The 108,938-nt window shown below is 54.2% G+C and overlaps 3 protein-coding genes and 1 long non-coding RNA gene across 7 annotated transcripts; all 4 read right to left on the bottom strand.

The window, feature by feature from the left end:
• Positions 1–841: 841 nt before the first annotated feature.
• RAB11FIP3 (RAB11 family interacting protein 3) lies at positions 842–78,932 on the bottom strand. Its single transcript, XM_055339817.1, has 14 exons — positions 78,124–78,932; positions 41,074–41,167; positions 32,213–32,304; positions 24,475–24,644; positions 19,303–19,452; positions 13,694–13,729; positions 10,441–10,534; positions 9,645–9,748; positions 5,873–6,013; positions 3,791–3,872; positions 2,961–3,098; positions 2,632–2,787; positions 2,353–2,493; positions 842–2,272 (listed from the first exon to the last, which is right to left on the bottom strand). Exons 1-14 carry the CDS (start codon positions 78,664–78,666, stop codon positions 2,159–2,161), a joined length of 2,055 nt encoding a protein of 684 aa, XP_055195792.1. The 5' UTR covers positions 78,667–78,932; the 3' UTR covers positions 842–2,158.
• Positions 78,933–87,376: 8,444 nt separating this feature from the next.
• On the bottom strand, positions 87,377–89,182 carry LOC129519419 (uncharacterized). 2 transcript variants are annotated; one of them, XR_008666400.1, is made up of 3 exons: positions 88,085–89,182; positions 87,863–87,963; positions 87,377–87,674 (listed from the first exon to the last, which is right to left on the bottom strand). It is a non-coding gene; the product is annotated as an uncharacterized LOC129519419 (long non-coding RNA). The 2 variants fall into 2 exon arrangements; XR_008666399.1 differs by having other exon boundaries at positions 87,863–89,182.
• A 15-nt stretch (positions 89,183–89,197) lies between these two features.
• DECR2 (2,4-dienoyl-CoA reductase 2) lies at positions 89,198–97,275 on the bottom strand. 2 transcript variants are annotated; one of them, XM_055339874.1, is made up of 8 exons: positions 97,033–97,275; positions 93,950–94,018; positions 92,782–92,833; positions 92,039–92,189; positions 90,532–90,656; positions 90,367–90,460; positions 90,132–90,236; positions 89,198–89,947 (listed from the first exon to the last, which is right to left on the bottom strand). In XM_055339874.1, exons 1-8 carry the CDS (start codon positions 97,110–97,112, stop codon positions 89,733–89,735), a joined length of 891 nt encoding a protein of 296 aa, XP_055195849.1. In that variant the 5' UTR covers positions 97,113–97,275; the 3' UTR covers positions 89,198–89,732. The 2 variants fall into 2 exon arrangements, with proteins under 2 accessions (XP_055195849.1, XP_055195850.1); XM_055339875.1 differs by having other exon boundaries at positions 92,054–92,189.
• A 1,109-nt stretch (positions 97,276–98,384) lies between these two features.
• On the bottom strand, positions 98,385–101,468 carry NME4 (NME/NM23 nucleoside diphosphate kinase 4). Of its 2 annotated transcripts, none has more exons than XM_055339894.1 (5): positions 101,307–101,468; positions 99,996–100,129; positions 99,662–99,763; positions 99,404–99,550; positions 98,385–98,915 (listed from the first exon to the last, which is right to left on the bottom strand). In XM_055339894.1, exons 1-5 carry the CDS (start codon positions 101,395–101,397, stop codon positions 98,895–98,897), a joined length of 495 nt encoding a protein of 164 aa, XP_055195869.1. In that variant the 5' UTR covers positions 101,398–101,468; the 3' UTR covers positions 98,385–98,894. The 2 variants fall into 2 exon arrangements, with proteins under 2 accessions (XP_055195869.1, XP_055195868.1); XM_055339893.1 differs by having other exon boundaries at positions 99,438–99,550.
• Positions 101,469–108,938: the final 7,470 nt, after the last annotated feature.

The following is a 108,938-nucleotide window of genomic DNA, read 5'->3' as shown; positions in this document are numbered from 1 at the left end:
TGCTCACCGCCAGCCAGGCTGTGTCTATTCACCACTGCTCTCAGGTCGTTGACCCGTGGCCAGCACACCTGGGCTCAAGCCCCTTCAGGGCCCTGCTGGGTTGGGGGTGGGGTCCTCGGTCTCCCCCAGGCCTCCGTTGGTCCATCTGTGTGCAACACACAGGTAGCTCAGCGTGAGCAAGGTAGTAAATGCACACTGGCCGCTCCTGTGGATGCCTGGGCCGCGGGCTAACAACTCCCACTTCTAATCAGCCTTGCCCACTCACCCCCAGAACCTTCTCATCGTCCTCCCTGTGATGACGGTGGTACCTGGGCTCTCCTCCCCAGCCTGGCCGCCCAGCCTACCTTCCTGATCCTGGAGCCAAATCCTGTTGGGGTGCGTGGTTCTGGTGGGGGTGATCTGCATGACCCACAGGCCTTGATCCCTGGTTACACGTCCTGGCCTGTGATGCGCCCCCATGGCCCCCACGCCCCAGGAGGGCCCGTCACCTGAGCTCTACCGGTGTGCAGCATGGAGGTGGCACCCTGGGGCCTCCAGGAGGGCTCTCCTGCAGCCGGAGCGCCTTGCACCCCTCCCTGGGGGGGCCATCGGACCTCTGTGCACAGGCAGCTCTAATCCTCAGGAGACTATTGTGGCCTTGCCCCCGAGCACACAGACCACCACTGCTCTGCCTCAAGAGTCCTTCTCCCGGGGAAGGAGACAGGGTCACTGTGCAAGCGGAGGCCAGGGCGTCCGTGCGGAACACCTCCCAGCAACTCTGCTTTACGGTTACGGGGCCGCTGAGTGACGGACAGAAACAAACCCGCGTCGGCGTCCACGGGACAGGGCTGGGCACGGAAAGCAGAGTTCCAGTATTTATTATCATACATATATATATTTTATGTGTATACACAGATAGTTTTCTCTCTCGGAAGTATTAAAAAATTGATCAACCTTCAATCTATAAAAAATACCTACTCTACATGATAGAAAAATCTCTCCTGCAAGTTTACACTGATTTACACCCAAGGCTTTCCCCAAAATGTACAATACGAGGCAACGTCTTAAATCTTAGTGTAGAATGTGGGCCACAGGGAGGATGGAGGATGCAGGGGGCACACACGCCCACACACACGCACGCACACGCCTCACACACGCCCTCACACACAGCATGGCCAGCCTGTGTGCAGGGTCTTGACCCACCCGGGAGCACTCAGGGGCTCCTGGCCCGCGCTCAGGCTCAGGGTGGGGGCAGGCCCAGCAGCCCCCACGGTGGGCAGAGCCTGGCAGGGGTGAACCAGGGCCAGGCAATGGATGGCTTCCTCGAAGGAAGCCCCACGTTGCCGGGGGGCTGTTCTCTGCTCCTGACAACCTGCACCGCCCGGCCTCCCACAGAACATGGCTCGGGGAAGGACGGCCACATCAGTGGCTTCCAACTCCCAGAGGAAGCTGCTTCCAGACACTGGGCCTCTGGCCTGGGGATCGGGACCTCACCCGGGGTGGCCACGGCCACGGCCATGGGGGCGCCGTTTCTCACCAGGACACTCTCCACCCGCATTGCACCCCATCCCGAGAGCACACTCCACATGGAGCGACTCGCAAGTCCTGACTCAGAGCGGAGTCTCCTGCCCCGGCCCCCAGGGGGGTTAGTGCAGCAAGGGTCTGGGCCGTGGGAACAGCTGCGTGGCCTGGAGGTCCCTGGATCTGAAGCTGGACCGCAGTGCCCCTGGCAGCTCGTGGCCTGAGCAGCTGACGGGTCCTGCGGCTCCTAGCAGACCCTGGTGTGCACCGCCTCGCCCGCCTGTACTCCCCACAGCACCGCCTGTGGCGAGAGGGTCCTGGGGCCCCTGTGACGTCCAGGTGAGGCACGGGGCAGCACACTGCGGGGACGCAGCCTTCCTCTCCTCCCTGATGGGCAGGGCGGCAGGGGGTCTCCACATGGGCGGGAGCTTGCAGAAGGGCTCGCCTGAGCCTGAGATGTGGTCTCTGCATCTCTGCGGACTGTAGACCCAGTCCCACCCTCTCCTGCGTGGGCCCCGATCCCAGGGCTCCCACTGTTCTCCCTCTGCAGACCCGTCAATGCACCCCAGCCCAGCCGCTGGTCTCAGCTGTGTGCGCACCGTGGCCATCTCTTGGGTGTGGATGGGGTGCTGGGCCCACCGGCTGGGCTTTCCTGCCTCTATTTAACCTCCAGGATGGATGGGTTGGTCTCCATGATGGCCACGATGATGCGGTCAATGTAGTCCTGCAGGCGGAAGTTTATCTCCTCCTGCTTCTGAATTGCGTCCATGAGCTACGGGAAGAGCAGTGGTCAGTGCCGGGCCGGTGCACAGACTGTGGCGTGTCAGGGCGCCGAGCCTGCACGGGCCTTACCTCATCTCGGGAGACAGAGCTGATCTCCGCAGCCAGTGACTCCGAGAAGGACGTGGAGAAGAGGTTCTTGGCGCCCTGGATGCTCAGGTTGATGATCTGCCCGTTGAGCTCATCATTCTGCTCCTTCAGGTTCCGGTTGTCCTGGGTCAGGGATGGGACAGCAGCGTCATTCCTGGCTGAGCCAGCACAGCACTGGTCCCGGCCGCAGCTTGTGGCTCCGGACCCGCCCCCGCATGCCCCCGCCCCTCCTGCAGGGGTGCAGGGGGAGTCTGCCCGCACCTGCTTCAGCCTGCGGACCTCCTGCTCCAGCTCACTCTCGCGGGTGCGGCTGTTGTACTCCTGCAGGCCCACGCTGCTGCCCCGGCCCCTCCTCTGCTCGGCCTCCAGCTTGAAAAGCTGCAGGTGCTCCAGCTGCCTGCGCAGGTCCTCAATCAGCTGCGGGCAACCACGGGGGTGAGCAGGGCTCCCGGCACCCCGCCCTCGGCTTCCAGGCCAGTCCCAAGCAGATGATAAGCCCACCTTCCCCAAACACCTCATGCCCAGCACCCCTGCCCAGCACAACGCGGTTACCAGCCTCAGGTCTCAGGACATGGGCACACCATGCTCACCTCTTGGGTGGCCTCCTTGTCCCTCTGGAACTGGTGCCTCTCGTGACTCAACCTGTCCCCCAGCTTCCTCCTGTTCTCCTGCTCATCACTGAGCCGCAGGGACAACTCTTCAATCTCATCCAGCAACTTCTGCTTCTCCTGTGAAAATACGGTACTGGCTACCAACATGTCTGCCTGCTGCCATGTCCACGGAGCTTTCCTGAGCGGGCTCAGGCCATGCAGGGTGTGTACGAGCCACCCCATCATGGCTGAGGTGCACACAGCAAGCACACAGGTGGGCCTGGGGAGCTCTTGGTGTGGGGTGGCTGCACAGGCCACAGGGGCAGCTTCTCAGGGGAGGCAGGGCAGGGACAACCCACGCAAGACCAGGATCTGACCCACAGTCACTCTCCGGAAACTGCGCACGGGAGCCAGAGCCCATGTGGTCTTGGATGTCCTGGCAGGGAGGGGAGGCTGGGGGAGCAAGGCCTCTCGAGTGAACACCTGCAGGACAGGGCACGAGGGTCCAGCTGAAGTCAGCCCCCCAAGGCCATCAGCCTGGAATCGGACTGCAGGTTCCTCTCAGCTGAACCTCTGCACCCACAGGTCCCGTGTCCGTGGGAAAGATGGGACGCCAAGCAGGGACCAACACCTTCCAGCAAAGTGATGGCCAGGCCCAGGCTGTGCCTGTCCCCGCCAGCGTCATCAGCTTGCTCTACGGAGCAGCACGTCCTCCGGGCCTGTGGTCATAGCCCTGGCTGGGGGGCTGCCCTGCAGCTGGCCCGGCTGACCTCAGGCCGCGTGTTGGGGGCTGGGCCCCGTGTGCGCAGTGCTCCCAGCTGACCGCTCACCTCCTCCAGGCGCTCGATGTTAGCCTTCAGGCAGGGCGTGCAGGACCTCAGCTCCCCGTTCTCCTCGTCCAGCTGCTGCAGCCTGAGACATAACAGCGAGGCTGTGACCTCACACCCAAGAAACGTGTCTCCTTGAGGGTGGGAGCCCACGCTCTCAGCAGCCCTGCCGGGAGCCACTGGGGATGCAGACAGGCTCCCCAACACGCCCCAGCCCTTATGCACCACTCGGGCACCCGAGGGCCCAGCTCTTCCGTAAGCCAGAACAGTGATTAAACATACTCTGGGCGTGGGGATATTTCTGGGTTTATAAAACCGTAAACACAACCCCAGCCCCTTACAGCTTCCCGCATGGCACGTGCTCATCGCCGCAGTGCCCTCACCACAGCCCTCGGCCACCCCAGGACATACTAGTCACCACACCACAGTCTCCCTTTATTTCCCATCCCAGGGCCCCCGGGCCACACTGCCCTCAGCCGCCTGGTCTCCTGCGTCCCCCTGGTCGCTGGCGGTCTGCAGGACTCCCCTGGCTTTTCAGGACCCTGACAGTTTGATCAGTTCTGGTCCCGTATTTGGTACGACGCCCCTCACCCCGGGCGTGTCTGGTGTGTCTCGTGATGGGACGGTCACAGAGGGGAGGTACCCTCGTCACCAGATCGGGCGCCTGGGTCCACACAACTCCACGGGTGATGCCGAGCCGGGTCACCCGGTGAGATGCGTCTGCAGGTGTCTCCTCCCGTCGGGTCACTGGGCCCAGCGTGCGCCCGGGTCATCATCTGGGATTCCTCTGTAGGGAGAGCTTGTGCGGTCCCTCTGCTTCTTCCTCGGTCCTCACCTTTCCTTACGCGTCGGGTTATGGTCCAACAGTATTATCATCAGTGTGATACTCCAAGTGTCCCGGCTTTGACCACCAGGAGCCCTGGGAGCAGCCCATCACCGTGTGGATGTGTCTGAGCACTTCCCCTACGTTCTGACGCTAGGACATGCTGCAGGCTCCGCTGGCTTCTCTCCCGTGCCAGCCACAGACTCGGCCTCTCTCCAAGGACGCTGGTTCCTTTCCAGTCCTCACCATCGTGCTGCCTCCTGAAGCCCCCTGTACTGACCACCATGGACCGAGGCCACGCTGGAGCTGCCTCTGGGCTGGGCTGATCTCAGGGCCCTGATCTGCCCCCCTCCAGCCCGTAGGAAGTGCAGGAGGCTGACCGGACCCAGGCGCAGAGTGGGCGGCAGGAACTGCTCTGAAGCAGTGACACGGAGTCCTGCCTGGTTCCCCCAGGGCGTCAGGACACCCAGTCTACGTCACACCTGGCAGGTGCTGTCCTGTGCAGAGCCCCAGGGAAGGAACACTGAACCACACCGCCGAGGCCCAGGAACAAGGTCAGCCAGCTGCCCGGGCCTCGCCAGCCCCGAGCAGCACCCCACTCCGTCTGCACGCAAGGAGGGCCCAAGTCCAGATGGCTGGCACGGCTCCACGTGCAGCCTCTTCTGCGGCCGCACTCTGCAAAATGCACCGAGCTCTTCTCTGGTAACGACAACGTGCCCCAGCCCCAGGAGCTGGAGAGGGCTGGAGCCACAAGACCTGGAGTCCTCTCACAAGTTCTGAAAGCGGCTCTGGCTCAGCGCACAAGCCCTATGAAATGCCCCCCCTCCCCAAGGAGCTCTGGGGGGGCTCTCAGGTGGGCTCTCAGGAGCCTCTTCACCTGTCTGCCGACACATGCAGGTTCTCTCTCAGCAACACTCTCAGAGCTCTGCTCGCTGGCCCCGCTGTACGCAGGTGCCGTCCCTCCAGCTTGGACCCCGCGCGGGGGCTGCCGTTGCTCTGGAGCTTTTACTGATGTCGTGTGCAGGCCGTGCATCCCCCCTTCCTGACTTTTCAAAGGCTTAACTCCAGAGGAGAAGGAAGGCACTTCCGTCAAGTCCCAGAAAGGGCTGGTGCTCTGGCCAGGAGGACGGCAGCGCGCGGTGTCTGAGCACTCGCATCTGGAGCGGTGTGACAGCTTTCCTCAGGGGGCTTTCCCCTTTCCCCTAACCCTGCTCCATTCCCAGCAGCCCTCAGCCAGGCCAGCCCCCCACGGAGTGCCCCACCTGGCCTGTAGGCTCTCCACCTCGATGCTCCGCTCCCGCTCCATCTTGCACACCAGTTCTCGATGCCTCCGCGCCTCCTCCAGCGCCATCTCACAGGCTCGCAGCTCCTGTTCCTTCAGCTGCTCCTCAAGGGCATTGGCTCTGTGAAGGTGAAGGGGGGGTGAGAGGCCTTCTGCTCTGCCTGCCTGTGCCCACCTGGAGGCGGGGCGGCAGAGCCGGGGAGACTCCCACCCACAGCTGTGGTCAGGGATGTTCTGAAACAGAGCGTGTGCCCCCCAGATGGCCCCTGCTTCCCATACCCGCACCCAGGGCCTCAGAACCCTGGCAACGTCCCGACAGTGGGGACGGTCTCCATCACTCTCAGGCAGTTCACCCCCGTCTCAGTGCATGGACAGGAGCCCCAGTAGCACCTTGCACCGACACTGCAGGCTGGGCAGCCAGGTCACCACGGCAGAGGCGAGGGCAGGAGTTTGCAAGAACATGAGGACAGAGGAAATGTTCACACCGGGGCCCTGCCCCTGCCCACCACACCCAGCTGTGGGACACAAGGGCTGACCATCCCGAAGAGAAGGGCCCCAGGCCCTGCCCACGGAGCCCACGCCCCGGCCCCAAGCTGTGCGCGCACATAAGGCTTCTCAACCTTTTTTTGGTGCGTCACACCTGAGAGTGAACGGAGCTCCATGGGAAGCGTGTTGACGCAATGCAGCCAAAGCAAACACAGAGGAGGACCTCACGCAGGAGAAAGGCCTTGCAATTCACAGCTCAGTGGATACCACTCCAGGCAACAGGAGCAGCACGTCAGGAGGACATTTAGAAACTAATTCTTAGAAATTGACAATTTGAGAAGAAAAAAATTTTAAGTTCAGTAGGAGAGCTAAGGAGAAAACCGAGGATATTATATTTTTAAAAAGAGAAACATGGCGTGCCTGGGCAGCTCCGGGATTCAGTGTCCGACTCTTGAGCTAAGCTCGGATTCTGAGATCAAGCTCCATGCCCACCTTAAAGAACAGGGAAGTAATGAAAAGGAGAAGAAAATCCCAGAAGGCCTAACACATTTGATGAACAAAAGTTCAGACAAATAAGGAAATAAAGCAAAATAAAGTATAGAGAAATCATTCTGAAAACCTTCCCATGGGGGCCCGGGTGGCCCAGTGTTTGAGCATCTGCCTTGGACTCAGGGCATGACCCGGGGTCCCGGGATCGAGTCCCGCATCCGGCCCCTGCACAGAGCCTGCTTCTCCCTCTGCCTGTGTCTCTGCCTCTCTCTGTGTGTCTCTCATGAATAAATAAATAAAATTTAAGGGATCCCTGGGTGGTGCAGCGGTTTGGCGCCTGCCTTTGGCCCAGGGCGCGATCCTGGAGACCCGGGATCGAATCCCACATCGGGCTCCCGGTGCATGGAGCCTGCTTTTCCCTCTGCCTGCGTCTCTGCCTCTCTCTCTCTCTCTCTGTGACTATCATAACTAAATAAAAAAAAAATTTTTTTAAATAAATAAATAAAATTTAAAATGGATTAAAAAAAATAAAAACCTTCCTGAAGCTGAGGGATATCTTTGAGATGAAAATATTGGAACCCACGTGCCAGCACAGGAAACGAGATCCTCCGGCGTCCAGGGGGAGAACTCAGACCCCACAGAGGGCAGCAGAGCCCGCCTGCCAGGTTCCTGGGAGCCCTGCTTCCGGCTATAGTTCCAGACCCGGCCACACAATCAGTGCACAACACGCCCCAGGCACACGAGGCCTCAAGAGCCTGCTCCTGTGCACTCCCCACCCCCCCGCAACCATCCAGGATGTCCTCTGCAGACAACCAATGAGCACGAGAAGAAGAAAACATGGGATCCAAAAAGCAAGAAACCAAGCATGAGGGAAACCTGGGTGGCTCAGCTGGTTGTGTTCAACCCTTAGTTTTGGCTCAGGTCATGATCCCAGCCAGGGTCATGAGATCAGGGCCCATAGTGGGCTCCCTGCTCTGCGAGGAGTCTGCTTGAGATTCTCTCTCTGCACCCCCCCCACTCACACATGCGTACGCATGTTCTCTCTCTGAAATAAATTTTTAAAAAGATTTTATTTCTTTATTTGAAAGAAAGAGAGTGTGCACGCACGTGCAGAGGGGAGGGTCAAAGGGAAGGGGAGAAGCAGAGTCCCTGCCGAGCCAGGAGCCTGACGTGTGGCTCGATCCCAGGACCCAGAGATCATGACCTGAGCTGAAGGCAGACACTTAACCTACTGAGCCATTGGGTGCCCCATAAGTAAATCTCAAAAAAAAAAAAAAAAAAAAAAAAAAAGCCAAGCACGAGAGCCTGTGTGGGATCTGGGGTGCGGGGAGAGGGGCAGCAGTCATGCAGCAGGCTAGCAACAATGTGAAAACCAGGAACCATCAAGAAGCAGCAGAACCTGCTGTCCTTAGGAGAGCTCAGGACACAGCCTGAGCCGCGCACGCCCTGGGCCGGAGAGTGTGGACTTCCCAGTCCATATGTGGGTAACTGGTGTGTGCCATCAGACAGACGGCGCCTCCCCAGGCAGTGGGAGAAACGACGGGGCAGCCCATCCAGGTTTCCCTGGATGTGGACACGGAGGGAGAGCGAACGTCTCTGGAGATGTGGCATAGGCTGGGCGCAGCGCCACAGCCCAGCCTCGGGCCGCGCAGCCAGCCGTGCTGTGAGAGCCCGGACAGGGGGCAGCCGGCCAGCCCAGGCTCCGGACAGCACAGAGGACCTGCTCCTACCATGCAAGTGACACCCGGGTGACACCTCGTGACGACTCGTTCTACTCCGCATCCAGAGAGCAGCCTGCCTGCCCCACACTGGAGTCCGGGTCGGGAAGGTCAGTGGCACCCGGGATGCAAGCATCCCCTGCAGGAGCCATGCGAGGGTGTCACGGCCTGTGTCCACCTGCCGAGTCAGGGCTGAGCGAGCACACGGAGGCTGTGGGGGGGCGGGCCTTTCCCTGAAGTCACAGTGTCTGGCAGGGGCCTCCTTTCACACCCCTGCAGGCGTCGCCACCATCCTGGCCCCAGAAGACTGTCCCCCTGGCACCTAGGCCCCGCCGGGCCTGCCCAGAGAACACGCTCCTGAGCCAGGCTCATAGGCTGCACAGCACAACTGGTTACACAACACAAAGTCCCGGCGGGGGAGGTCACACCACTGCCTCCCGTGATGCGCCGTCCGCCTCGGTGCGTGCTGCCTCACCGGCCCACACGGTGCGTCCTCTCCGTCAGCGCTTCCCGGTCTCCTCACCTCCGCTAAGTGCCTGCGAGGACCCGCCTGCTCCCAGGGGGGTCCAGCCCCCAGTTCACCCGGGCCTCGGTGCCCTCACCTGCAAGCTGGGGGCAGCAGGGGCATCTGCCTCCCAGGACACATGGGAGGGGATGGGGATGATGCAGGTGACTCGAGCACAGCAGTCGTCCAGAGTAACAAGACTGCCTCCAGGACAGGGTCAGGAAGGCTTCTCAGAATCGGGGACACAAGCAGGCCTCCCCACGTGGCCTCTGCCTCCATCAAAGGCCAGCCTCTACCTGGCGCTTGGTGTGGGTGGCGGGGGTGCTGGCCCCACTGCTCCTGAGAGGGGAGGTAGTGCCTCCCTTCACGCCTTCCTCCGGGGCCTGACAGGTGCCAGGAGAGAGTGCGACGTGCGGGAACCCCGCTCAGGAGGCCCCGGGCACTGGCCCCTGACCTGGCTCCCAGCAGCTGATGAGGAGACCACTCCAGAGCAGTGGCCGAGGCTGCGAGGTGGGGCCTCACCGACAGGCAACCAGGACCAGAGCCCCCCTCACCTGTGCACCAGCTGCAGGTTCTCCTGCCTCAGGCGGCTATGCTGCTCCCCGTTGGCAGCTGTGTCCTTCTCCAGCTCCGACACCCGCTTCTCCAGGAACACAACCTTGGGAGTGACACAGGGGTGTCAGAACCGGGAGACAAGACAGCCTGCATCCCCAGCCAACTGTTCAGGAGGCCGTGTCCACTGCGCTGGAGCAGGGCCATCTCAATCACGGAGGAGCAGCATGCGGGGGGACAGAGGGAAGGAGGAGGAGTGCTGGGAGGACAGGGGGGACGGGAGGGATGGCAGGAGGAGCTTGTGGGGGAACGAGAGGCAGGAGGAGCACGTGGTGGGGATGAGACGGACGGTAGGAGAAGCATGTGTGGGGAACAGGAGTCAAGAGGAGCATGTTGGGGGGGTTGGGGGGATGAGAGGCAGGAGGAGCACGAGGGGGGGACGGGAGGATGGGAGGAGGAGCACATGGGGGGATGGGAGGAGGTGGCCGTGTGCTGTCACACCCCTTCCACAGCAAGGCTGCCGGGGGAACCCAGCCCCACTGGCTCTGTGGTCAGCACCCTGAACCCAGAGCACCCTCACATCCTGCCTCCAGGGCCAGGGCACTGATGGGCCCACAGACAAACACGGGGTACAAGCGACCTCTCCCCTTGCACCCCCAGCCCCGGGGCCCTGAGGACACCTGCTGGACGACGTGAGGGCTGGTGAAGAATGTAATCAGCTCCCGGTGGCAGCACCACCCCCGTAAGCCCTGCAGCCAGCCCTGTCCCCCGTCCCCCAGGCCACAGCCCAGACCCTACCTTGTCAGCAATGTCCTCCTCCATCCCCTCCATGGGGTCTGGGGCAGGGTCCTGCAGGGCCTCCATGGTCAGGGCCCCCGACTGGTGCAAGTGCCTGTGAAGAAGACACAACAGGACAGTCCAGACGAGGCCCTTGAGCAGTACACAAAGGGGAAGGGTCAGGGGTTCTGTCAACATGAGCGTTTCTAGTTTGCAGGCTGATGTGAGAACCAGACCTGGGCAGCCCCAGCCCCAGCCTCCACCAAATGGTCCCGGCAGGACGCTGTGACCCAAGTGCCACAGAGAACCCCGCTGCTCTTTGGAACCTGACCTCCTGGACTCACTCCCTCCCTGGCAGTTAATGGGTGAGGGTACTTTGTCCTCAGGTCATAAAACAACGTCACTCCTCGCTCCGATGTGAAATTATCTCACCTTCCACCATGGGCCCCGGAAACAGGACTTCAGGACCATGACCTGCACACCCAGCGTCCCCACATGTGCTCTTGCTACTTCATTTGTGGCAGCCACAGGGAGGGAACGAGGGTGTCCCCCGGGGTCGAGCTCGGGGAGGGGCAGAGACAGCACGCTCCCCTGTGGCAGCAGGCTCCAAGGGCAGTGCTGGGGGCCGGGCCAGGGGCTGTGCGGCCCAGGCACCCTATAGGCCTGTGCGGACCCCCGCACCCTCAGAACTCCTGCCCTGGCTCCTCAGCCACCGGCACCCTGGGAGGTGCTCAGCAAACATGTTTGCAGGCACTCTAGGGACAGTCCTGTTGGCTGCTGAGACAGTGTATCAGCTCTAATGTCCCTGCATGTAAACGCCTCAGGGCGTTTGCAGAGTGCCTGCGGCGTGTCCCCTGTGCCGACCGGGCCCCGAACTCGGCAGCCTGATGTTCAGAGCTGTGTGGCCTTGAGAAAGCCACCGACCCTCCCTGAGCCTCACTCGCCTATGAAGTGGGGATCACAAGCCACGATGAGCTGTAAGCGAGGACGTGTGTGAACAGCTCCCGTCAAGGACGAAACGCAGGCTAAGAATTCAATGAGATGCTATTAGACGTTATACCGAACGTCTCCACATTATCACCACACAAGTTCTCTCTCCTTTTCGGTGTTCAATGACGCTGTGCGTTTAAGTTTTTCGGAGAATTGTTTGAAGGGCATCTTTGCCCCTGGGATCCCAAGTCCCCTGACATGTCCTGGGTGCGACGGAGCACCCTCCTGTGGATGTCCTCGGACTCCCTGAGGGACACAGAGCCCAAAGGTCATCCTGTTCTGTCCAGTGCTACTTTTCAACGCCTGTGACTTTGGCCCCAACAAGAGCTCCTGATGTCACTGCTGGGGCAGGAAACGGCCCAGCCCAGCCCCAGAGACCAGCCTGCAGAGAAGCCACAGCCTGGGGTCACCCGTCCTGAGCTCCCAGAAGGCAGATGGCAGCACGTTAGGCACATGCTGGGGAGGTGTTTGTGCAAATCTACCCTGATACACCCCAAGGGGGACCTCCTGTGCTGTGCCCGCGCAGCTGCCCCGTGGAGGTCCTGCTGGCACGTCCCTGTCCTGAGGCCGGCTCTGTGCTGGCACCTCCAGGTCCTCATACGCACACTGACCCCAGAGCCACTTGCACCTGGGTCACACCCCCAGCCCGGTCGCAGAGGCCAGAGCTGGTGGGTCCAAACCCCACGATGTGGCGACAGGGCTGAAGGCAAAGGTCTGAGACACTGAGACGTGGAAGCACCAGCTGTTTTGAGTTTCCCTAGAACTCTAGTGCTGGTTTTAAGGACAAAGAGGCAGCAGACAACTGCGTGCAGAGTGTAGAACAGGCCGTTTGTGGACAGGGACTACAAACACCTGCGAACGGGGCTTTCCTACCAGGTGTCTGCGAAGGGAAGATCACGCTCTCAGAGGGGGTTTCAAAGGAGCAGGCAGGCGGAGCCCGAGCTGAGGCAGCGCAGGCCGGGGGGCGGCGGGAGAGCACTCCCTTCCTTGGTTTGAGCCCCTGTAGCCATCTGGGGTGGAACACGGCAGGCAGAGGGAGGACTGGTGATCTGCGTGTGGTTGAAACAAACGCCCTGTTCCTAGGAGTCTGGGAGCCCCGCTATCCGGGGGAGGGTGAGGACAAGTGCACAGGGGGGCTGGTGGCCTTCACCTCTGCTTCTGCTGGCTCCTAAGCCCTAGGACTCTATACAGAAAGAGCAACACAGGAGGTCCACATGCCCGCAACAGAGAGGAGGAGTCGGGGAGGGGTGGCAGGGCTGTGGCTGACCCCTGCCTGGGACCACAGAGTGGGTGTGCAAAAGGCAGAGGTCTGGGGGTGGACGGCTGGAAAGGGACACCTGGGGGGGACGGCGGGGGAGGGACAGCTGGGGGAGGATGGCTGGTGGACAGAACAGCAGGGGAGGGACGGCTGGTGGGGGATGGTGGGGGGAGGATGGGCAGTGGATGGGGGGATGGCAGGGGAGGGAAAGCCTGGTGGGGGACAGTAGGGAGGGATGGCTGGGGAAGGATGGCCGGTGGATGGGGGACGGCAAGGAGGGATGGCTGGGGGGGATAACTAGTGGACAGGGGGATGGCAGGGGAGGGCCAGCCGGGGGGGGGATGGCCGGCAGGCGGGGGCACAGCTGGGAGCGGGAGGATGGCTGGGGAAAGACGGCCAAGGAGGGACGGCTGGCGGGGGGATAGTTGGCGAGGGCAAGCAGCAGTACTGCAGCCATCCGACTCTAGAAGCGGAGGCCTGAGAAACGAGAGCGCACTGTGCGGCGTCCCATGGGGGGCACTGGCACCGCGGCCCGTGTGACCTGTGCTGAGCCAGCCGGGCAGGGGCAGGGAACCCGGCCATGCCGCCACCTCCCACCGCACGGACGGCCACCAAAGTGTGTCCTTCACGTCTCTGCCATCTTCTCCTTGATGTGTTGCCGGCGGGGCGGGCAAGCCAGAACCCACGTCCCGGCCTCGCCGAGACCCTCGCTCACGCTGCCATGGGCTCATCAACAGCCGTGCATGGGGACGCCGCCGTGCCCTCCTGGACCTCGCAGCACAGGCCTGGTGAGCTGGGAGATTCCAGCACAAACCTCCCCGCATGAGGCACGGTCTGCCCACGGCAGCGGTCACTCTTGTCACAACCCACCCCCAAGAATTATTTTCAGTCCCAGAGCACGAGAAGTGACTTGCACAGGTTTACAACAATACCTTGGAGAAGAGTATTTTCCAAACATGTTTCTAAAAAGCTATGATCAGTGACCCGTTTCAGGAGAACGTCTCAAAGCAGCCAGGGGTCTCCTACCTTGCCACCTTCCTGCTGGAGAGCCGCTTCGCTGGACTGTGTAAAATCAAAATAAACAGGAAAATCGTGTCAGAACAGACAGGGAGGAAAGGGAGGAAACAGGAAGCAGGCTGGAGAGATACGGGCTGGGGGCTCTCCCAGCCGGCCCAAGGTCGGCCGCATGCATGGAGCGCCAGCCCCGGGGATCCCAGGGCCTTGGCCAGGCCTCTCCCACAGAAGCCCCAGATGGAGCTGCGACCGGATCGCAGCCCGGGCCCAGCAGCTGCCGGGGCCCAACACCTCCCCACCATGGCTCGCCATCAGATGCCCCACGGACCAGAGGCACAGGCCTGCTGGTGACGGGAGGTCTCATCATCAGCCATAACCAGGCACTGGACCAAAACAGTCCAGGACCCCGCCCCGGCCGTGACTCGGAGGCCCGTTCTGCGGCCACTTTGGGGCAATAAATACGGTCAATCACATGTCGTCCAGCTGACGGAAGCGTCAGCAATGGCAAGAGAGGCCAAACTTACCTTGATTTATTTCTGAACTCGACTACTAAGCTACGGGCCTCAGCCCGAGAAGACACGAGCCCGTCCAGCACTGGAAACAGGCCCCTCGTGTCCCTTACTGCGACGGGCCTCCACTCCCCCGGCCCGAGCCCAGAGGGCTACCCCGGAGGAACGCGCTGCCTCAGTTACCCATTCAGGTCGCCCCACCTCCAGGCACATCCCCTCCTACTTGTTCCATGGAATCGGATGTAGGCCCCCTCCCGATCTCTCTTGCGTGCTCTCCGGGTACAAGGGGGCCACAGGGACCCCGTGTCCACGGGCCCTCGGCTACATGTGGGCCCTCTCACCCCAGACCCTCTCCCTCCCCCGCCCCTGCCCAGCGGCAGCAGCGGCGCCCTCAAGGCTCTGTGGACACCCCTCCCGGGGGGCCTCCTGCAGCCAGAGAGCAGACTGCCTCAGGGTCTGGAGGGGAGGCACCCACCAAGTCCCGCTGGCGGGGTGCCGAGGGGCGTCCGTGGCAGGCCTGCCCTGAGTGCCGGTGGCAGGCTGCTCCCTGAAGCTGCTGTTGTCGAGAGCTCCCTCCACTGAGCAGACTGCGCCTCATCGCTTGGTCCCCCGTTCAAACTGCTGTGTGCTCCCCTCTCCTGGCAGGACCCTGAGCGACACCACACCGTGCATCCTAGCATCCCATGACTCCCGGCCCTACCAGGACAGGACAGACTCGGGGTGCACGTCGGCCCCGTGCAGACGGCCCGGCCAGGCCACCTCGGGGGTTTATAATTTGAAAACAGACCTATTACTCTTCATTTCTTAATAATCTTGTTAATTTCTACAAAACAACTTGTATTCCTGGAGGCTCCCGGGTCCCTGGAAAGCAGGATCCCTACAGGCACGCTCTGAGGTTCACTGGGAGAAGACAGATTTAACATCAAAGCTTCCAGATACAGGTGGGAACTGAATCACCTTTTGCCGTCCACAAACTATGACCCAATACATCTATTTTGTGGCAACTCCAGGGGAACCAACTAGCAAGACCTAGATCTCCATAACGTCAGCGTCTGGGATGAATTTCCTGACAGCTGTGTCGTGATTACAGCAACAGTGTTAACGGCATGAGCCCATGTCGACAGGGTCCTCCTTGGAGCACGGCTGGGGCTGGACTTCCAGCCACACTGAGCTGTGCCCCAGGCTCCCCTCAAAAGGCCCAGCAGAGGCGACTGAGGCTGTCCTGCAGCAGGCTGTCAACACAGCAAAAGATTACTTCTAAAGTGTCCAGGAATGAGGGACCCCTGGGGAGCTCAGCGGTGGAGCATCTGCCTTCAGTTCAGGGTGTGACCCCGGGGTCCTGGGATGGAGTCCTGCGTGGGGCTCCCTGCATGGAGCCTGCTTCTTCCTCTGCCTGTGTCTCTGCCTCTCTCTGTGTCTCAGGAATACATAAATAATGAGAGATGAGATACGTGGCTCCGTGCTTACTGTCAAATACAGAGATGGCACTCCTGGCCTGGAACCCACGGAGGCAGGACAGCAGCCTCTGCACGGGGAGCACAGATGACCCCCAGGCAGGTGGAGGGGCCTTCCTGGAGCTCTGGGCACCAGCTACACACACAGGATGAAAGGCTGGTTTTCCCTGCGACAGAGGCCAGCAGCTGTTGGGAGTCAGTAAAGGCCACATTTTCCCCAATCTCCCTGGAAGGCTAGGTTCTCGGCAGAACTGCGGGGACCTCCCCCCAGACCCCGCTCTGAAGCGGCTGACTGGCCACAAAGATCCCTCTGCACTCGACTGGGCATTTGCTGGATTCCAGTCTGTGCGGTGGGTGCTGCACAGAACATAAGAAAACGGGTTGGGGGCGCCTGGGGGGCCCCGTCGGTGAAGCGCCTTCAGCTGGGGTCACAGTCTCAGAGTCACAATCGAGCCCCACTGGGCTCCTACTCCCTCGACCTCTGCCCCCTCCCCTGCTCGTGCTCTTTTGCTTGCTCTCTTACTCTCAAATAAAACCTTAAAAAAAAAAAAAAAGTAAAAAGTAAAAAGAAAAAGGTTGGAGATACTGAATGTGGTGCATTGGATCCAGAGGCAGGTGAGCAGTCCAACAGGGCTGCCAGCCATGGGGACCCACCGGGAGGGCCTGGCTTGGCCAGGCAGCAGTTTCTAGAGGACTATTCCTGCAAGCTTGCCGACCAGGATGGCTTCCTTCCCACCACGACTCACATTACCTCCCAGCAGCAGCAGCCCGAGGCCCCTTCTTTCAAGAGCTCACCGCAGACAGCCGCCCTGGGGCCCACAGCACCCCTTCCCGCCCGGGTGGGCGGGTGCTGCTGTGGGAAACCACCAACGGCCCCCAGGGGCTTACCTGCACTATAAGCTTCATCAACCACGTGCTTGGTGGACATGCCCATAGGCACAAGCTACTCAAGCACGTTTTCTTCAACTGTCAAGTCGTGGGGAGCCAGCAAAAGGGCTGTCTCCTCCCCGAGCTCTGGCCTGAGCAGGCTGGTGCAGGGGACGGAGAGGGAGGCAAACACGGACACACAAGGGAACCGAGGGACAGGACGGGGACCAAGGCCAGGGGTGGCGGGCACATGCTGGGCCCCAGGGTAGTAAAGGTGGGTATCGTGGTAACAGGGTCTGAGGCGGCCTCACAGAACTGGGTGCGGGGACACCTGGCCGGCTCAGTCGGTGGAGCACAGGACTCTTGATCTCGGGGTTGTGGATCTGAGCCCCATGTTGGGGGCAGAGAATACTTAGAAATAAAAAAAATCTTAAAAAAAAAAAAAAAAGGTCCAAGGGAAGGCCCACCTGATTTAAACAGACTCCTGGAAGCTCTTTACAAATGTGTGGGTTTTTTTTGTTTTTGTTTTTGTTTTTTAGAGCAAGAGATCATGAGGGGGTGTGGGGGGATCCTAAGCAGAGTCCACGCCAAGTGTGGAGCCTAACGTGGGGCTTGATCCCACAACCCTGAGGTCACGACCTGAACCAAAATCAGCAGTCAGAGGCCCAAGGGACAGAGCCACCCAGACGCCCCTCCAGATCTGTTTTTAAAGATGAAGCTTACTTTACATTTCACAAAGCCCTCTCATGTGACTCCTTTAGTAAAATGAGGAAGGCTGCTCTTTCTAGGCGCAGACTTTGCCTCACACGGACTTCCCCATGCAGGACCCACAGCGTGTGAAGGCTGTTTCCACCCGGGGTCAGCGGCAGTGGCTCAGACGGAGGGATGTACACAGCAGGGGCAGAGGGCACCCGACACAGGCTTGGCGCATGCGGGGCAGGGGGCGAGCGTCCCTCCCGCTGGACGAACAGCAAGGCCAGGCACTAGCCAGTTACCTATTCTTTTCAAGGTCATTCAGACGAGCGGAAAGATCCTCGAGGCGGTTGATTTGTTTGTGGCACTGGCTACAGTAAAACTCAAAAGCCTCATCAGTGAGGATGCTGTGCAGCTTTGCAGCAAGCGGGTCGGTGCTAGAGAGACGAGAAGCGTCAGTTCAGGAGACAGTGAGGACCCACCAGGTTATCTGTGACCCCGTGGATGGGCCCTGGCTACGGGAGATGCTGGCTCTTCCTCTGGACCGCTGGGAGCCACCTCCCTCAGCGCCACCTCAGGACTGGCTGGAACAGTGGGGGACGTGGCCACACACCTGTTCCTTCATGCTCAGGTGCTCGGAGGAAACAGGTGCAGCCCATCGGCTCCATTCTAAAACAAAACCCCTTCCTTAGCAGGACGGGAGCGACTGGACACGCTGCTTTCCCCTTTGTCGAAAACATGTCAGTGTGGGACAGCAAAGCACTGGCGGGGTTCTACTTGCTGTACTGTAGCTCTGAAAGCCCACCCCTGCTGAACTAAGTGTGCACGAAGAGTCACCAAGAATTAGGCCATCTTGAAGGCCTTCGTTAAAAACTCAGGATTCGGGACACCCAGGTGGCTCAGCGGTTGAGCATCTGCCTTTAGCTCAACGCCTGATCCTGAGGTCCTGGGATTGAGTCCCACGTCCGGTTCCCCGCATGGCGCCTGCTTCTCCCTCTGCCTCTCCCTGTGTGTCTCTCATGAATAAATAAATAAAATCTTAACAAAACAAAACAAAACACAGGATTCCCTTTGCCTCCCTGTGATCTAATCTCAGTGGACTTTCAGGGCACTGGCAGGGCACCTGCTGAGGGAAGATGAAGCAGAGAGGGAGCTGTGTCCCTGGGGCATTGGGGCCTGCTGGCTTCTGGAAGACTGCTTGGAAGTTCCACATAAAGGTAGGTGGAAGGGAAACATCGGGGCGGGGGGGGGGGGCATACACCTGAGAGAGGCACAGACTAAGCAGACAAGAAAGGTTCCCAAGCTGGACAGACACGTATTTAGCAGCGCCCAGTCCTCGACCTCGGCGTCAACACCACCACGAGTGTGCATGTGGAGAGGAAAGCTGCTAAAAGCACCCGCACACCTCATTCACACCAACTCCCAGGCACTTGCCACAGAGGCCCTTCCCCAGGCCGGTAGGTCCTCTGGGCCAGGGCAACAGCCTGGGCAACACAAGGGCCTTGCTGTTGCGGGGTCAGAGATATGTGGCTTCAGGTGTCAGCAAAGAGAGAGGGTCTCAAGAACTGGCCGTAGAGGGGAGAGGCGACGGACGCAGACCAGTTGTGGGGCCAGGCAGGTCCTCAGAGGGCCAGTCACCAGCCAAAGGCTGCCAGGTCCTCATCTAGACACAAGTGAGGCCCTAAGAGGAAGGCAAGCCGGGGAGGACCCAGCTCCTGGAGTGAAGGTCCACCGTTTAGACCTAGCACTTCAGCTGACTGAGCAACATCTTCCCACACAGTTGGGGGATGTCTGATAATTATAAGGAAATGAATCCAGAGAGTCATCCCCGATGTTAAAGCCTCCCGCAGAGATGGATCAAAGGGTTCAAACTTGTGACTACAAGAGGAATAAGGTCTGAGGACTGAATATAAAACATGGTAACGACACTATTACATAACTGAAATTGCTGAGAGCAGACCTTACGTCCTCTCTCCCCCTCCCTGCCCTCTCTCTCTCTCTCTCTCTCTCTCTCTCTCTCACACACACACACACACACACACACACACACACACACGTGCACACACACACATGTCCCAGCAGAGCAGGGCCGTATTACCTGGGGGTAGGGAAAGTGGGGTCTCCGCAGCCATGCTCCCCACTGCAGAGGGTCTCCAGGGACAGCTCTGCCTCGCTGCCCTCGCCATAGTCCTCAAAATGCTCCTCGCCACCTATCACGGTGACGACGGACTGGCTGTGCAGGTGGGATCTGCAAAAGCAAAACCAAAGGGACTCGCTGTGACTCGTGGCCCTAGAACCAAAAGGGTGACGGCACCTTCCAGCACAACATGCCCGAGCCACATGTCTGAGTTCCAATGTCCTAGCAGCCGTGTTAGAAAGGAGTAAATGAATCAGTGAAAGTGACTTTAACAATATATTTTAACTTATTCCAACGCATCCAAAATATCTTTTCAGAAGCAGTATTTTATATTCTTTATTTTGTAAAACGTCTTTGAGATCTGGGGTTTGCTGTGAATGTCCAGCATACCCCACTTCTCTCAGCAGCTCCACATCAGGCATTCAGCTGCGGACACAGGCCCACGTCTCCTGCAGACAGACCCCAGGCCTCTTCCAGGTGCTGCTGTCTTCATACGACCGCTGGCCAGCATGGGGGCAGACTTCTGCTGCGACGTAAAATTCAGAAATAACAGACTCCAACGAGGGAAAATAAAGGGCTTGCTAGCAGCTGTCCTCCTCCTAAGGAGAGCACTCCTCCACACCCACCCACCAGAGTACAAGGTCATGGGGCCGGGTAGGTGCTCGGGCACACCTGGAGGCTGGCAGAGGCTGGGCCAATGCTCGGAAACCCAGGGCTTCACCACGGGAAGAGAACAGCTCTGGCGTCCTCAGAGCCTCCACCAGGGCTGGATTAAGCTCATCGCCACTAATCCACGCAAAAACCTGAGAGCTCCCCCTTTCAGTAGAGGAAAGGGAGCCTCAAAGAGCCGTGACTGCCCTGCAGACAGAGTGAGGGACGGAACTGGGTCCCTGTGCACGTGCCCCAGACCCACGCGGCTGCTCAACATTCAGAACTGGTTCCAACTTCCCACCCACAAATGCACACACCCCTGGAGCAGTCCTGAAGCCACGACAGACAAATCCCATCGTCTTACACCTGCTTTCAGTTACAATGAAATCCAAGTGAACTGAAATGGGGGTGATCATAGCACTTCATACCATCCTCTGAAGCATATCTGTAAATATGATTACATACATATAAATGAGGACACCTGGGCGATGGAGTTGGCTAAGTGTCTGACTCCTGGTCTCAGCTCAGGTCATGATCTCAGGGTCATGGGATCGAGTCCCGTGTCGAGCTCTGCACTCAGTGTGGAGCCTGCTTGAGATTCTCTCTCCCCCTCTCCCCTCCTCCCCACTCCCTCCTAAATAAATAAATAAATAAACAAACAAACAAATACATGAAGCAAAAATCTTTGTTCAAACACTAGAAGACCTGATATTATGAAGATGTTGATTCTCCCCAAATTAATCTGTATCAATACAACCCTAACCATAATCCCTGCAGATGCCTTTCTCCAGAAGCCAACAAGCTGACTCTAAAGCCCACAGTGGGGCAGCCCAGGTGGCTCAGTGGGGACACCCCAGGTGGCTCAGTGGTTTAGCGCCACCTTTAGCCCCGAACGTGATTCTGGAGACCTGGGATCGAGTCCCACATTGGGTTCCCTGCATGGGGCCTGCTTCTTCCTCTGCCGCCTGTGTCTCTGCCTCTTTCTCTCTCTGTGTCTCTCATGAATAAATAAATAAAATCTTAAAAAAAAAAAAAAGCCCACAGTGTGGGACGCCTGGGTGGGTCAGTGGTGGAGCATCTGCCTTTGGCTCAGGCCATCACCCTGAGGTCCCAGGATGGAGTCCCACATCGAGCTCCCTGCATGGAGCCTGCTTCTCCCTCTGCCTGTGTCTCTGCCTCTCTCTGTGTCTCTCATGAATAAAAAAAAAATCTTAAAAAATCATAAATATAATAAAAATAATTTTAAAATTAAAAAGCGGGGATCCCTGGGTGGCGCAGCGGTTTAGCGCCTGCCTTTGGCCCAGGGCACAATCCTGGAGACCCGGGATCGAGTCCCGCGTCAGGCTCCCTGCATGGAGCCTGCTTCTCCCTCTGCCTCTGTCTCTGCCTCTCTCTCTCTCTGTGTGTGTGACTATCATGAATAAATAAATAAAATCTTTAAAAAAAAATTAAAAAAAATAAAAAATTAAAAATTAAAATTAAAAAGCCCACAGGGAAAGGCAAAAGGCCAATGGCACCAACACAGCGTGTCAGGAACCAGGCTAGAGGACTGACAGACAGTTCAATCCACAACACGCTCTAGTACAAAGACTGTGCTGATCCGAGAATGGACAGAAAGCACAGCGTGCGTGCTTCCAACCCAGCGACACACACTCAGCCACAGGACCAAGGTGATACCAGACAGCGAAGAAAGGAGGAATCTTTTCAAAACTGAGGCTGAGTCGACTGGATAATCATTTGGGAAATGACCCCTACCTCACACCCCAACAAAAAAATCAGTCACAGAGAAATTGCAGATCTGAATATAGAAATGAAAAAATAAAGCTTTTAAAGGAAAACAAACGTGAACATCATAGTGACATAAAGTAAGCAAAGATTTCTACAACTATACAGAGGTGATAACCAGAAAAGAAGAATGGCTAAACCAGGCCATAGGAGAATTAAAAGCATCTGTTCCTCAAAGACACCTGCAAGAAAGTGAAAAGGTGACCTATGGAGCAGGAAACACATCCCTGTAATTCACAAACCAGAGAGAAGACCCACATCCAAAATATATAAAGAGCTCCTACAAATCAGTAAGAAAAAGATAACCCAATAGATCAGGAAAAGTCCAATCCCACCGTGGCCTGTTTTTGTAAGGTCAGAGTGGGACACAGCCATGAGCCGTACCACTTGCACTTCACCAGGAAAGCCTGCGTAGTAGCCACTGAGACCATACAGCCTGCAAGCCAGAGAAATACTTATTATCTGACCTTTTGTAGAAGTCTGGAGACCCCGGCAATAAACAAATGGGTAAAAGACTTGAACACACGCTTCACAAAAAAGAATCTCGAAATGGGCAATAAATGCAAAAAAAAGGCACTCAATCAGGAAATGCAAGTAAGAACCATCCCACAGCAACACCACACTCCACACCCTCCAGAAAAGGAGCTCGAGGGATCCCTGGGTGGCGCAGCGGTTTGGCGCCTGCCTTTGGCCCAGGGCGCGATCCTGGAGACCCGGGATCGAGTCCCACGTCGGGCTCCCGGTGCATGGAGCCTGCTTCTTTTTTTTTTTTTAAATTTTTTTATTTATTTATTATAGTCACAAACAGAGAGAGAGAGAAAGATGCAGAGACATAGGCAGAGGGAGAAGCAGGCTCCATGCACCGGGAGCCCGACGTGGGATTCGATCCCGGGTCTCCAGGATCATGCCCTGGGCCAAAGGCAGGCGCTAAACCACTGCGCCACCCAGGGATCCCCCTGGAGCCTGCTTCTCCCTCTGCCTGTGTCTCTGCCCCTCTCTCTCTCTCTCTGTGACTATCATAAATAAAAAAAAAAAAGAAAGAAAGAAAGAAAGAAAGAAAAGGAACTCAAAAAAGCAGCACAGAGCAGGCGGTTGAGGAAAGGGAGTGACCAGAACCCCACCGGCAGCTGGCAGGTAAGCACCTGCGAGAAGCTGGCCTGTACCTTTCCCACAACCCAACAAGCATGCTGCAGACGCAGCACCACCCCCTTCCCAGGGACAGACAGGCTACCAAGACACGAGGTGCTTGCAGCAGCTTTGTGCAGAAAGCCAGAGTGAACCACCCAGATGGCCACCAGCAATGAATTAAAAAGCTACAGCCCACCTCATACAACAGAATGATAATAGTAAAACAAATGACGGACAGCCATGCACAAATACTGGGACAGACCTCAACAGCCACGACATTAAGGGAAAGCAGCTGGTTGTAAAAAGGGTACAGTGCGGGGGATCCCTGGGCAGCTCAGCGGTTTAGCACCTGCCTTCAGCGCAGAGCGCAATCCTGGAGTCCGGGATCGAGTCCCACGTCGGGCTCCTAGCATGGAGCCTGCTTCTCCCTCTGCCTGTGTCTCTGCCTCTCTCTCTCTCTGTCTCTCATGAATAAATAAATAAGATCTTAAAAAAAAAAAAAACTGGTACGCTTGAAATTCCCTAACTTATCAGTGAGGATTGCCTCTTACGTCATTTATTTATTTATTTATTTTTTAAAGATTTTATTTATTTATCCATAGACACACAGAGAGAGAGAGGCAGAGACACAGGCAGAGGGAGAAGCAGGTTCCACGCAGGGAGCCCGATGTGGGACTCGATCCTGGGTCTCCAGGATCACACCCCAAGCTGCAGGTGGCGCCAAACCACTGCGCCACCGGGGCCGCCCTCTAAAGTGATTTAATAGGCAAATGCTCAGTGCTGTATGGTCACTCCACCGGAGGCGCAACCCGGGCCGGGCAGTGTGGTCCTGAGGGGCCAGGGCACCTGCGAGGCTGCAGGCCTGTCCCACACCGGCTACACTCACGTGTCACCATGTGATACTGCCGTTAATGAGGAAAAAAACACAAGAACTCTGTGAGGGCCAAACAAGAAAGGAAATCAAATAAAATAAGCAAAACGAAATAAAATCAAACCACTTGCAGGGCTGCGAGGCATGATGGCTTCCCACACAGCACAAGGGAAACTGCCGGCTCTCATCCCAGGGCCATGCAGGCCACCCGGCACCTGTCGGACCCCACCCTCTCCCTTCGCAGGTGTTTAAACACCCGGGGACCCGGGGAGCAGGGGCAGGAAGAAGACCTGGGGAGGGATGTGGTCCGGATAAGCAGATTCCAAGATCCTGCTGGGAGACGTGCCCTGAATATGGTGTCCTGCCCTGGTTTCTAAGAACTTCAGTGAGAAACCCAGAACCCAGCTTCTCCCTACAGCCAAGGAAGCTGTGCCGTGTGTACAAGCAGGGTATCTGTCACCAGGAGGAGCACCTCCCAACACAGAGGTCCACTGTGGTTGAGAGCGGGCTCAGGGCAGTGGGCGTGCGCTCATACCAGCACGACAGGCCATGCCGCAGGGCCTCCATCCTCCTCAGGTCCCCCAGGGACTCTGCACCGCTGACTCCAAGCTCTCCACAAACCCAATGTGCCCACGGGACACATCCCCTCAGTGTCTTACGAACAATACTTGTGCCATGCCCACACCCAGCCTACAGACCTGCCCGGGAGCAGCAGCAGAGCACCGTGGCCGGGATCCTCCATGGTGTCCAAGCACTCAGGCTGCAGCTCAGGGTGTACCAGGGTGCTCGTGTCCTCATCGGTGAAGGTCTCACACTCGCTGTAGGTGCTCTCAGACCCCATGTATGCACTGTCTGTCACCTCATTGGCCTAGGAGAAGAATGCTGAGAGTCAGCACCACGCTCTAAAGTAGCCAGGCGTCAGTAAGCCCCCATGCCCCACACCGTGCCCTACTGCAGGCACCTTAGAGACCACGTGGCGGGGCAGCCTCGGCAGGCTCCCAACCACACCTGGGAGCAGAAACGTTAGCCTATAAAAGAATCCAATGTTTAAATACTGAAACACAGGCACATGTTCCAAAGCAGAAAAGCTACGAGAGCAATTCTGAAAGTTGGTTACATAGGTCTACCTAAAACAGAGAGAAGACCTGCAACAGCACATGATAAATTCCAGTGAGCCCGCCCATGTTGTCACCACCAGCACCGCAGTTAGTTCTCTCCAAAGACCAGGAGAAGAACACGCTCGTTAAAAAGTCACCATCAATATGTGTTATGTACGCTCAGGCTACTGCTTGGAAACTCAATCACGGGGTCTCACCACAACTCACTAGCTCATCGATTATTTAGCCAATGCATTTCGTTCACTGGTTAAAGGTCCACCTTCCACAAAACCGATCTTTGTTTTCACTCTCTGGATCCTGTGCCCAGCACAGGGCCAGGCATGCAGCACAGTGCAAATGGCTCAAACCCAAAGAATCAAGCCATTTTCAATTTATTGTCTCAGCTTTAATTACAATGCAGTTGCGCTCGTTATGGAAAGAGGCCAACAGTTCAGGCTCAAAAGTCTGAAGTTGGGATCCCTGGGTGGCTCAGTGGTTTAGCGCCGCCTTCAGCCCAGGGCGCAATCCTGGAGTCTCGGGATGGAGTCCCATGTTGGGCTCCCAGCATGGAGCCTGCTTCTCCCTCTGCCTGTGTCTCTGCCCCTCTCTCTCTCTCTCTCTCTCTCTCTCTCTCTCTCTCTCTCTCTCATGATTAAAAAAATAAAATCTTAAAAAAAATAAAGTCTGAGATTAACAACATGAAAACAGGTAAGAGGGACACCTGGGTGGCTCAGCGGTGGAATGTCTGCCTTCAGCCCAGGTCGTGACCCCAGGGTCCTAGATCGAGTCCTGCACCGGGCTCCCTGCATGGAGCCTGCTTCTCCCTCTGCCTGGGTCTCTGCCTCCCTCTGTCTCATGAATAAGTAAATAAAACCAAACACACACACACAAAAACCCAGGTAAGATTCCAGAAAAGTGGCTGGAGAAGAGTGCATTGTGTCCTGTCATCCTGAGGTAACCGCTCCTCCCCTAACTCTGCGGGGCTCTCCTGGCTGCAGCCCCATGGCTCCTCGCCTCACCAGGGGGCGTGAAGGCCCAGGCCGGGCTGGTGGGATCCTAGCGTGACAATGACAGCCCAGGGTCCATCCTCCATCCACTGCCAGCCCTGTGACCCCACACTGGGTCCCCACCGCTCCAAGCCCTTTTGCCTCATCTATAAAATGGGAGTGCGATCGAGAGACAGGGAGGTACGGAGAGAAACGTGGAAGACCGTGGGCTCACGGCCCCAGCTGTGTGCAGCCAGGATGAAATGAATGACAAGAGGCGGTGCAGATGTTCAGTGGTGTTACCTGTCTCCACGGGAAGACCCCGTCTTCCTTGGACTCTAAGGCAACTGAGGAACCCCTCAAAACTACTCACTTCAAAATCTGAAGCCAGGAAATTCTTACAGAGCCTCAACATCACCGAGCGGGTGTCACCTGCTGCCATGCAGTGTGAGGCAGGCACTGGGATGTCAGGGGCAGGGCCCGCAGAAGCAGCACAACAGGACAGGAACTAAATCCCCCACCAGTCCTTGATGTCTGCTGGGGGACGGCTGCTGGTTCGCTGGGCACATCGGGTGCCGCCTCGAATCGCCCAAGGATGGAGAGGACGCCCACCCCACAGCCCGCTGCCTGCAGGACAGCCCAGGGCAGCCCTCGCTCCTCAACCGCTCAGCCCCACACCCCCCAATCCTCACCCAGCAGGCCCATCAGGGACCCTGAGATGATTTCCTGGTGAAGAGAACTTAAGTCTCGAGGTCAGCCTCTGAAAGGCTAATCGACCAGTGCCTCTGAAGAGCACAATGCTCCCCACCCCGGCGGTGTGGACCCTGGGCCCGTGACCCGCAGCCCAGGGTGTGCGGCAGGTTAGGCCAACGCAGCCCGGAACCGAGGCCTGGCCCCGGGGCCTGCCGACCTCACGGCAAGGGGCGCACCTGCATCACACAGCTGGGGCCGGGCTGCAGTGCACGCCGGACAGCTCAGGTGCGAGTTACTCTCTGCCGACGGACCAGTGACACAGCCGTGGCACGCATTCCCTTCTGGGCAACTCACGGGCCTTGAACAGCTGAGCGGGGTGGTGCTCCCCTGCCTCTGGCTCCTCACCCCTGAAGCAAAGCTGCTGCTGCACACAGAGGAATAGATGAGCGCTGCTCCCGCCTCACCAAGGCGTCAGGTTTGCACTAACCCTTAGTTGGCCCCAAATTACAGAGCGGTCCCGCCCGCGCCACTGCTCCCACACCCGTCCCCCGGGGAGCTGAGCAGTGGGAGCCGGAGGGCGCAGGGTCCGGCTCAGGAGCCGCTGGCGCCACGAGTGCTGCCCCCTTGCCCGGTGCTGCTCCGCCGACACCGGCTGCCCTGCACAAACGCCAGCGGCCAGGCAGTTTCACAGAGCAGCTGGCTTTTCAAGAGCGGCCGAGGTGGCCTCGACGCCCAGCCCAATGCACCAGCCCGCACCCGCCACCACACAGGACCCGGCTCTGCCCTGAAGTCAGTCTGTGCTGTCAACTTTAAAATTATTTACAAATTAAAGACATTAGGACGAACTCCCTGGAAAACCAAAGCACACGTGAAACACTGCTGCCCCGAGCAAACGTGATCTTCCGGGCTTACCAAGGGCGTGTTGGCAGGCGAGGTGGCAGCCCGGGCCATGGCAGGAGCCCACCCGGCCGGGCCCTTGGGAAGCTCCGCTCCCTGCCCTCGGCGCCACGCCCCACGCTCCGGCAACTGCTGGGCACGCCGTCCGGCCCGGCCACCAGCCACCAGCTTCCGCGGCCAGCCACGCGGCCTATCTGCCAGTTTGCTGGTGTTTAGGCAAAACCGGCACGTTCACCTGAAGGCCCATCACAGCCTTGGAGAAAGTTTAACCTGCTCCCAGACACACTCCATTAAACCTCCTGCTGCACGGACGGGGGGGGGGGGGGGGGGGGGGGCGGGGGGGGGGGCGCGCAGCCGCGCGCAAAGTTCAGGAAATGTCCTTGTCAGCTCCAAAACAGACCTCAGAGCAGGGGCTTCCGCTGACTGCCAAAGCTCTGCTGTGACAGTCTGCACACAAGACACAGGCCCCATCCCCAGGCCCCGTCCCTGTACCGAGGCGGCCCTTTGCTCTGGAGGCCTCGGGGGAGGAGGAGGAGGAGGAGGAGGAGGAGGAGGAGGAGGAGGAGGAGGAGGGGCCGAGAAGGCACAGCGGGACGGTGCTGATCATCTCTGCCAGTACTGTTCTCCGTGACCCTCCCGATGCCCGTCAGCAACTCTGAGACGTGGGCTGGGCCCTGCACCCATCAGTACCTCCCAGCAGGTGTCCCCCCAAGGAGCCATCAGGAAGCAGGAGGACCCAGGAGCCCCCAGCCGCGGAGGGCAAGGGTCCACTGACCCACACTATTGTGTGTTCTCCCAGGGAGTCAATATGGGCTCACGTAGGTCTGAAGATCCCCGCCGCAGGGTCCCCAGATGGGAGACGTGGGCGTAACGCACGTGCTCCCCACCCATATTTTTACTGAACTTTCAAGATAACATGATGTGCAAGCTTCTCTAAAGGACTCTCTCTCTACGAGTTTCACAGTACCTGGTTCCGATCCCCTCAAAGTCACAGCTGAAGATCCTAAAAAGCATAAAAAGACAAGGAAGAAGACAGCCCGGGTGGCTCAGCGGTTTAGCGCCGCCATCAGCCCAGGGCCTGAACCTGGAGACCCGGGATCAAGTCCTGCATTGGGCTCCCTGCATGGAGCCTGCTTCTCCCTCTGCCTGTGTCCCTGCCTCTCTCTCTCTCTACCTCATGAATAAATAAATAAAATTAAAAAAAAAAAAAGACAAGGAAGAGCCTTCAGTGCACATGATGAAGCAACAGAAGCCAATCAGCAAAGGCCACTCACAGGCTTCCGACTCTGCGACATTCTGGAAGAGGCAAAACTACAGCCAAAGACCAGCTGCTGCAGGTGCTGGCAGTGAGGGAGGGATGAGCACAGGAGCAGAGGTGTCGAATGGAGGCTTCCCTGCGCAACACTACATGATGAACACGTGAGCTTGTACACTCGCTAAAGCCCACAGAATGCATGGGGCACCCGGGTGGCTCGGCCGGTGCAGTGTCCACCCCCAGCTCCGGTCATGACCTTGGGGTCCTGGGATCGAGCCCTGCATCAAGCCCCACGTGGGGGCCCTGCTCAGCGGGGAGTCTGCTTCGCCCTCTCCATCTGGCCCCTCCCACCTGTCTGTGTGTGTGCACGCTCTTGCTAAAATACATAAAAAATAAAATCTTTTTAAAAATTATAATAAAAACCCCCACAGAATGCACAACACCAAGAGGGAGCCCTAATGTAAACTACAGGCTTGGGGGTCCCTGGATGGCTAGCACCGCCTTCAGCCCAGGTCGTGATCCCGGGGTCCTGGGATCGAGTCCCATGTCAGGCTCCCTGCATGGAGCCTGCTTCTCCCTCTGCCTGTCTCTGCCACTCTCCGTGTCTCTCATGAATAAATAAATTAATTAAAAACTAAACTACAGGCTTTCGTTAACAACAATGTATCGATCCTGGATCAGCAGTTATAACTAATGCACCACACTAATTAATGCAAGACGCTCATGATGGAGAGAACCGTGATATGTGTGTCAGGGGGGCAGCGAGGAGAGTGAGAACTCTCCATACTGTATGCTCCATTTTCTGAGAGGGTAAAACTGCTCAAATATAAAGTATTAATTATTTTTCAAAAGTAACAACAAAAACTTAGAAAATATTTTCTCCTTTCTGAAAAAGAATCAGAAGTATCCCTTTTGCATTCTCTGAAACACTGACTTCCTAGTGTGCTTTCTGGAAGTGGCAGGTGACAAGATCAAGGTGGGAGCTGGCCCCTGGAGGGCACCAGAGGCGGGGGGGCCACAGCCTTGTGGCCTCAGGGCTCAGTCTGCACAGAGGACAGGAGGGGCTAGAGTCTGAATCTCCCTAAATCCGCTGCCCCAAGGTGACCCCAAAAGTGGGGACAATGCGTGCACCCACGTCCACCCGGTTTCGAAGCCTCAGGGCCCCCGTCCCCGGAGACAGTGTCTGGGTCAGGAACTCTGACTGGAGGTCCTGGCATCACACACGCACACACGAGGGCCCTGGAGACAACCCTGTGCCTGCCTCCTCTATGCACCTGCTCTCACACCTGCAGTTTGTTTCATCATCATCATTAGTGAGTATTTACCGTATGTTTCCCGTGTGCAATGCTAGAGTTTACACGTGGGGGGAAATGGGGCTCACGGCCAGCCTGGGCTGCCGCCAGGATGCCACAACAGGGCATGGGCGCCCCTCCTTGCACTAGCACAGAGGCTGACCTGGGCGTCTGCTCCGGGTGTGCCCAGAGGACCCCCTTTGCCCAAGGCTGGCCACCAGAGTTCCGGGTGGGCGCAGGCACAGTTCCACCGAGGTGCACGCAGCTGCCCCTGCGTGCAGGCGGCTGTCAGTGTCGCCGTGGAAGGGACCGGCCCCGTGTCAGTGTCCAGCGCTGCTGCAACGGGGGACGGCAGCTGGGGTTTACAACCACAGAGGTTTATCCTCTCAGAGCTGCTGAGGCCACGAGGCCGAGGCCACGGTGTCGGCAGGCCCTTCCAGGGGCCCTCTCCTGCCTGGTGCGGCTGCTGGTGGCCCCGGGCAGCCCTCCGCTGCTCCGTCGCAGGGCTCCCGCGTGTCTCCTCCTCTCTCCTGTCATTGCATTCAGGGCCCAGACTCCTACCAGCATGATTTCGTCCTGACGTCCTTGATGACATTTGCAAGGACCCTTTCTTCAAGTAAGGTCATGTTCACAGGTTCCGAGGGATCCTATCTTTTGGGAGACTACCATTCAGCGACACCCACCTCCACATAACGTGTGAAAAACTGATACGATGCCCTAGCAGAAACCTGAGCAAGGGAGGGAGCGGAAGATGGTGCTGCAGATGCTCAGGCCAGGTTCTGCGGGGAGGGGAAACAAAGGTCCAATGCTCACTAAACAAGTGTCTGCATGGAGTGTCTCGACCCCCCAGGTACTCCGATCAAGGAAAGGAGGATTCCCCTGACCTAACTTGCATTCCTGGAAAATGCGAGGTGTGTCACGCTGCACATACTTCCCCACCTTGCCCTCCTCTGCTCAGGGCGGCAGCCTCCCTCCATCACAGGGTCTGGCAGTTCATCTCACAGGTGACACACCAGAGTCCTGCACACACCAGCCGCCATCCAGCCACACGTGCCCTGGTCAGCACCACACCTCCAACGCCAGGACAGGGCCTGGCACCCTCAGGTCACACACACAGAATGAATACACCATCCTCGCTCAACAGGATGCCTTGGGGAGCTGAGGCCTGGCCTGTGCTTTGGGACAAAGCTGTGAGTGCTGAAGGGTCCTCAGCGGCCCCAACATCTGTGCCACCAGAAAGGACAGTCAGAAGGTGAATCCACGTTATCTGAGCTGACCACTACGTGGAGCAGCCCCCTCAGTGGGGACACTAGACCCCAGAGGGAGGCAGTGAACAGCTGTGGACTTTGAGAAGCTGCTCTAGGCAACCCAACCCTTGTCCCTCCAAAGTGCTAAGGCTCACAGCCACTGTGCCAAGTCCAGCTCTGTTCCCTGGGCAACAGCTTCTGAGGTGCTCCGGAGTTTCTCATGTGTATTTTTTTTTTAAGATTTTTATTTATTTATCTATGAGAGACAAACAGAAAGAGAGAGAGGCAGAGACACAGGAGGAGGGAAAAGCAGGCTCCATGCCGGAAGCCCGACGTGGGACTCCATCCCGGGACTCCAGGATCACGCCCTAGGCCAAAGGCAGGCACTAAACCGCTGAGCCACCCAGGGATCCCCTAATGTGTATTTTTAATAAGTAAAAATTCCAGGTCCACCCACACGGGCTATCTTGGCACCTGCCCACCCCTCCAACTGGTGGGACACAACGGTGTGGTCTGTCCTCATGGCTGTGCTCACAGACCTCCTCCTTGCCGTGCAGACAACAAAAAGCCCACAATTCTAGGTCACACCATGTAGTCATAGCAACTGTGGGGGCAGGTGGCAAAGAAGCATGAGGTGTTAGAAGTCCCTAAACTCAGAAGATGATTTGAAATTTGGTAAAACAAAAACTTCACAGCACGTCCCCAGCTCTGGCTTTGCTTGGCAGAGAAGGTGACAGCAACACCACTGCAGAGCCCTTAGACCCCCGCCCATCCCTGTGCTGACAACAGGTCTCAGGTGGGCAGCAGTGGAGCCCCCAGAGCTCCCAGTGGTATGCACGAGCTGCACGGGGAGCCCTGCCCTGCCCTCCCTGCCACTTCCTGCAGAAACGGCCGGGGCATGACTAAGTGGCCATACGGAAAGACAGTCACGTCAAACTCCCTTTCGGCCCCTCGGTAAGTACCACTTGCCTCAAAGGTAACGAAGTCGTCGAACTCATCGGGGCAGGCGGGCGGCTCCTCGTCCTGGGCAGGTGCGACCCCGCACAGCTGGCCATCGGACTCTGCAGGAGAGAAGACCCGTACTGAGCAGGGAACCCAGAGCACCCCCAGAGGCCAAGGGGGGAGGCGCCGGGGTGGTAAACGCTAGCGGGGGCTCTGGCCGGCCCCCGAGAAGCCTGGAGGAGGCAGTGGCACGGTTAGGACAGGAGGGCAGGCCCCGCCTCCAGAGCAGGTGTGCAGGCTCAATGGTAAAGTGTTTGTTTCTCTAAAAGCCCTGACAGCACTGGGGCACCCGGGAGGCTCAGTCAGGTAAGCATCCGACGTGATTTCAGCTCAGGTCATGATCCCAGGGCCCTGGAATCGAGCCCCGTGTCGGGCCCCACTCTCAGCGAGAAGTCTGCTTGGGAGGCTCTCTCCCTCTGCCCCTCCCCCCACCAATCTCTGTAAAATAAATAAATATTTTAAGTAATTAATTAAGTAAACAGCATTGTAAAGAGAGGGAGCAGGATCTCAAATCTGTAACATGTTCATGGACTTTAAAAAGTATTAAGGTACCCAGACTTAAATTTTTTAAAACTTTGTGTTTGGGGAGATGTGGGTATGAAACAAACCAACATAGCGTCTCGTCCTGGTGCTGGACTCGCTGGCGGCTTTTACATCCTTTGTTTTTGTTTAACTTTATTTTCTGCGATCAACATTTCATATAAGGAAAGCCCTTCACAACGGGCAGACTTCAAGTGTGACGTGAGCAACACACACATCAGTTCTTGGGCACGATCAGTCCTCACAGCCGCAGGCCTGCAGGAGAAGCCACGTCCACCGTGTGTGGGGCGCTGTCCGGGCACAGCCCGTGCCGGAGAGCAGGGGAGCAACAGACGCCGCCTGCTTCCCGATGTTGTGTCACGGGGCTGCCGCCCCAGGAGAAGTGTTTTTGTGCTCCCCGTCCTGCCTCCTGGGAAGTTCCTGAGGGTCAGGGCTGCCAGGGAGCAGAACAAGCCCCTTGCCCCCTTACCTGGGTTCACAGCAACCACGTGACTCTCAGAGCTTGTGGGCTGGTGGCCAGGGGACCCAACGTGGGATCAGAAGGCTGCACACCCCGCCCACCACCAGGGGCCTGGTCAACCACGGGGCCTGCACAGAAGCCCGATGTGCAGGGGTTTGGGAGCCTCAGGCGGGAACACATGGAGGTGCCGGGAGGGTGGTACAACCTGAACTCCACAGGAGCAGAAGCCCCTGTGTTCCAGACACTTCCAGACCTCACCCAGTGAGACCTCCGCTGGCTATGCATCTGTAACCTTTGAAACAAACTGCTAAAGGTAAGTAAAGTGTTTCCCTGGGTTCCATGAGCCATGACAGCAAATGATCAAGCCTAAGGAGGGGCCCTGGGGGCCCCGGATCCACTGGCAAGTCGGACAGAAGTGTGGGTGGCCTCAGCACCTGAAGTGGGGTCTTCCCTAACCCCCCACAACTGGGGTCACAGATTACATCGTGGGACCCTAACTGGTGTCCCCAGAAAACTGGACAACTGCTTGGTGCTGAAAACCCACACACTGGGTGTCAGTGTTGGCAGCCGAACACAGGCCACGGAGCAACTGCTTTCTCAGAATACACCACTTACTTACCTAATGTACGTCACGTAGCCAGCAGTCCCTCGCTTGACTCCTCCTAAGTATGCCCTGTGCCCGCCCCACATCAAGAGCTGCGCCCTGTCCTGACTGAGCCGGAAGACGTTCTTGTCTGGCAGCTGCAGCACGTGGGAAAACACTGCTGACTGCCCTCAGGAGCCCCACCGGGCTCTCCGGGCACCAAGAGCCGGGAGACTGGGGGAGGGACCTTCGCCACCAAGCAGTGGCAGGACACGTGGCTCCTCCGCCTGTTTCTAAAGGACTCAACTTGAACAGAGTACCAACCCTTTCCTTTGACGACTGTGTAAATCCAAACGCTGACATCCTCGGCAACTGTGAGATGCCTTGGCAGCTCCAAACCACGCTGCGGCAGTGACTACAGCCCTTATGCCAAACCCCGATGTGGCCTTTGCTCTAAGAACCACAGGTACTTGTCGCGGTGGAACCGTTCTCCCCAGGAGCGTGGCTAGGCGCCCGAGTGGGACCCACGCAGCAGGCGAGAAGCAGCCTGCAAGCTGGTGGGCCGCCGTCCCTGCGCCAGAGCTCGGGGCGAGGAGCTGGAGAGCACCGACTGCGCTGGTGCAGTTCGAGACTGCACGCGTGGCTAAGAAGACCAACAGTCTTTGGCCTATTTTTCCCTCTCGAATGTTAACGGTCTTCCTTGCCCTTCAAAAACCCGAGGCAGAGAATCAAAGGTCTCAAAATGCAGCCGACCATGTTTGCTGTGCTGGAAGTGTGCTCAGCCTCGAGGGGGACAAGGGGCCAAGGAGTTTTGTCCCACATTGTGAACAGGGGCACGTGGTCATCGCAGCAGCTTTGCCCTCCCAGTGGGAACTGAACAGGATTCTCCTGTTAGCTTGCTCTATCTGAACGAAAACAATTCTCGGTGAAGCGGACATTTTTAATGTGCAAGTATCTTACTCTTCCAGAGTGTGGGGGTGGCCAGCTCGCTGGCCTATTTGTAGCAATCCTCCCCCACCAACTTATTCTATTCCTGAAATAAGGCCTGTGGTATGACAGCGAAAATCTCCCCGCGCTTCGCTGCCAACTGGGTCAACACGCCACGGCCCTTGCTGTGTCGCTCCTGGGTGTGGAGCAAGCGTGCCCGCCAACACAGGCTGCCCGCACTGGAGGAGGACCCCAAGCGAGCTCCAGCGGAGCTCCACTCTCCCAAATGCTATCAAACACCAATTTCAACATCACATCTGACTTGCTCTTATTTTAGTTTTATTTCCACTCTCCTTTCCTGACCAAAGTAAATGATGAAATCAAACTACAGAAAAAAAGAAAAACAAAGCCTGAAGCCCCGAGCCCACCTGGCAGCATGTCCAAGACCAGCGGGGAGGCCCCAGCAGCACGGCCTGCCCCACCTGGAGGCCCAGCACGTCGTGCCCACTCCAGGCTATGGTCCTGAGCCCAGGGGCCACTCACCCACCCTGTGGAGAAACCCAAGTCTTCCCTCGCTGCCCACAGCCTTCTGTGACCCCAGTACCCTCACCTATACCTTCTGACCCCAGAGACCTAACCTGGACACACTGGCCTCCCTGCAGCCCCCAAACATGCCAGGGTGCATGCCCAGGCACCCCCACCGCTGCTTCACCCTCCTACCAAGCTCCTGTCACCTCCCGTAGGGGGCCCTGCCTCATTTTCTGTGGGCTCTCCTCCACTAGAAAGCCAGCTGCTGAAGGCAGGGGATGCCGTGCTGTGTCCCTGGAACACTCTGGCTCTGCAGTGTCTGTGCCCACAGTCCTCACGGGCCACATCTGGGCCCTCCCTCTGCTGTGGCCCTCATCCACTCTGCTCCAAGCTCTCAGTACTGCAACCCCTGAGCCCAGCCACTGGACAGAGCCCCCCTGTCATGCACCCCAGCAGCAGACTGTCACTCAGGGTCCAGGGCCTGTCACCCCACTTCAGGAGCAGGGGTCTGCCCCACACAGACTAAATTCAAGGGAGGGGACACCACCTGCAATGTGGCATCACGAGGAGACCAAGCCTCACCCTCCAGGGACACGTCTATTCCAAAATGTTCTTGCCACAGAAAAAACACAGCATTTCCATCTTGTCATTTTGTCCAGAGAAGAATAGATGAACAAGAAAACAGGGGCACTTGGGGGGCTCCGTGGCTGAGCTTCTGCCTTTGGCTCAGGGTATGATCCAGGGTCCCAGGATCGAGTTCCGCTTTGGGCTCCCTGCATGGAGCCTGCTTCTCCCTCTGCCTGTGTCTCTGCCTCTCTGTGTCTCTCATGAATAAATACATAAAATATTTTTAAAAAACAAACGAACCTTAAAAAAAACAAACAAGAGAACAAAACACTAAAACAGCAACAACGACCCCAGAGAAATATACACCAAACAAATCAGAAGAGATTATAAACTGGAAAAAAAGGAGAGAGAGAGAATATAACCAGACAGGAGAACAGAACAGAGCAATACACCAGATCCTGGGTGTACTTTTGGTCTATTTGTTACAAGAAACTAGATTCCAAAACTGTAAAGAAAGAAAACTTATATGGACACAAAAATAAAATGAAATAGGGGCACCTGGGGGGGATCAGCAGGTGAGCAACTGCCTTCGGCCCAGGGCATGATCCTTGAGTCCCGGGATCGAGTCCCATATCAGGCTCCCTGCATGGAGCCTGCTTCTCCCTCTGCCTGTGTCTCTGCCTCTCTTTGTGTGTGTCAAGAATAAATAAATAGGGGCAGCCCCAGTGGCGCAGCGGTTTGGCGCCACCTGCAGCCTGGGGTGTGATCCTGGAGACCCGGGATCGAGTCCCACATCAGGCTACTTGCATGGAGCCTGCTTCTCCCTCTGCCTGTGTCTCTGCTTCTCTCTCTCTGTGTCTATGAATAAATAAATTAAAAAAAATCTTAAAAATAAATAAAATCTTTAGCAAAAAATAAATAAAATAAATAAAATAAAATAAAATAAAATAATAAAATAAAGGGGAGAGCAGGCCAGAGCAAGCTCTGGATGGAGACAAAGAGCCCTGGGAGCTCCTCTCAGGCACCGCCCAGGACCTCTCCCAGGGCCTCGCCTTGTGGCCCCCCTCTGCCAACCCCTGGAACGGACAGAAGGGGGAATGACCCACACAAGGCAAGGAGGAGGGAGGAGGAGTGGTGGGTGTAAATGGAGGTTGGGGGGGGGGTGCCTGGGTGTGGCACCCTGGCAGGTTTGGAGGCTGCAGGGAGGCCTGTGAGTCTCAGTGAGTTAGGGTGAGATGAGGACTCAAGGAGACAGTCTGTCCTCTCACCAGACTGATGCTCCTTAAGTCACTCAACTTCAGGACACATGTGACCCACAAGACAGCCACGTAGGGTGACAGCCAGCAGCCCACAGATAAGAACCAGCCTCAGCAGGCATCCAAGGCCAGAGAGTGTCATACAGTAGCGGGCCCCAAGCCGTCCAGGAGCACCTGCAGACTCCCAGGTCATGACCACCTGGGGACCCCACAGTTGAGCTTCAGTGTGCATGAACCACGCTACTGCGGAACAGACTTGCCACCAGCCTGCAAACAGGACTGTGGACTTCGGCGGAGAAGGCCTGAGCCACACGATGGCACCAGCCGTCTAGCTGGCCACCACCCTGGGCTCTTTCCTGCCCATGCCCCCAGGACCAGCTGCCACTGCTGCTCCCAGCCATGACCCTTCAGAGGAATCTGGATTCCTCAACTCCCTCAACCCAGGGAAGCCCACTCTCGCCCTCTGGCTCCGTGGTTTCAGACCCAGAGACACAGATGCTGCTGACCTACCGGTAATGCTGCGCACAAGCCACCTGCCTGACAGGCAAGGCCAGTGTTCTGTGGCCAGCAGGTCACTAGTTCTGTTTCTGTGGTCACCCAGGGAAATGGGTTCCTGTTGGTAATGAGGAGCAGTCACGACAAACCCATGGGGCACCCATCATCCCTCCCATAGCTGGAGAGTGAACCAGTGCTGACAGGCCGAGAGCAGCAAGAGGCAGTCCTCGCACCCTTAGCCAGTCGTCCTCGTCCTTCTAAGGACTGTTTCTAAGTAGTTCCCATTAGTTTCTGGATTCTAGATTTTTCTACTGGCAACCTGGTATAGTACCTGAGATTTCAGCATACCCTTCCCCACTTTCCCTCCCCCAACCTTCCAAAATAGCTAAGTCTAATCTTTGGTTACATAAATATTCAATTTGTTTAATTATAATGCCTACATAAAATAGCACTCATTACCAGCCACGGCGTATTCTAGAAGGACATTTTCCCTCTTTTTCAGCCTCTTGTTTCTCCTGGCAATAGTAATTGCTATAGTAATAGTAATAGTAATTGCTTTCTGGTATCTTAGGCTTGGCCTCTATGCATCTGTCACCTTCCCATCCCTAGCCTGTCAAGCAGAGCTGTGAAGGCTTCTCTGATGCCCCCCCAGTTCAGGGGGAGCTCCAGGTTCGATCACCATTGACCTAGAAGCCTCCACCTGGCCGGTCAGTCATGTGAGCATGAAGGTGAAATAAAGCTGTAGAAAAGTAATGATGCCATTGCCTTTATGGAGACGTGTCTCCCCCATGACTGAGGCCACACAGACAAATGTGGTGAGGCTCGAGGTGTGCACGTAAGAGCCCGTGTACTGGGGATCCCTGGGTGGCTTAGTGGTTTAGCGCCTGCCTTTGGCCCAGGGCGCGATCCTGGAGTCCCGGGATCGAGTCCCGCATCAGGCTCCTGGCATGGAGCCTGCTTCTCCCTCCTCCTGTGTCTGTCTGTCTCTCTCTCTCTCTCTCTCTCTCTCTCTCTCTCTCTATGTCTATCATAAATAATAAATAAATAAATATTTAAAAAAAAAAAAGAGCCCGTGTACCTCCACTAGCGGGTAGGTAAGCACTGTTAGGCACGCTCACTGCACGTGTAAAATCTGGCCGTGCCGCAGACCACAAAACAAACTCAACAAACACCAGAGAATGAACACAGAGATTCCATTCTCTATCACACACAATGAGGCTTGAAATTAATGACAAAGCTTTAAAAAACATTTAGAAATTAAAAGAACTTGTGAACAACAGATGAGTCAGAAATCACAATGGATTTTAAAACTAAGAGAAAACAGTATATGCTGAGTTTCGCACACGTTAACTGACAGAAGTTGCTGGGGAACAAAGCCATCCCAAGGGTCCTGGGCATAGGTGCCATAGCCAAGGGAGGTCCTGAGGATGTGCTCCATTTAGGAAGCCACCAAAGGCACTGGAGATTGAGCAGAGGCCAAAACTTGCATGAAGCCGCCAGGGAAATCTTCTGCAAAAGCATGAAGGCTTAAATAACTTTATAACCTCCGAAAATCACCTAAAGATTACAACGTATCAGCCACAAGGATACAGACACGGGAATGGGACTCTAAGCCTCAAACCTCAGAGGTCATCCAAAGGCTCTCTTCCTCATCCCAATGCCCACATGGCATTACCCACATCACCCATCCCCTGCCAGTACCACCTCCCAGAGGGTCTCCTGCCCCACCCACTCTACAGGTCTCTCCCCAGGCCCCACCTGCCCAGCAGGTGGTGGCGCCCTCACCATAGCCTCTCCATCCCCAGGCTCAGCCATGCTCATCATACTGGCCTCAGGACAGCTCCACCACTTGGACCAGACCTCAGTCCAGCCCCCCTCGCAGGGGGCTCCTCCCTGGAGCTGGTCTACAGGGTTCTATGGCACAGCCCCCACCCGCCACACTGACAGTCCTTCCTTTGATGGGAGCTCTGCACCAGGTCGCCGGGCTATGCTGGTACTCACATATGTGTGGGCCCACTGGGTGAAGAGCAAAGGGTCACATGGGTCAGGAAACACAGAGTGCACCTCAGGCACCTGGGCTCAGTGTTTTAGGAAACCCAGCCCCTCTGGGACACTGCTGGGTGACACAGCAGACAGACAGGGAACAGATGAAATAGGGACTCTACCAACAAGTGCTGATATGACTGCAGATCTAAGGGCATCCCTGACCCGGCCACTGCAGGTCCTGCCCAGGTCCTGCAGCTCTGACAAGGGCAGGAAGAAGGGAAGAGCGTGCAACCAGTGCCTTTCTGCCACCATCAGCCCCAACACCCCGGGCTGGAACTGGGGCATGAGGAAAAGGGGGCTCTCCAGAGCTCCAGAATTTGAAGTGAAGAGGCAGTGGACAGGCACCAGGGAGAGTGTAAGAGTGTAAGATACTAAGCTTACACCCACAAAACCAGCCATCCCAACCTGTGTACAGGCCCCAAAAGCATGAAAACATGTGTCCACACAAAGACAGATGTCACTAGCTTTATTCGTAACAGCTCCAACCTGGAAACACATGAGCCCCCAAACAAGAGGCTACCCCCTGGGCAACAGATAAACAAAATGTGGTACAAACATACAATGGAACAGTGCTCTGCATCAAAAAGCAGACTCTGGTCCATGCAACATGGATGAATCTCAAAAACACCACCCACAGGGAGAAGCTGCGTGTAAGAGCCCATACCAACGACGCCCTTTGTGTGAAAGAAGCCCACGAGAGGCAAAACTGATCTCGGGTGATGAAAATCAGCCAAGATGGTGTAGAGATAAGGGAGGGGCCACGTGAAGGCCGTGAGGGAATGGTCTGTGGTGATGCTGACACTTGGCAGGCATTTCCATTACTAGGCACTAAGAATTTGACAAAATTCACAGAATGACTTACGATTTACTTAAGATTTGTGCATTTAACATACGTAAATTTTTACTCAAAGTAAAACCACAAATACTAAACTCTAGGTAATGACTGGCACACATGCTAAACCGTTTATGGTAAAGTGTATGGGAGTTCATGATTTGAAATGCAAACCATCAAAAAAAAAAAAAAAAAAAGGTTGGCTTTGTTGTCCAGGCGGAGTGTGGACAGGTCTGCGAGAACGTAATGCAACTGCATATGGCCTGCGGAACACCAACAGCAGTGCTCGTGCAGGTGCTCATGTGTAACCCTTTCAGTACCCTGGCATGTCCGCCAAAGGGGCAACAGCTTTCTAACATCGTGGGCAACAGGCTGAGTTAGTTCTGGGAGATAGGGTGTGTGAGGAGCAAACAGGGAGAGTGCACCTGAAACCAGGGTGGGTGCTTTAGGGGCTTGGAGGTGAAGGGAAGACGTTAAGCCCAACCAAAGGAGCCTGAGGAGGAAGGGGCTTCCTAAGGGTGGCTGAGGGCACAGCGAGGCGAGGGCTCAAACAAAGGACGCCAGGAGAAGGAAACACACGATGGGGGGACTGACCTCCGTTCCTGATGGCAGCGATCCCTCGGTAGAAGTCCTCAAAACTGATCACACCAAGCCCGCCGGGGTCCAAGTATTTTGTTAAGTCCTTCACCTGCAATTGTCAAGCAAAATGTTATTCGAGCCTTAAAACATCAGAGGGGGGTGCACTCTGTACTTGACCCTCTTGCCACATCCAGGCGAGCAGCCCACTTGCAAGGTGTAATGCTGAGAATATGAGCCGCCAACAGCTCCAGCCACAGACAGGAGGCCTCCCAGGAGAAAGCTGCCAACAGCACCCAGGACCATGAATGACGGAATAAGATCCTGCTCTCAAAGGTCAACATCATACTTCCCGAGGAAGAAGATCAGAAGTGTGAAGTTTGAGGGATTATTCTAGCTAGTATCTGGACTATTATTAACACAGCATAGACCCGCTCATCCATTCCAACAGGCCTTCCTGGCTGTGCAAAATTCTTAGTAAAAATAACTTAGGCAAGTAGACTCTGGATATCAAAAAAATCATAAAAAGTCAGATGATTCACACAAGGATGTTACACAGAATGAAATTCTTCAGAAAGAAGATACATTTATATTTTCAAGTCTAGACTAGGTTTCATCAAAATTTAACATTTTTGCACTTCAAAAGACACCATTAGTAAAAACCAAAAGACAAGATACAGTCTGGAAGAAGATATTTGCAAATCACATATCTCATAAAAGACTTGTATCCAGAATATATAAAGAATACTTATAATTCAACAAGATAAACACCACTATTTTTCTTTAACAGGCAAAACATTTAAACAGACATTTTGCCAAATAAGATAGAAAGTAAGCACATGAAAAGATGCTTGAGATTATGAGTCGTTAGACAAATGCAAATTAAAACCATGATATCACTCACTAGGAACGGCTGTATTCAAAACAATGACGACAATAACAAGAGTCGACAAGGATGTGGAGAAGCTAGAACCTCTACGTTGCCAGGAGGAATGTAAAATGGTCGGGCCAATGTGGAAAACCATTTGGCAGTTTCTTAAAAAGTTAAACATAAGCTCAGCAGACAACACAGCAACTCGGCTCTTAGGTACCCACCCCAAGAGGGAGGAGAGGGAGGAAAACACATGTCCAACAAAGGTGTGCATGCAAACGTTCACAGCACAACAGCAAGAGTGGAAGGAACCCAACTGTCCATCAAAGGAGGAATAGGTAGGTACACACAGTGTGGTCTTTCCATACAGCAGACTATCCAGCCCTAAAAAGGAATGAAATACTGACACACACAACACAGATGGAACCTCAAACATTCCACTAAATAAAAAAGCCAGACACAAAAGACCACAAATCATATTCTTTCATATGTAGAACATTTTCATAAAAGACAATTTACAGAGATGAAAAGTAGATCAGGGGTTGCCTGGAGCTGTGTGGTGCACAGGGACTGACTGCAGACCGTACAAGGGACCCTTCGGGGGGTGGAGATGTTGCATGACTACAACATGTGCAACACGACTGTGGTGGCTGCACAATTCTACAAACTCTTTTTTTTTTAAGATTTTATTTCTTCATGACACACACACAGAGAGAGAGGCAGAGACACAGGCAGAGGGAGAAGCAGGCTCCACGCCGGGAGCCCAATGTGGGACTCGATCCTGGGACTCCAGGACCACACCCTGGGCCGAAGGCGGTGCCAAATGCTGAGCCACCCGGGCTGCCCAATTCTACAAACTTATTAAAATTCGTTGAACTGTATACTTACGATGAGTGACTTTTATGGCACATAAATTATACATCAACAAAGTTCTTAAAAATAAATGAATACATAGGGGCGCCTGGGTGGCTCCATTGGTGAAGTGTCTGCCTTCAGCTCAGGTCATGACCTCAGGATCCTGGGATCGAGTCCTGCGTCGGGCTCCCTGCTCTGCAGGGAGTCTGCTTCTTCCTCACCTTCTGCCCCTACCCTGCTCACTCTTTCAAAAAAATAAAAAATAAAATAAAATCTTTAACAATAAATAAATAAATAAGACTCAAGGCAGTGAAAATATTGAAGACAAAAATGACCTTATAAATAAATAACAGAAGCCCCAGAGAAGCAAAATCAAAGCAAAGGTACAGAAAAAATATTAAAACTATAGTTAAGAAAACTTCTCTAACATAAGAACAGGGGATCCCTGGGTGGCTCAGCAGTCTGGGGCCTGCATTCGGCTGGGGTGTGGTCCTGGATTCTGGCATTCGGCCGGGTGTGGTCCTGGAGTTCTGGGATTGAGTCCTGGATAGAGTCCTGGATAGAGTCCCGAGTCGGGCTCCCTGCATGGAGCCTGCTTCTCCCTCTGCCTGTGTCGCTGCTTCTCTCTCTGTTTGTGTCTCTCATGAATAAATAAATAAAATCTTTAAAAACAACAACAACAAATTTTCCATGCATGTTGAAAAACTACAATGGATACTGAATACCAACTCTCGACTCCAGAAGACCTATCCAGGACTTGCTCTGGTGAATTTCCTGGACTTTATTTATTTATTTTTAAAAATTTTATTTATTCATGAGAGACACACACACACAGAGAGAGAGAGAGAGAGAGAGAGAGGCAGAGACACAGGCAGAGGGAGAAGCAGACTCCATGCAGGGAGCCTGACGTGGGACTCGATCCTTTCCTGGATTTTTTTTTTTTAATTTATTTATGATAGTCATACAGAGAGAGAGAGAGAGGCAGAGACATAGGCAGAGGGAGAAGCAGGCTCCATGCACCAGGAGCCCGATGTGGGATTCGATCCCGGGTCTCCAGGATCGCGCCCTGGGCCAAAGGCAGGCGCCAAACCGCTGCGCCACCCAGGGATCCCCTTTCCTGGATTTTAAAAGAAAAAGCCCTCTATGCAAACTTCAAGTGACTTTATAAGGGAAAATATGATCATTAAACTGTTGAGCAGTAACACCAAGTAATAAGGAATGTTAGATTCCGTCGTCTGAAGTGTTGTTCGGGACAGGCACCCTCATGCAATTGAAAAAGAAGAGAAAGATATCAGAGCAAAGGCATGAAGCAAACATGACATAATCCTGAATTTAAGTATCATTATGAGGCATCACTCATGATGTATTAAATAAAACAAAGACTGTCTAACGCTGTCCAACTAACTTAGCATCCAGGCTGTGATACTGAAACCCCACTTCCCGTGGAAAGAGACACGTGAGGAAGTGTGCAAGCAGAGCCTGGACTCCCCTATCGCATCTGAAAGCAAAGACGCCAGCAAAGACTCACTGGGCCACTCCCCATACCTCAGGAGCCAACATCGGAGGCCTCACGGCCCCACATGGTCACGTGAGCACTGATCAGACTAACTCAGGGACTGAAACACATCAAACATGTTTTAATCCATGAAGGTGTGATTATGGTAAAAATAATAATAATAATAATAATAATAATAGATAGATAGATAGATAGATAGATAGATCGATCAATCCCTGGGTGGCTCAGCGGTTTAGCACCACCTGCAGCCCAGGGCATGATCCTGGAGTCCCGGGATCGAGTCCCACGTCAGGCTCCCAGCATGAAGCCTGCTTGTCCCTCCTCCTGTGTCTCTGCCTCTCTCTGTGTGTGTGTGTGTGTGTGTCTATCATAAATAAATAAATCTTAAAAAAAAAAAAGAAAGAAAAATAAGTGGTCATCATTGGAGGACCCTAGGGAACCAGTTGATTCTTGTGAAAACTAACAAATGAAGGGAAAGAGTCAAGGCGTTAGCCTGCTTTTCCTCTACAGTCAGTCAGGGAAGTGACAGCAGATGACGGCAAGTCTCTCTTTATAGAGCATCCCAGCTAATGAATGGGGGGGGGGGGGCAAGGGTCCAAGTGCCCCAGCCTGCAATCCTCCATGAAGTAACGGACAGAATCAACGACCCTCCGCACCTCCGGACGCCACAAAGACTACCAGACACCACGTGTGTCCTGAGGGAAGCTCACAGCACCAATCAAAACCTCAATCTAACTACCAATTTAGAAGAAATGCAGTGATCAAAGCAATATTTTTCAACAATATCACATGGATGTAACCAGTGAACCCACGGTGAACCCACTGAATGAGGACCCTGAGAGAGAGAAGCAAACTCCTGTTTTCAATGGAAAAGATGGAGAGGAAGCCCTCGCTCAGAAACACAGAAGACGTACCCATCTGTGACCATGTAAGGGCTTTCTGGATCCTGATTCAAACAAACTTGTTTTAAATCATATTTATAAGATAATCAGAAACTTGAATATGGATCCTACATACTGAATACTATTTGATATTAAGACGTCTAATTTTTGTAGGTGTGACAATGATATTTTAGTGATTCTTCAAAGGGCCTTCCTTCTTTGATATACTTATTGAAATATGTAGAGATACTTTAAAAATCAGGGGACAAGGCACATACATGGTTACATACATGGAACCAATTGGCCATGACTGACAATTGCTGTGGCTGGGGGTAGGGTGCTGGGGAGGCATCACACTACTCTACCTACTTTTATATAGGCTTGGACTTTTTCTTAAGATTTTATTTATTTATTTGAGAGAAAGAGAGAGCATGCACATAAGCAGGGGGAGCAGTAGGCAGAGGCAGAAGGAGCAGCAGACTCCTTGCTGAGCAGGGAGTCTGACACGGGGCTCGATCCCAGGACCACGACCTGAGCCAGAGGCAGACGCTTAACCGACAGAGCCACCCAGGCGTTCCTAGGCTTGGACTTTTCTATAATGAAAACTTTAAAGAGAGAGAAAAAACAAAACTGAGAAAAAAAAACAAAAACAAAATGAGCAAAGAAAGCAAGAGAGGATCAACGTTGGAGAAGGCAGTGAGGAAAAAAGGATGAGGCAGTGGGCCAGGAAGAGACCTCACCTCTGACTACAAAAGGGGGGCAGGGTCAGCCAGGAAGACCAGGGGATAGGAGGGTAGGGACATGTGAATACCTGGCGTTGGGATGTAGACAAGGTATTTCAAAGGTAGACAACCAAGGCTAAGGCTGAGGCCAAACCCATTACTCTACACCACCCACAAAGGTTTCGCGGGGCCTCCCTGCAGTGGGCAGGCCGGCAGGCTGCCGTGTTCACCCTCTCCCCACTAGCGGGTAGCGTAAAGCCAGACTGGACCAGCTCAAGCTGACTGACCCTAGAGGTCTAGGGCTCCCCGCCAGAGACCACGTCTCCCCCTTTTCCCTCCGCTACAGGGAGAAGGTGGTGGCCACCACCCCTCCATCCCTGGGCCCCAAGTGCTTCTGAGATACTGGGCTTGGAAGTCCATTCATCTGCTGACTTCTTTAATTTTTAAATTTATTTATGAGAGAGAGAGAGAGAGAGAGAGAGAGAGAGAGAGAGAGAGAGAGAGAGGGGCAGGCACAGGCACAGGCAGAGGGAGAAGCAGGCTCCATGCAGGGAGCCCGACGTGGGACTGGATCCCAGGACCCCAGGATCAGGCCTTGGGCCAAAGGTGGCACTAAACCGCTGAGCCACCCGGGCTGCCCCCATCTGCTGACTTCTTGAGATAACTGAATCAGAATTACTTGTAAAACACCTCCTTCCTTATCTTACAAAAGCCTTCATTCCTAAAGCACATGATGTCTAGTGAGATACCTGCATGGCTATATAACCTGGAATCCATACTGGCCAATCTGTTCATAAGATGTCTAAGAATTTTGAGGCACCTGTCTGGCTCAATCAGTAGAGCATGTGACTCTTGATGTCAGAGTCATGAGTTCAAGCCCCATGTTAGGCATATAGCTTACTTTAAAAAAAAAAAAAAAAAAAAAAGAGGATTTCTAAGAATTTCAACAACAAAGCTACTAACCGAACACAAAGTACCAAGTTGTTCATTCTGAAACATTAACCCTATGCCTTTTAAACAAATCATTAACTAGGAGTAGGCCCTTTTTACATGTTACCATGTTAGATGAATCAAAGTATACACTTTTTAAAGTCCACTTTAATTACACTTTCTTTGCAGTTTGGAGAATACATCAATTTCCATGTAGCTGATGACTGGGCATGATATTTTAATTCTCTAAGCCCAAAGGACTCCATTTAAAGGTTTTTAGAAAAAACAAGGAGACTGTGAAAAATGAGAGCCCGGCTCTTCTTACACAATCCAACAGAGCCAGAAGGACCAAGTCAAGGGACACACACTGGAATGTCAAAGCCAGCTAGTCCCCTCTCCCGGGTGCAGATCCCTTAAGTTACAGAAACACCAGACTGCTAGCAGCTGCACACGGACAGAGCTGGCTCGTTTTACTAATAACTTATATTGTTTCTGCTACAGATATGGAGACATGATGTGGAAGAGAAGAAACGAGAGAAAGTTTGCTAACCGTATTTAAGGCCAATTGAAGAGGCACTTCTAAAAATCAAGTTGAAAGCGCAGCTCTTCACAAGGAAAAACTAACCCCATTTTGCGACTCCTGTACCTGAACTGTAATATTTTCAGGGGTCATGGTGATACCATCAAGCACCTCAAACTCATATGTAAAGAACACCGCACCCAACCGAAGTAGGGGACACATTCCTCTCAAGTTGTACACGTGCATTTACTAAGAGACCACATTCTGGATCAGAAAACAAGTTTAGATTCAAGTCAGTATCATTATCATTAGGCAAACACCAATTAAAGCTTCAACGAAGGGTGTATCTGTTTGAATGGCTGAAGTTAAAAAGCCTGGCCATACCATGTACCCCAGGGGTCTGGAGGGAGACAGGGAATGCAAACTCTCAGGCACTGTTGTTGCGAATGTAAACTTGCACAACCGCTCAGCAGGTTAACCACATACCCACCATATAATCCAGGCACTTCACTACTACCTATTTACCCCAAAGAAACGGAAGCATTTGTCCGTTTTGTCCAAAGACTTGTGCTGAATGATCACAGAAGCTGTAACGGCCCAAAGAAATGTCAACCACCTAAACACCCATCAACATACTTATGTGTGAACAAAGTGCGGTATTCCAGGGGTGGGAGCAGAAAAGAAGCCATGATGATAATAACCAAAATGTTCGGGGGATCCCTGTAGCTATTTACAAACTTCACGTCAGATGTGCAGGTGGGTGCGAGCAGGCAGGCAAAGAAGCAACTCTCAAAAGCCTGATTACAGATCATTTCTGCTGCTTGCCTACAGTATGGCATCTGCACTTCTTTCTACAAAGCATATATACGTCGAGTTTTTCCCTGCTGCTTTGCAGAAGTCCTCTGTCCTGAGATGCACCAGCTGGTGAACCCCCAATGGCTCCCACTCAATGGCGCCCCCAAGGGAACAGCCAGTGCCCGAGGGAGGCATCCAGAGCTCATTGGCACAGATGCTTCCACTGGCCTCTGCAGCCAGAGGTGGACACCCCACCAGCACCAGCACTCAAGATGCCATTTCCAACTTTGCTTACTTTGATTTCACAGCTGAGCAAAAACTAAGTTGTTTTGATAAAGTTAGAAAACACTAAATGTCATATAATTTTCAAAGTTTATAAACAGGGAGACAGAAAGGATGTCTATGTTTTGCTTCTTTACTGACATCTCTGGAAATAAGCCTGGCATGTTTTATTTTTTTCAAAGACTTTACCTATTTATTCCATGCCAGGGATCCCTCCTGGTGTGTTTAAATAAAGACAGAGCTTGGGATCCCTGAGTGGCTCAGCAGTTGGGCGTCTGCCTTTGGCCCAGGGCGTGATCCTGGAGACCCGGGATCGGGTCCCGCGTCGGGCTCCCTGCATGAAGCCTGCTTCTCCCTCTGTCTGTGTCTCTGCCTCTCTCTCTCATCGTGTCTCTCATGAACATGAGGATTCTCAGTATAAGTTTTTTGTTTTTTTTTTTTTTTAAGATTTATTTATTTACTTACTTGAGCTACAAGAGCACAAGCAGGGGGAGGGCAGAGGCAGAGGGAGAAGCAGGCTCCCTGCTGAGCAGGGACCCTGATGCGGGACTTGACTCCAGGACCTTGAGATCACCACCCGAGCGGAAAGCCAACGCTTCACCAGCTTCACGACCCAGGCGCCTCCTCTCAGTGTAAGTTTAAGGCTGTGGCTTTTCTGGGGAGAGAGAGGTGAGGATGGAAAAGAGGTGCACGAGGCTATTGCCACATCTGTAGTGTGCTACTTCTTATAAAAAAAAACAACATGGTGAGGTGTTAGCATCTATTGCCTTTGGATGGTGTTGACAAAAGAGCTGGTAACATTAAGGAACTATTTTATATTACTTTTCACTTTTTTAGGTAAACTCCACCCCCAACATGGGGCTTGAACTCAAGACTCTGAGATCAAGAGTTGCTTGCTCCACTAACTGAACCAGCCAGGCACCCCAAGGGATTAATTTTTTTTAAGATTTTATTTATTCATTCATTAGAGACAGAGAGAGAGACAGAGGCACAGGCAGAGGGAGAAGCAGGCTCCATTCAGGGAGCCCGACATGGGACTCGATCCCAGGACTCCAGGATCACGCCCTGGGCCGAAGACGGCGCTAAACCGCTGAGCCATCCGGGCTGCCCTCTCTGTCTTTCTAATAAATAAATCTTAATACATACAGCCTTTCGATTATCCTAGAGTTCCAGATCTACGTTACTTTGAGGTCTCCTCTCCCTTCGTGTGTCAGCTTCTCAGCAGAGTTAAAACGTCATCCAAGGAGGGAAACTGCCTCTGATGTGGCATAAAAACCTTTTATTGGGCAGCACCGGTGGCCTAGTGGTTTAGCGCCAGCCTTCGGCCTGGGGTGTGATCCTGGAGACCTGGGATCGAGTCCCACATCAGGCTCCCTGCATGGAGCCTGCTTCTCCGCCTCTCTCTCTCTGTGCCTGTCATGAAAAAATAAAATATCTAGGGATCCCTGGGTGGCGCAGCGGTTTGGCCCTGGAGACCCGGGATCGGATCCCACGTCCGGCTCCCGGTGCATGGAGCCTGCTTCTCCCTCTGCCTATGTCTCTGCCTCTCTCTCTGTGTGTGACTATCATAGATAAATAAAAATTAAAAAAAATAAAATAAAATATCTAAAACAAACAAACAAATAAATAAATTCGGGGGGTGGGGCGGCAGTGATGATAGAACTCTGCTCCAGCCTCCAACTGACCCCCACCATCTTGCCAGACTCACCTCACCACGCACCCCAGGCCCTGAGAGAGGTCAGTCGTCAAACACAGACTCGCAGCACAGCCAGGCCTGGGAAGGGCTCACCCCAGCCCTGCTCCCAGAGGCCTGCTGTCTGCCCTCCAGCTTTGGGTGGTTTGGGACAGACCACTACGTCCTGGCCTAACTCATGTGGTCCCGGTGCTGTTTCTGGCTTTTCCAACCTGCATCCTGCACGTGGGCCTCCTCGCGTGGGCCTCCTCTGGGGAAGTAGGCGAAGTGAGCGCTGCCGCTCCCCGGGGCGCCGAGGCCGTCCACAGCAGCCCCGACAGGCCCGTCACACCTGTCCCGGAGCTCTGTGGGGCGTGCTCTCTGCCCGCTGCCTGTTTGTCGTGGGTACTCCCCTCACTGCTCCGAGCCCAGGAAGGGCCCTCTCCGCCAGAGACCCCGTGCTCAGGCTCTGCAGGTCTTCCTGAAAGAGCCTTCGACACCACCTTGGGTCCCTCCCTGACACATCCATCAGGTGCTATGCCTCGCTAAACCTGTACTTGCCTTATCTTTGGTCTCCTAGTCTCGATCTTTTCCATAACTTTCTGGGGAGGAGCACCTGGCTGCTTCAGTCCAAAGAGCATCCACCTCTTGATCTTAGGGGTCATGAGTAGGAGCCCCAAGCTGGGGGTAGAGATTACTTAAATAAATAAACTTTAAGGGGAAAAAAAAAAAGAACTCTCTAGGATATATTGACTTGATCTGTTAACCTTTCAACTGGACGCTTTTATTTTTTAACTTCTGAGGGTGCATTTCAGTTCTCTAAATCAAGTTTTATTTCCCAAGGTCTCTCCTGCTCTCTGCAATGACTCTGTGCCCTTCAGATGCCCTCTGCTTTCCTTTTTGTTTTTGGTTATGGTCTCTCCCTTTCTTCTTGGAGGCTTCCCTCAAAGATCTGAGGACCCTGACCGCCCTTCCTATTTAAAAGTGGTCAATATAAAGCTGATTAAGAGCTTAATCTGGTCTTCGTGGTGGGCTCCTTGATGGAGGCCTTACCAGGTGCTCCTGGCAGCACCCTGGCTCCGGTGTTGTCAGCTGCTCCAGGACTGGACACTCTGGGGGCAGGACCCTGACAGAGCTGTGTAGACCACTGGGGTGAGCCAATACTTTGTGCATGCATCAGTTGTGGCAGATAGCTGGCCAAGAAGTGGGCGTCGTGGAGTGTGACAGGGCCAGGTACAGGTGGCTGGACCTGAGAGGGTCCGCTAGGACTCAAGGGCTGTTGCCTGCCAACGAGCAGCAAGAAAACAGAGATCTCGGCCCCATGACCACAAGGAACGAATTCTGGCAACCACCCAGATGAGTGCACTGGAGAACCTTAGCTCCAGGTAGAAAAGGGCCGGGAGACAGCCTGGGCACAAGAGGTGTGGGCTGTATCCCAGGCAGAGGGCATGGCTGGGGGGGAAGGTGTGAGGAAGAGGGGTGCTGATGGTTTCCAGAGACCAACCCTCAAGGAGGCTGGCTGACTGGAGCAGAACGGGCATGAGGTCAGCAGTGGTAGGGGGGTCAGAACACCCCGGGAAAGCCCCGAGTGCAGACGCTCCGGGATTAGCCTTGACGCTGTTGCTCAGCTGCCTGCTAAGAAAAGGCTGGAGGGAGCGCTGGTGGCAGTGAGACCCTGAGGAGAGAGCGGCCATTAGCAGGGGCTAATGTTGGTTCACATCACGGAGTTTACAGGGCAGGCCTGAGAAGCAGAGGGATGCTGGGTGTGTTCTGAGGTAGGGCCAAGAACGTCCCAATGGGTCAGATGGCAGGTCAGAGGAAGAGGCCCTGTCATTGCCTCTGGAGGGCGGGGCCTCTGTTCACTGAGATGGGGAGACCGAAGGTGGCGCTCGCAGCCTCAGCCCAGGCGGGGGGGGGGGGGGGGGGGGGGGCACTGAGCCTCTGCGACATCCCAGGGTGAGCCCAGAGTTGAGGAGCAGCCCCGGCTAGACGTGGGGAGTCAGGGGCCATGTGCACACAGGACATCTCTGAAGCAAGCCTGGGAGTGAGGGCAGATGACGGGCGGGTATGAGGACCCGGGCCTGGACCTCCAGTCCCTGGAGAGGATGGAGGACCCAGGACAGAACAGAAGACAAACCCAAGGCCAGTGGGGGACGATTCAGCAGGTGGTGAGCACCACGGTGACACTCCCAAGTTGGATGCACCAGGACAGGCGTGGTGATGGGGTAAAGCCTGCACAGGAGCGAGCCCGAGGCTTTGCACACATCTAAGCTAGAACTCGAGTTCTTTCGTTGACAGCTGCACTTTCTGAAGATTTTTAATGCCGTGAGCTACCTTATCTTCAGAAAGGCCAGGACAGTGTACCTTTAAGGTTTTGAACTGTGTGGGGAACCTGGCCGGCTCAGTCAGGACATGGGACTCTTGATCTGGAGGTTCTGGGGTCAAGCCCCACACTGCGTGTACAGATTGCTTAAAAATGAAATCTGAAAAATGTTTTTAAAGTGTTTTAGTTGTGCTGAAAGGCGCGTGGGGTGGACCCCTGCCCATGTGTGGGTGAGTGGCTCAGGGGCATCAGCGCCATCCCACAGGGTGGGAGAGGGACCGCCGTGGTCCACGGGGCTCCCCCACGGTCCCGACGTGGAGTTCTGCACCCCCCCGGCCTCCCCTGCGGCCCTCCTGTCTCCAGGGACCTGTCGGCTCCCGGTCAGGCTGTGCACGAGTCACTGCAGGATGGACCGCGCTTTGTCCTCCCCTACCAGGGGACACGGGGGCTGCTCCAGCTCCTGGCCGCGGGTGCGGCGCTGCTGGGAGCACAGGGGGCGCTGGGTAAAAGGTATACTTTGACGGAAGAAAGCCACTTACAAGCAGCATGAGTGTAACACAGTAGATCTCATCACCCGGCTTCTCAAAGGTGTTTCCGAGCAGTGACAGCGGCTCCCTCCCATCGCCAACCCTGCGCACAGCCGGGCCCAGCCCTGACCCCACAGCTCACTCTCCCTACCACAGTTGCAGTCCGGCCTGTAACAAACTATTGCCACCTTAGCAGCCGAAATCGCCAGAAACGTGCCCCCCAGAGCGCCAAGGTCAGAATGCGAAATGAGTCTTAGAGGCTAGAGTGGAGGAGTGGGCAGCACTGCTTCCTTCCACGGCTGCAGGGGCGGCCCAAGCCCCAGCTCCCCGTCCCGCCTGCACCCCCTCTGCTTGCGGCAGGCGTATCCCAGTCTCTGTTTCGGTCTCCACATCGCCACCTCCTCTTCTGCACTCAAATCGCCCTCTGCCTCCCTCTCAGAAGGACTACGATCACCAAGAAGGTCCATCAAGAAAACCCGTCTCAAGACCCTTAATTTAACGACACCAGCAAAGTCTCTTTTGTCATATAAGGTAACTCTCACCACTTCCAGGAATTAGAATCTGTATCTCTTTGGGGGCGACCATCAACGCACCACACCCATCTTACACTTTTCTTCAAATAACCATGTTTGGGTTTTTTTTTTTTAAGATTTTATTTATTGGGACACCTGGGTGGCTCGGTTTAGCATCTCCCTTCAGCCCAGGGTGTGACCCCGGGCTCCCAGGATCGAGTCCCACGTCGTGCTCCCCACAGGGAGCCTGCTTCTCCTTCTGCCTGTGTCTCTGTGTCTCTCATGAATAGATAAGTAAAATCTTTTAAAAACATAAATAAGGGACGCCTGGGTGGCTCAGCGGTTGGGTGTCCACCTATGGCTCAGGGTGGAATTCCAGGATCTGGGACCTAGTGCCACGTCGGGCTCCCTTCATGGAGCCTGCTTCTCCCTCTGCCTGTGTCTCTGCCTCTCTCTATTTCTCATGAATAAATAAATAAATTGCAAAAAAAATTAAAACATAAATAAATAAATAAATAAATAAATAAATAGATAGATAGATAGATAGATAGATAGAAATGTATACTTTTTCCTGCAGCTAATCTTCACGTAAAGGTTTTTCTTTTTCTAGAATGTTTCTGAAAATATAATGGAATAAATGGGGGGAAATGTTCCTTTAGGAACGTATCTGTTGTGTCACTAAACACTTTTGCACTCTATGGATACACTGCATCTAAAACAATGAGGAGGGGATCCCCGGGTGGCTCAGCTGTTTAGCACCTGCCTTTGGCCCAGGGCGTGATCCTGGAGTCCCGGGATTGAGTCCCACGTCGGGCTCCCGGCATAGAGCCTGCTTCTCCCTCTGCCTGTGTCTCTGCTTCTCTCTCTCTCTTTTTCATAAATAAATAAATAAATAAATAAATAAATAAATAAATAAATAAATAAATAAATAAATAAATAAGGAAAATCCCAGGGTTCTGGTCTACTTTGTTCACAGCTGCACCCTAGGGCAAGAGCAGCAGTACCTGGCCTGGCCCACAACAGGTGCCCAATAAACATTCACTCAGGAAAAAGAGGAATCCATTACAGCAACGAGAAGCTGGAAGCAACAGGGGGAAGCTCATCATGGGATCGAGTCAGTTTATCGCCCCTGGAACTGACTGTGGCCAGTACAAAACATGCCCCATGGGAACACCCCTTCCGTCCTGGAGTGGGGGGCTGCCCAGAGTCGACCTTATGTCTCCCTTGTATGGCAACAGACCCTCACCTCCCCAAGGGAGAGCCCAATGCCCCCCTGAGTCCCACGCTCTGCATTAAGGAAAGGCCTCTCTCTCCCTTGGAAGAACAGGAATCCCAGAGCCACCCTGCAGGGCAGCCTGCCTAAGAAAGACGCCAATCACAAAAGTCCGGACATGTAACAGTACCTCCCTGGTGCAGAATGCGTGCAATAGGGCCCAACACGTCCCAACTGGTCCACTTACTTCCGAGTAGAAGCTCTTTTTTTTTTCTTTTTAAAGATTTTATGTATTTGTTCATGAGAGAGAGAGAGAGAGAGAGAGAGAGAGAGAGAGAGAGAGAGGCAGAGACACAGGCAGAGGGAGAAGCAGGCTTCATGCAGGGAGCCGGACATGGGACTTGATCCCGGGACTCCAGGACCACACCCTGCGCCAAGGCAGGTGTCAAACCACTGAGCAACCCGGGCGTCCCGAAGTAAGCTCTTAAACGACTACAGGATCTTAAACGATCAGGACATAGTACAAATAATTGCTTTGTTTCTAGGAAGGTACCTACAACCAGAGAAAAGAACTGGGACGACAGGCACACACCTCAGGGACCCCGGGCACACAGCACAGCCTGCGATGGGAGGATGCTTATTTTACTAGACAAGAACAAACACAGCTACAGGTGTCATCTGAAACAGGTAAAATCCCTATTTTAAGGCAGCCAACCACCCACAGCCTCAACACTGGCCCCTGTGTGTGTGGCAGGTGTTTACAACCCAAGGTGTCGACGGAAGTGGGTGAGTGCCTAGAAGACAGTCTTTCCCAGGGCTCCCTGGAGGGGCCCAGCACACGAGCCAACAGCTGCCTGGACTCAGGCCCCCACAGTCCAGCCACATGAGTGGGGACAGCACCCCTCAGCTCCCATTCCCAACACCAGACCAGATCAAAGTGATTCCTGTGTAGTTTACGGGTGGTTTCTGTTTTAGGTTTTTTGAGATTTGGTTTAAATCTCAAAGTGACAGTTCCTAGACTGGAATAGTATCTAGGATCCAATCTTGAAAAGAATAAAAAATCTCAGAGGCTCTAAATGCTGAGCATGAACCCTGGAGTGTCAGACCACCACTGCCAAAGTTAACTGTAGAACAGACCCAACGCCTAGGAAAATGTTTTGTTGTTTATTTTTTTAATTACCAGGAGATACTCAACAGTGGGGAAAACGTTTAAGTGAGTACAAAATGAACGGTCTTTGGGTTCTCAAACTGCTCAACATCATGCTGTTTTCCTCTGCCTTCAGCTTCTGCATGCTGCTCTATAAAAGCAAACTGTTACACCAAAACAAAGTCAGTATTTATTCCTTAATGACACAGATCAACGGCCTATTTCTGAAACTTATAAAAAACAGTAACACAGTAGTAAGGAACTCTACAGAAACTTGTAATATTTTTTAATTTTTCTCCCTAAGATTTTAGAGGGTGCCTGAGCTGACCCCCACATCACAGGTGAAGAAGTGAAGGCTGCAGGCCAGCCAGCACCATATGATGACACAGAAGACACATGTGCACAGAAATACTTATTCACTAACACTTTAGAGGAACATCAGTTCAAATACAGTCACAAGAGAAATGCAAATTAAAACACTGATACACCATTCCCCGTCATCAGGTTGGCAATACTTTCCTAAAGAGCAGTTTGGTCACAAAAGAAAGAAAACAACTTCTTAAAATCTGTTCCCCCAGCAATTCCATTTTTAAGATTTTAACCTAAGGAGATCATAAAAACTGTGCTAGAAGATTCATCTATGTGAAAGCTTATAATGTAGAAAAGTGAAAATTTAACATACCAAATTTAACAGAATTAATCAAATTCCAGCACATTTGATCATATGATGGAAAACTAGTCACTAAAATCATGTTGTAGATACACGGTTATTAAGAGATGCTGACCATATACTGATTTAGAGTAGGTTAAAACTGTAAGTTAATCAGGACTCTGGTTTCATTCATCTCTCATATAAGTAATAATTTAAAGGGCGCCTGCGTGGTGGGGTTGGCACCGCCTTCAGCCCAGCACGTGACCCCGGGGCCCTGGGATTGGAGTCCCACGTCGGGCTCCTGCACAGAGCCTGCTTCTCCCTCTGCCAAAGTCTCTGCCTCTCTCTGTGTCTGTCATGAATAAATAAAATATTTTTAAAAAATGAATAAATAAATAATCTTTAAAAAAAAAAAAAAGGAGGGGGATCCCTGGGTGGCACAGCGGTTTGGCGCCTGCCTTTGGCCCAGGGCGCGATCCTGGAGACCCGGGATTGAGTCCCACGTCGGGCTCCCGGTGCATGGAGCCTGCTTCTCCCTCTGCCTGTGTCTCTGCCTCTATCATAAATAAATAAAAATTAAAAAAAAAAAAAAAAAGGAGGACGGTGAGAACAGGAGGGCACCCCCTTGCACTGCTCACTCTCAGAATCGCAGCCAACAAGACAGACCGTCCACCTCTCCCTTTGTCCAGAGAGCCACCCACCAAGGCAGCCGGGCAGAACCGGCTCTGGTCCACGGCGGGTCACTCACGGAGCTGCCCTTGAAACCCAAGCACAGGTGCAAAACACCTTCTGCCACTCACATGTCTGCTTTCCAGCAGCTCAGCAAAAAGGACTGCTCCAGAAGTAGAAACCACGACAGCATCCAAACACCTCGGGGTGCCAGAGCTGAGCAAAAGGATGGCAGCTCCCGGACACGGGCCAGCCTTGCGGACAATTATCAAAGGCAAAGCACATGCACCCGCACCCACGCTGCCCCCTACTCCCCCAAGTACCCTTCACACTGACTTGGGCCCAGCGAGGCACCCTCCCCAGAGATGGGTCCAGGTTCAAATCCAGCCTGTCTCACCAACTCCCTCTGGCCTCCTCACAGCCATCTGGCAAACAAGCCTCCCGGTCCGAGGCTGCAGTCCTCACCCGCGGAACAGCGTTCACCCAGACCCATGAACCAGCGGCACCCACCGTGCTCCAAGCTCAAGTGCTCCCACCTGCTTGGGAAGGACAGGTTGTCCTTCACAGCAAAGTCGTCAGGCTCACAGAGGGGAGGCTCCGAGCTCTCCTCCTGGCCTCGCCCCCAGGCAGCACGTCTGTGGCACAGCGGGACCTCTCAGTCTGTAGCATTGTGGCCACTCTGTGTGCAACAGACGTTGAGAACCTGGAAGTGGCCCAGCGGCACTGCCCGGGGTCCCACCCCACACAGGGCTAGCCGAGAAGGGACTGCTGGCCAGCCCCAGCCCTGGCTTCCACCAGCACTCCCGGGATGCAACGCCTCGGCAGCTCCAGGGCCTCCAATGCAGAGAGGGGCAGAGACCCCGGCCCGGGGGGCCCTGTGGGAGGAGACGGGGCACAGGGCTAAAGAAGCCACACACCTGGTTCACTTTGTAACCTCCACTATCGTCCCCACACTGCCCCCCAAGGCACAGGCCGGCAGGAACATAAGCCCACGTCACACACAGAACCTCCGATTCAGACTCTGACCTGGAGCCTGGGTTCTTTCCTCCTTAGCACACAAGTCAAAACCACGTTGCCTGATCACCACACTCCCAGACAGTGTTGGCCATCACAGGAAGAGGGGTTGGGAAGAGGGGGTGGGGCCTGGGTGTGGGGAGACAAGGGCAGGGTGTGTCTGCCCAGGGGCAGGGCACAGCGCTCCAGCCTGGGTGACGGTTGCAACGACCCTGCACGCAACGACCCTGCACGTCCCAGCTCACATCACGGTTCACGTGTGTGAGATCAATTTGTAGTGGAAGCTACAGTGTCGGGAATAAGGGATTATTTTTATTACTACTACAGGATATTTCACACATGTAATTTATTCTGTCTCCTGTCTACATACGGGCCTTTAATCAGCAGCGCTTGACTGGGCGGTGGACATGCAGAGAGCTAGATCCGTCCCAAGGGAGAACACATCCTCGCTGCCCACTGAGACTGGGGAAGGCATCCTGTCCTGCAATAAACATTTCTGGAACATTTGTTTTCTTAATAATGGACAAATAAATATGACGTTAGCTATGAGGAGTACTGACCCAAGATAATCTTTCTCTGTTCTAAAGGAGGTTGGGTGAGGAAGAGGCGACGGGTGTGGATAGAGTGCCTGCCTCGCCTTTCACCCTCCAGCTGTGCCACCAAGGAACCCAGGGAGCCTCCTCTCCCATCAACAGACGGCCTCTCCTGATGTGGCTGCTCTCAGGCCCTGACATCCCCAGATTCACCACTCCACCTTTTTTCAGAAGACAGGCTTTCCTCCCCTAGAAGAAAAAAAATGTCTCACTGTGTCTTCTGAAAGTCTTTACGAGGAAGGCTCACTTCCATCCCGAGAGACAACAGGCAGGATGCTGGAGGCAGAGCAAGATGCTCTCTTTCAGCAGAAAACATTCTCTGGAATAAAGACATGGCTGGGCCTACAGAGAAGAGCCACATTATGTGGTCCTCAGGGGAGGAGGGAGGGAGGAGGAGGGAGGAGGGAGGGAGGGAGGGAGGGAGGGAGGACGGAGGAGGAAGGAAGGAAGGTAGGAAGGAAGGAAGGAAGGAAGGAAGGAAGGAAGGAAGGAGAAGGGAGAGAGGAAGGAAGGAGGAAGAGGGCAGAAGGAAGGAGGAGAGGTAGAAGGAAGGAAAGAGGAGGAGGGAGGGAGGAAGAGGGAAGAAGAAGGGAAGAGGAAGGGAGGAGAAGGAAGGGGGAGGTGGCGAAGGGAGGAGAAAGAAGGGAAGAGGAGGAAGGAGGGAAAAGGAGGAAGGAGGGAGGAAGGAGAAGGAAACCACAAGCTCACCGTGTCATGTAATATGTACGAGTAACACAACATAATGATACAACACAACACACAACAGAGCAAATGCACCATGTTTTACAGCTTGCCTATTTAGGCAATGAGAGGATAACACTGAAAATCCTACTCACACCTACAGAAACAGGTATGTGAGATTCCTAGGAGGAAGAATAAATGTTTTTCACACAATAAAAATTAAATAGAAATCAACAAAAGGAAAATGGGGTCTGATCATTTCAGAGGGCCCAACAGACATGGCAAAAACAAACACGCAGACAAGAAACCACAGACAAGAAACAGAGCCCCCACACAACTTTTAAAACTTAGAAGTTGGGCATCTGGTGGCTCAGCAGTTGAGCATCTGCCTTTAACTCAGGAAATAAATTAAGTCTTTTAAAAATAAAATCTTAAAATCTTAAAAAAAAATGTTAGAAGTATTTACTACTCCTATCTCAATTCAAACAGCCTCTAAGCCATTAATTCCTAGGAGGTGAGAAATGCATTTTCCTACTTTCTTTTGGCAACTCCCATAAAAAGCCAATGCAGAGCTTAGTACACAGTGGGCCACTGGCAGTACACATGGCTTCAGGTAACCCCACAACACCCTAGGGTCAAGTTCTTGAGTCACGAGCCACAAACATACATGCAGTTTATTCTAAAATTCTCCTCAGATGTCCCAAAGGGAATTAAAGTTCAAAGAACATGGTTTTGCACATTGAGCCCGCATTGACTTATCCTTTTTAAGATTTTACTTTATTCAGGGGAATCCCTGCGTGGCTCAGCGGTTTGGTACCTGGCCTTTGGCCTGGGGCGTGATCCTGGAGTCCCAGGATAGAGTTCTGCACCGGGCTCCTTGGGTGGAGCCTGCTTCTTCCTCTGCCTGTGTCTCTGCCTCTCTCTCTCTCTCTCTCTCATGAATAAATAGATAAATCTCAAATATATATATATATTTTTTTATTTTATTCACGAGAGACGCAGAGACACAGGCAGAGAGAGAATCAGGCTCTCTGGAGGGAGCACGATGCAGGACTCGATCCCAGGACCCCAGGGTCACGCCCTGAGCCCAGGGCAATCAACCACTGAGCCACCCAGGCATCCCATGCTGACTTATTCTTTAAAAAGCACCCCTGAAGGGGTGCCTGGCTGGCCCAGTCGGAAGAATATAGGACTCTTTTTTTTTTCCATTTAATTTTTTTTTTTAAAGAATTTTATTTATTTATTCATGAGAGACACACAGAGAGAGAGAGAGGAAGAGACACAGGCAGAGGGAGAAGCAGGCTCCACGCAGGGAGCCCGACGTGGGACTTGATCCCGGTATCCCAGGATCACGATCTGAGCTGAAGGCAGCGCCAAACCACTGAGCCACCCGGGCTGCCCCGAGTATAGGACTCCTGATCTTGGGGTTATGACTTCGAGCCCCATGTTGGGTGTAGAGATATGTAGATATATGTATGAACACAGTAAGTAAATGCACAGCACTCCCCAGATGTCAGGAAGAGTCTAAAGTGCTCTACCTGCCTGTTCATTGCTCAAAACCTCCTGGGAATTAGGTCTCATTTAGAGAGAGAGGCCTAGAGCAGCAGAGACCTGCCAGGGCCCTCGCCTACCTTAAAATAACTGGTACCCTCTTTCCCTCAGCCTCCCCCTCGTTCTCCTCCGTACATCCCGCACCTCCCACTGGACACTGTCACTGGTTTTCCCAAGGTCTCCACTGGTGTCCTGCATGGGCAGCACTGGTCACTGAGGGCTGGTTCCCAACACCACTCTCCACTTTTTCCTTGCCGGCAGACCTCAATCCTTCCTTTAATCGTTTAATTCAGCCGACCTCTAGGAGCGCTGCTCAGGCCCGGCCCGCTGGGCGCCTTCATGGCACATGGTAGGAATGGACACAACAGAGATGACAAATAAGAGAGTAAGTACAATACGGAATATCCTACATGGTGTTAAGTGCTAAGGAAAACAGTAAAATCGGGAAAAGGGAACTGAGAGCGCTGGAATCGAGGGAAGGCTGGCGCAGGGAAGGGCGCCTGTCCTCACCCGCAGGCGAATGCTCATCCTAACAGCCTCTGGGCGATGTTGCTGCAGGTCCAAGGCTGAAGCACGCTCACCCCCGGCCCCCACGCACACACACGGAGGGACCTGTCTGGAGAGCCTCTGTGAACCAACACGGCTACTAATGGGCCTGGGAAACTACAGAGGGGTTTCTTCAACAGAGACACAGGGGAAAGGTCCTCTTTCTGCCTGGGGACACAGCTGCCACCGCCACAACCACGATGACAACGGGCAGCATGCTTAGTGGATCAGACGGGGCCAGACCTGAACGATGCTATCAGGAGCCAGCCCTGGGGCTCGTGTGGGATGATACACGTCCTTCATTCCTGGAGCAGGGGCTGTCAGCTTTCTGCTCCCTGTCACTGCTGAACTCAGACGGTACCCCGAGCCCCAGGCCCAGAAAGTACTGCCCTTCCCGTGGTCCAGAAACAGGGCTCACACCTGCCCACTGCCTCCTGTCCCCACACACCCCTCCCACACACACAGACAGCCTAGGAGTCACCCCAGAGCTTGCATCTTCCTCCCACAGCCCCTACTCCAAGCAAGGGCCCCTGCCCAAAGCCTGCGCTGGCCCCTGTGCTGGCCTCCTCCTCTCTCTCCCCCATCCGCTCCTGCCCACTCCAAGTTGAGCCTGCTTTCTAAACAATTGATCCTGTCACCTACCCCTCTCTACTTAACCCCTTTAATCCCTTCCAGAGACTCTGGGATTGCAGGCCTGTGCCCTCCAACTCCGTGCCCTCCTTCTTCACTCCAGACTCTTCCCACTGCACCTTCACCTGCCTTCCCTCCTCTCCCACCTTCTGCTTCACCAATTCTACTCAGCTTCAGAATGTCAGCTTAAAAGTTACCTTAAAAAAAAAAAAAGGGTGACTTCCCCAAGGGAAACTTTCTAACTAGGTCGGATTCTCCATTACACAACCTCAAATAATCTCTGCTTTTCTTGCACAGCATTTGTATCAGCTTGCAGTGCTGGCAATTACCTCTTCAATATCTTAAGAAAGGGCAGGAAATGTGTCACTCTTGCTTATCATTCGTCCCCAGCACCTATGACACCAGCCAGTACGGGGAAGATACTCAATAAACGCCGCCACACACATTCGCCATGGGAATAGAGGGACAAGTGCTGAGCCAGAAATGAAGGCCAGGCACGTCTGACTCCAAGACTTCCCCTCGGCTGTTTCCTTGGACGTAGGCAGCATCCCGCTGAGGGGTGGCCACAGAGCCCCAACATGACTGACCACGAAGAGCACTGGTGACAGCTAACCCGGCCAGCATGCCCACAGCACCTTGCCCCTCAAAGAACAGCACCGCGCGTGGCCCCTGCAGGTCACAGGGGCAGGACATGCAGGGGGCCCTGCAGCCTCTCAAGTTACTGTCTCAGGAGCTCTATTCTACAGGAGGAGCAGGAAGCCTCTGCTCAAACAGGTGAGGGATCTCCAGAAGCACTGCCTTGTCCCTCTATTATCTACTTCGGATGCCAGAGAAAAGCTCCAAAATGCTAAGAAAGTCTGACTAAACCCCTTCCAGATACCTACAATTCCAAAGCCCAAGACAATAATCCCAATTTTCCCAGCACAAAAATGAAGTCTCACTTTAAGTCAGGTATGTGAAAAGTAATCTGTATGACTGGAGATGTAGTGGCACTACTCCGAGGAGAGAAAAACAAAAATAAATGCCTAGTCCATCAACATTATGGAATATTCTAGGGTCACAAAAACCTAATTTCATGTATGTGGACTTTGTGAAAATATGAAAACTTACACAGAATGCAAGATAGGGCAAGCTAAACCCAATTGTTTCCCACAGACAACATTCAGGGGAGAAGGGAAGGGGGCACCAGTCTGTGTCCCAGAGCTGTCTCCAGCTGTGTGATGCCAACAAGTCCTGCTGTCCTCACAACACAGGACAATGGAGAGGCCAATGAGAGAAGCACTAGGTCTGTTCTGAAGTATGGCAGGCTGTGAAGGACAAAGAGGGGCTTAGCCAGAGTTCAACAGGCTGAAGACAGAAGCTTCTCCCCACGCTCTCCTCCAAGTCCACTGGAAAAACACTGCTCTGCTCCAGGGGAGAGGCCCTGAGCTTCCAGAAGATGCACACACGTGGTCATCTAAGTTCCCATTTAGAAGAACACAGTAATGGAATGGCCACAGACGGAACGCCAGATGACCAAGCAAAGCACAGGAAGTGAAAAGGGCATCAGGGGTCATACCTGAAAAGAAAAGCCTGGGTGAGTATCTGACATGGAACCTCATGTTGGAGGCCGAGTCAGGACAGCAGAGCAGAGGTGCTCCAAAAGCAGGACACCAGCCCAGCCGTGGGGAGGTGAACCTCAGCGTGAGAACAGGGGCCAGGACACCACGGTGGAAGGCCAGGAGCTCATACTCAATGGTGAGATCCCCAGCAGACACCGCAGAAGGCTGAACAAGTGAAAATGCATAGTGATTCTAGGAAAAGCCAGAGGTCGCATTAGAGAGGAAAGGTCATCGCTGCATCCTCCACGGGTTTGCAATCAAGACAAACATAAAATGCCTACTTAACCCACATCAGGGTTAATTATACCAAAGAACAGAAGAGACGAAAGGAAATTATGTGGGTATACTTTCCACAAGGGAAGGTCTGTAGAAACCATCTAAAACTGGGGAAAAAGGGATCCCTGGGTGGCGCAGCGGTTTGGCGCCTGCCTTTGGCCCAGGGCACAATCCTGGAGACCCGGGATCGAATCCCACATCGGGCTCCCAGTACATGGAGCCTGCTTCTCCCTCTGCCTGTGTCTCTGCCCCTCTCTCTCTCTGTGTGAATATAATAAATTAAAAAAAAAAAGAAAAAAAGAAAAAAGAAAAAAAAAAAACTGGGGAAAAGAACAGGACAAGGAAAGAGCCAGGGTGCCGGGGGGCCTGCAGACCTCCTGTTCTGCAGCATGCAGTACACTACTTGACTGATAAAAAGTTAAGATTAAGCTGAAATATAAAATGTAAAATTAAAATAAGTACCAAAAAACAGGGTAGCACGCTGAGGCTACAGAGTAGCAGGGATGTGTAGGAAGAGGCCACTGTACGCAGACCCCTCAGGCTGGGTCCTGGCTTCTGGGTTTCTCTACCAGACAACAGCAGTGAGGGCAGAGGGCAGCCCCGAGGCCACCTGCAGGGCCAGCAGGGGGGCCCGAAGTAAGCCTGTGCGAAGTTAAGGTCAGCATAAATACAGCAGGGGGAGGGAGGGTGATGCTGAGACGTGAGATGCAAACATTTTCAAAACTCTCAAGAATGGCAGCTCCTCGCCACGACCCCAAGACCAGGAACAGCAGCATCACCAGGAACCGGCTACAAACACACTTCTAAGCAGACCCCACTCAGACAACACACACCCTCTGAGGCGGGTCCCACAGTCAGCCTTAGTTAGCAGGGTCTCAGTGACTCTCACGTGTGCAAGCAGCCGAGAGAAGTCCAACAACCCAGTCCCCTCAGCAGGTAAGGTAGCTGTCCTCAACCAGTGGTCAGGGGCGCCAGGAACCCTGATGCCCGGGTGCTCCACGAGACCACGTGCGGTTCATGACGTTCCCAGGATCCTCTGCTTCCCTTCCTCTCACTCTCATGGATGCACGGTGGACTCTGCACAGGCTGCAGGACACAGCAATAGATGGCTCACAGCGCAGATGTAAGAATCCAGTTTTCCTTCCTTAAGTCAGACACCTAAGAGACTTGCCGCTCTTCTCACCATTTCAGAAAGTAGTATTTTTCATTTAAAAATGTCATTAGGGATCCCTGGGCGGCGCAGCGGTTTGCGCCTGCCTTTGGCCCAGGGCGCGATCCTGGGGACCCGGGATTGAATCCCACGTCGGGCTCCCGGTGCATGGAGCCTGCTTCTCCCTCTGCCTGTGTCTCTGCCTCTCTCTCTCTCTCTCTCTGTGTGACTATCATAAATTAAAAAAAAAAAAAATTAAAAAAACCTGCTAAAAATGTCATTAATGTCAACATGTAAGGGATTACTTTTTTTTTTAAGATTTTATTTATTTATTCATAGAGACATAGAGAGGCAGAGGGAGAAGCAGGCTCCATGCAAGGAGCCCGACGTGGGACTAGATCCGAGGTATCCAGGATCACACCCTGGGCTTCAGGGGGCGCTAAACCGCTGCGACACGGGGGCTGCCCAAAGGGATTACTTTTTAGTCAATAAAAACATGTTTCAGATTTTTTTAACTTCACTTTCTAAAAGAATCAAGATCGACAGATAGAACTAACATTAACACAAGCTCTTTATGTGTCCCAAGAACATTTAAGCATGGGTAGCGTCTAAGGCAGAGTTTACGAATCAGTAGTCTGGGGCTTCAACACGCTCAGCGAGGACTGACCTACCACCACTGGAGGGTCACAGTCCATATGTAACCATATGTAAATGCTTCCTACTTCAGTGGCAGTGAAAACAGGCCCAGTCACAGATGGGAAATTAATTTTTAGGCACCCTAAGTATTCCTAAGCTTTACATATTTATTCAAATATTTATCCGTTTGAATACACTCAATAGAGAGGGGAAAAGAGAGTTCTTTCTCAATTTCCTTTTGAGGGAATCTGTACACTGAACAAGACACTTACATCCCTTGGGGGAATACCACCCCCTGATAAATAAGAAGATGGTTTCAGCATACAGCTATTCTTTTTTTTTTTTAAAGATTCTATTTATTTATTCATGAGAGACAAAGAGAGAGGCAGAAACACAGGCAGAGGGAGAAGCAGCCTCCACGCAGGGAGCCCAACGTGGGACTCGATCCCGGGTCTCCAGGCTCACACCCTGGGCTGAAAGCGGCACTAAACCGCTGAGCCATCCGGGCTGCCCCCATCTTAGAGCTATTCTTAACTTTACATTTCAAACCCTTTGTCAACAGGAAGGGTAGTTTCATACCCTGTGCAATCTATGATGAATCAACAAATGCTACCATGGGTGCTGAGATACTAACCAGCACCTGTGTCCATGTGTAGCATTCCTTTTATTTAAGAACAAAGGGTTTGGGGTTTTTGTTGGTTATTTTTAAGACCCATAAAAGCCACACAATGTAACATTTAAGACAAAATATAGATTACCATCAATAAACTTCCCATATCATATTATCCCTTTTTATTCTGAAACATGTTAAATGCACTATAAAGTTTAAATAATACAAAGAACACCTGATAACCCTCCTCTACAACCACCAATTACTAATGTCCTTCAACATATGCTTCATATGTCTTCCAAATACCTGTACTTTTGTTGTGGAACTATTTAAGCTGCAGAGGGGCGCCTGGCTGGCTCAGTCAGTAGAGCATGCAACTCTCAATCTCCGGGTCATGAGTTCAAGCCCCACGCTGTGTATAGAGATCACTTAAAAATACAATCTTTAAAAAAAAAATCAATAAGCTTTGGACATCATGATGCCTCCCTAAACTTCCAGCATATATTTATTTCCTAGGAACAAGGACCATCCTACTACACAATACCATTATGACACCACTGATACCAAGTATTCCTCTGTATTCAATTTTTCCCAATCATCCCAATAATGGCCTTCACAGTTGTTTTGTTTCCTTTTAATCCAGTTTCTAACCCAGAACCAGGCCTTACTTGTCACAGTTCTTTCAGCTCTTCAGTCTGGAAGGGTGCCCAACCCTTTCTACAGCACCTATTTTCAAGTGTCCAGGCAACTGTAGAGTGCCCTACAGTCTAGGCTGTCTGGTAATTTTCATTATTTCACTCAGGTTAAACATTTTTGGCAAGAATGTTAACCATCCCACGACATCCCATCAAGGGGCACATTATCTCCATTGGTGGGAAGTCGGAGCTTTATCACCTAGTCAAGGTGGAGTCGGACAGGTTTCTCCAATGTAAAGTTCTCTCTCTCCCTCCGGATCAACCATCTGTGGAATGACACTTCAGGACATGGGGCTCCTGCATCCTCTCCCTCTCAGATGTTTACACCACAGTTTGTTTCATTTTTTTAAAGATTTTATTTATTTATTCATGAGAGACCCAGAGAGAGAGGCAGAGACACAGGCAGAGGGAGAAGCAGGCTCCATGCAGGGAGCCCGACGTGGGACTCGATCCCGGGACCCCAGGAGCACACCCTGAGCTGAAGGCGGCGCTAAACCGCTCAGCCACATGAGCTGCCCTACACCATGGTTTTTGACAACCACTGATAACCTGACTTGAATCAATTATTACGTTGGTTGTCACAAAACACTGATTCACAAAAAACGGTAACACAGGGATCTCTCAAACTGTCATTTCTGCTTTGAAGGGCATCTGTCTCTGAGGAATCCTGCGTCTCCTTTGGGGTGTCACTAGGACTGGCTCTTACTGTGTGCCACAGACTTTTAAAATTTAATATACCCTTTATCATCATTACTCTTTTTTGACACTCCAAATGTCCCAGATTTGCCCACTGGGAACCCATTCAAGCTGCTCCATTTTTGACTTGTCCTCATCAATTTTTGAACACCTCTTTGCTTTCCGGTCCAAGATAATCCAGGCTCGCAGTGAATTTTGCCCACCTCAAGCCTGAAATAAGGCACTTCTCCGAGGATCCCTGGTTCCTTTACGGGAAATGTGGTTTCCAACCTCGATCTGGGGCCAGGTGTGCTCGCTACTCTTAGACTCTCTCCGAGGACACTGCAAGACATCATTTTTTAAGTCATGTCTTCATACTTCAGTTTGAGTCTCAAGACAACAAGGCTCTCCCTGACCTTCTACCATGGTTTCCTCTCCTTGCTCCCAGAGAAGCCTGGTTCCCAGCACCAGAATTCCCATTTGCTCTGCCCGACATACACCCCAAGTGATCTCAGACCTACCGCGTTGATCGACAACGAACCTACTCTGTAGTGAGTTTCTTTGCAGCTCTACTTTTCTTTTGAATATAACCCACTAACGGTACAGAGCACTGTGTTTATGGTACTTGAATCAATCTCTCCTATGTGGTTATGTTATTAATTCCATATACTTCTAGGTTCATTCATTTCTATTTGAATTCAATTTGGTTTTCTATCATTGCTATTTTGTTTGTACTTATGTAGAATATCTGGATGGCTCAGAAGTCAAAGATATAAAAGGCAGGCTCAGGGGATCCCTGGGTGGCTCAGCAGTTTAGCGCCTGCCTTTGGCCCAGGGTGCGGTCCTGGAGTCCCGGGATCGAATCCCACATCGGGCTCCCAGCATGGAGCCTGCTTCTCCCTCCTCCTGTGTCTCCGCCATTCTCTCTCTCTCTATCATAAATAAATAAATAAATAAATAAATAAATAAATAAATAAATAAATAAATAAATAAATAAATAAATAAATAAATAAATATCTTTAAAAATAAATAAAAGGCAGGCTCAGACCAGTTTCACTCCCACCCCTATACCTTACACCCTGTCCCCACCCACTTCAGTAAATCATTTTAGTTCCTTGTCTATCCTTCCTGTGTTTCTTTTTGCAAAAAGAAACAAATTATATACATATTATTTCCTCTCCTTTCTAGTTTTGCATTCTTTCTTTCCTCTCCCAATAACTCTCACCTCCTTACAGCAGGATCCTGTTCTGGAGCCCGTGAATATAAAAACCCCAGATGGGCTGAGGATCCTCAATACCAAACCAGGACAAGTAAGGAGAAAAGGCCTGGTTTGGGGGTCATAAGGTGTGGTTTCTTTCTTTTCTTTTTTAAAGTTTATGTATCTTTAGTAATCTTTACATCCAACATGGGACTCAAACATGACCCAGAGATCAAGAGTTGCACACTCTTCTGAACGGAGCCAGCCAGTGTGGTTTCTACTATTTTTTTTTTTAGATTTTATTTATTTATTTATTCATGAGACAGAAGCAGAGACATAAGCAGATGGGGGAAGCAGGCTCCCCATGGGGAGCCTGATGTGGGACTTGATCCCAGGACCCCAGGATCACCACCTGAGCCGAAGGTAGACACTCAACCACTGAGCCACCCAGGCGCCCCAAGGTGTGGTTTCTTATTACTAACTGTCAATTCCTCTTCCTCTATCGTTTACGGCTCTGCACCTCACATCCCTCATCTTTTCTCCTCTTTAAAAAAAAATCGTGATAAATTAAGAATACAACTGTAGGGGGCACTTGGGTGCTCCATCCTCCCCAACTCAAACTCTCCCCATTAAACACTACTCCCCTCCAGCCTTCCCCTTGCCTCCCTTCTCCTTCCTAACTCTATGGTGTGACTCCTGTAGGAGCCTCCCAGCAGAGGGATCACACAACACCCAGTCTTTCTTAACACAAACTTTGCACACTATTTTGTACTTTCTTTCCACTTACTGCATCTTGGAAATCACTCCCCACCAGGGCATATGAATCTTCCGCCTTTATCTCTGATTTTAATTTGCATTTATCTTTCTCATTATGAGTGAGGGTGAGAATATTTTCACACAGTGGCCATTTGTGATCTTCCTGTGGGATGTCTTCCTTTTATCCATTTTTCTACTTTTGTCTTTTTCCCTTTGATTTTTAAGAGTTTTTACATCAGTCTTTTATCTGTGACTTAAGGGTTTGTTTTTTTTTTTTTTTTTACAGATATTTATTTGAGAAAGAGAGATCGAGAAAGCATGAGCATGTGGAGGCACAGAGGGAGAGGGAGAAGCAGACTCCTCACTAAGCCAGGGAGCCCAACTCAGGGCTCGAACCCAGGACCCTGAGATCATGACCTGAGCCAAAGACAGATGCATAACCGACTGAGCCACCCGGGCACCCCTTATACGCTTTTTAAAAATCTTACTGAGGAGTGCCTGGGTGGCTCAGTTACGCGTCCAACTCTTGGTTTTGACTGGGGTCACGATCTCAGGGTAGAGAGATTAAGCCCTATGTCAAGCTCTATGCTCAGTGGAGTCTTCTTGAGATTTTCTCTCCCTCTACCTGCTGCTCCCCCCACTTATGCTCTTTTACCCTCAAATAAAATCTTTTAAGTAAATAAACAGATAGTTCATTAGAAAACCTGAGTTTAAAAAAAAAAAAAGAAAAGAAAACCTGAGTTTTGGGGATCCCTGGGTGGCTCAGCGGTTTGGTACCTGCCTTCGACCCAGGATGTGATCCTGGAGTCCCGGTATCGAGTCCCGTGTCGGGCTCCCCACATGGAGCCTGCTTTTCCCTCTTCCTGTGTCCCTGTGTCCCTGCCCGCCAACCGTTCCCCCCTGCCCCGCTTCTCAAGAATAAATAAAACCTAAAAAAAAAAAAAAGATTTTATTTATTTGAGAGAGAAAGAGAGTGATAGAGAGCACAAGCGGGGAGGAGAGGGAAAAGCGGGCTCCCTGCTGAGCAGGGAGCCCAAGGTGGGAGGCCTGATCCCACGACTTGGGGATCATGACCCGAGCTGAAGGCAGGGGCTTCCCTAACTGAGCCATTCAGGTGCTCCAGTATCTTATCTTTAGAGTGTAGTTTTTTTTTTATTTATAAAGATTACAACAGGGGATCCATGGGTGGCGCAGCGGTTTAGCACCTGTCTTTGGCCCAGGGCGCAATCCTGGAGACCCGGGATCGAATCCCACGTCGGGCTCCCGATGCATGGAGCCTGCTTCTCCCTCTGCCTGTGTCTCTCTGCCTCTCTCTGTGTGACTATCATAAATAAATAAAAATTAAAAATATATATATTTAAAAGATTACAACAAAATTTTTTTAAAAAGATTTATTTATTCATAAGAGACACAGAGAGGCAGAGACACAGGCAGAGGGAGAAGCAGGCTCCCTGCGTGGAGCCTGATGTGGGACTCAATCCTGGGACTCCGGAATCACACCCTGAGTCGAAGGCAGATGCTAAACCACGGAGCCACCCAGGCATCCCTACAATAGAATTTTTTTACTAGATTTCCTTTATATACTGTTCGAAATTTGTGATACATGTACAGGCACTACTTTCCAAAACAAAATCAGTACCATCACAGAAAATTTGACCAGTACTCCAAATGAAACCAACTCCATTGCCATCATACACCACCCTATAAATGTACCTTTTTTTTTTAAGATTTATTTATTTATTCATGATAGACACACACAGAGAGAGAGACAGAGACAGAGACAGAGACAGAGACAGAGACAGAGACACAGGAGAAGGGAGAAGCAGGCTCCATGCCGGGAGCCTGACGTGGGACTGGATCCCAGGACTCCAGGATAGCACCCTGGGCCAAAGGCAGGCGCCAAACCACTGAGCCACCCAGGGATCCCCTATAAATGTACCTTCTTAATACACACATACATACATAGCTAAAACTAATTTTTAGTATCTCCCTCAAGACTCTTCCACATGGATAATTCTTACATAGTTATAATCAAGGTATAGGTACTACTCTATTCACTTGTATCAGAAGCACTAACCTAAAGTACTTCTGACACCCTATAATTATCACCTCTAAGGGCCACATAATACTCTTCAATGGATGCCTTTTTTTTTTTTTTTTAGATTTTATTTATTTATTCATGAGAGAGAGAGACAGAGACACAGGCAGAGGGAGAAGCAGGCTCTACGCAGGGAGCCTGACATGGGACTCGATCCTGGGTCTCCAGAATCACACCCTGGGCCAAAGGCAGGCGCCAAACTGCTGAGCCACCTAGGGATCCCCGGATGCCTAACTCTTGTCTGATATTTCAATCATAACTAATGTTTAGACCCATTTCCCAAATTTAAACAAAGTTAAATGTTTGTAAGATAAGCACTTCATCAGCTTGGTGCCTTTCACAACCTCATCTGTGTGGTCTACACAGAATTAAATTCTTCATGTATGTCAGATCCTATGCTTGAATAATCCCTAATAATTCTGAATTTTCCTGGAAACAAGTAAACCTTAGGCTTCCATTAGATAACGGGTATCAGAGATTTTTAATTTCAAAATACAGATCAAAAAGTGGGTTCAGAACAAGAAACATGGGAATTGTACCACTGCTGTGTAATGGAAGCATTTATTACATATATCTTAATTTACACCTTAAATATTTAGTAGTTATACCTGGGAGGTGATTTTTATTTTTCTCATTTTGCTTACTCATATTATTCAGTTTCATTTTTTTGAACAATGAATTTTTTTTTTTAAGATTTTATTTATTTATTCATGAGAGACACAGGCAAAGGGAGAAGAAGCAGGCTCCATGCAGGGAGCCCGACGTGGGAGTCGATCCCAGGACCCTGGGATCATGCCCTGGGCTGAAGGCAGTGCTAAACTGCTGAGCCACCCAGGAATCCCCAAAACAATGAACATCTTTAAAAATAATTTAGCTTCTATCCAGTATGATCTCAATTGTATACAAAATTGTGTGTATGTGTACAATAAAGTCTGGAAGAAGATGCACTAAAATGCTAATGGTGTTTTTCTCAGCATAGTGGGATTATTGGTTTTTCTTTTTTTTTTTTTAATATTTCTTTTATTCATTCATGAGAGACACAGGCAGAGGGAGAAGCAGGCTCCACGCAGGGAGCCTGACATGGGACTCGATCCTGGGTCTCCAGGATCACGCCCCGGGCCAAAGGCGGCACTAAACCACTGAGCCACCTGGGCTGCCCTGGTCAGTTTTTGTTTTGTTTTATATCACTCTGTATTTTCAAAATTTTTAACAAGCATGTGTTACTTTTATAATAAAAAAAAGCACTTTTAAGACCCTTACAAAGTTGCTTGTGATCCAAGCCCAGGAAGGAACTTCATTGGCCTTTTAGCGATTCACCCAACACACACACCTAGGTGTGTGTGTAGACACCCCACACCAGCTCGCACATGCACCTGCTCACACAGCTGAGTTCATTCTCTCTCACACTCAAATTCAAGGTCAGGAAAGAAGACAGGGAGGACCCTGAAACAAATGAAAGGTATAGCCACAGGGCTTCCAACTCCTCAGCAGGAGGGATCCCAGATGAGGAGCAGGGAGGCCTGAGCACCAACAGTTCTCTCAGCAGCCTTCTCACACAAGCACTGAAGAGGACAGTGCCTACAACGTCACTGAAGGGCACTCAGTGTTTCAATGTGCAGGTTTTCTCTGGAAAGGAAACGCTTAAGTGTGTATAATCATAAAATGTGGAGATAGGGATCCCTGGGTGGCGCAGCGGTTTGGCACCTGCCTTTGGCCCAGGGCGCGATCCTGGAGACCCGGGATCGAATCCCACGTCGGGCTCCCGGTGCATGGAGCCTGCTTCTCCCTCTGCCTATGTCTCTGCCTCTCTCTCTCTCTCTCTCTCTCTCTCTCTCTGTAACTATCATAAACAAATAAAAAAAAAATTTATAAAAAAAATGTGGAGATAATCTTGATAATTATAATGAAAGGCCAAAAAACCCCCAGTCTTTTCTTACAATACTCTTAGAATTTATTTTTGCAAATTCCATTTTAGGATGAGTTGGTAATGGTTACAAAAGCATCAGCCCTCTCAGTATGAGGAGTCATGTTGATGAAGAATCTTCAGCAGTGGTCAAAGCCTTAAAAATAACCTATTCCAGGGGCAGCCCTGCTGGCTCAGCGGTTTAGTGCCGCCCTCAGCCCAGGGCCTGATCCTGGAGACCTGGGATCGAGTCCCAGGTCGGGCTCCCTGCATGGAGCCTGCTTCTCCCTCTGCCTGTGTCTCTGCCTCTCTCTGTGTGTCTCTCATGAATAAATAAATAAAATCTTCAAAAAAAAAAAAAAAAAAAAAACCTATTCCAACCTGACAAGTAGCACCTGGATGGACAGGACTATCAATTCCTGTTTCAATAATATACAAGCAGAAAACTCCACCGCAGTCCTTTTTCTCCTTCCCTTTGCTGATTTATTACTGCCAGCACTGTGTTAGCTTACGCCACACCTGATCTAGCACCAGATGATGTAAGGAGACCCAAACACACCACGACATTGCTAAAGAAAGAGGGACACAAAAGCCATCTGTATTATAAATAGGAGCTGTTTCCATGAAAAATTCAGATAATCAGCTTAAATAATTTAAAATGCTTCCTTCATAAACAGATTACTCAACATGCTACCTTTGACAACTTGACAATCATTAAGATAATCTAGTTGCTATCATCAAAGACAGCTATGGGACTAACCTAAGAGTCTCATACACTCAGTATTTTGAAATCTCAAGGTGGAAAGTACACAAACTTGTGGTCATTATCACTGTTATCCACCTTATCTCTTCCTAGGGTTTTTTAAAAATCACAAATGTTTAAAGAAGAATGCTTATCTTTTAGAGATACATACTGATACATATGAGAGATTACGTCTGCATGCGCTTCCTACACAGCATGAAAGGAGGATCTACAGGGCGCCTAGGGGGCTCCATGGGTAAAGCGGCTGCCTTTGGCTCAGGTCATCATCATCCCAGGGTCCTGTGCCTGGGGCTCCTGCTAAGTGAGGAGTCAGCTTCTGCGTTCCTGTGCTCCTCCCCCTCCAATCATGCTCTAGCTCTTGCCTTCTCCCTCTCAAATAAATAAAATATTGAAGAAGAAAAAAAAAAACACAGTGGGGATCTACAGACAAACCAAGACTGCTGAAACTGAGCAGCAGTTTGGGAGGTCTCACTAAGCGATTCTCTCTACTTTTGTGTATGTTCGGACTTTTCATCTTAAAAGTTTAAAAATACTCATCATGGGGTGGAATTCCTTGGTTTTCTTTCTTTTTTTTTTTTTAATTTTTATTTATTCATTATAGTCACAGAGAGAGAGAGAGGCAGAGACACAGGCAGAGGGAGAAGCAGGCTCCATGCACCGGAAGCCCGACGTGGGATTCGATCCCGGGTCTCCAGGATCGCGCCCTGGGCCAAAGGCAGGCGCCAAACCGCTGCGCCACCCAGGGATCCCCGGTTTTCTTTAGACTACTTCCCTATCAGGGTGCCTAGGTGGCTCAGCTGGTTAAGCTTCTAACTTTAGCTCAGGTCATGATCTCAGCAGTCCTGGGACTGAGCCCTGCAGGGAGCCTGTTTCTCCCTCTCCCTCTGCCACTACCCCCCTCGTTATGTTCTCATCTCTCTCTCAAATAAATAACTAAAATCTTTGAAAATAAACTACTTCACTATCAAAATATTTTTTCTTTGTTCCTCTATAACGCATTCTGACATCAAACTTGGAAAAAACAATCCTGAGTCACAATAAAGTCTAGCAAAGTTTATACGGACACAAGTATCAACCTTTCATTAGTCTGTAAATCAACCGCTCCAACACAAGAGCTCTCCTCCACCATCCCAGGAAACTTGTCCAAGTCCAGGTACTAAGATGACCACACTCAGCACTGCTTCTTTCCAGTGCAATCTCGGCCAGCAGACAGAAGGAGCAACGTCACAGTAGATCTCACTACACTCGTCTATTCCACCAAACCCAAGTCATCTGGGCTTTGCCCCCAAACTTAAAATTCCATCAGGAAAGGGCACCTGGGTGGCTCAGTTGGTTGAGCATCCAACTCTTGGTTTTGTCTCGGGTCATGATCTCAGGGTCTCGGGATGGACGGACATTGGGCTCTGTGCCCTCCCTCTGCTTCTCCCCCTCATCGTGTCCGTGCTTGCTCTTGTGCGTGTTCTCTCTCTACAAAAAATTAATAAATAATATCTTAAAATTCCATCAGGAGCTATCAAAGAATTTTTTTAATACTTTATGTATTTATTCATAAGAGAGAGAGAGAGGCAGAGACACAGGCAGAGGGAGAAGCAGGCTCCATGTAGGGAGCCTGATGTGGGACTAGATTCTGGGACTCCAGGATCACGCCCTGGGCCAAAGGCAGGTGCTCAACTGCTGAGCCACCCAGGGATCCCTGAAGAATTTTTTTAGAAAAAAGATTTTATTCACTTGACAACGCACAAGCGCACAAGCAGGGGGAGCTGCAGGCAGACTGAGAGGGAAAAGCAGACCCCCCGCTGAGCAAGGAACCCTAAGCAGGGTTGGATCACAGAACCCTGAGATCATGACCTGAACTGAGGGCAGACGCTTCACTGACGGAGCCACCCAAGTGCCCCCAAAGCAAAGAATTTTGGCTCATTTCTACTTTGTGATTACAAGAAAGCTCTGCCCCAAATATCCAAAGTTTTTTCCACTATGATCCATAAGGACAGTTACCAAAGGTGTTTCCCAAGTGAAAAACATTTAATGGAAGTAATAAAATCTTGTATTTGTGGAAATATTTTGAGCGACCAAATCTAGTAAGTTGAGAGCCCAAAGACCTGGTGCTCCCCCCTGCTCAAGCACCAACAACTCTGCGAGGTCTCGGGAAAGTTATTCAGCCTTCCCGGCCTTCCAGTTCCTTACCTGTAAAGTGAGAAGGAAAACACCTGCGCACCACTGCCTCAGAAAAAGATGGTCCAGTGAAAGCGTACAAGAGCCTCTCGGGAGGCAGAGCCAGGGCATGATACAGAACCCCCTCGCAGTGTTCCCCTCACACCTCTGATGGGACCCAGGAAGGGCACGCAGGACAGGAGACACACGGCACTCGTAAAAAACAAGGCGCTCTCCAGCCCAGCAGCATGAAGGAAAAATCGCATCCACACTGTCCACGCAGGACACGGTCAATCACATACGTCTGTGTGCCTGTTAGACTAGGAGGGGAGCCGGGCTGCAGCAGCGCCTTCCTACACTGCTCAGTAAGAGCAGCACGCGGACCCCGACCGTCAGAACGGCCGCAGAGACACCACACCTTCCCAGGCTGAAAGCTCTGCGCAGGGAGCCCTGATTCAGGAGGACCCAGAGCTTTACACAGACGCTCCAGGGACACGGCGGGTCCTGCAGCCCTTACGAGGCTGTGGATAACCCATGTTATAACCCTAACCCACACCCTAAACTGCAAAGCATCGATTTTACCCCTTTTCTTAAAGACATCTAGGCTTAAACACACTGTGCACTTCAACACCCACCTAACAAATGTCTGCACATACCAGAAGCCCGTAAAACACAAAAACCAGGAATTCAGCATGTTTTGGACTTCCTACCATTTGGTAAGAGGTTGGAGAGCGAACAGCAGGAGTCGACTTGCCGCTGACCCGTGTGTCTGTCCAGATAAACCCGCCGGAGTGCCAGGCGCAGAGTCGGAAGCCCAGGACAGAGCCCGAGGCGCCTTGCGCCGTCACCCGTCTACGCAGAGCGGGCCCTGACCGAGCCCTCCCTCCCTCCGGGCTGCTGCACCACCAGCTCACGGTCTCCCAAACGGCCACACGACCCGAGGCAGAGTGCCCGCCAACCACACACGGAAAGTGCCCGGAACAGGTGTGAGCAGGGCCCTTGCGGGAAGGCCAGGCTGGAACAGCCTGCGGGGAGGTGAGGGCCCACAGTGGGAGCGCACACCGTGGGGGGTCCGCGGTACACCACTCCAGGCCGGGAACACGGGAGGGCAGGGGGAAGGAGTCCGATGGACACCCCTCCAGGCCCGAGGACACGGGGGAGGGGGAGCGGGGGGCAGTCTCTGGGACACCCCTCCAGGCCCGGGAACACGGAGGGGCAGTGCAGTCCGCAGGACACCCCTCCAGGCCTGGGGACACGGGGGGGGGGGGGGAGCAGTCCCCCGACATCCCTCCAGGCCGGGGACACCGGGGGCGGGGGGTGCAGTCCCTGGACACCCCTCCAGGCGGGGACACGGGGGGGGGGGGGAGCAGTCCCCAGACACCCCTCCAGGCCGGGACACGGAGCAGGGGATGCAGTCCCCGGACACCCCTCCAGGCCCGCGGGCTGGGACTCACCTGGTCCGCCCCGTACACCGTGGCGAACTGGACGAAATCCTCGATGCGGACCAAGCCGTCCCCGTCGCCGTCCAGGGCGTCGAACACGGCGCGGAGGCGGGGGCCGTCCTCCGGGCACGCGGCGGGCTCGGTCGCGAGCGGGCAGGGGTGGCCGAAGTCCGGGGGCCGCCCCGGGGCGGCGGGGCCCACGTCCAGGGCCAGCTCGCCCCCCGCGGGCGCCGGGAAGCAGGGGAACAGGCCCACGTCGCCGCCCGCGAGCGGACCGTGGCCGAGAGCCCGTCCGCGGAGAGGGGCGGCGTCGGGGCAAGGCGGGGAGCAGACGCCGTCGGGCTCCGCGGCGCAGGGCGGGCGCGGGCCGGGGCCGGGGCCGGGGGCCCCGCGGGCGTCCGCGCAGGCTCCGGGCTCCGGGGCGCCGAGTGTCCGGCGCGGGGCGGGCGCGGCTGCCGGCCGGTGGGGCCCGCCGGGTTCGGGCTCGGGGTCCGGGTCGGGGTCGGGGCGCGCGCCGCCCGCGGGGGAGGCCGGCCGGCCCGGCTCCATCTTCATGGGCGCGCCCCCGGCCGCGGCGCAGGCCCGCGAGGCCAGTGGTGCGGCGGGCGGCGCGGGCGGCAGACAAAGGCGCTCAGGGCGCGGCGGCGGGCGCGGGCATCCCCGCGGCGGCGCGGGCGGGTGCGCGCGGGGCGCCCGGGCTGGTCGGGCTGGCGCTCGGGCCCTGCTCCGCCCTCGCCCATCTTCGCGTGGCGCCTCAGCTGCCCTCGGCCCGGCGGCGCGGCGGGCGCGGGCCCATGGCGGCGGCGCGGCGGGGGCGGGAGGGCGCGGGGGCGGCGGCGGCGGCGGCGGCGGGGGGGGGGGCCCGCGGGGGCTCCCGACGGAGGAGGACGAGGGGGCCGCGGCGCGGGAGGCTGAGGAGCCCGCGGCTGCGGAGCAAGCGAACAACGCCGCCGCCGCCACCGCCGCGCGGGCCCCGCCTTCCGTTTTCCGTAGGGCCTGACGTCAGCGCGTCGTGGCGGCGCCGGCCCCGCCCCCTCGCCGGTCTAGGCCCCGCCCCCCGCCGGCCTTCCTTAAAAGGCGGGCGCCGCGGGCGCCGCGGGCGCGGAGCGTGGGGGGTGGTTCGTCGGCGCGCGGGCAGCTCGGGCCGCGGAGTTGCGGCCGCTGCCGGGGGCGGAGTGAGCGGCTCCGAGGAGCGTGACATGCCGCCCCGGGACGCGGGTCGCGGAGGGCCGGCCGCCCTCTCGCGGGGACGCCGAGAAGTGCCCGCGCACCGAGGCCCCGGGGACGCGCCCGAGCCTCCCGCACCCGCACGACGGAGGAGAGCCGCTGTCGCCGGGAGGTCCCGGCCTCCCCAGCCTCGTGTGCGACACCGACCGCTGGCTCTGCGGTCACCACCGTCACGGGGACACGTGGAGACGGGCTGGCGGGCAGGTGACGCGGGCCCGGGCCGGGTGCGAGATGCAGCGCACAGGGAAAGGGATGGGGGAAAGTCTCAACTGCTGTTCCTACAGGCCGTGGGCACCAGCAACAGATAGGTTTCATAAGCAGCTTTGGCAAGAACCGGGGGAACCTGAAGCTCTGTTTTCAAGTGTACAGTGAGGAGCAGTGTGGGAATTAACTGAGTCATCCGTGTGACAAAACCCCAGGGCGTTGGGAAGAGGGAGGCAAGGGATCCTCCTCCCCAAACCTGTCACTTCCTTATGGGAGCTGTATGCTTTCACGAGGAAGATCTTCTGTTCAAAGAGAAAATAAAAAAAAAAAAAAAAAACTACAGTTTTGGCAAGAATCTGAAACGGAGTCGATGCATCTGGCCAGACGTGATTTTGAGAGGTACTTAGAGTGATGTGTCAACCCCGCTAAATAGGACTGTTCCTGTGGGCACAGTGAAGACAACAGGAGTCCAGAGGAAGCAGGAAAACTCCGCCTCCCCTGGTCAGCTGATGTAGCCAAATGGAATCCAGGCATGGAAAGCGCACCCCCTTCCTGCTTGGAGCCCTTCCAGACTCTGCTCGGGAGACGTTGAAAGTGACAAGTTCCCCGGGTGCCGGGGTGGCCCCGTCCATAGAGCATCTGAGTCTTGATCTTGAGGACGCAAGTTGGAGCCCTGTGTTGTGTGCAGAGATTACTTAAATGCACACACACACGCACACACACAAAACTGGCAAGTCCCTGGCCAGTCAATCCAGTGTCTTCTAGCATCCCCTCTGTGGCCTGTGGACATTTTTGGTGAGTAGCATTCCAGATGAAATGAATTAGCTGGTTAGAAGCAGCCCCTGCTGCCACTTCCATGTGCTCCTCCACACCTACCCTATCCGTATTTTTTAAAGATTTATTTGCTTATCTGATGTGGGGGATGGAGGAGGAGGGGCAGAGGGAGAGAGAATCTTTAAGCAGACTTGGCACTGATACTGGAGCCCCACACAGGACCCGATCCCACCACCCTGAGATCACAACCTGAGCCAAAGCCAAGAGCCAGATGCTTAACCAACTGCCACCCAACTGCCTCACTTTACTCATTTCAACTTGTTAACAGTTACACAAGAGGAAGGGAGGGTGGGGTTCAGCTCACATCTGTTGGATCTGGGGTCTGGGTGAATGTCTGTGAACACCTCCCCCTGACTCTCCTTTTCTTTCTTTTTTTAAGATTTTATTTATTTATTCATGATAGACCTAGAGAGAGAGAGGCAGAGACAGAGACAGAGGGAGAAGCAGGCTCCATGCCAGGAGCCCGATGCGGGACTGGATCCCAGGACTCCAGGATCACGACCTGGGCCAAAGGCAGGCGCTGAACCACTGAGCCACCCAGGGATCCCCTGACTCTCCTTTTCAAAAGTACTCGAATAACCACGTAACTTTGGAATTCTTCAAGCAGGTAGATTTCATTCACCTGTCTTCCCTGGTGACCTTTGGCTTGTAGGGAGAGATGTGAAGACAAAGACCAGCAAGGTGACTCAGCACAGCCCTGGCATGGCCCTGTTGCACCTGCCAGGGGAGCTGAGGGAAAGGGGTTAAGAAACCTCACGTGGAAGGTAAGCTTGTCTTTCCTGGGGTAAGGCTCCTCCGTCATCTGGATGAGATCTGGCCATTGACATCCAATGTTCAATTTGATCACAAACCTACTTAAAAAAAAAAAAGATTTTATTAAGTAATCTCTACACCCAAAAGGGGGATCGAACTCATGACAAGAGTCACATACTCCTCTGACTGAATCACCTGGGCGCCCCACAAATCTACTTTTTTCATGCATGTTTTTAAAAAAACCTTGAGGAAATACACCAAAATCATAGTGGACAGTACATATGATTTCCCTATCCATGCTAGTCCTTCGAATTTAATATGGCATCTTGGATGCCTGGGTGGCTCCGTCAGTTAAGCATCCCACTCTTGATCTTGGCTCAGGTCATGACCTCCACTTAGGTAATGATCTCAGGGTGGTGGGATCAAACCCCACATTGGGCTCCACACTCAGTGGCGAGTCTGTTGAGATTCTCTCTCTCCTCTCCCCCTGCTTCCCTACCTGCTCATGTGCTCACTCGCTCTCTCTTAAATAAATGAATAAAATGGTGTCGTGTCTTGTTTGAATTTAACTGTCATGGTGGTAGAGTGAGGTTTTTTTTTAAGATCTGACTTATTTATTTGAGAGAGAGATAGAGCACAAGCACAGGGAGTGGCAGAGGGAGGGGGAGAAGCAGGCTCCCCACTGAGCCGGGAGCCTGATGTGGGACTCGACCCCAGAACCCTGGGATCATGACCTGAGCTGAAGGCAGATGCTCAACAGAGCCCCCACGCGCCCCTGGTTGAGGGTTTCTTGCTCTGTCTACTGACCAGCTGGGATCCCAAATATGTGAACTGTCCAGTCATAGCACTTGCTTTTTTTCCATTGGATTATCTGACTTGTTCTGTAGACAAAATTCGTTTTTGTTTTGTTTTGTTTTGTTTTACAAAATTAGTTTTTAACATTGCAGATATCTTCTCCCCTGCCTGGGGGTGACGGCCTTAAATCATGAATGGGCCGGGGGCACAGTTTACTCCATAGCAACTTGAAAGAAACACAACAGCTGTAACTGATGGGATTCATTTCCAGAAAACTCCCTAAAAAACCAGAACAGGGAAGCCCGGTGGCTCAGTGCCTTAGCGCCACCTTCAGCCCAGAGTCTGATCCTGGAGACCTGGGATCGAGTCCCATGTAGGGCTCCCTGCATGGGGCCTGCTTCTCCCTCTGCTTGTGTCTCTGCCTCTCTCTCTCTCTCTCTCTCTCTCTCTCTCTCTCTTTCTGTGTGTGTGTGTCTGTCTCATGAATAAATAAATAAAATCTTAAAAAAAAAAAGCCCTGCAACTCAGCTTGTCAGATTTAAAAAAACGACAAAAAAAAAAAAAAAAACAAAAACAGAAGAACAGAAACCTAGGAGGAAAGTGAGCAATGAGAGTAAGCAGTTCCAGAAGAAGAAACTCAAAGTAGCCCTATGCACGTACAAAAGATGCTTGACCCCGTTGGTGATCAAGGGACTGAGTGAAGATACCATTTGACACCACTGGAGTCCACGTCAGGCATGAGGCCAGCAGGACGGGGACTCAGCGGACCGCACAGCTGAGGGCCTGGTACCTTCAGGCGGGTGCTCGCCCAGCTCAGTGCCTGCCGGACAGATGCTGGCCCGGGCCCGCCGAGGCAGGGACGGGGTGTTTGGTGCAGCCCTCCCAGTGCAGTTCCCCAGAGGGACTGCGGAGAGGTGAGGCGTGGTCTCGCTATGTGTGCAGCAGGTGCAGCAGAGGCCTGTGACCCCCCGCTCGCAAGGGCTGGACACGCAGTCAGTGACGTATGTTGCTTCAATCCCGTTCGTGTGTAGTGAAAACAACAAACAAGAGTGGGAATTATATCAAGGGACCAGAAGAGGGAGGGTGGCAGCGAAGCTTAGCTATAGAGCACCACGTGGGTCTCAGCGCACCACATGGGTCACCACGTGGGTCTCAGAGCAGTGTCAGCGCCTGGCACGTGTAGGGCAGGCATATCTGCGTGTCTCTGGCTACTTTCCGGGCTTGCCCACGTGTTTTCAGAATTTCATGAACACTTTTAAAATTAAGAAAATAAGTTTTGTACCCAAGGTCTCAAAGATTTCTGCCTCCAGGGGCGGCTGGCCGGCCCAGCTGATAGAGCACGCACCCTTGATCTCAGGATGACGACTCTGAGCCCTGTAACGGGTGTAGAGATTACTTTAAGGGCAGCCCGGGTGGCTAAAAAAAACAAAACAAAGACTTTTATTTTTTAAGTCTTTAAAAGGTTTTCTTTACTTATTTGAGAGAGAGAGCGAGAGCATGAGCACAGCAGGGGAAGGGCCGAGGCAGAGGGAGAAGCAGACCCGCCGCGGAGAGGGAGCCCGCCATCGTCGTTGGGCTCAATCCCAGGACCCTGAGATCACGACCTGAGCCAAAGTCAAGAGTCAGACACTTGGCCCACTGAGCCACCCAGGCACCCCAGGCCAAACATTTTTCATCTACAATTTTGGAAACGAGATGAACATTCTGTATTTAGGAAGCAAACTTAGAGGAAGTCAATTTTAAGGCAGGTCACACTCTCGCCAGCAGCCCCCAGCAGTCGAGAGCACACAGCCAGCCACACTCGTGTTTACTGATACTTTATTCAGTGGGGAAGGATTTTTTGTCACCTTCAAATTTAGTAAACTACGTTTCTTTTTTTTTTTTAAGTACATTTCTTAAGAGTAAAAATAGAGCATGAGTTTGTAAAGCACAATGTAATTCCTCCTGACTCAGCTGAGGTTTGGATGAACTTATTGAAACATTTCACTCTGAGTTGCTGCTGTGTGGACAGGCCTCTCCAGCCCCCAGTGCCCGGAGCACTTTGTGGCCTACAGTCTGCACCCACCCCGTCTCCCTCGAGGCCGAGATCCTGGCCGGGGAATGGGCGTGAGGAGCCAGCACGGAGAGGTTAGTACAGGATCCGGGATTTGTTGTATTTGTATTTTGGCCTCTGGTCGTGTTTTCCAAAAATGTAAACATCTGATTCCCCTCATGCTGTTCCCATTGCCTAAAAATTGTCCAAGTTATAAATTGTGGTGGAAGAGTTAATTCTGTGTGTTTCTGATGAACGTTTCTCAACCTTCAAAAGACACCTGTCAGGGGGCGTCTGGGTGGCTCAGCTGGTTGAGTGTCCATCTCTTGGTTTCTGCTTAGGTTGTGATCTCAGGGTTCTGGAATCAAGCCCAGTACATTAGGCTCCACATTCAGTGGGGAGTCTGCTTGTCCCTCTCCCTCTATCCCTCCCCTCACTCATGCGTGCTCTCTCTCTCTCTCTCTCTCTCTCTCTCTCAAATAAATAAATAAAATCTTTAAAACACACACACACACAAAAGACACCTGTCAGGTCCTGTCTCCTTGAGATGCTCTGAAATAGGGATATGATGAGGTGCCCCTACAACCCCAAGTCAATAAAGTCATCATCTGAGAGTTTCAGGTAGTGAGGTCCATACTGGTTACATTTGTTACTTGAAGAAATAACACTAGACATAATCAAAATAAGTGAATGAAGAGTTTATAGAATCCTCTCCCAATGGACAGGGTTACGTGAGCCTCCTCCCAGAGACCTGCACCAGAATTCAGGGACCAACATGAAATCCATCGATTCCCTGTGGGTGTAGGACTGTTTCACCAAAGGGCCAAGTCAGAATGAGCAAGAAAAGGGGAGTCCACAGACAGATTGAGTCTCCACCACAGTCCCCAGGACAGAGCCCTGGTCCTGAGATATGAGCGGGGAATGTAGACAGATCATCAGATTAGGCAGCCTCTGCCATCTTCCAGCTGGCCTTTGGGTTTCACCAAAGAGGGGACCGAAGACTCAGCTGGTCACTGGAAAAGAGTATGTGTACACACACGTTACCAGCCTGGTGGGCTACACATTGGACTTTCGTGAGTTTGTTTGCTGTGAGTCGGGATCCACATGCGATGGTCTCCTAACACCCGCTTACTAGAAGCGGCTCCTCCTCAAGGCCATGGCTGTAACGGGGGTTGTCATGTTCACAGGATGTGATCAACCCCTGGCCACGATTTACCAAATAAGAGCTGGACTCTGGATCCAGATGGAGTGGACGTGCACCTTTCCTCAGGACTTTGGATGTGAGCTCTGTGCACAGGTGCAGGCCACAGCTGTACATGAGTGGCTGGGACCTGGTCATACAGAGAGCTGCCGTGCAGCAAGGGGAAGGTGGGCTCCCAGAGACAGGGAGAGGTGAGAGAAGGAAGGGATGCTCAGTCCTGGGCCCTGGGCCCTGGGCCCCCAAGCTCCAGTGCCCCCTGCCCCCGGCGCATCCTCGTGCATTCCCCACCTTCGGATCTGAACGGCGGGTTGGGTTCTGCTGTGTGCGTCCAACACAAACCGGCCTCGGTGTCCCGAGGGAGAAGCCTGAGGGGGCCGTGAACCCCTCTGGGAGGCCCTGAGCCTGGCCAGCCTGTGTGCCCACGTGGACGGATGCCAAGGGGAAGACCGGAAGTTCGGGGGGCCGTTGTGCTCACGCCTTGGGCCTTGGCCAGTGGCTCGCTGTCCACTCGGCAGCGGGACGGCGTCTGAGCGATGAGGTCGCCCTTGGCCTCTCACAACCTTTGTGCCCCAGGACAGAAAAGGGAGAGGAAGATGGAGGACGAGGCGAACGACCAGGGCGACCAGAGGTGGACACGGAGAGAGCATGGGCACCCGGGCACCCGGCGAATGACGCAACTCAAGCCTGGCACGTGGGAAACCAGCGTTACCTGTGCTCGGGCCTGACGCAGGGGACCAAACAGGCGCAGGCCAACCACGGTCCAAAGTCTACAGGTTACCATGGCAACAGGAGGGGTAAGCACAGACAAGCTCCCCCAAACTAGCACCTAAATTAGCACTCTTGGGATCCCTGGGTGGCGCAGCGGTTTGGCGCCTGCCTTTGGCCCAGGGCACTTTCCTGGAGACCCGGGATCGAATCCCACATCAGGCTCCCGGTGCATGGAGCCTGCTTCTCCCTCTGCCTGTGTCTCTGCCTCTCTCTCTCTGTAACTATCATAAATAAATAAAAATTTAAAAATAAATAAATAAATTAGCACTCTTTATTCCAGACAACTGGGGGCTCCCTTTGCTCTCTGTCTGCGAGGGAAATGCCCGGATGTGCACCGCATCACAGCGATGGCCCAGGAGTGGCCCCGAGGCCCACTAGTGGGGTTTGCTCCGCGTTCACTCCTCGGGACCCCGTGAGGATGGGGTTCCCCAGCCACCAGCTCCCCGGGCCCCCGTGGGGATGGGGAGCCCCAGCCGCCTGCCCGCAGCCTCCTGTGCCCGCAGCCCTCTGCTCTGGCGGTCGGACGTCTCCCCGTGGCCTGGAAGGGCTGAGAGCAGAGCAGCCTCGGCCGTGGGAGGGGAGCTCGAACAGCTGGGGGTTCGCAGAACTGACTGGGGGTCACAGGTCATCGGCCCTTCTGGGGACCCGGTGCTTCCTACGGGAACTCAGAGATGGTTACGGTGAAAGCACCTGCTGCACCAGCCCGACCCGGGGCCCGTGAGTCCGTCCAGCGTCGGGGGCCCCCCACGTGCTGTCGCGGAGGAGCCCTCGACAGCTGCCCGGCCCCGAGTCACAGCCTGGGTGCCTCACAGCCCACGGCCCGTCATGTGCAGCTGATCAATGACAGACGCCGTGTGTCTGGGAGGGACTGGCACGTGACCTGCTAGACCGCGCAAAGGCCACCTGATGTTGCCAACACGGGCGGCGGCACGGCGCCATCCACCCGGGGCCGCAGGGCAATGCAGGCGGAGGGGACTCTGCTCGGGCCACAGCCTCCCTCCTCTTGCCAGAGCACCCGTCCTCACATGGCCACCGGCTTTCCCGGGTCCCCACTTTGCCGACGGAGATCATGGGACTTCTTAGCCTCCACGGTCCAGAGAGCCAGCCCCTATAACCTCCGGGTGTCACTGTCTGTACCCCGTTGCGGCCAGTTCTCAGGAGAACCGCAGTTGCAGTGACAGGCAACCGTTCCAGAGGCGTCCCGCCAGGTGGGAACCGAGCCCGCTCACCACCCTACTGCTGGCCACCTCCAGGGCCTTCCTCAGGGAAAGACGGTGGCCCAGCCTGGTGGTGGCAGAGGGGCCCCAATGACCGCCTCGGCCCGGCTCGGCCAGCCTCCCCCGGAACCCTTCCCCCTGCTTGTTCTCCCACCCAGGAGCATGAGGAGCACCCACGTGTCTGCCTTGCTGCTGGACTCGAGGCCACCAAATCCTGGTCTCTGTGACAACAAGCACCTCTATCTTAATTTTTATTATTTTCAGTAGGCTCCAAACCTAGTACAGAGTCCATGTGGAACTTGAACTCATGACCCTGAGATCAAGACCTGAGCTGAGATCAAGAGTGGGACCCGTCAGTGGCTAAGCCACCCAGGTGCCCCAAGGAGCACCCTGATATTCCATGTGGAGGGGCTCCCCCTGCCCGGTGGCCTCTCAGCTGGCACGGCTCCTCCCCCGAACTCTTTTCACACGATGAAGGGACTGGGACACGGTCCCGTCAGGTGGTATCCGCGGCACAGGCTCAAGCTCCATCCTGTAGTGGCGACCAGGACTGTCTGGGAGCAGGCCCGGTCCTCGCAGGGTAAGGAAGCTCCCTGGGGGCCTGGCTGCGGTGAGCCCCCTCCCCCAGGAAGTGCGCTGCCTCCCCCTGCCTCGGAGTGGGGCTCCACTTGCCCGAGGACGGCACTGGAGTATGAGGTGTGACGCGGTTTCTTGACTCACAGAAAAGAGACAGGAAGGAAACGTCCCCATCTCAGAATGACTGGGTCACTGGTGATTCTTTTCCAGTGTCTTCCTTTACCTTCTACAAACACTTGCAAGCTCTATTTTATAGTAAAAAGTGTTTTTTAGGAAAATGCATTTGTAGGCAAAATGCTAGGATCCCTGTTTATGCCAACAGGTGGTACAGACAGGAGAGAGCCCGAAGCAGCTCAGGGGCCTCACCTGTAAGGGCAGCTCAAAGTTTCCAACAAATCACACAGAAAACAAGTCCGAGGATCTGAGTGGCTCCCTAGGTCCTGGCATGAATGTCAAGGGAACAGATGAGAGGCCTGTGGGATCGTGCCGGTGGCAGTGATGGCCAGAGGAGGGCCTAGAACGTCTAGCCGTGAGTGGCACAGGACCAAGTCCCCTGGGATGTCCCAGCAAAGGATGACTCCAGGGCAGGTGGGGACAACCCAGCCCATGTCACCAAAGGCTGAGAGGGGATCCCGTCTGTGGCCCAAGACCCTGGTGAGGAGACCCAGGACCCCAGGCCTGGGGGGCAGGGATCAAACACGCTTCTCTCGCCTCCCCGGCCTGGCTTCCCTTTGTGGAGGAAGATCCCCACGTAGGAGAGCAAGGACGGAAGACGGGGCCTGAGATGCCCCGCAGCTGCACTCAGGGACCCCGGGACCCAGCTGGGAAGGGAACCAAGGCCCCCTGGCTGGGCAGGCAGGGCAGGGGGGCGACAGCCGCACAGCCCAGGTCACCCCAGGTCAGCTTCCCAGGGAGCTCCAGAATGCCAAAGTGGCCCCGGTGGACATCCGTGCAGCGCGGGCAGCTGAGCAGGTGGAGATGGATCCGTGGGGAGCGCACGTGGACACGGCACCGCTGCTGGACCAGGCCCGCCTCTGGTTTCGATGCTGCGGACGAGGTGCAGCGTGGTGGCGGGTCCTGGAGGAGCACCGCAGGAGGTGTCCGGGCCCTGCGAGTGCCGCCGCTGCGTCAGCCATCCAGCGCCCATCAGCGACAGCCAGATGCCGAGGGCATGGGGAAGACCGCGGCACCCCAGCTTCACCGCCCGCGGCCGGGGCAGCACCCAAGAGTGGCCGGCCTAGGGTAGAAGCTGCAGGTGCACACCAGCGCCCTAGAGGGTGGCAGGCGGGGCGGGTAGGGCAGGCGGGGGCCGTCTCAGGGCTCCTCATCCCGGGTACTGGGGGCCAGCCTGGGGCGCACGGGCCATGGGTGCTGGGAACGTGTCACCCGAACCAAAGCCCAGAGCGCTTCTTGGCCTCATGGCGTCCACCACAAGCCCAGCTTGCGGTGCAAGCCTGCCCCCCCACCGAGTTTCCACAGCCCCCCCCCCCCCCCCGCCTAGGGCAGGATGGAGTCAGCAGCGGCCCTACAGTGAGGAGGCGCTCAGAGAGGAATCTGCTCAAGGAGGGTGAGCAGGCCTCCCAGGCCGGGGGCCTCGGGCACTAGGGGGACAAGGGGAGGGCAGAGAGCAGTGGGGCTGTCCGTGACCCACACGGCCCCACGGGCCCTCAGGCCTCCAGGGGCGGGGGGCACCCGGCGGAGCTCCTGGAGAGACGGCTTCCCGCCTGCTGCAGGCCTGACATCTGTCCTGATCTGCAGGGAGGCGCTGAGGCTTGGCGGGGCCCCCTCCCAGCACCCCCCACCCGTTCAGAACACCCCTCTCAGCCTTGCCCGATGTGGCCTTGGTTGGTTGGTAGCCCAACCCCAAACGTACCCAAGAACATGTCTAGAAATACACCCAAGGGACTCGGGAAACCCATCAGGACCATATATGGTGACGTCAGCCCACGGGGCAGGGGTTTCAGGAAGGGGGCCACGGCCAGAGGTGACCCGCGGGAGGCAGGAGCGGCATCACCTAGAGCTTAGCAGAGGCGGCGAAATCTGCCAGCAGCTTGAGGTCATTAGGGAAGGTCAGCCATGCCCCGCCGTCAACCACCAGCACAGCGCCTGTCATATAGGATGCCAAGGGGCTGGCCAGGTACAGCGCACCGTGGGCCACCTCGGTCTTGTTGCCCAGCCTCTGCAGGGGGATGTCCAGAACCTTGGTGCTGACACTGACCTGGCGGCCACCTGCAAAGACACAAGGCTCAGCCCCATGACGGAGGGGACCCAGGGCCCCCCGCCCCCCACCCTGGGCTTGGAGACCGCCTCTTCCTGGGAGCCCAAGGAACCGGTCCTTCTCCTGGGCGTGTCCCAGCCAGCTGGGAGGGGAACCCGCGGAGGCACTGTGGGGTGCGGGGTCCCAAGGGCTTACCCAGCCGCCGGAACCCCTCCGTGCCACTGATGGGGCCAGGGGCGAGGCTGTTGACGCGGATGTTCTGGGGACCCCACTCCACGGCCAAGTGCCGTGTCATCGCATCTGCACAGAGGAAGGCAGGCATGAGGAGAGGCAGGGCCCGGGCCGGGCCTCTCCGCTGCTGGTTTCCAGGGACAGGCGGGAGAAGGACCCAACGGGAGTCCAGGCCGGCTGACCCAGGGGGTGCCCGTACCCACAGCCGCCTTGGCAGAGCCCGCGTGCACTTGAAGCACCTGCCCCCGGGTACCCAGGGTTGCGGTGATGTTCACGATCACCCCTCCGTGGTCCTGTAACACACGGGGGAGGGCAGTGAGTGGGTGGCCGGAAGAGGCGACTCCCAGGAAGAAAGCACACGCACCCTGAAAAACTTTTCGTAGAGCACGCGAGACGTGTTGAAGGTGCCCAAGCTGTCGATGTCCATCACGGTCTTAAAGGCGTTGAAGGACAGTGCACTGGCAGGGCACAGGAAGTTTCCCGCTGCACCTGCGAGAAAACCACAGCATGCTGGAGCCCTGGCAACCAGGACACGGCCCTCGGGGTGGTCCAGGCACCACAGGGTGGGGCCCGAGCACTTGGGGGCCCCTTTCTTCTTGGGAGACTGGGCAGGACAGATCTCATGGGCTGAATTACATCCCTCAAAGAGATATGCTGAAGGGGAATCTGGGGCACTCAGAGATCTTGATTTCAGCTCAGGTCATCATCTCAGGGTGGGGAGAGCGATCCCACGTCCTCTGCGCTCACTGTGGAGCCTGCTTAAGACTCTTTCTCTCCTGCTCCTCCCCCACATCTAAAAAAATAATAATAATAGGGGTCCCGGAGTGGCTCAGCTGGTTAAGCATCTGCCTTCAGCTCGCCTGCTGCAGGCCCTACATCTGTCCTGATATGCAGGGAGGCGCTGAAGTCCTGTGGGGACTCTGCTCAGCGAGGCCCTGCAGCTCCCTCTCCCTCAGCAACTCCTCTTGCTGTGCATGCGCTGTCTCTCTCTAATAAATAAAATCTTTAAATAATAATAAGAATTTTAAATGTCCACCAAGGTTCTGGACATCCCCCTGCAGAGGTTAGGCAACAAGACAGAGGTCGTCCACGGCGCGGCACGCTGTACCTGGCCAGCCCCTTGGCATATGCTAAAGTCCTAATCCCTGGTATCAGTGAACGTGACCTTATTTGGAAACATAACCTTTGTGGATGCAATCAAGTTAAGCGGAGGTCACCCGGGGCTAGGCAGGCCCAGACCCAGGGACTGCTGTCCTCCGAAGAGGAGGAGAGACATGACACACGTTGGGGAGGCCACGGCCAGCAGGCGGAGACGCGCCTGGGAGCAGCCTGGGAGCAGCCGGGATCGCCGGCCACCCCAGGGCGGGCAGAAAGGCCTGGAACAGAGCCTCCCTGGGCCTGCGGAGGGCGGCCTACCCACACCTTGGTTTTGGATTTGTGACCTCCACAAGTATGAGAGAACACATTTCTGCTGTTTTGGGCTATTCAGCCCGCGATACCTTGTTAGCTGCAGGAGATTGGGACATGCCATGTTTTTAAAAGGAATTTCAGCAGAGTGAGTCTTGACGTACCGTGCAGACTCTGGTGAGCAGGACGGGTCATACGGGCTCACCAACTGTAGGAAACGCAGGATGTGAACACGGGGGCTGCAGTGGGTACACGGGATTCTATCTACGAGCTGCTCAGTTAGTCTGTAAATCTAAACCTCTACTGAAAAAATTGTCCTTTTTTTTTTTTTTTTTAAGGGAGAGTTTGGGACATGAGAGTGCCCTGACTCTGTGTGTAGGCCGAGTTCTCAGGATGTCCACTTGAGCCTTGGCCAGGACAGGACCCCTGAGGCCCCTGAACCCACCAGAAGCCCCCGGCCTCACCCATCAGCCTCTCACAGTTAACCAGAATGTCGATTTTCCCAAACTCCTTCAGTGCCTGGTCCACAGCAGCTGTGATGGCTGGAAAAGCTCGAACGTCCAGCGATAAGGGGAGGCACCGCTGGCCAGTGGCAGCAGCCAGCTTTCTGGCAGCCTAGGAGCCAGAAGGAAAGAGGTGGGCAGCAGCCCAGTGGTCTCGTGGGGGAGTCTGACAAGGGGGATGTGTCCAGGGGATGCTGGGAGGCTGCCGCTGGCTGCTGGACCCCACTCCCGCGGCCAGGCGGCCACTCCATGCAGCCACAACCCCCGGTGGACAGTTCTAAGATATCCCTCTCTCTCCCCATCTCCCTAGGACCCTCCTTTGACATTGCCCTTCAGGTCACTGGCCACTGGTCATGGGTCAACGGCAGCCCCAGCTGACTTCTGGTCCCTGCCACAGAGACCAGCTGTGCCAGTGGTGACAGTCTCCTCCCAGGTGAACACAACATGCGAACCACCCTCAAGATCCGAATGAGCTGAGATCTCTCTTGGGGCCACAGTACCACCCAACACGAGAGTCTCCTCAGAAGAGATGTTGTAAAAAACCAAGGGGTACCCTTGGGAGGCCACTCGTACTGAAGGTCCATGTTTGGGAGAGAAGCAGGATTTGGTCCCGCCATCTTCTGGGCCTCAGGACCCTCCAGGCACAGGCTCTGGGCCCCCACAGCCACCCATGGGTGGGACGGACACAGGAAAGACCCCCTCACCTTAGACACTCTTGGAAAGCTTCTGCTGGCGATGACTGTGTGGCAGCCGTGCCTGCGAAGCCAGAGGGCAGGTGTGAGGGCAGCAAGGCACAGGGCACACACCAGGTGGCCTCCTGCCTGGTGCTCTAGGCACAGCTCCTCTTGCCCAAGGCTCTCTTGGGCTGAAGCACCAGCCCAGGGCTGAAGGCACAGCTTGCAGAAAACACAGGCAAAGCCGAGTGGCACCAAAGGTACCTGCCCCGGGGGCCCCAGTCTGGGTCGCTCTGGCATGCGGTACACCAGCCACACAGAGATATGGGTCCTCCCCCAAACACCATGTACTCAGCAGTGACACAGCCGGGAGCCTCAGATGCACAGCCCGGCAGCTGCATGGGCCCTGCTGGGTGCCCTGGGCTTCTCCCTCCGAGGCTGGGGTGAAGGACAGGGAGGAACTACGCTGAGGCCAGGGTGCCTGCCCTGCCTCACTGCCTGACACACTCAGCCTCACAGTAACAGTAGTAGCTACACCTGCTAAGCAGCCCCACCTAATCCTTAAAATGACCCTCAGCACAGTTGGCCATGCTCTACTCAGAGAAGCAACATGCACAAGCCGCCAGCTTGGAAAATGGGATTCACCTGCATTGGATGAATCCCCAAATCTCATCCAGTGAGACCCATTCTCTATGAAAAGTGGAGGCCTGGAGAAAACCGGGGAGGGGTCCATAACATATCAACAGGCTTCCTCTTCCCCCCAACCCCAGCCTAACTCTGCCCCTTTCCTCTGGGGCTCACAAGTGGTCAGCCTGGGCCTAAGGTCACAGATCTTGTGTTCCAAGAGACACTGTGCTCCGCACACTGCTGGAGTCAACTCGGCTCACCGACCCTGGGTTGGCAAGGCCCCAGGGAGCTTGGCAGCAGAGTTAGCTCAACCTATTGCACCCTTCCTCTGGTACAATGGGGGTGCTGGGGCCAGAGCCTTAGTCTCAATGAACCTCTAGGAGGAGACCATAGAGTTCTGCCTCCTCCAGGAAAGCACCTGACCCCTTTCAGATGCCCTCTGATGGCTTGTTGCCTAGAGTGGTTCCTACCACCCACCAGCATCTTGCCCAGGGATACAGCAGGGTCCATGCAAGGTGGAGTGAGTTTCGGGGGTGGGAGGGAGTGCAAGAGTGCATAGAGCAGTGCTCACCGCATAAAAATCTCAGCAATCCGGAACCCGATGCCAGAACCACCACCGGTGATGAACGCCACTTTGTCCCTAAGAAAACAGGAGGCATTTTAAGAGATAGATCCCTAGTTTTCTTTTCTTTTTTTTTTTTTTTTTTTGAAGATTTTATTTATTTATTCATGAGAGACACACAGAGAGAGTCAGAGACACAGGCAAAGGGAGAAGCAGGCTCCACGCAGGGAGCCCGACACGGGACTCGACCCCGGGTCTCCTGGATCACACTGTGGGCTGAAGGCAGGCACTAAACCGCTGAGCCACCCAGGGATCCCCCAATCCCTAGTTTTCTAACAGACCAAAATACAGCATCCAGTGTATTGCTCTGTTCTGCTCACCCGATTATATTCTTTTTCTTAAAAAAAAGTTGGTTTTTTTGGTTTATGGTCTCTTCTGATTTGTTTAGTGTATAGTTCCCTGGGATCGTTGTTGCCATTTTAGTACTGTGTTTTCTCATTCATCTATTCTTCTCTGGACAGAATGGCAAGATGGAAAAACGCACCTCAGAAAAGAGAACAAGAGGCAGGCAGTACTGACCAGGAACCTAATCAGTATGGACATAAGTAAGATGTCGGAACTGGCGTTCAGAATAACAATTATAAAGATGCAGGTTGAACTTGGGGGAAAAAAAAACACATAGAAGACACCAGAAATTCTCCCTTTCTGGAGAAATAAAAGAACTAAAATCTAATCAAGTTGAAACCAAAAAGGCTAATAATGAGATGCAATAAAAAACGGAGGCTGTAACAGCTAGGATAAATGAGCAGAAGAGAGAATTAGTGATCTAGAAGACACAATGATGGAGACTAGAGAAACTGAGAAAAAGCGAGATAAACAGCTACTCACTGAATCACCAGGGGAGGATTCGAGAGAGAAGTGATGCTATACAGCGAAACAATATTAGAATAATTGGGATCCCAGAAGAAGAGGAAAGGGGGGAGGGACAGAAGGTATATTGGAGCAAACTATAGCTGAGAACTTCCCTAAATCTGGGGAAGGAAACAGGCATCCAAGTCCAGGAGGCATAGAGAACCCCCCTCAAAATCAATAAAAATAGGCGAACACCCCGACATATAATAGTGAAACTTGCAAATCTCAGAGACAAAGAGAAAATCCTGAAAGCAGCTGGGAATAGGAGGTCCGTAACCTTCAAGGGTAGAAACATTCTCTAGCAGCAGACCTGTCCACAGAGGCCCGGCAGGCCAGAAAGGGCCGGCATGGTACATTCAGGTGCTAAATGAGGAAAGAGAGAGAGGTAGGAATTTAGCAAGGCTTGGGAAGAGATCAGAGACATGTTACAGATGAGCATCAAATCTCAAACGTTCAAGACACATGAGTGGGGCACCTGGGGGGCTCAGTTGGTTAAGCATCTGCCTTTGGCTCATGTCACGATCTCAGGGGTCTTGGGATCGACCCCACATCAGGCTCCCTTGCTCCATGGGGAACCCACTTCTCCCTCTCCCTATGCTGCTGCTCCCCCTGCTTGTGCTCTCTTTCTGTCAAACACATGAGTTTTTTTTCTAAAGCAAGCCCCATCGATATGCTGCCTGCAAGAGACTCTTTATTTTTTTAAAGATTTTATTTATTTATTCATAGAGAGAGAGAGAGAGGCAGAGACACAGGCAGAGGGAGAGGGAGAGGGAGAAGCAGGCTCCATGCAGGGAGCCTGACATGGGACTCGATCCCGGGTCTCAAGGATCACGCCCTGGACTGAAGGCAGCACCAAACAAAGAAACACCTCAAAAGGTGAGCCACCCGGGCTGCCAAGAGACTCATTTTAGATCCAAAGATACCTCCAGCTCATGAAAGGAAAGCTGGGGTAAGGCAGCCCGGGTGGCTCAGCAGTTCATTTATTTTTTATTTTTTATTTTTTATTTTTTATTTTTTTGGCTCAGCGGTTTAGCACCTCCTTCAGCCCAGAGTGTGATCCTGGAGACGTCGGATCGGGTCCCACGTCGGGATCCCTGCATGGAGCCTGCTTCTCCCTCTGCCTGTCTCTCTCTCTCTCTCTCTCTGTCTCTGATGAATAAATAAATTCTTTAAAAAAAAGAAAGCTGGGTAGTACTCCTTCATTAAACAAATTAAATCAAATTAAATTTTAAATCAAAGGCTGTCATAAGAGATGAGGAAAGACACTATATCATAATTAAAGGGTCTATGCAACAAGAAGATCTAAGAATTTTAAGTATTTATGGCTCTAACATGGGAGCAGCCAATTATATAAACCAATCAATAACAAAATCACAGAAACACGTCGATAATACGGTGATAGTAGAGAACTACAGCACCGCTCTCACAGCAACACACAGGTCATCTAAGCAGATGAATGAAGAAACAAGGGCTCTGAATGACACACGGGACCACACGGATGTCACAGATATATTCAGAGCATTCCACCCTAAAGCAACGGAATGCACCTTCCTCTCAAGTGCACAGGGAACATTCTCCAGAATAGATCACATACTGGGTCACAAATCAGGTCTCAGCTGGTACCAAGAGATCCGGATCACTCCTGGCACATTTTCAGAGCACAATGCTTGAAACTGGAACTCAGTCAGAAGAGGAAATTTGGAAAGAACTCAAATACATGGAGGCTGAAAAGCATCCTAGTACAGAATGAATAGGCCAACCAGGAAGTTAAAGAACAACTAAAATAATTCACGGAGGGGCGCCTGGCTGGCTCAGTGGGTCGATCTCCGGGTCATGAGTTCAAGCCCCACACTGAGCACAGAGCCTACTTAAAAATAACAATAAAGTTATTAGGTGAGACATGTTTGCAAGACACAGGAGCCTTCCTCCACCGGCCCCTCAGCCCCACCCTCCCGGACCAGGACCCGCACCGGGACACACAGTCTGCTCCCAACAGGACAAAGGTTAGAACACCACCCGGACCAGGGTTAGAACACCACCCGGACGAGGGTTGGAACACCACCCGGACATCTGGATCGCCGGCCGCCAGCACCCGGTCCTCTGCCGTCGCAGTAAAACCACCTGCCCCGAGCCACCTCCGCAGCGCTGCGCCCCTGGGGAGCCCCTGACTCCGTCCTCACCTGAGCAGGTCGGGGCAGAAGAGATGGCGGTACTCGGGGAGACACTCGTCCTCACTGACGTCGGGCGGTGGCTGGGCCATGGCGCGCGGGGCGGCCGGGGTCGCGAGGACGGCAGGAACCGGCCGGGGCGGGCAGCAGCAGGGCCCTCTCCGGGGATCAGCGCCCTGGCCTGGGGGTGCGGGAGCAGACGCAGCGGTAGCCTGACCCCGGCGCTGACCGCGCGCCAGCCCCGCCCACAGCGGCTCCCAGCCCCGCCCCGGACTCACCGCCCACGGCGCCGACCGCCGTGCTACCCCGCCCACAGCGGCTCCCAGCCCCACCCCGGACGCCCCGCCCACGACGCCGACCGCGGTGCTAGCCCCGCCCACAGCGGCCCCCAGTTCCGCCCAGGACGCCCCGCCCACGGCGCCGACCGCCGCGCTAGCCCCGCCCACAGCGGCTCCCAGCTCCGCCCAGGGCGCCCCGCCCACGGAGCTGACCGTCGTGCTAGCCCCGCCCACATCACCGCCCCGCCCCGTCCGCCCCGCCCACAGCGACCCTCGCGCCTTCCAGGACTCGGTGCTCGGTCCCCGCGGCTGCGCGGCCTGCTGGGCCTGGGGGCGGGGGGCAGGCGCAGTGGGGCGGTGGGCACCGAGGGAGCTGGCTTCGTAACCGCCTCGGCCTTGATGACGGGAGCGGGCGTCAGCGCCCTGGCCCGACCCAGGGGTTACCGCGGACACTAGGCTCCGGGTCAAGGGTCGCTGCCCCTCCGCGCCTTAACAACCTGTTTGGGGGGCACTTAGCGTCTGACGGCCCGCCCGCCGAGCCCCTCGCTTCACTGCTGCGGTGGAGCCGCGAGAGCCCAGGACCGCCTCCCCCTCGCATGGGCAGCCCGAGCTGCCAGGAGAGGTTAGGGCACTGCATGGGAGCCCTGGGGGCGGGGCACGGCAGCCACCGGGGCTGTGGGCCGGGATCAGGGCCTCCTTTATAAAGACGTCACAGCGCAAGCAAGGCCAAGGCGGCCACAGCAGGTGCGAGGACGTGCTAAGTCCGGTACCGTGACAAGTGACCAGGGTCACAGCTGAGGACCAGAGCTGTTGTGATGTCAGCGCAGACACGAGAACGGGGAGCCCTGGCCAGGCTCTGCCGCAGAGGCCAGAGGCCGGGAACGGAGCTGTGCCCCGGGGGCTTCAGGGGCCCCTACACACCCTTCTCGCCACCCTCCGGCCCTGCCCGAGGCAGGCAGGCCCCGCTGAGCATGACCAGGTGGGGGTGCTGGGCCTCGGCATGGATCCCCCTACATTTCAGGCTGCGGACCTTTGCACCTCTGCCTGTCTGATCCAGTTAAAAATGATGGCTCCCCGACCGGTGTGTGAGCTTAAGGTAAGCTTTATTTCTACTCTCAAACTCTTACGGCTTTGCATGAAGTCCTCACCCCTAATCTGAGAGATGGCAGGAACTGTACCAAACGACCCACGCCTGCCACAACACAGTGATGTCTCACCCCCCTTGGGGGAAGGGCGCTTACACTATGTACTTTTGGAGACACCCCAAAGGTTGTCTGGCACTTTGGTATAGAAAGGATTTGGTCCAATTTCTTACTGGCTCGGGATAGTAAAAGGCACATAGAGTTGGTTGCTCAGCTCCTCGGGATAGCGTGGAGCGGAAGGTAGATGGGGTCTGGGACAGAAGGGCAGACCGCCGGGGTGGGCTCGGGGTCTGCACGACAGAGGTAGTTGATCCTGGATGGCCGCAGGGTGGCTGAGGGCAGCCCGAGTGCTCACGCTGCGTAGATGCTGCTCTGGTGGTTTTCGTCTGCCCAGTCCACCAGCTCACTGCTCTGAAACCATAGCTGGATCTCCCTCCGGGCCCCCTCCACGGAGTCACTGGCGTGAATGATGTTCCTGCGCCAACGAGAGGCAACAAAGGTAAGGCACGGACTTCAGTGGGAACCTTGGAGGTCCCGGGAGGCATCTGCTAACCCCCTGCTGTCGAGAGGGGCAAGCCCGGTGCTGGTCGATGTTTCTCTGTTGCAAGAACAGAGCTGGAAGACTGGTTCCAGACTGACCTTGGCCTCTCCCCACAACCTCACGCCCAGCCCCGACCCTTTCTGGGAGCCTCGTGTTCCCACCAGCCGTCCCATGCCACCCCTCCAGGGTGGTAACACTCAGAATCAGACAACACATAGTGAGTGCTTTATCATCTCCTGTGTGCAAAGGGCTTCAAAAAACCTGTTCTGGCAAACATTAGGTGTGTGTGACATCCCAGCATCGAAAATCTCTGGCTTTCCTTTGGCCCCAGCAAGATGCCCAGTTCCCCTGGACCTGCCTTAGGAGCAGACTGCCACCCCACACTCAGGCCCTCCTCAACCCCTAAGGAGCTGGCCCGTCACCTCCAGTGGCTTGAGTGTGTCAGGGCCCCCAGACCTGCTGATGTGGACACTAAAGTCCCCCCTGATGGTGCCGGGGGCGGCCTCAGCTGAGTCGGTGTGTCCTATCATGGTCCTCGAGGAGCAGACCACATTGGGGCCTTCCCAGACCTGCAGCACAGAGATAAAGGTGGGCGGGACGGGTGGGGATCGCCAAGGACTCAGCAGCTCTGGGCTCCGCCCAGGGCCCTCCACCCCTCCCACCACCCCTGCCTGACCTACCATGGCCACCACCGGGCCAGAGGTCATGTAGCTGATGAGCGCTGGGTAGAAGGGCTTCCTCTGCAGGTCATGGTAGTGCTCAGCAAGGACTCTCTCTGGTGCCTGGGCAGCATTGGGGCAAGGGTGAGGGGAGCCCCTGGGCACTGGGCCAGGGACCGTGGTATCCTGACCTCAGGCGCTTTGCAGATAACACCTACCTGGGCTGGCACAGCAGCACGTACCTCCCCACCCCTCCCCTGCTACCGCCAACACCAGGATACTCCTCCTGACCCGGGGCTGAGGTAGCCCCCCACCCGTCCCCTCAAGGACACCCATGGGCCGAGGGCCCTGGTACCTGCAGCATCTTCATCCCCACCAGCTTGAAGCCCCTCCTCTCAAAGCGCTGGATCACGTCCCCCACAAGCCGCCGCTGCACCCCATCCGGCTTCACTGCAACCAGGGTCCGCTCTCGAGTCCAGGAGGACCCTCCTTTAGAAGAAGGGGAATCAGGTGCCTCACCTTTTCACATTTGCCTGAACCTGGGTTCTGCTGCCACAACCCAAGTGTCACCTGGCCGTCAGAGCGCCTGCCTCTACCAGAGCAGCTCTGGACGGGAGAAGGGCAGGGCTCACAGCAACGGATGCCCAGCAGGACTCTGCCTTTCAGAGAGCAACAGGGGGTTGGTGCTTGCAGCCCGTCAGGAGGGGCCGTGGCTCTGCCCGTGCAGTGGCAGGGGCACCCATGATGGGATCCGGGCTCCCTGAGGAGGCATCTTCGAGAGGTGGGGGGGCAAATCCCAGCTCGGAGGCCACCCAGAGGCCCAGAGATGCCACACGGGGAAGAGGGCATGTTGTTGGCCTTGCTTTTGACTGCGGGGCTCCAGAGTGATGGCACGGTCACTGTCCGAACTCCCCAGCTGCCCCGTGAGGAAGGACCCAAAGCGCATCCTCTGGGTCTGAGGGGAAGGAGTGGCAGGGAACCAGGCAGTAGTGAAGTGTCCCTTCCCCACCAGGTGGGCCACGCACAGGGGACAAAGGGAGCTCGGGCCTGAGGAGGAGGGCAGGGGGCGTCCTGTGCAGGGGGAGACTCTGGAGGGCTGTGCACAGGCTGCCCAACAGCCCCCAGCTCTGCGCGGCTGGAGGCTCTGAAGGCCGCCGCTGGGGGACCCAAGCACAGGACCGAGCCCGCCCCAGGGGTCTCTAGGGGTCACTGCAGCACACAGGGGGCATCATCGCCCCTTACAAGCCCGGGCCCCAGAGTCTCACTGACCCGCAGCCCCGGGTCCAGGCCCAAATGTGCTCTCGAGAGGAGCCTACACCCCGGCGGGGGGCGTCCGGGGAAGTCCTGCAGCCGGTGCCCCTAAGACCCCGCGTGGAGGGGCCCTCTGCGGAACTGGCCTGCCGCCAGCCGGCCCGACCCCCCGGGGGGCAGCTCGCTCCGGCGGCGTCGGGAGAGCCCGCGGGCCGCAGTGACCCGGAGAGGCCCATCAGGCCTCGGGCTGCCCCGGGCTCCGGAGCTCTCGGGTCCCTGCGCCTGGGCGCGGGGAGGGGGGTGCGGTGGCGGGGAGACGCGCGGGCGCACCGAGGGCTCGCGCGCCAACAAAGGACCGGCGCGCCCCCTCCCCTCCCCTCCCCCCCTCCCCCTTCGTGGGTCGCCGGCCACTCACCCGAGTTGGAGCGCGCGAGCAGGCCAGGCCCGGGGGCCCGCGAGCCACGCAGCAGCCCCGGCAGCGCGGCGCGCCCCAAGACGCCGCCCATGACCCCGGCCCGCGGGCCGCTGGCGAGCACCGGGAGAGCGCGGGCGACAGAGCCCCGAGGGCGAGGGGGAGGGGCGGGGCCAGCGGGAGGGGCGGGGCCACCGCGGAGGGGAGGGGGAGGGACCACCGGGGAGGGGAGGGGAGGGGGCGGATGGAGGGGAGGGACCACGGGGGAGGGGAGGGGGAGAAGAGGTGACGGAGGAGGGGAGGAGGGAAGGAGAGGGCGGGGCCACCGGGACGGGGCAGGCAGGGAGGAGGGGCGGAGGGAGGGGGATGACCCACGGGGGGGGGAGGGGAGGGGGCGGAGAGGGGCGACCGAGAAGGGGAGGCCGGGGTCAGGAGAGGACGGGGCGGAGGGAAGAGGAGGGGCCAGAGAGAAGGGGAGGGGAGGAGTGGGGAGGGCAGTGAGAAGGGAGGAAGGGGGAGCCGAGGGGAGGGCGGGGTGAAGAACCCCGTATTCTGTTGCATTCCTGCTGCGGTGGGTAGGTCGGTGGCCAGCTACTGTTGGCAGGAGATCTAGCGGATCTTAACGGGTTTTTGAAAAATCAAATATGCTTTTTGATGCTGCTGCGAGTGGAATTGTTTTCTTTAATTTCATTTTTGATTGTTCATTGAAAGTGTAGAAATACAATTAACTTTTGTGCGTTGATCTTGCCTATGCTGCAGCTTTGCTGAACTCATTTATTAGTTCCAGTAGTTTTTTTAGTGGATTCCTTAGGATTCTCCAGGTATGAAATTATGTCATGTGGACACGGAGATCGATGTTTCTTCCTTCCCAGTGCGGATGTCTTTTATTTCATTTTCTTATTTAATTGTTCTGGCTACAATCTCCAGTAAAATATTGAATACAAGTGGCCTTCTTTTTCCACTGGCTTAATTAAGGTGAGGGGTTAGTTATTGCTGTGAGATTGCTTACCTTAAAAATGAAGTAGTCCTGTGGGGTCTGGGGGGCTCAGTGAGTTAGTGGGACTCTTGGTTTCAGCTCAGGTCATGATCTCAGGGTGGCAGGATCCAGCCCCGCGCTCAGTGGGCAGTCTGCTAGAGTTTCTGTCGGTCACTCTGCCTCTCCTCCTGCATGCTCACGTGTGTTCTCTCTCTCTCAAATAAATAAATCTTTTTTTAAAAATGAAATAGTCCAAAAAAAATGAAATAGTCCATTAATTTATCAGAAAAAAATGGCTTTGTTCAAGAATAACATAGAATTGGGCCACCTGGCTGGCTTAGTTGGTGGAGCGGATGACTCCTGATCTCAGGTCATGAGTTTGAGCCCCACAGTGGGTGTAGAGATTCCTGGAAAAATAAATCAAAATCTGAAAAAGAAAAGAATAACAGAGAATTGGAGTTTGGGGTCGGCAAGGTAAGGCAAAGCCTTGGGCAAATCCAATGAACAGAGAACTTGATTTCATGGGGACAGAGGTGGACATTAGGAGCTGCTGTTTTGGTTTTTTTTTTTTTTAAGATTTTTATTTATTTATTCATGAGACACACAGAGGGAGGCAGAGACACAGGCCGAGGGAGAAGCAGGCTCCACGCAGGGAGCCCAACGTGGGACTCGATCCCGGGACCCCGGGGTCACCCCTGGGCTGAAGGCAGGCGCTCAACCCCTGAGCCCTGGGCGTCCCCGGTGATGGATTTCTTATAGAAGATTCCGCGTACATCTCTCCCTGTTGGGGCTTGTGATTCATGACTGTTGTTGATTCTTCTGTTGAGGTCTGTAAATGACAGTCCTGTTGGCATCTGTAACTGACAACTCCTCCTGTACTTGATGATGAGTCATGGGCTCCCCCTCATTTAACCACCTGGCCCCATTTTAGTGAGGTTTCCCTTTATTAATTTTTTAAAGATTTGAGGGCAGCCCAGGTGGCTCAGCGGTTCAGCATCTGCCTTCCGCCCAGGGTGTGGTGCTGGAGACCCGGGATCGACTCCCACGTCAGGCTCCCTGCATGGAGCCTGCTTCTCCCTCTGCCTGTGTCTCTGCCCCTCTCTCTCTCTCTCTCTCCCTCTCTCTGTGTCTCTCGTGAATAAATAAAATCTTTAAAAATTTTTTTCCTGGGATCCCTGGGTGGCGCAGCGGTTTGGCGCCTGCCTTTGGCCCAGGGCGTGATCCTGGAGACCCAGGATCGAATCTCACGTCGGGCTCCCGGTGCATGGAGCCTGCTTCTCCCTCTGCCTGTATCTCTGCCTCTCTCTCTGTGTGTGACTATCATAAATAAATAAAAATTAAAAACAAAACAAAACCACACTAAGATCTTAAAAAAAAAAACTTTTTTTTCTTAAAGATTTGAGAAAGAGAGGGAGGGGCAGAGAGAGAGAGAGAGAGAGAGAGAGAGAAGCAGATTCCCCGCTGCACGCAGAGCCCCAGGAGAGCCCTGATATCAGGATCGGGGCTGAAACCAAGAATCAGACACTTAGACTGAGCTGCCCAGACGACACCGCTCCCTTTATTAATTTTTATGAGACTTCTTTTCATTCCTAGTATAAACATTTACAGTTATAAATTTCCCTGGGGACAGCTGAGTGGCTCAGCGGTTGAGCGTCTGCCTTCAGCCCAGGGTGTCATCCTGGGATCCTGGGATCAAGTCCAGAGTCCTGCATCGGGCTCCCCGCATGGAGCCTGCTTCTTCTTCTGCCTGTGTCTCTGCCTCTCTCTGTGTCTCTCAGGAATAAATAAATGAAATCTTTAAAAAAAGAAAGAAAAGAAAAACCAAACATATGATCCCAGCAATCATGCTCCTTGGTGCTTACTCAAATGAGTTGAAAATATATATATACACACAAATCTGCACATAGATATCTATAGCTGCTTTATTCATAATTGCCAAACTTGGAAGCAACCAAGACGTCCTTCAGCAGATGCATGGATAAATAATCTGTGGTGCATCCTTACAGGGGATATTATTCAGTAATTAAAAATATGAGCTATGAGGGGATCCCTGGGTGGCGCAGCGGTTTGGCGCCTGCCTTTGGCCCAGGGCATGATCCTGGAGACCCGGGATCGAATCCCACATCGGGCTTCTGGTGCATGGAGCCTGCTTCTCCCCTCTGCCTGTGTCTCTGCCTCTCTCTCTCTGTGTGACTATCATAAATAAATAAAAAAAATGATTATTAAAAAAATAAAAATATGAGCTATGAAACCACAAAAAAAACATGGAGGAAAATTAAATGCATATTACTCATTGAAAAGAGCCTATCTGAAAAGGCTAAATGACATTCTGGAAAAGGCAAGGGTAAGGAGACAGTAAAAAAAAAAAAATTCAGTGATTGTTAGGGGGTGGGGGGAGTAGGAGGGGTGTGAGCAGATTTTTAAGGTAGCAAAACTATTCTGTATGATACTACAATGGCAAATAGACATTGTTACACATTTGTCAAATCCAGAATGTGCAACACCAAGAGTGAACTCTAATGAAAACTGTGGACTTTGGCAAATAATACTGTCAGTGTAGCTTCACTGATTGTAACAAATGTAGCACATGATGCAGCAGCAGTGGGATGCCCATAGGGAATGAAGGCACGTTTGGGGGCAGAGGGTATGTGGGGACAACACACTCCTGCTCAGTTTCCCTGTGAACCTGAAACTCCTCTAAAAACTAAAATCTGTTCAAAAAACACACACAAACCATGAAGAAAGAAAAAAGTCGTCACAGAATGGGAAAGAATGTTTCCAGCGCCCTAAACCCATCCATGGCGAGGGTCTTATTATCAGAAATCAATGAGTAGAAGACCGTAAGCCAGTGGCCCAGCAAATGCTTGCAGATTCTCTCCTCCAGAGCAAGTCCAAACAGCCAAGAAGCATACGCAGAAGTGCGCAGCTTCGGGAGTGATCGGGGGAATGCAAGTAAAGCCAGAGGAATAATCTGAAACTCTGGGGCGCCTGGGTGGCTCCGTCCATGGAGCTTCTGACTCCTGATTTCCATCAGAGATGGAGCCTGTATCCGCAGCGGGGTCTGCTTGAGGTGTTCCCTCTCCCTCTGCCCCTTCCCCCACTCATGTGCGCTCTCTCTCTCTGTCTCTCTCTCTCTCTCGATAAATAAAACCGTTTTAAAAATCTCAGAGTCGGGGATCCCTGGGTGGCTCAGTAGTTTGGCGCCTGCCTTTGGCCCAGGGCATGATCCTGGAGTCCTGGGATCGAGTCCCACGTCAGGCTCCTGGCATGGAGTCTGCTTCTCCCTCTGCCTGTATCTCTGCTTCTCTCTCTCTATGTCTATCGTGAATAAATAAATAAAATCTTAAAAAAATAAAATAAAATAAAATAAAAAATAAAAAAAATCTCAAAGTCTGAAAATTCCAAGTATTAGGAAGATCGTGGCCCATTGGAATTCACGTACCGCTAGTTAGAACCTCAACTGACAAAACCCACTTTGGTCAGCAGTTTGGAATTATCAAGAGAGTGAAAAGTCAACCTACAAAATGCAAGGAAATATTGGCCAATCATATACCTCAGAAGGGTCTTCTTGTTTTTTTTTTTTAAGATTTTATTTATTTATGGCAGCGCTTGTGGGGCAGCGGTTTAGCGCTGCCTGCAGCCCAGGGTGTGATCCTGGAGTCCTGGGATCTGGTCCCACGTCGGGATCCCTGCATGGGGCCTGCTTCTCCCTCTGTCTGTGTCTCTGCCTCCCTCTCTCCCTCTGTGTGTGTCTCTATGAATAAATAAATAAAATATTTTTAAAAAATATTTTATTTATTCATGAGAGACAGAGAGAGCAAGCGCACATGAGCCAGGGTGGGGGTGGGGGTGGGGCCGCTGAGGGAGAGGCCGGCTCCCCACTAAGCAGGGAGCCCCATGTGGGGTGCAACCCCAGGACCCAGGATCATGACCTGGGCTGAAATCAAGAGTCGGATCCTCAACTGACTGAGCCCCCTGACACCCGGGGGTGTCACTTCCAAAGCCACTTGCAGAAAGCCCTGAACGAGGGCTTTTCCTGCCCCGCTTTAACCCACACTTTCCAGGTGGGCTCTTCTTTCCAGCTCATCTCTTGGCTGGATGAGAGCCTGAGGACAAAGTACCCCTGGTGGCCCCAAAGCCACCTGCCCCACCGTAAAGACAGCCTGGAGCCCGCAAGCCCATGGGCACCCAGTGACTGACCTCAAGACGATGACTAGCCTGACCTTGCTGCCCCCGCTCGTGCACCCATCGTTGCCCCCGTGTGTCCGGATAACCTGGAAGTGGTTTCCACAGCCTGGACACGGTCTTGGACACGCCAGTCTGGTCTTCACCGTGTCTGTGTCGTGGAAATAACTCTGTTCCTTGTTTCACTGCCTGTGGATCTTGTCAGCGGCCAGCGGCTGGGCCTGGGGTGTCTGGGATCCCCGAGTCAGGGGCTCTCGTGGCCCGCACCCTGGCTGAGGCCCAGCCATCCCGCCTCTCTTCTGTCCCAGTCGGGAGCCCCGCGCAGTCCTGCATTCATGGCCCACACCCCGGCCCACGGCCGTGCGATGAGGAGCGCAGCGCATCCCCCCTGAGTCGAGGCTGGAGGTGACTGCAGCGGGGCCGACGCGGGGGGGGGGGGGGGGGGCTCCCGAGCCTGACTCTCCAGCCGAGCCCCAGCCAGGCTCCCGACCCACAGAAACTGAGAGGTCCCAGGTGCATGTTGCAGCGATAAACCAGTAGATCAAAGACCGAGGAGGGGGCAGTGTGGGTGGTCTCACCACCCGGGACTGGGACCCGGTGTCGAAGACCCACGCCGCTATCCCGTCCCTCGGGGGCCAGGGCTGTGACCGCCTGGACCCACTCCCAGCCCTCTGCCCAGCACCTGCCGCCTCTCAAGGCCGGGCCCACGGGGTTCCAGTGTTGGGGTGTCAGTGTGGGTGAGACCCGGGCCCAGGGTCGCAGTCGGGGCCAGCACAGCCTTGGATTTCTGGCACATTCCTGTGAATGTGCTGGTGGTCTTCGCCCAATGTACTTGGGGAGACCCAGGCTGGCCCCCACGCCAGCCCTGCCAGCTGCTTCCGTCAGCCCCGTTTCCCGGCACTACAACGGGCACTGCCCACACTGGGATCTCCCCACCGTTCTTGGGGGTTTTGTTTGTTTGTTTTTTAGATTTTATTTATTTAAAATAAATAAACTTGCGGGTTTTAAACTTGCGCCTCCTTTGGATAAATGGGGACGTCCCTGTGCGTGTCCCTGTGGCGGGGGCGTGTCCCTGTCCCTGTCTGTCCCTGCAGTCCCCCGGTCAGCAGCCACAGCTCACTCTCCTCTAGACGCCACTACCACAGCTCCTGCTTCGGTCTGGGGCCGGGAGCCTTGCTCTGCGCCACGTCCCTCTTCTGCGTTGGTCACACCATGGGCCCGGCACCCGGCTCCCTGCGGAACCCGCCAGAAGGTCCGGTCCGCAGTCAGTGGACGCGGCCCGCAGCACGTGGGCGGCTCACAGCTGCTGGCGGTCGCTTTAGGATCCCTGTCCCCATTCCTCCATCTAGCAGGTTCCACCAACCACCGCCGGGCCTCGGGTCTGTGCTGCGGGCAGGCCACCACCAGTGCTCCCAGTGCACCCCGTGGGCCCCCTCCCGGGGTGTGCACGCACATTTCTCCCCATGAACTCACCCTGCTGTTACCATAAAATATTTGTGTTCATTGTGGTCAAACTCTTTCTCCTGAACTACCGACCTGATAAACGTAGGCACGCCAGTTCCTTGTGCTCCCCGTAGTGTGTCCATCCATCCGTCCACCTGTCACCTGTCTGTGTCGTGTGGACAGTCGGGCTGAGCCACTTCTAGGGATAGTCCAGGCTTGCTTTATCTATTTCTTTTTAAAATTCAGTTGGAGGGCAGCCCTGGTGGCTCAGCGGGTTTAGCACCACCTCCAGCCCAGGGTGTGATCCCGGGGACTCGGGATCGAGTCCCATGTCGGGCTCCCTGTATGGAGCCTACTTCTCCCTCTACCTGTGTCTCTGCCTCTCTCTCTGTGTGTGTCTCTATGAATAAATAAATAAAACGTTTAAAAAATTCTTTAAAAAAATAAAATAAAAAATAAAATTCAGTTGGACAGACTCTGACTTTTTTTTTTTAAGATGTACTTATTTATGAAAGCGAGCGAGCAGGTGGGTGGGGGAGAGGCAGGGGCCGGGAGAACCTCGAGGCTGGCTCCCCTCTGAGTGCGGAGCCCGACGTGGGGTTCGACCCCAGGACCCCGAGGTCGCCATCTGAGCCAACACAAGGGTCAGCCGGTCACCGACTGAGCCACCCGGGTGCCCCCTGCCTTTTTTTCTTTTTTTTTTTCTTTTTTTTTTCCTGCCTTTTTTTCTTATGTGAAGTATAACGAACACACCTGATATTCATTTCAGGTGGATACATTGATGTGACAACTGGGTACAGGACACGGCGCTCACCACGACGGTGACGAGTGTGGGCGCCGTCTGTCCCCATCACTGCGGACGGCGTTACAACTACATCCCGGTGCTGCACTTCTCATTTCCGTGACCTATTTATTGTATGACTTGAAGCGTGTACCTCCTCGTGGCCTTGATCTACCTCACCTGTCGCCCTACTAAGCTGCCCTCTGGCCACCGCTGCTGGGTTCCTGGTACTTAAGAGTGTGTTATTTTG

This window comes from Nyctereutes procyonoides, unplaced genomic scaffold (genome assembly GCF_905146905.1).
Source record: "Nyctereutes procyonoides isolate TBG_1078 unplaced genomic scaffold, NYPRO_anot_genome, whole genome shotgun sequence".
Taxonomy (NCBI): domain Eukaryota; kingdom Metazoa; phylum Chordata; class Mammalia; order Carnivora; family Canidae; genus Nyctereutes; species Nyctereutes procyonoides.
The sequence above is the reverse complement of the archived record's forward strand: the minus strand, read 5'-3'. Positions and strand labels throughout refer to the sequence as shown.

What these genes read in the sequence shown, in the direction of transcription:
- RAB11FIP3 (XM_055339817.1), bottom strand. Translation starts at nt 78,666, where the DNA reads ATGAAGATGGAGCCGGGCCGGCCGGCCTCCCCCGCGGGCGGCGCGCGC. An exon ending in CTGCTGCTGCTCCCGGGCAG is followed by an intron (nt 19,453 to 24,474) that starts GTCTGTAGGCTG and finishes TTGCTTTTGCAG; the next exon opens with ATCCCACCTGCACAGCCAGT. An exon ending in TCCAGCAGGAAGGTGGCAAG is followed by an intron (nt 10,535 to 13,693) that starts GTAGGAGACCCC and finishes TCTTCTTCACAG; the next exon opens with GCACTTGCACCAGTCGGGGG.
- DECR2 (XM_055339874.1), bottom strand. Translation starts at nt 97,112, where the DNA reads ATGGCCCAGCCACCGCCCGACGTCAGTGAGGACGAGTGTCTCCCCGAG. An exon ending in TAACTGTGAGAGGCTGATGG is followed by an intron (nt 90,657 to 92,038) that starts GTGAGGCCGGGG and finishes GTTTTCTCGCAG; the next exon opens with GTGCAGCGGGAAACTTCCTG. An exon ending in CTCTGCCAAGGCGGCTGTGG is followed by an intron (nt 90,237 to 90,366) that starts GTACGGGCACCC and finishes TCCTCTGTGCAG; the next exon opens with ATGCGATGACACGGCACTTG.
- NME4 (XM_055339893.1), bottom strand. Translation starts at nt 101,397, where the DNA reads ATGGGCGGCGTCTTGGGGCGCGCCGCGCTGCCGGGGCTGCTGCGTGGC. An exon ending in TGGGGATGAAGATGCTGCAG is followed by an intron (nt 99,764 to 99,995) that starts GTACCAGGGCCC and finishes AATGCTGCCCAG; the next exon opens with GCACCAGAGAGAGTCCTTGC. An exon ending in CTGGCCCGGTGGTGGCCATG is followed by an intron (nt 99,551 to 99,661) that starts GTAGGTCAGGCA and finishes TCTGTGCTGCAG; the next exon opens with GTCTGGGAAGGCCCCAATGT.